At 42.7% G+C, this 144,179-nt stretch overlaps 2 protein-coding genes across 3 annotated transcripts in view; both read right to left on the minus strand.

Annotated features, from left to right (window-relative positions):
- Window positions 1-7,685: 7,685 nt before the first annotated feature.
- LOC139405490 (amine oxidase [flavin-containing]) lies at window positions 7,686-71,162 on the minus strand. The gene is made up of 15 exons (XM_071147846.1): window positions 70,879-71,162; window positions 38,983-39,077; window positions 38,674-38,811; window positions 27,102-27,206; window positions 25,888-25,979; window positions 25,614-25,755; window positions 18,770-18,919; window positions 17,086-17,245; window positions 16,660-16,756; window positions 16,492-16,545; window positions 16,277-16,334; window positions 14,973-15,070; window positions 10,681-10,792; window positions 10,503-10,565; window positions 7,686-10,347 (listed from the first exon to the last, which is right to left on the minus strand). Exons 1-15 carry the CDS (start codon window positions 71,060-71,062, stop codon window positions 10,192-10,194), a joined length of 1,704 nt encoding a protein of 567 aa, XP_071003947.1. The 5' UTR covers window positions 71,063-71,162; the 3' UTR covers window positions 7,686-10,191.
- A 20,364-nt stretch (window positions 71,163-91,526) lies between these two features.
- Window positions 91,527-144,179, minus strand: part of LOC139406168 (norrin-like) — a 67,565-nt gene continuing 14,912 nt past the window's right edge. Inside the window, exons 1-4 of one of the 2 annotated variants that reach the window (XM_071148655.1) lie at window positions 143,089-143,433; window positions 105,116-105,268; window positions 103,188-103,412; window positions 91,527-94,162 (exon numbers count right to left, since the gene is read on the minus strand). In XM_071148655.1, the coding sequence (XP_071004756.1) occupies window positions 93,938-94,162; window positions 103,188-103,391 (429 nt within the window). In that variant the 5' untranslated portion in view covers window positions 103,392-103,412; window positions 105,116-105,268; window positions 143,089-143,433 and the 3' untranslated portion in view covers window positions 91,527-93,937. Of the gene's footprint in view, window positions 94,163-103,187; window positions 103,413-105,115; window positions 105,269-143,088; window positions 143,434-144,179 lie in introns of those variants that run through there. The other variant, XM_071148656.1, reaches the window with a different exon arrangement.

The following is a 144,179-nucleotide window of genomic DNA, read 5'->3' on the forward strand; positions in this document are numbered from 1 at the left end:
GAGGCAGAGCAGTAAATAAATAGACGGAGGGAGTAAATCTGTCGCTGGACGGAGAGAGTGAAGTGAGTGAGAGTCCCAGAGTTTAATCCCCTGGGTGGGGAAATTACTGCGGTAAAGTCAAAGAGTCGGGCTTCTTACTGAGAGATATACAGTATGCACAGTATAGTGAAGATGGAAAGGGGAGAGGGAGAGAGAGAGAAAGGGAGAGTGGGGAGAGGGAGAGGAGGGGGAGAGAGAGAGAAAGAGGAGAGAGAGAGAAAGTTGTGACGTATGCCCTAGTATCTGTTTTTTTCTGCATCCCTGCTAACTCTCTCTCTCTCTCTATTTCTCTTGCTCCCTTCCTCTCTCTCTCACGCTCTCTCTCGATCTCCCTTTCTGATATTTGAGACCTAAATACCTGAAGATAAATATTATTTGAGCCCAGATGAACACATAGCCAATATTGCATTGTCCCTCCTCATGATACCCCTCTCCTCCTGCTAACCATTTCCTCCTGCTAACCATGTCCTCCTGCTAACTCTCTTCTCCTGCTAACCCCCTCCTCCAGCTAACCCTGTCCTCCTGCTCACCCTCTCTTCCTGCTAACCGCCTCCTCCTGCTAACCTTCTATTCCTGCTAACCCTCTACTCCTGTTAAGCATCTCCTCCTGCTAACCTTCTATTCCTGCTAACCCTCTACTCCTGTTAAGCATCTCCTCCTGCTAACCTTCTATTCCTGCTAACCCTCTACTCCTGTTAAGCATCTCCTCCTGCTAACCTTCTATTCCTGCTAACCCTCTACTCCTGTTAAGCATCTCCTCCTGCTAACCTTCTATTCCTGCTAACCCTCTACTCCTGTTAAGCATCTCCTCCTGCTAACCTTCTATTCCTGCTAACCCTCTACTCCTGTTAAGCATCTCTTGCTGCTTACCTTTTCCTCCTGCTAATCCTCTCCTCCTGCCAACCTTCTCTTCCTGCTAACCCCTTCCTCCTGCATACACTCTCTTCCTGCTATCCCCTTCTTCCTGCTAACCCTTCTCTCATGCTAACTCTGTCTTCCTGCCAACCTTCTCTTCCTGCTAACCCCTTCCTCCTGCATACACTCTCTTCCTGCTATCCCCTTCTTCCTGCTAACTCTGTCTTCCTGCCAACCTTCTTTTCGTGCTAACCCCTTCCTCCAGCTAACACTCTCTACCTTCTAACCTTCTCTTCCTTCTAACCTTCTCTTCCTGCTCACCCTCTCCTCCTGCTAGCCCTATCCTCCTGCTAACCCTCTCCTTCTGCTAACACTCTCTTCCTTCTAACCTTCTCTTCCTTCTAACCTTCTCTTCCTGCTCACCCTCTCCTCCTGCTAGCCCTATCCTCCTGCTAACCATTTCCTCCTGCTCACCCTCTCTTCCTGTTAACCCTGTCCTCCTGCTAACCTTATCTTCCTGCTAACACTCTCCTCCTGCTAACCCTTTCTTCAAGCTCACCATATCCTCCTGCTCACCCTCTCTTCCTGTTAACCCTGTCCTCCTGCTAACCTTCTTTTCCTGCTAACACTCTCCTCCTGCTAACCCACTCCTACTGTTAACCCTTTCTTCAAGCTCACCCTTTCATCCTGCTCACCCTTATCTTCCTGCTCACCTTCTCCTCCTGCTAACCCTTTCTTCAAGCTCACCCTTTCATCCAGCTCACCTTCTCCTCCTCCTAACCCTCTCTTCTTCCTAACCCTCTCTTCCTCCTAATGCTCTCTTCCTCCTAACCCTCTCTTCCTCCAAACCCTCTCTTCCTCCAAACCCTCTCTTCCTCCAAACCCTCTCTTCCTCCTAACCCTCTCCTCATCCTAACCCTCTCTTCCTCCTAACCCTCTCCTCCTCCAAACCCTCTCTTCCTCCTAACCCTCTCCTCCTCCTAACCCTCTCCTCATGCTAACCCTCTCTTCCTCCTAACCCTCTCCTCCTCCAAACCCTCTCTTCCTCCAAACCCTCTCTTCCTTCTAACCCTCTTCTCCGGCTAACCCTCTCTTCCTCCAAACCCTCTCTTCCTCCTAACCTTCTCTTCCTAGACTATAACCTCTAAACTCCAGGAGGGGGCTGATGTGCTAGCTTTAGATAGGGAAACAAGTCGATGTACTTTCATCTCACTTAAATGCAATCTCCTGCTTTGGTTATGGTGAGAACTTTCTATAAATCAACCAAACTCTTTAGGTGTGTGTATGTGTGTGCGTGCATGTACGTTTGTTACAGTATGTGTGGTGTGTATGGTGTGTTTGGGTGTGCTTAAACATTCCTCTTTTCTGTCTCTTCCACATCTCTTTCATTGCTTTGTTTTTCAGTCCTTTCATCACGAACTCACTGTGCTCCTGGACCCCTACTGGCTTTACCGTAACCATGGTGATTCTAATGTTGCCAACAGCATGTGCTAAGTAAGTGCTAATTGTTCATTTGTATTTACAATGGTGAGCTTCAGAATAGATGGATTACTTCAAATGAACTTAACACACTCCATCTGATACTCAAACTTATATATAACTTCTATTTTAGTCAAAATAAACCCTACTACTACTACTTCTACTACTATTTTATTTTATTTTATTTCATCTTTATTTAACCAGGTAGGCCAGTTAGGCCAAGATAAAGCAAAGCAGTGAGACACAGAGTTACACATGGAATAAACAAACATACAATCAATAACACAATAGAAAAAGTATATATACAGTGTGTGCAAATGGCGTGAGGAGGTAAGGCAGTAAGTAGGCCATAGTAGCAAAGTAATTACAACTTAGCAAATTAACACTGGAGTGATAGATGTCCAGATGATGATGTGCAAGTAGAAATACTGGTGTGCAAAAGAGCAAAAAAGTAAATAAAAACAATATAGGGATGAGGTAGGTAGATTGGATGGGCAATTTACAGATGGGTGTGTACAGCTGCAGCGATCTGTAAGCTTCTCAGATAGCTGATGCTTAAAGTTAGTGAGGGAGATATGGATATGAGTCTCCAGCTTCAGCGATTTTTGCAATTCGTTCCAGTCATTGGAACAGAAAACTGGAAGGAAAGGCGGCCAATGGAGGTGTTGGCTTTGGTGATGACCAGTGAGATATACCTGCTGGAGCGCGTGCTACGGGTGGGTGTTGTTATGGTGACCAGTGAGCTGAGATATGGTGGAGCTTTACCTAGCAAGACTTATAGATGACCTGGAGCCAGTGGGCCTGGCAACGAATATGAAGCGAAGGCCAGCCGACGAGAGCATACAGGTCGCAGTGGGTGGTGGTATATGGGGCTTTGGTGAAAAATGAATATTTGGCCTTCCTAAGCCAGGATTCAGACATGGCAAGGACATCAAGGTTGGCTGAGTGTGCTAAAGTGGTGATTAAAGCAAACTTATGGAGGATGCTTCTGATGTTAACATGCATGTAACCAAGGGTTACAGAAGTCAACAAATGAGAGCACCTGGGGACACGCAGGGCCTGGGTTAACCTCCACATCACCCGAGGAACAGAGGAGGAGTAGGATGAGGGCACGGCTAAAGGCTGTCAAAACTGGTTGTCTTGTGCGTTGGGGACAGAGAATATAAGGAGCAGAATTCTGGGCGTGGTAGGATAGATTCAGGGCATTATGTGCAGACAGGGGTATGGTAGGGTGCGGGTACAGTGGAGGTAAACCTAGGCATTGAGTGACGATAAAAGAGGTTGCATCTCTGGACGCACTAGTTATGCTGAGTGAGGTCACTGCATGTGTGGGAGGTGGCACAAAAGAGGTATCTGAGGCATGTTGAGTGTGACTAGGGGCTCCGCAGTGAACTAAAACAATGATAACTATCCTAAACAACAATATACAAGGCATATTGACATTAGAGAGAGACAAAAAGCGAGGCATAAAGCAAACACAGGTGTTGATTGGGAGAGCTAGCTAAGACAACAACGGGTAAGACAACAGTTAATCAGCTAAGACAACAACAACAGGTAAAATGGCGATGAATGGGCAGAGAGGGTCAGTTAACTACACACAGGGCCTGAGTTCAAGGCTGGGGCCGGCAGATAAACAAAATAAACAAATTGGAGTACCGTGATGAATGAACAGTCCAGCAGGCATCAGCCATGTAGCCAAGTGGTCATAGGGTCATTACAGTTATGATGTGCCTTTTCTGTCCCCAGGAAATAGCACCTTTTCTTTGTGTAAAATGTTCGATCTCAACGAGAATTTTATGCATTTTGATCATTTTGTTTTCAGTGGATGTAGGCGTTGTCCCCGGATGCTATTCATTGACTTCTATGAGAAATATAAGCCATTAAATAATTAAATAATTAATGTATTTATGAATAATTTTATAGTGCTACTTAAAATATCTGACAAAAAAATATTATTGCGTTTATTGTTACTGTATTTAAGATTTTCTGTGTGTCCCTGATTTCACTCTCCACGCTGTTAGTTTGTAGTAATACCCCTTCAAAAAACAGCCCCTTCCCACAATGACATCACATTCAGGAAGTGTCAATCATTATTTGGGCGGGAAAACAACAGCGTAATGCTAACTCTGTATCAACACGGTTTTATCTATATTTTCATGTTTCAGGATGTTAGTCAGTATTTCTGAATCGTACATTTTCAACATGTTAGGCTACATTAGATGAACATGATATAACAGTTTATAATATCAAAATATGTTTGTCAGAAAAGTTTAAATTCTCTTCAAGTGTTCACCATTATGCTAGCTGGACCCAGATCGCTAACTTAGCCTCCAAATTTCCACCATGCAACTAACATGGTGGAAACTCAGAAAAGATAAAAAATGATTTACTTATGTAAATATTTATTACAATTTATATAATAAATTTATATTTTATGTGTATATATATTAGTTTCTAATTACATTATAATTATTAGGCCTATTTACATTGACATAAATGTGACACAGTACCAGTCATAGGTTTGGACACACCTACTCATTCAAGGGTTTTTCTTTATTTTGATTATTTCCTACATTGTAGAATAATGAAGACATCAAAACTATGAAATGACACTTATGGAATCATGTAACAACCAAAAAAGTGTTAAACAAATCAAAATGCATATAATATTTGAGATTCCTCAAAGTAGCCACCCTTTGCCTTAATGACATTATTGCACACACTTGGCATTCTCTCAACCAGCTTCATGAGGTAGTCACCTGGAATGCATTTCAATTAACAGGTGTGCCTTGTTAGAAGTTAATTTGTGGAATTTCTTTCTATCTTAATGCGTTTGAGCCAATCAGTTGTGTTGTGACAAGGTAGGGGTGATGTATAGAAGATAGCTCTATTTGGTAAAATACCAAATCTATATTATGGCAAGAACAGCTCATATAAGCAAAGAGAAATGACAGTCCATCATTACTTTAAGACATGAAGGTCAGTCAATGCAGAACATTTCAAGAACTTAGACAATGTTTTCAAGTGCAGTCGCAAAAACCATCAAGCGCTATGATGACACTGGCTCTCATGAGGACCAGCACAGGAAAGGAAGACCCAGAGTTACCTCTGCTGCAGAGTATAAGTTCATTGGAGTTACCAGACTCAGAAATTGCAGCCCAGATAAATGCTTCACAGAGTTCGTAACAGACTCATCTCAACATCAACTGTTCAGAGGAGACTGTGTGAATTTTTAATTTAACCTTTTCTTTAACTAGGCAAGTCCCTCTTGGCCTTCATGAATCAGGCCTTCATGGTCGAATTGCTGAAAATAAACCACTACTAAAGGACACCAATAATAAGAAGAGACTTGCTTGTGTAACGGATGTGAAACGCTAGCTTAGTTAGCGGTGGTGCAGCGCTAAATAGTGTTTCAATCGGTGACGTCACTTGCTCTGAGAGCTTGAAGTAGTAGTTCCCCTTGCTCTGCAAGGGCCGCGGCTTTTGTGGAGCGATGGGTAACGATGCTTTGTGGGTGACTGTTGTTGATGTGTGCAGAGGGTCCCTGGTTCGCGCGAGGGGACGGTCTAAAGTTGTACTGTTACACTTGGGCCAAAAAAATCACCCGACCTCAACCCAATTGAGATGGTTTGGGATGAGTTGTACCGCAGAGTGAAGGAAAAGCAGCCAACAAGTGCTCAGCATATGTGGGAACTCCTTCAAGACTTTTGAAAAAGCATTCCAGGTGAAGCTGGTTGAGAGAATGCCAAGTGTGTGCAAAGCTGAAGAATCTAAAATATATTTTGTTTTCTATGTATTTGTTTAACACTTTTTGGGTTAGTACAAGAATCCATGTGTTATTTCATAGTTTTGATGTCTTCACCATTATTCCACAGTGTAGAAAATAGTAAAAATAAAGAAAAACCCTTGAATGAGTAGGTATGTCCAAACTTTTAACTGGTAGTGTATATGTACATAACCAGACCATATCTATACCGTCTCAGTTATCACGTCAACTATCTTCCTATTAGGCCATATCTCACCATGTGGAAGTATAAACAACCGCATCAACTATCTTCTTATTAGACCATATCTCACTACGGGATATTTCAGTTGTGAGTGTTGTCATAATTAAATTAATCTGTTAAGATTATATGAATCTTCCAGGTGAGGTAGAGAAAAGGGCAGAAACTCATGTCAGTGACATCGACTTGAACATCCATGGATTGGAGCCAAGATGCTTGGAGAAAAAATAAATATACACACACACACAGTCTTGTAAAACTAACCTTGTGGGGACACACAATTCAGTTCCATTCAAAATTCTATTTCATCCTAACCCCTAAACCCAACCCTAAAACTAACCCTAGCTCCTAAACCTAATTCTAACCCTGACACTAATTCTAAGCTTAATCCTAGAAATAGCATTTGACCTAACAAAAATGTCCCCAGTTGGTCAAGTGTTTGTTTGTGTACTATTCTTGTGGGGACTTCTGGTCCCCACAAGTATAGTTAAACACGTCCACACACACACACACACACACACACACACACACACACTAGACAAATGACCCAGAGAGAGACCAGTAGGAGGTAAATTCAATGTTTTTATCACCATCTTTGTAGAGGAATCATATAAAGACATCAAAGAATGCAATTAGCCGATTAGAAGGTATGACATTTCACACACAGCCAGCCATTGAGAGAGGGACGGAATAGAACAGACAGTGTCAGGCCTAGAAGCAGTCTCACAGAGGGATTAGACACTGATGATGTCACACAGAGAACCAGGACACTGATGATGTCACACAGAGAACCAGGACACTGGTGATGTCATCCAGGACACCAGGGAGCAGCTGTTTCCAGTTGGTTCCTGTAGTTCCGTTCACTAGTTTTCCATCAGAACAAACAGACTGTTCTTCTACTATATGTTGCGATCTTTCAGGACATCATGGTCCAATCCCTACTCATCTGATTCTGGTTACAACCAGGCCTCTGAGCAAAAGTTACTTTGAGGTGAATCAAATGCAAAAAGAAGAAATGCTTGGAGACTGGGGGTTCAAGTTTAGTGTCAAGGTAGGATGTAAGCTAAGCTAAGGGATAGATAGCATATCTGAGGAGTACAGCAATAACAACATTTCAGAACATATAGATAGATAGTTTAGCTAGAGCTGTATGGGCGGATTTACACAGTTCACAGTCGGCCATTTTAAAATTCACACATACACAACTGATGCCAGAAAGCTAACTGTAGCATCATGGATGTTAGCATGATTGTTTGTTCAGCCTCAGACGCTCGCCTGACGGAAACAGAGCTCAGTCAATGGCCTAAGAAGGTGTCAAAATCAAATCACATTTTATTGGTCACGTACACATTTTTGCAGATGTTATCGCAGGTGCAGCATGAAGCTTATGTATCTAGCTCCAGCAGTGCCGCAATATCTAGCAAAACAGTAACAATACACAAATGTAAAAAAAATTAAGAACAAGAAATTAAGACATATCAGAATGAGCACTCAATCCAAATGTGGCCAATGAGCTCTAGTTAACGCCAAATGAACCAGACAGGGGGTACAGCGGGAGGGGGGATGGGAAATGAGTGTGAGTCACACAGGCACTTGAAAAATGTCAAAACACCACAACTTATATTAAGGCAAGATGGACTACACTCACGACGTACGCACACGTCTTTAGGGACAACACCACAATGTTCCACCACTCACTGTAAGACTGACTGTACAGTATGCTTCAGAACGGATGATCTTACAGGTTGATTCTCTTATCTACTCAGAGCAGTAATTCTGTTCATCTATAGATCTAGATTTTGATGTTATTTCACTTACATTTTATTTTCTTCCACTGTTGTCTTATTTTTTTTTTTTAGAGGGATCTTTATTATTGGATAGAAATCTGTTTCATACATATTTGTTAGGCGAAGAGAGGAATATCTGCTGAAAATACTGTGAAACTGGACTTATTCAGTATCATGGGCAAATTAGCTGTAGTTAGAAGCAAGCTCAATACCCTCTGAAAGTATCCACACCTCCTGCTTTACTTCGAGGTGATGTCCCCTAATCTTTTCAATGGGCTTGATGATCACATCATTAAAAAAAAAATTAAAGCGATCATTCAAGATGTGTATAAAATTATATTTGTGTTTGTGGATGAATTTACTTCCACATTTATTTATTTCCACAAGTATTTAGCTTGAAGACCATTGCCTTACATTTTTGCCCATTGAAGACCATTCAAAAAGTCCACAAAAATGCTAAAACTACAAGGCTACTTTCTGGTAAATCATGTGCCTCTTCCATAGGGTACGCTCTAAGCTTCAGCAGAAATACATGGGAGAATCAAGACGATACGTTTAAATATAGGCATTGTTTATTTAGCTGGTTAGGCGGCTAAATAAATACTGCCTTAAATATTTCTATGATCAATCAATTGGTATCAATGAGAGCATTTAAATAGAAAGGTTACAAATAAAGTCTTTCCATAATTACACACATGTGCACACAGGTTGTGTGAAATAATGGATGGAGATCTACCTACTGAAATCATAGATGAGAGAATATCATATTTTTGTATTACTGTAGTAATATTCTCAGTATTTTTGTTGTTGTTCGGTATTCTTAAAAATGGTCCCAGACAATAAAATGACGGACTCTAGGGTATCTTCAAAATACAATTCATGACTATCATCGAGGATCGAGCCTCATTGGAAAAAAATCAAATGCATTATATTTCGAATATACTCATAGGAGATTATAATACAACAACAATGAATGAAATCATCTAATCCTGAAAGTACATAAAACATGTTTCCATTCTCTTTATAAGGAATACTATGTCTGTTGAGAGCAACGTAACGGAAACACCTCTGGATGTAGGATTCTAAAATGCATTAATAACACAGCTATTCTGACAATATTATGCCGTTGCTAAACGGTTACTAAACTTAATCTTAGAGCTGGTTTTTACAGGTTCTATGACATTATAGATCAGATTAGTCAGCACCTAAAATCAGCAGAGGTAATTAACACACATTCTCAAACAGTCAATGCATATTTGTGAATGATAACTTCATTGGGAAAGCTACTGTTTCAATAACTCTGATTTAGTTGTCATCCTTCATTGGTTTGAGAGTCTGAATCACAGACTTATTTTTGGCTAGGGATTCTCTCTCATCTCCCATCTCAGGTATCAAAGAGCAATCTTAGCAGAACAGACAATATTATTGTGAGCTGGTCTTGATAGATCCTGTGTTGGGACACTGTAGAGGATGGAGGTTTTTAGAACAATGGACGGTACAGTAGTGAATGACAGAGCTGAACAGTCTTTACCAAGGCCTATGACACAGAGTGGCAACGTCTCACATGGCAACCTGTTTCCTATAAAGTGCATTACTTTAGACCAGAACTCTATGTGGTCAAAAGTGGAGCACTACTCTAGCTGTGGTCAAAAGTGGAGCACTACTCTAGCTGTGGTCAAAAGTGGAGCACTACTCTAGCTGTGGTCAAAAGTGGAGCACTACTCTAGCTGTGGTCAAAAGTGGAGCACTACTCTAGCTGTGGTCAAAAGTGGAGCACTACTCTAGCTGTGGTCAAAAGTGGAGCACTACTCTAGCTGTGGTCAAAAGTGGAGCACTACTCTAGCTGTGGTCAAAAGTGGAGCACTACTCTAGCTGTGGTCAAAAGTGGAGCACTACTCTAGCTGTGGTCAAAAGTGGAGCACTACTCTAGCTGTGGTCAAAAGAAGTGCATTGTAAAGGGAATAGTGTGCCGTCAGAGAATTGCCCTCTGGAGATGCAGGAGAGATGGTGGTGGGAGGGGTTTAGGTTTAGCTCCGGGTGAGAAGCCCCTTCTGATAGGCCAACATGCCTGCTGCAGTGGCAACAGACAGGACGGAGGCTACGCCCAGGAAGTTGATGAACCCGCCCACAGATGGAAGGTTTCGCTCCCAGAAGGTGGTGACAAACGGGAGTGCTGGGACTTCCTGTTAGAGCGAGAGAGGAGATGGGGGAGAGAGTTAGGGGAGCACTAAGTTAGGTCTACTTTCTATAATGTCCTTTAGATACTTTACATTTTAACCCAAATGAGTTTGGCATGTGACTTAAGTATCCATTGTTTTGGGTCGTATTGAATCCTTACCACTGACTCAGGCTCTGTTTGCCAGATCTGACTCTGTGGAATCCTGCCCATTTCATACATGACCTGGAACAACAATGAATTAATGTATAATACTAAAACAATACACAAGAGGGAGGGGGCTATATGAAATAAATACATGTATTATTATGATGATGATGATGATGATGAAGGCTCTCACCTCTCTGGCGGCCCTCTCCCCTGCCTGAACAGCCCCCTCCATGTAGCCACTCCACTCAGTAGCTGTCTCTGTTCCTGCAAAGTACAGCCTGCCTACTGGCTCCCTGAGAACCCTACACAGAGGGGGAAGGAGAGGAGGGAGAAGGAGAGATAAAAGGTTAGATAAGGTCACACAGTGTGTATTTGTATTTATTATGAATCCCCATTAGCTGCTTGTTCCATAAGATGTTTTTTTATATCTAATTTTACTGCTTGCGTCAGTTACTTGATGTGGAATAGAGTTCCATGTAGTCATGGCTCTATGTAGTACTGTGTGCCTTGGGGACTGTGACTTGGGGACCTCTTGTGGCATGTCTTGTGGGGTATGCATGGGTATCCGAGCTGTGTGCCAGTAGTTTAGACAAACAGCTCAGTCTATTCAACATGTCAATACCTCTCATAAATAAAAGTAGTGATGAAGTCAATCCCTCCTCCACTTTCAGCCAGGAGAGACTGACATGCATATTATTAATATTAGCTCTCTGTGTACATCCAAGGGCCAGCCGTGCTGCCCTGTTCTGAGCCAATTGCAATTTCCCTAAGTCATTTTTTGTGGCAGCTGACCACATGACTGAACAGTAGTCAAGGTGCGACAAAACTAGGGCCTGTAGGACCTGCCTTGTTGATCATGTTGTTAAGAAGGTAGAAAGTAGGGCCTGTAGGACCTGCCTTGTTGATAGTGTTGTTAAGAAGGTAGAAACGAGGGCCTGTAGGGCCTGCCTTGTTGATAGTGCTGTTAAGAAGGTAGAAACTAGGGCCTGTAGGGCCTGCCTTGTTGATAGTGTTGTTAAGAAGGTAGAAACTAGGGCCTGTAGGACCTGCCTTGTTGATAGTGCTGTTAAGAAGGTAGTAACTAGAGCCTGTAGGACCTGCCTTGTTGATCGTGCTGTTAAGAAGGTAGAAACTAGGGCCTGTAGGACCTGCCTTGTTGATAGTGTTGTTAAGAAGGTAGAAACTAGGGCCTGTAGGACCTGCCTTGTTGATAGTGTTGTTAAGAAGGTAGAAACTAGGGCCTGTAGGACCTGCCTTGTTGATAGTGCTGTTAAGTAGGTAGAAACTAGGGCCTGTAGGACCTGCCTTGTTGATAGTGTTGTTAAGGTAGAAACTAGGGCCTGTAGGACCTGCCTTGTTGATAGTGCTGTTAAGAAGGTAGAAACTAGGGCCTGTAGGACCTGCCTTGTTGATAGTGCTGTTAAGAAGGTAGAAACTAGGGCCTGTAGGACCTGCCTTGTTGATAGTGTTGTTAAGAAGGTAGAAACTAGAGCCTGTAGGACCTGCCTTGTTGATAGTGTTGTTAAGAAGGTAGAAACTAGGGCCTGTAGGACCTGCCTTGTTGATAGTGCTGTTAAGAAGGTAGAAACTAGGGCCTGTAGGACCTGCCTTGTTGATAGTGCTGTTAAGAAGGTAGAAACTAGGGCCTGTAGGACCTGCCTTGTTGATAGTGCTGTTAAGAAGGTAGAAACTAGGGCCTGTAGGACCTGCCTTGTTGATCGTGTTGTTAAGAAGGTAGAAACTAGAGCCTGTAGGGGCTGCCTTGTTGATAGTGTTGTTAAGAAGGTAGAAACTAGGGCCTGTAGGACCTGCCTTGTTGATCGTGCTGTTAAGAAGGTAGAAACTAGGGCCTGTAGGACCTGCCTTGTTGATAGTGTTGTTAAGAAGGTAGAAACTAGGGCCTGTAGGACCTGCCTTGTTGATAGTGTTGTTAAGAAGACAGAGCATTTCTTTATTATAGACAGACTTCTCCCCTTCTTAGCTATTACTGCATCAATATGTTTTGACCATGACAGTTTACAATCTAGTGTTACTCCAAGCAGTTTAGTCATCTCAACTTGCTCAATTTCCACATTATTTATTACAAGATTTAGTTGAGGTTTAGGGTTTAGTGGGTGTTTTGTTCCAAATACAATACTTTTAGTTTGAGATATATTTAGGGCTAACTTATTCCTTGCCACCCACTCTGAAACTAACTGCAGCTCTTTGTTGAGTTTTGCAGTCATTTCAGTCACTGTGGTAGCGGATGTGTACAGTGTTGAGTCATCCGCATGTATAGAAACTCTGGCTTTACTCAAAGTCAGTGGCATGTCGTTAGAATTTGTTTTTAAAGCAAGAGGCCTAAACAGCTACCCTGATTCTAACCGGATTATATTTGATAGGCTTCCATTAAAGAACACCCTCTGTGTTCTATTTTACAAGTAACTCTTTATCCACATTATAGCAGGGGGTGTAAAGCCATAACACATATGTTTTAGCAGGGGGTGTAAAGCCATAACACATATGTTTTAGCAGGGGGTGTAAAGCCATAACACATATGTTTTAGCAGGGGGTGTAAAGCCATAACACATATGTTTTAGCAGGGGGTGTAAAGCCATAACACATATGTTTTAGCAGGGGGTGTAAAGCCATAACACATATGTTTTAGCAGGTGGTGTAAAGCCATAACACATATGTTTTAGCAGGGGGTGTAAAGCCATAACACATATGTTTTAGCAGGGGGTGTAAAGCCATAACACATATGTTTTAGCAGGGGGTGTAAAGCCATAACACATATGTTTTAGCAGGGGGTGTAAAGCCATAACACATATGTTTTAGCAGGGGGTGTAAAGCCATAACGCATATGTTTTAGCAGGGGGTGTAAAGCCATAACACATATGTTTTAGCAGGGGGTGTAAAGCCATAACACATATGTTTTAGCAGGGGGTGTAAAGCCATAACACATATGTTTTAGCAGGTGGTGTAAAGCCATAACACATATGTTTTAGCAGGGGGTGTAAAGCCATAACACATATGTTTTAGCAGGGGGTGTAAAGCCATAACACATATGTTTTAGCAGGGGGTGTAAAGCCATAACACATATGTTTTAGCAGGTGGTGTAAAGCCATAACACATATGTTTTAGCAGGGGGTGTAAAGCCATAACACATATGTTTTAGCAGGGGGTGTAAAGCCATAACACATATGTTTTAGCAGGGGGTGTAAAGCCATAACACATACGTTTTTACAGCAGTAGACTATGATCAATAATGTCAAAAGCTGCACTGAAGTCTAACAAGACAATCAGCCAATCATCAGTCAGTGTAAGTGCTGTGCTTGTTGAGTGTCCTTCTCTATAAGCATGCTGAAATTCTGCTGTCAATTTGTTTACTGTAAAATAGCATTGTATCTAACTAAGGGTTGGTAACAGGCTGATTGGTCGTCTATTTGAGCCAGTAAAGGGGGCTTTACTATTCTTGGGCAGCGGAATGACTTTAGCTTCCCTCCAGGCTTGAGGGCACATGCTCTCCAGTACGCCTAAATTGAAGATGTGGCAAATAGGAGTGGCAATATCGTCTGCTATTATCCTCAGTAATTTTCCATCTATATTGTCAGACCCTGGTGGCTTTTCATTGTTGATAGACAATAATTTTTTCACCTCTTCCACACTGACTTTACGTAATTCAAAAGTACAATTCTTGTCATTCATAATTTTATCCAATACACTTGGATGTGTAGTGTCAGCGTTTGTTGCTGGCATGTCATCCCTAAGTTTGCTTATCTTGCCAATGAAAAAGTAATTAAAGTACTTTGCAATAACAGTGGACTTTTGATGAATGAGCCATCTGATTCAATAAATGAAGGAGCCGAGTTGGCTTTTTTCCCAAAATTTCATTTAAGGTGCCCCAAAGCTTTTTACTATCATTCTTTATATAATTTATCTTTGTTACATAGTGTAGTTTATTTTTATTTAGTTTAGTTACATGATTTCTTAATTTGCCGTACAGTCGCCATTCAGTTGGGCTGCCAGATTTGGGGTGGCAGGTAGCCTAGTGGTTAAAGCGTTGGACTAGTAACCGAAAGGTTGCAAGTTCAAATCCCAAGCTGACAAAATAAAGAAATCTGTCATTCTGCCCCTGAACAAGGCAGTTAACCCACTGTTGCTTGGACTTAATTGAAATTAAGAATTTGTTCTTAACTGACTTGGCTAGTAAAATAAACTAAATTGCCATACCTTTTTAAATTCCAAGGGGATTTAACAGTTTATACAGTCCTTTTCTTAATGGGTGCGTGCTTATTAGTGAAATAAAAAGTAAATAAAGGTGAAATAAAATAAAATAAATTAGTAACTGGAATAAGTAGTTTCATAAATGCGTCAAGGGCAGCATCTGGTTGCTCCTCATTACACACCACAGACCAGCAAATATTATTTACATCATCAACATATGAATCACTGTGTGTGTGTGTGTGTGTGTGTGTGTGCCTGGGTGTGTCTGTTACTTACTTGCCGTACTGGGTGAGTATACCAGGGGGGAAGTAAGCAGTGTAGCAGCCTCCAGAATACTCCTCCTCACACCAGTTCTTCTCCTCATAGTGCACAGGCTGGGACAGAGAGGGCTGGGGGTTAGTACTCGTATCGGGCTGGGGGTTAGTACTCGTACCGGGCTGGGGGTTGGTACTCGTATCGGGCTGGGGGTTGGTACTCGTATCGGGCTGGGGGTTGGTACTCGTATCGGGCTGGGGGTTGGTACTCGTATCGGGCTGGGGGTTGGTACTCGTATCGGGCTGGGGGTTGGTACTCGTATCGGGCTGGGGGTTGGTACTCGTATCGGGCTGGGGGTTGGTACTCGTATCGGGCTGGGGGTTGGTACTCGTATCGGGCTGGGGGTTGGTACTCGTATCGGGCTGGGGGTTGGTACTCGTATCAGGCTGGGGGTTGGTACTCGTATCAGGCTGGGGGTTGGTACTCATATCAGGCTGGGGGTTGGTACTCATATCAGGCTGGGGGTTGGTACTCGTATTGGTTGGGGGTTTTTCAATTAAGCTTTCCAGGGGTGTTTCAATTAAGCTTTCCAGTTCCAAGCAGTAGTGGTGGTATTACACTGTTAGAAAGGGGTTCCAAAAGAGTTCTTTGGGTATTCTCATAGGAGATCCCTTTTTGGTCCATGTAGAACCCTTTCGAGTTCTATGTAAAACCATAAAGGGTTATCCTATGGGGACAGCCAAAGAACCCTTTTAGGTTCTAGATAGCACCTTTTTTTCTAAGAGCATAGCAGTACTAGTAGTAATAGTAGTACTAATAGCAGTAGTAGCAGCAGAAGCAGTAGCAGCAGTAGCAGCAGCAGTAGTAACATCAGTAGTAGCAGTAGTAGCAGTAGCAGTAGTAGCAGTAGCAGTAACAGCAGCAGCAGTAGTAACAGCAGTAATAGCAGTAGTAGTAGTAGCAGCAGTAGCAGCAGTAGTAGCAGCAGCAGCAGTAGTAGCAGTAGTAGCAGCAGCAGTAGTAACAGCAGTAGTAGTAGTAGTAGCAGTAGTAGCAGTAGCAGTAACAGCAGAAGCAGTAGTAGTAGTAGCAGTAGCAGTAGCAGCAGTAGCAGCAGTAGAAAAAGCAGTAGCAGTAGTAGTAGTAGCAGCAGTAGTAGAGGCAGTAGTAGTAGTAGCAGCAGTAGCAGCAGTAGTAGTAGTAGTAGAAGCAGTAGTAGTAGTAGTAGTAGTAGTAGCGGCAGTAGTAGTAGTAGTAGCGGTAGTAGCAGTAGTAACAGTAGTGGCAGTAGCAGAAGTAGTGGCAGCAGTAATGGTTCCACTCACATGCAGAGCCTCCTCTGAGCCTAGCACTCTGGAGTAGATCTCACAGATCCTCTTCTTCCTACAGGGGGCAACAACCATCTTTAAGGGTTAAGGAAGGGATAGGGTTAAACTCTTAATGCTGATACACATGCGTACTAGCATAGTATACACATGAGGAAGTGATGTAAAACACACTGTAGGGACTGAACATGAGAAACAGCCAGACAGATGTTTACCTCTCCTCTTTCGTCAGTCCACATAGCTTCCTGCACTTGCGGGCCAGGATGAAGCTAAGGCATAGGAACAGGAGAAATAAAGTCACAGTAATACCACTAAGTAAACCACAGTTTCTCATTCTCTATGGGTAATCATGTTGGGATACAGGAAACTAAAGTTGTGTTTACCCCATAATGGCGGGCACAGTCCCATCGGGCTTTGTGTCATCCAGAGTCAAGCCAATGGGGGCCTCTTCCTCCTCGATCACCATAGTGCCACAGTACCCTGAGAGAGAGAGAAAGGAGAAGGATGCAGGAGAGGAGGACAGGAAGAGAGGAGAAAGAGGATCAGGGATGAGGAGAAGAGGGGAGAGAGAGGATCAGGGATGAGGAGAGAGAGGATCAGGGATGAGGAGGAGCGGATCAGGGATGCGGAGGAGAGAGAGGATCAGGGATGAAGAGAAGAGAAGAGGAGAGAGAAGATCAGGGATGCGGAGGAGGATCAGGGATGAGGAGAAGAGGAGATTATCACTCAAGTTCTCTCCATAGTAGACCATGCATTTGATGACAGAGCCCATGGACCTTCCCTCCCTCCCTCCCTCCCTCCCTTGTTACCTTTCTTCCTCCAGAAGTTCTCTCTGTAGTAGACAATACATTTGATGACAGAGCCCATGGGGACCCTGTGGATCAGCTGGTTTCTGAGAGGGGGCAGCTCGGGGTTGAAGTGCATCTTCAAGTTCAGACCAGGAGGGGTCGCCACAATCACATACTTGGCCTGGGAGAAACAACACGAGTTGAGGCCTGTGTAGTGTGTAGTGTCTACCCACTGGGCACACACTGTATGAATCGACATTGTTTCCACGTCATTTCAATGAAATTACACTGAACCAATGTGGAATAGGAGTTGAATTGAGGTCTGTGCCCAGTGGGTAGTGTGTACATCTCCAGTCCACCCCGGTGGCTAAGCAGCTCTATGCTACTGCTTAATGGGTTTTATCTGGGGGAGAGGATGTCGCCTGGACAGAGAGATGAAGACCAGCTTACTGACAACAATCCATCTGGCTTACACATATGTGCACGCGCATGCACACAAACACACACACACAAACAGGAAAATAACCTCACACTCAACGTCAACAAAACAAAAGAGATGATCGTGGACTTCAGGAAACAGCAGAGGGAGCACCCCCCTATTCACATCGATGGGACAGTAGTGGAGAGGGTAGTAAGTTTTATGTTCCTCGGTGTACACATGACGGACAAACTTAATTGGTCCACCCACACAGTCAGAGTGGTGAAGAAGGCGCAGCAGTGCCTCTTCAACCTCAGGAGGCTGAAGAAATTTGGCTTGTCACCAAAAGCACTCAAACTTTTACAGATGCACCATCGAGAGCATCCTGTCAGGCTGTATCACCGCCTGGTACGGCAACTGCTCCACCCACAACCGTAAGGCTCTCCAGAGGGTAGTGAGGTCTGAGGCCAACATACTGACTCAACTCCAGCCACTTTAATAATGTAAAAATTGATGTAATAAATGTATCACTAGCCATTTTAAACAATGCCACTTCATATAATGTTTACATACCTTACATTACTCATCTCATATGTATATACTGTACGCTATACCATATACTGCATCTTTTGAATCTTGATGTAATACATGTATCACTAGCCACTTTAAACAATGCCACTTTTATATGTTTACATACCCTACATTACTCATCTCATATGTATATACTGTACTCAATACCATCTACTGCATCTCGCCTATGCCATTCTGTACCATCACTCATTCATATATTTTTATGTACATATTCTTCATTCCTTTACACTTGTTTGTATAAGGTAGTTGTTGTGAAATTGTTAGGTTAGATTACTCGTTGGTTATTACTGCATTGTCGGAACTAGAAGCACAAGCATTTCGCTACACTCACATTAACATCTGCTAACCATGTGTATGTGACAAATAACATTTGATTTGAACACACACGAACACACACACTGTCAAAAGCTATAGGAATTTACTGACAGGCAAACATGAATGTCTAAGGGGCTTTGTAAGCTCAGTGAGTTGTATGGTTGAATGAATGATTCCTAGAATGTTCCTGGAGTTCTAGAATGCAAATGTACAGCAGTCATAACATGGCCCACATCATAAGGTGCCACGTATTATGAACAAACAAGCTCTAGATGGCAGCATAGGCACAACCTGAAATCAGTAGGCTCCTACTCAGTGGAATGTGCTCTGACGAGATTGTAATTATGTTGATGGATTGGAGATGGTTGCTCTCTCACTCACCTTGTATGTTTCCTTGTTGAGCGTCTCGACCTCGACCATGTCCCCTGTCTGGTCGATCTTGTAGACAGGAGACTCCATCTTGACCCGCTCACCCAGCTCTTTGGCCATACACTCACTGATCTGGCTGGAACCTCCCAAAAACTTCCTCTCCTGAAATGCAAATACAGTATCATCAGTCATATCAATCAGATACAGGCTAATAAGACCTGTTCCAGGAGGGTGCTACTCTGTGGCTGACCCTGTGCTGCTTCTAGTCTCTCATCTGTGGCTGACCCTGTGCTGCTTCTAGTCTCATCTGTGGCTGACCCTGTGCTGCTTCTAGTCTCTCATCTGTGGCTGACCCTGTGCTGCTTCTAGTCTCATCTGTGGCTGACCCTGTGCTGCTGCTTCTAGTCTCTCATCTGTGGCTGACCCTGTGCTGCTTCTAGTCTCTCATCTGTGGCTGACCCTGTGCTGCTTCTAGTCTCTCATCTGTGGCTGACTCTGTGCTGCTTCTAGTCTCTCATCTGTGGCTGACCCTGTGCTGCTTCTAGTCTCTCATCTGTGGCTGACCCTGTGCTGCTTCTAGTCTCTCATCTGTGGCTGACCCTGTGCTGCTTCTAGTCTCATCTGTGGCTGACCCTGTGCTGCTTCTAGTCTCATCTGTGGCTGACCCTGTGCTGCTTCTAGTCTCATCTGTGGCTGACCCTGTGCTGCTTCTAGTCTCTCATCTGTGGTTGACCCTGTGCTGCTTCTAGTCTCTCATCTGTGTGATTTCCAGGGGGTTGGGAAAAACACAAGACAGCAGAAGACACATTTATGTCACAGTGGACAATAAAGTTGTAATGCTAGGATAAACATCAAATTATACTCTATTCATTATCAGTGTAGTGCATTACTTTTGACAAGATTTTGACAGTGTAAGATGTAGTATTCTCTACGGGCTGAGTGTGTGAAACTTATTGCATCAGTGCCAGATTTACACCCTATGAGACATAAACTAGCTATTCTGGTCCTTCTTCTGCCTCCACAAAAATACCTCAAACTCATTCTAAGACAGCCAGCCCCCTGGGACAGTTGATTGATGCATCTGAGGTGAACAGTAGTTGTACATTTGGGCGGTGGCCCTTTTTTAATCTAGGCTGGCTTTAGGATACTTCAGTAGAACAACACGCAGGAGGTGTTTTGGAACCAATCAGGTAGAGGGGGTGGATTGGACTGGAACCAGTCAGGCAGGGGGGTGGATTGGACTGGAACCAGTCAGGCAGAGGGGTGGATTGGACTGGAACCAGTCAGGCAGGGGGGTGGATTGGACTGGAACCAGTCAGGCAGGGGGGTGGATTGGACTGGAACCAGTCAGGCAGGGGGGTGGATTGGACTGGAACCAGTCAGGCAGAGGGGTGGATTGGACTGGAACCAGTCAGGCAGAGGGGAGGATTGGACTGGAACCAGTCAGGCAGAGGGGTGGATTGGACTGGAACCAGTCAGGCAGAGGGGTGGATTGGACTGGAACCAGTCAGGCAGAGGGGTGGATAAGACTGGAACCAGTCAGGCAGAGGGGTGGATAAGACTGGAACCAGTCAGGCAGGGGGGTGGATTAGACTGGAACCAGTCTAATCAGGCAGGGGGGTGGATTGGGGTGGATTGGACTGGAACCAGTCAGGCAGGGGGGTGGATTAGACTGGAACCAGTCAGACAGAGGGGTGGATTGGACTGGAACCAGTCAGGCAGAGGGGTGGATTGGACTGGAACCAGTCAGGCAGGGGGGTGGATTAGACTGGAACCAGTCTAATCAGGCAGGGGGGTGGATTGGGGTGGATTGGACTGGAACCAGTCAGGCAGGGGGGTGGATTGGACTGGAACCAGTCAGGCAGAGGGGTGGATTGGACTGGAACCAGTCAGGCAGAGGGGTGGATTGGACTGGAACCAGTCAGGCAGGGGGGTGGATTAGACTGGAACCAATCAGGCAGGGGGGTGGATTGGGGTGGATTGGACTGGAACCAGTCTAATCAGGCAGGGGGGTGGATTGGGGTGGATTGGACTGGAACCAGTCAGGCAGGGGGGTGGATTGGACTGGAACCAGTCAGGCAGGGGGGGTGGATTGGACTGGAACCAGTCAGGCAGAGGGGTGGATTGGACTGGAACCAGGGGGGTGGATTGGACTGGAACCAGGGGGGTGGATTGGACTGGAACCAGTCAGGCAGGGGGGTGTATTGGAAAGTGAGCGTGGGTCTTGGCAAGGCCACATTACAATGTAAACAAAGCTTGGTCCTGGTTAGTGTAAACTTTCCTCAGTTAACTTTGTAGACCCGTCATTTCTGATAGATTGACTTGGCTGGAGAGGGAGGAGACTCGAGGCCATATTGTGGCCGAAGTAACACATTTAATACAGAATTCTTCTGGGTACATGCATTTACATTCAATATGCAAGAAGCGAGAGCAAGTTACATCTCAGATGGAAGGACATAATACAACATGAATAGCAGGGCATTTCCTCCTACAGTTTGGTGTCAAAAGCTGTAGCTAAAAAATCATAATGGTTCAAAGTCATACTGGCTCAAAGACCTCAAAGACCTAATGGCCCAAAGTCATACTGGCTCAAAGTCATACTGGCTCAAAGTCATACTGGGTCAAAGTCATACTGGCTCAAAGACCTAATGGCCCAAAGACCTAATGGCTCAAAGTCATACTGGCTCAAAGTCATACTGGCTCAAAGTCATACTGGCTCAAAGTCATACTGGCTCAAAGGCCTAATGGCTCAAAGACCTAATGGCCCAAAGACCTAATGGCTCAAAGTCATACTGGCTCAAAGTCATACTGGCTCAAAGTCATACTGGCTCAAAGTCATACTGGCTCAAAGTCATACTGGCTCAAAGGCCTAATGGCTCAAAGGCCTAATGGCCCAAAGACCTAATGGCTCAAAGTCATACTGGCTCAAAGTCATACTGGCTCAAAGTCATACTGGCTCAAAGGCCTAATGGCTCAAAGACCTAATGGCCCAAAGACCTAATGGCTCAAAGGTCAAGTCTCAAGATGATATAGTCATTCTGAATTCCATAAACATGCATCATTACAGACTTTAGTTGATATGAAACTGATACAACTTTCAGTATAACAATGTGAACATTGAAACATCTGCTACTTTGTCAGGTTATCCGGTACAGTGTGAAATTCAGCATCTTGAGCCAGTTTATGGTTGGATTGTCATGAGTTGATGCCTCTGAGAATTCTGTTTCCTGTGCGATCTGAGGCGCACAGAAAGATGGAAAACACCTGTTTACTTGAGAGTTTAGAGCATTCTAAGTTGTGCGAGCAATTAATTAGGTTACTCATGATATGATTGTAAGCAAAGCGGTGAGGATATAACCTCGTCGCAGGTTATTGTGCACAGCGAATATAAGCCTGGTATATCAACAACTCAAAGCTGGCCATAGTGGGAGTGACCTACTGAGTAAAGTATTTGTCATCATTTCATTTTAGGGAATCACACGACTGTGAGACGTGGCTCTGTGCTTGTGGTGTGCTAGTGTATGGGGTGGGTTAGGGGAAAGGTGTTGCTAGATTAAGCCAATGCCTATGCCCCGGGAGTTTGGTCATAGAGCTCTATTTTCATGTCATCCGACCAAAGCACCGGTTCCAATCCAAGTGCCAATGCTGTTTAGCAAACTGCAGCCATTTACATTTGTTGGATGACATGAAAATAGAGCTCTGTGGCCACGGACACCAGTGGTGGGTTTTGTGTCGAAATGAGAATGTATGAGCAGAAAATAACCCCATATCTACTGTAAAATATGGTGGTGGATTGTTTATGTTATTTTGCTTCCACTGGTCCTTGGGCCCTTGTTAAAGACATTTTAGCCCCAAATCTGGTTGCCTCTGCCAGGAGGCTGAAACTTGGCTGCAAGTGGCTCTTCCAGCAAAATAACCAAGCATACATCAAAATCGGCCACAAAATCAAGAAGACAGTTCATAAGCGCAGACGAAGGATATCAAGGATCTGGAAGGATTCTATATGGAGGAATGGTCTAATGTCCCTCTCAGGCTCGGAAAAAGGCTCAGTGCCGTTATCCTCGCAAGGTAAGGTATTGAAAACAGGGTGTCAATCATTTTGCCCCCTACTTTTTGAGAAAAATTAGTTTACTTGTTAAACAAAATCTCGTTCTCTGAGCAATTTCATTAGTATAAAATAATATATTTTTCAAATGTTTTGAGCATGCAATATAGCTCAGTATTTTAATTTTTTATTTTATACATCATTTGTGCTCATCTTTATCAATGGTGTCAATTTTTTTTAACCTTTATTTAACTAGGCTTGTCAGTTAAGAACAAATTCTTATTTATAATGACGGTCTACCGGGGAACAGGGCAGAATGACAGATTTTTACCTTGTCAGCTCTGGGATTTGATCCAGCAACCTTCAGTTACTAGTCCAACGCTTTAACCACTAGAATACCTAGCAAGCGCTCCAGTAGGTATATCTCATGGGTCATCCCCAAAGCCATTTGGCCGCCTTTCCTTCCAGTTCGCTGCTGCCAATGACTGGAACGAATTGCAAAAATCGCTGATGCTGGAGACTTATTATTTATATTTCCCTCACTAACTTTAAACATCAGCTATCTGAGCAGCTAACCGATCGCTGCAGCTGTACATAGCCCCCCTTTAAATAGCCCATCCAATCTACCTACCTCATCCCCATATTGTTTTTATATACTTTTCTGCACACCAGTATTTCTACTTGCACATCATCATCTGCACATCTATCACTCCACTGTTAATTTGCTAAATTGTAATTACTTCGCTACTATGGCCTGTTTATTGCCTTACCTCCTCATGCCATTTGCACACACTGTATATAGACTTTCTTTTTTCTATTGTGAGATTGACTGTACGCTTGTTTGTTCCATGTGTAACTCTGTGTTGTTGTTTGTGTCGAACTGCTTTGCTTTATCTTGGCCAGGTCGCTGTTGTAAATGAGAACTCGTTCTCAACTAGCCTACCTGGTTAAATAAAGGTGAATTAAAAAATAAAACTTGCCGTGCGAAAAACTTTCAATACTTTCAGACCCTACTGTATATGCAGTGCAACCTCATATGCAACTACGCTATGCATAGCATGCATTAAAATCGACTTCAAAAGGGGGAAGCACACTCTTGAGAGCTAACTTTAGCGCTCACATGCTTTTCTATTGCTCTATCTTCTATTGCTCTACCACACTGAATCAATACATTAAATATAACGAGTCTGGACTCAGATCTTGAACACAGAACTGGAGCTTCTGTCAACACCGGAGCCAGAGAACAGGCAGACCAAACAGGAAATGAAAGTGGGTGACCTCACAACCACATCCTCTAATTACCCCAATGTGTCACAATCCTCCGTCACCTAGGCAATGGGGCCATCCCAAAGTAAACAAGAAGAATGGTGTCTCCCTGGGATCTGAATAACAGTCATGTGGAGGGAGGGATTATGTTCCTAAATGAAGGAGGAAGGAACAGCCATGTGGAGGGAGGGATTATGTTCCTAAATGATGGAGCAGAGAAATCACACTGAACAGCCATATGGGGGGAGGGATTATGTTCCTAAATGATGGAGCAGAGAAATCACACTGAACAGCCATGTGGAGGGAGGGATTATGTTCCTAAATGAAGGAGCAGAGAAATCACAATGAACAGCCATGTGGAGGGAGGGATTATGTTCCTAAATGGGGGAGCAGGGAATGACCAGGGCCAGCCACATAGAGGGATTATGTTCCCAAATGAAGGAGTAGGAACAGCCATGTGGAGGGAGGGATTATGTTCCTAAATGAAGGAGTAGCAACAGCCATTTGGAGGGAGGGATTATGTTCCTAAATGGGGGAGCAGGGAATGACCAGGGCCAGCCACATAGAGGGATTATGTTCCTAAATGAAGGAGCAGGGGCCATCCCAAAGTAAACAAGAAGAATGGTGTCTCCCTGGGATCTGAATAACAGTCATGTGGAGGGAGGGATTATGTTCCTAAATGAAGGAGGAAGGAACAGCCATGTGGAGGGAGGGATTATGTTCCTAAATGATGGAGCAGAGAAATCACACTGAACAGCCATATGGGGGGAGGGATTATGTTCCTAAATGATGGAGCAGAGAAATCACACTGAACAGCCATGTGGAGGGAGGGATTATGTTCCTAAATGAAGGAGCAGAGAAATCACAATGAACAGCCATGTGGAGGGAGGGATTATGTTCCTAAATGGGGGAGCAGGGAATGACCAGGGCCAGCCACATAGAGGGATTATGTTCCCAAATGAAGGAGTAGGAACAGCCATGTGGAGGGAGGGATTATGTTCCTAAATGAAGGAGTAGCAACAGCCATTTGGAGGGAGGGATTATGTTCCTAAATGGGGGAGCAGGGAATGACCAGGGCCAGCCACATAGAGGGATTATGTTCCTAAATGAAGGAGCAGGGAACTGAAAATGCTACTTTGGAGGGTTGAAGGACAGACCAGAGGTTTAATGGTTCCAATCTAAGTAGGATCCAAATGAGAATGTAATCGTTGTGGAATGGTTTGTGCTAACATGGAGGAGAGTTTATTGAGCTCAGTTGAAATGGCTCTTGGGTCAGCTCAGTAAACATAGAACCAAAGCAAAAAATAGGGTTTACCTTATTTCATCGCAAATCCTGTCCTCATTATGATTTCCATGCACATACACATATTCAGAGAGACATGCTAGGACCCCGTATGGATATGAAAGAGCCATTCCCCAGAGTTAGAGAGACAGCCAGACAAACAGGCAGGCAGGAAGACAGAAAGTCCATCAGTCAGCCAGAAATACAGACAGAGACAGCTAGCCAGGCAGCCAGCCAGTCAGCCAGCAAAGTGTGTACAGTACCTGTCCTCCGTTGGTGGTGGAGAAGATCCTCATGGTCCCGCCACACTGCTTGACGTACCAGAGGAACCACAGGGCAGACACCTCGTGGGGTTCAGAGGTCACATTCACGTTCACAAACAGAGTGGCGAACCGCCTCGCAGAACTGTGGGGAGAGGGGGTCGTACAGACACAGACAGACACACACGAACTCAATTACAAAATTGTACATTACTAAAACATGCTGCATTGAGTTGAATGGTCCTGAGTGTATTGTAAAATGAGTGTAGTACAGCACCTGGTCCAGCAGATCTTATCAAAGAGCTGCTTCATGGTCATCTTGTCCCACTCCTCAGCATGTGGAGCCTTCCATGGAGCCTCTCTGGGGATCTAGAACACATAGTACGAGGGTGGGAGCATCAATAAATTCTCAGAATTAGGGGTTGGTTTGGGATTGGACAAGGGGTTGTGGAGGGGGTGGCTGCCCGGCTTAGAGAGAGATAAAGATTGTCAATGTGTTACGAGAGAGAGAGAAACAAACCAAACCAAAAAACCAAAGGCAAAGTCTTCCCATGCTTTGTTGATTTCAAAAAAGCTTTTGACTCAATTTGGCACGAGGGCCTGGTATACAAATTGATGGAAAGTGGTGTTGGGGGAAAAACATACATTATAAAGGCCATGTTCACAAACAACAAGTGTGCGGTTAAAATTGGCAACAAGTGTGCGGTTAAAATTGGCAACAAGTGTGCGGTTAAAAAAGGTCCGGGAGGTGAGACAGGGATGCAGCTTAAGCCCCACCCTCTTCAACATATATATCAACAAATTGGCGAGGGCACTAGAACAGTCTGCAGCACCAGGCCTCACCCTACTTGAATCTGAAGACAAATGTCTACTGTTTGCTGATGATCTGGTGCTTCTGTCCACAACCAAGAAGGGCCTACAGTAGCACCTAGATCTTCCGCACAGATTCTGACCTGGGTCCCGACAGTAAATCTCAGTAAGACAAATATAACGGTGTTCCAAAAAAGGACCAGTTCCCAGGACCACGAATACAAATTCCATCTAGAGCAAACAAAAAAACAGTACATACCTCGACCTAAACATCAGCGCCACGGGTAACTTCCACAAAGCTGTGAACGATCTGAGAGACAAGGCAAGAAGGGCCTTCTATGTCCATTAAACATAAAATTTGGCATACCAATTAGGATCTGGCAAAAAAATATTTGCATCAGTTATAACCCATTGCCCTCTATGGTTGTGAGGTCTGGGGTCCGCTCGCCAATCAAGAATTCCCAAAATGGGACAAACACCAAATTGAGACTGCATGAGGAATTTTGCAAAAATATCCTCCGTGTACAATGTAAAACACCAAATAATACATGCAGAGCAGAATTAGGCCGATACCCACTATATATCAAAATCCAGAAAAATAGCAGTTAAATTCTAGAACCACCTAAAAGGAAGAAAGAAAAGAAAGGAAGAAAGAAGAGAAAGAGAGATGGGTGTGTTTACCTCGCTGCCCATCTCATCCATCTTCCTCCACAGATTGTTGTAGTCCATCAGGGCGAATGGGTTCCACATGGGGGGGAAGGAGCCTTTGAATGGGTAGGACTTCCCCTGTACGACACAACATGGGACAACACAATGTTGTGTAAAATTTGATTCAAAGATTAAGGCAGAGACTATTTAATTGTATAATATAACAATATTTAATCAAGCAGCTGCAGGAGAGATCTCTCTCTTCACAGGGAAGAAGTCAAAGAGTGAATGGTTCCATGTCCCTTACATTTACACTTTTTTAAATGTTATCTTTATTTAACCAGGCAAGTCAGTCAACAACAAATTCTTACTTTCAATGATGGCCTAGGAACAGTGGGTACTGCCTTGTTCTGGGGCAGAACGACAGATTTTTACTTTGTCAGCTCGTGGATTCATTCTTACAACCTTTCAGATACTAGTCCAACGCTCTAACTACTAGGCTACCTGCTGGTTACTAGTGCAACGCTCTAACTACTAGGCTACCTGCTGGTTACTAGTCAACGCTCTAACTACTAGGCTACCTGCTGGTTACTAGTCAACGCTCTAACTACTAGGCTACCTGTTTTATATTTGTCGTCATTTAAATTTGAGCCAATCACATGACTGAGGCGTGGCTCTGTGCTTGTGGTGTGCTAGCGTACGGGGGGAGGGTTAGGGGGAAGGTGTGGGAGATGATTGGTTGGTAGAGGATTCCAATCAAGCCAATACCTATGCGCTGGGAGGTTCTCCTGGTCTTTCTGTATGAGTTAATGAAGGCCACGTCTGATGCGTTGGTCCTCCAGACTCTTCGGTCTTTACGCATTAAGGTGGAAGTGACTTGGAACGAAATCACAGCAGCAGTAACAGCATCACCTTCATCATCATCAACCATAGATTGAAGACTCCTAATAGTGAACTGAGAACGCAATCTTTTTCAGTTCTACTGACATTCAGGTCAAGTCTACTTTTGAATAAAAATAGACATTATTCTCCTGCCAGTTCCCTGCCAGAGGGGACGGTGAAGCAACCCCTCTCCTGCAGCTAGATCCCAAGGACGATGATAACCATACGCCTGCTTGCGTAATGGTCCCCCACAGATGAAAGATAGCAACTGATTGCACATTCAGCAAGGCAGATAAGATTCTCACACTCTCAATCTCACACTATTTCTCAGCCCCTACAGGGTTATGAATGTGGTCACGGGTAGTGGGAGGTGTCAAAGGTATTAAGGTCATGTCCCCTCCCTTCTAGCTTGGCATCCAACTTATTTCCCTGTGTTTGACTGTTGTTGAAGTGAATGGTGAGTGCAGAATTCGGTGTGGTTTATCCAGGCTAGCCTTGTATACTGGTAATCGTGTAGGATGTCACACCACACCTCTAATAACCCCGCTGAGAGAGAGTTTAGCATCCTGGAAGCCTGTCACTGACACTTTCACTGTGAATGAAAAAGCTGTATTTGGTGTATTTGATCCTAGCTCTATTCAATTCAGCGTTATAGGAGTTCAGCGTTATGGCGTGATTGAAATTTAAAGACAATGTTCCCGCCTTAGCGCAGACTGCATTCACGGTAAACGCTGCATGTGTTGGCTCATTCTGAAATTACCTTTACATTTCTATCACGCCTCAGTGATACAGATTGAATACCTTATCTGTGCTTTATTTCCAAGGGGGCGTGTGGCTTTAGAAAATAGGCTGGGGAAACCATATCAGTTCATTTAACTGCAAGTGCACTGGGGGATAGTTTGTGTGTGTGTGTTACTCTTACATAACTTGTGTAAAGCACAAAGGTTGACAGTTAAATGGGTCGGTCTGAAGGCCCTGACAGCAGTTATTTCATACCCTGGATGACAGATGTGTCACACACACACGCATGCATGAAATACAGGGGGAGAGAGAGTCTGAAAATGCATTTCCCAGCGTTGTGGAGAGAGCAACAGGTCTGTTACCATGGAAACGGGGAAAAGAGAGGAGGAGGATATATCACAGCATCTGTTGTGAATTTGCTACAGAGCAGAAAGTGAAACCACATAGAATAGAAACCACAAGGGAAGGGAAAGGGGATGCCTAGTCAGTCAACTGAATGCATTCAACCGAAATATGTCTTCCGCATTCTACCCAACCCCTCTGCATCAAGGAGGTGCAGGGGGCTGCCTTAATAATGTATGCAGTACAGTACATTGTGTTATGTTAAAGTATACTTTTAAAACCGGTGAGGCAACTTAAACAGGTGCGACGGCTGTAAGCAGGTGCGACGGCTGTAAGCAGGTGCGACGGCTGTAAACAGGTGCGACAGCTGTAAACAGGTGCGACCGCCCGAAAACAGGTGCGACAGCTGTAAACAGGTGCGACTGCTGTAAACAGGTGCGACAGCTGTAAACAGGTGCGACAGCTGTAAACAGGTGCGACCACCCGAAAACAGGTGCGGCAGCTGTAAACAGGTGCGGCAGCTGTAAACAGGTGCGACAGCTGTAAACAGGTGCGACTGCCCGAAAACAGGTGCGACAGCTGTAAACAGGTGCGACAGCTGTAAACAGGTGCGACAGCTGTAAACAGGTGCGGCAGCTGTAAACAGGTGCGACAGCTGTAAACAGGTGCGACTGCCCGAAAACAGGTGCGACAGCTGTAAACAGGTGCGACTGCTGTAAACAGGTGCGACAGCTGTAAACAGGTGCGACAGCTGTAAACAGGTGCGACCACCCGAAAACAGGTGCGGCAGCTGTAAACAGGTGCGGCAGCTGTAAACATGTGCGACCGCCCGAAAACAGGTGCGACAGCTGTAAGCAGGTGCGGCAGCTGTAAGCAGGTGCGGCAGCTGTAAGCAGGTGCGGCAGCTGTAAGCAGTTGCGACAGCTGTAAGCAGGTGCGACAGCTGTAAGCAGGTGCGACAGCTGTATGCAGGTGCGACAGCTGTAAACAAGTATGGCAGCTTTAAACAGGTGTTGTAGTTTTTTTTACGTCTCTCAGTGTGTTAGGAACTCTTTTATTAGTCCAATGAATACAGGTCACCATGACTACACTGAAAATTATGATGAAAAAACGGGCAAGACATCAAAGCCGTTCACTGTTTCTCAATATCTGATAGCGATTTATCATTAGCCATTAGCCTATTAGCAACTGTACTTCAAAAAGTTACGCATATCAATTTAATAATTACTGCCCACTGGGGAAAAACTTATTAAATCAACAATGTTTCCACATCATTTCAACAAAAATGTTGATGTGAATCAACTTGGAAAAAACTGATTGGATTAGCAGAGTCATCAACGTAAAGGAATTTCTTATTTCTTTTCTACCCAACTTTTAACCATAAATCAAACGACATGTTTTCTTGATATCGCATTGAATTCACGTTAGTTGACAACTCAACCAAATGTAAATCAAAACTATACTTTGAAATGACGTCTGTGCCCAGTGGGTGGCCTCTTTCTCAATTTCTGATAGCGATTCCTCAGGCATTAACCAAAGCAGTGCTGAGGTGGCAGCAGGCAGCTGATAGACAGTGTAAGGCAGTAGTTTGCTGATATGAGGAACCAGGATTGGCCTTTTGGATTAGTATTAGCACTCGCTAGTAGTAAAGCTGATTAGCAGCTAGTGTGGACGCTAACCCTAATTACACAATGGGTTGGCAAGCAGCTGGATGGCTGGACCTTGATTGGCTAATTCTGGCTAATGTGCAGTGTAATAGAGTGTTATATAGTGTAGTGTAGTTTAGTGGAGTGGAGTAGAGTGTAGTACAGTGTGGTGTAGTGTCCATGGTTGTGCTATAAAGCCTTGATCAATGACTGAAGTGGTTGAGCCAGGTGCATCCTGTTTCCGTTGATCATCCCTGAGAGGTTTCTACAACTTGATTGGAGTCCACCTGTAGTAAATCCAATTGATTGGACATGATTTGGAAAGGCACATACCTGTCTATTTAAGGTCCCACAGTTGACCGTGAATGTCATAGCAAAAACCAAACCACGGGGTCGAATAAACTTTCCGTAGAGCTGGGGAAGGGTACCAAAAAATGTCTGCAGCATTGATGGTCCCCAAGAACACAATGGCCTCCATCATTCTTAAATGGTAGAAGTTTGGAACCATCAAGACTCTGCCTAGAGTTGGCCGCACGGCCAAACTGAGCAATCGGGCGAGAAAGGCCTTGGTCAGGGAGGTGACCAAGAACCTGATGGTCTGACAGATCTCCAGAGTTCCTCTGTGGAGATGGGAGAACCTTCCAGAAGGACAACCATCTCTGCAGCACTCCATCAATCAGGCCTTTATGGTAGAGTGGCCAGATGGAAGCCACTCTTTAGTAAAAGGCACATGACAGCCTGCTTGGAGTTTGCCAAAAGGCACCATAAGAAACAAGATTCTGTGGTCTGAAACCAAGATTGAATTCTTTGGCCTGAATGCCAAGCTGTAGGAAACCTGGCACCATACCTATGGTGAAGCACGGTGGTGGCAGTATCATGCTGTGGGGATGTTTTTCAGCGGCAGGGACTGGGAGACTAGTCAGCATCGAGGGAAAGATGAACGGAGCAAAGTACAGAGAGATCCTTGATGAAAACCTGCTCCAGAGTGCTCAGGACCTCAGATGGGGTGAAGATTCACCTTCCAACAGGACAATGACCCTAAGCACACAGCCAAGACAACACAGGAGTGGCTTTGGGACAAGTCTCTGAATGTCCTTGAGTGGCCCAGCCAGAGCCCGGACTTGAACCCGATCAAACATCGCTGGACAGACCTGAAAATAGCTGTGCAGCAATGTTCCCCATCCAACCTGACAGAGCTTGAGAGGATCTACAAAGAAGAATGGGAGAAACTCCCCAAATACAGGTGATTCAAGCTTGATATTTCAGTTGTTATTTTTAATACATTTGAAACTACAAACCTGTTTTTGCTTTGTCATTATGGGGTATTGTGTCGATTGGTGAAGGTAAAAAAAATATTTAATCCATTTTTGAATAAGGCTGTAACGTAACAAAATGTGGAAAATGTCAAGAGGTCTGAATACTTTCCGAATGCACTGTAGTAATACGTACTGAGTTAACCTTGTATCTTTATTGACCTTATATTTAAATCTTTGCACTGTATCTATGCACACTCCCTGGTCAACTCAAACCCTAGCTTTATCGCCGCATCCCTGTTCAACCCTAACCCTAGCTTCATGTCCACATCCCTGTTCAACCCTAACCCTAGCTTCATGTCCACATCCCTGGTCAACCCTAATCCTAGCTTCATGTCCACATCCCTGGTCAACCCTAATCCTAGCTTCATGTTCACATCCCAGTTCATCCCTAATCCTAGCTTCATGTCCACATCCCTGTTCAACCCATACCCTAGCTTCATGTCCACATCCCTGTTCAACCCTAGCTTTATCTCCACATCCCTGTTCAAACCTAGCTTCATGTCCACATCCCTGTTCAACCCTAGCTTCATCTCCACATCCCTGTTCAACCCTAGCTTCATGTCCACATCCCTGTTCAAACCTAGCTTCATCTCCACATCCCTGTTTAACCCTAGCTTCATGTCCACATCCCTGTTCAACCCTAGCTTCATGTCCACATCCCTGTTCAACCCTAGCTTCATGTCCACATCCCTGTTCAACCCTAGCTTCATGACCACATCCCTGTTCAACCCTAGCTTCATGTCCACACCCCTGTTCAACCCTAGCTTCATGTCCACATCCCTGTTCAATTCTAACCCTAGAGTTTTGGAATGAAACTCTTCCTTATACACAACCATGCCTCTTTTCTCTGTAACACGTGTCCTTTCCCAAGACATCACATATGAGAAATTAGATGAAAGATGTTGTAATCGCTAGCTAACAGATGTTAGCTGTGCGTTTGGACAATGCATAGGCTAATGACAGTGGATAGCTGGCATTGACCTAGCATTAGCGGCTAAGGTATATTTAGCGCTCTCTCTGTCACTGTGATGGGATTAATGAAGTGACATGATTTACGAAGATACAGGTTGTCTGCCAGAAAAGCATTTAGAACAAATTAGATAGATTGAGAGCCAGAGAGAAGGAGAGTGCAAGAGAAGGAGGGAGAGAAGGAAAGAGAAGGAGGGAGAGAGGGAAAGAGGAGGGAGAGAGGGAAAGAGAAGGAGGGAGAGAGGGAAAGAGGGAAAGAGGGAAAGAGAAGGAGGGAGAGAGGGAAAGAGAAGGAGGGAGAGAGGGAAAGAGAAGGAGGGAGAGAGGGAAAGAGAAGGAGGGAGAGAGGGAAAGAGAAGGAGGGAGAGAGGGAAAGAGAAGGAGGGAGAGAGGGAAAGAGAAGGAGGGAGGAGGGAAAGAGGAGGGAGAGAGGGAAAGAGGGAGGGAGAGAGGGAAAGAGAAGGAGGGAGAGAGGGAAAGAGAAGGAGGGAGAGAGGGAAAGAGAAGGAGGGAGAGAGGGAAAGAGAAGGAGGGAGAGAGGGAAAGAGGGAGAGAGGGAAAGAGGGAGAGAGGGAAAGAGGAGGGAAAGAGGGAAAGAGAAGGAGGGAAAGAGGGAAAGAGAAGGAGGGAGAGAGGGAAAGAGAAGGAGGGAGAGAGGGAAAGAGAAGGAGGGAGAGAGGGAAAGAGAAGGAGGGAGAGAGGGAAAGAGAAGGAGGGAGAGAGGGAAAGAGAAGGAGGGAGAGAGGGAAAGAGAAGGAGGGAGAGAGGGAAAGAGAAGGAGGGAGAGCGTGCGAGAGAAGGAGGGAGAGAGGGAAAGAGAAGGAGGGAGAGAGGGAAAGAGAAGAAGGGAGAGAGGGAAAGAGAAGGAGGGAGAGAGGGAGAGAGAAGGAGGGAGAGAGGGAAAGAGAAGAAGTTTCATATGTTTTATTATATTATGCACATGTAGAGTGAAATTACTTTCTTGCAAACTCAAACCCCAACAATGCACTAATCAATAACAATGTAATATATTATATATTATATAAAAAACTAAACTTTTAACCTAAAAACACACCTAAGAATAGGAAATACGAAATAAAGGAAGTAAGCATACTATATACACAGGAAATATATATATATATTTTTGTTCCAATACCATATTTACATGTGTAGGTATACTGTAGTGATGGAGGGAGATACACATATATACAAAAGTATGTGGACGCCCCTTCAAATTAGTGGACTCGGCTATTTCAGCCACACCTGTTGCTGACAGGTGTATAAAATCAAGCACACAGCCATGCAATCTCCATAGACAAACATTGGCAGTAAAATGGCCCGTACTGAACAGCTCAGTGACTTTCAAACGTGACAACGTCATAGGATGCCAGCTTTCCAACAAGTCAGTTCGTCCCGGTCAGCTGTAAGTGCTTTTATTGTGAAGTGAAAACGTCTAGGACTAACGGCTCAGTCGAACTGGACTGTCAAGTGCTCTAAGATAAAACTAGGGTTAGGATTGAACAGGGAGATAAAGCTAGGGTTAAGGTTAAACAGGGAGATAATGCTAGGGTTAGGGTTGAATAGGGAGATAAAGCTAGGGTTATGATTGAACAGGGATGTAGAGATAAAGCAAGGGTTAAGGTTGAACAGGGAGATAAAGCTAGGGTTAAGGTTGAACAGGGAGATAAAGCTAGGGTAAGGTTGAACAGGGAGATAAAGCTAGGGTTAAGGTTGAACAGGGAGATAAAGCTAGGGTTAAGGTTGAACAAGGATGTAGAGATAAAGCTAGGGTTAAGGTTGAACAGGGAGATAAAGCTAGGGTAAGGTTGAACAGGGAGATAAAGCTAGGGTTAAGGTTGAACAGGGAGATAAAGCTAGGGTTAAGGTTGAACAAGGATGTAGAGATAAAGCTACGGTTATGATTGAACAGGGATGTAGAGATAAAGCTAGGGTTAAGGTTGAACAGGGAGATAAAGCTAGGGTTAAGGTTGAACAGGGAGATAAAGCTAGGGTTAAGGTTGAACAGGGAGATAAAGCTAGGGTTAAGGTTGAACAGGGAGATAAAGCTAGGGTTAGGTTTGAACAGGGATGTTGAGATAAAGCTACGGTTAGGGTTGAGATCTGAGTCTACTGAAGGTAGGCATACTGTTATTTAACAGCAGTAGACATGTCATAGCCTGGTCCCAGATCTATGTAGCCTGGGACCAGGCCACTGTCCCTAAACACACTCTGGTTCTCTGGTTCAATTGCCATAATAAATACACAAATATTATACAGTACAAGAATAATGAAATACATTTCCTTATAACAAAAGGAAGAAGATGAGGAAAGAAGCAAACTATTGAGATGTAGGGGTGGTCCTGGGCATGCCTAGTTGAGCAGGGTTGAATGATGTCATGTGCCAGAGGGCTCTTCCACGAGAGAACCACGGAACCCTGTGACATCATCCACATGACCACTCTGCTGCATTCTACTTTACTGCTGTGTGTGTGTGTGTGTGTGGTGGAGGGGGGGGGGGGGGGGGGGGTCGCACTAGTGTGTGTGTGTGTGTGTGTGTGTGTGTGTGTGTGTGTGTGTGTGTGTACATAGGCCTACGTGCGCATTTCTGCTCATGTGTGTGTGATTGATAGTGAATGACTCCAAAGTCCATGTTTTTATGGTTTCAGCGTTTGCCAACATCCTCGCTCAACATGCCCCATCACACAGGAAGGGTATTGAGATCAGCCCCATACAGTAGAAACCAGTTCAGAGAGCCCACTGATTTACAGTGGAGGGAGTAGGTTAACCTGGGTATAAGGCTGATGCCAGAGGGACCAATCTAATATGGAGGTAGACAATACTGTGTGTTAAGAATAATGCTGCTACTAGTGTAATAATATACGAGGGATATATTGGAGAGAGAGGATAGAGAGGGAGGGGGACAGATGGAGGGGAGAGAGAGAAAGAAAAAGGAGAGAGAGGGGGGAGAAAGAAAGAGAAAGGGGGGTGGCTGCAGGGCTTTCTTTTTTCTCTCTCTGTTCTCTCTTTCCTCCCTCTCTCCGGGCCACTCTGGGGAGGAAAAACCACATTAGAAAACTCCTTCAGGCAGAGATTAGCATCTCCAGTCGCTAACGCTCACTGCTAATGCTCACTGCTAATGCTCCAGAGAGGCTGGGCACACGGGTGGGTGGTCACTAGATGGCCATGTTGGAAATTACCATATTGTCATCAGAACTTATGAGCAACTATGTGGAGTAGAGGTTAGGGTTGTGGTTGTGGTTGAGGCTAAGGGGTAAGGGGAAAAAGGGATACCTAGTCTAGGGTTCTGGTACTGGTGATCTGGTACTAGTTCTCCTAGGGCTGTGACAGTCGTCGGTCTCACGGTAATTGACTGTTATTTAACAATTAACATATCTCCTGGCTTCCACATATAGCATACAAGTCATTTTAAAAAGTCTAATAAATCCATGTAAGATAGCTTACACCTTCATAATAAATCCATCATTTGTTTTAGACAAGTCTAAAGATGCATGAAATTAAGAAAATGTTGTCCATTTCAGAAGAGAAGAATATCATTCTCTGTATTGAGCGGTGAGCAAATGCTTAATTTTAGAGTTAATTAATGTAACTTTAGTTGTTCTACAAACGTTGGGCTATATGTTGAGATTTTTAATACATTGTAAGGCTGCATGATGTGACTATAATGATGATTTGCTAAAAGTCGCTTGAAAGGCATGAGCTCTGCTTAGTTCTTTGTGCAGGCTGCACACTGAAATAGTCTCTCATTCACAATTTGACAAGCACGTGATAATGCCTTGAATTTCACGGCTGCATCCCCTTTTTGGCCGTAATGCATCCTAAAAAAAAAAGCATGCCTTTTGCGGCCCGGAGTGCTGCGATGTGCCCTTCTCCCTGAGTGTGCTGTGCAATTGGAAGTCCTCTCACTCACATGGCTCTCCGTCACGTGATCAGGTCTTTCTAAAAGGCTTCAAGTGAAGACAGACACATTGGGGACGCAACTGAATGCGTTCTAATGCAACTCCGAGGTGCATATTGAAGATATTGGAAGAACTGTCCACATTTACTTTTCGTCAGCCAACAAAATGAGTAGAACTAACGAACAGCAAAAGCACGAGCCCATGTCAATCCACTATCCTCCATAGTACAAAAGTCAACCTATTCTGTGTGAGAAATAAATATTCAAAAGAGTCTGGGACATTTGTGGGATGCGATGGATCCCAAATTAATACAACCACTAGCATAAAACAAAATATTTTTATGCAATGTGGCTGATGCAACAGATCAGAACGTTTAGCTTAAAATGTTGATAACCTATTAGGCTATTACTTCACATTATAAGCACAGCAATGTCCACATGGTAATAGGCTGTGAGAGTGAATCTTCCATTAGCAGAAAACACCATTATCATGTGACCGCAAATGCAATTATGCATATAATGCTTTTATTATAAAGGTGAATTTTTATGGTGAAAATGATCTTCCCCAAACTTGAAACTCACGTGCTTGAAACTCACGTGCTGCTAATTCACAAATGATAGGCTAATACTGTCACCCATCAGACTATTCTTGATTTAATCTTGTCTTTACATATACTAAATAATATATGTGTGACATTTGTTTTGATTTAGAATGGACCATTATCATGCATCTGTATCGAAAATACATGTAATCTATGCACTCAAATAGCGAATGGAGGAAGCTTTTCCCCATGGTTTATTTTCATGACAACCAGGTAGGCTATACTCCTGTTGTAAATATAAGCAATGTGCTTAATATTAGGAAAGTTGAGAAATAAATATAATAGGCCTAGCCTATAGAAAGCTGATGGGATCCTCGTCTTTTTATTAGAGGCCATCACTCGGTTTTCTCCCGCAATTGCATAGCCTATAGAAATGTTGCGCAACATGAGCTCATTAAGTATTTGATTAGATTTGATTACACTGGCAGTGATGTCAGAGTGATTAGAGGGACATTAGAGTGCTGATTACAGTGGATCTTCCTTTAAAAGTTTGGAGCTTATGCCGCGACAGTTTGTGGTAGATTGTGGTAAATTGCGTCATTCTGGCATCAATGGCTGATACTTAAATAACGTGCCATAGAATTCTGCAGCACCTCGCAAGCTGTGCTGCAGTACGCCGCAACTTTTAACGGAAGAAACACTTCCCCAGGCAGGTAGCAAGTTTGGTACGCTACTAATGACCAGCAGCAGCATCAGATCTTGGATAAATCTAATTACCGTGACTAAACAGTCATTTGGAATTTGACTGCCTTCATGACTCGTAACCGCTGGTGTGGCAGTAAAATGGTCACCGTAATTGCCCTAGGTGCTGTCTGTATATAGCTTAATTCATTTTTTACTCTGCATTGTTGGGAAGGGCTCGTAAGCAAGCATTTCATGTTAATGTCTACACCCGTTGTTTTCGGTGTATGTGACAAATAACATTTGATTTAGTATTCTGTTCTTTCAAAACATAGTCATGACTGAAAGAGAGACGTGCATTTCCTGTGCATTAGAGTGTGAGATGGCCAGAGCAGGAAGTTATCTGTTATCTAATGGAAGGGGTCAATACTGGCCGAAGCAAAGCCCTGCGGCCACAGTGTTTCAGAGAAACCAATGGATCTGTCTGTTCAGGCCTCCCTGGATAACAATTGCCACTGTTTTTGAGGGACAGATGTGGCTAATACTGGTCCAACACTGGTTTTCAGCAAACAGGCACACGCGCACACATACCTTTACATAATGCACCAGCCTCTCCTCCTCGTTGACTTTGTAGGTCTTGACTCCACACTCTTTAGCCAATCGGAGGATACGATTCTGAGTAGGCCCGACGTAGGCCCCGCCCAGGTCAACATACTTAGTCTGCTCATTCTGGGGAGGAGGGGGGAGAGAGAGAGAGTGCACAATCCTAATCCAATAGATCAATTGTGTTTGAATCTATAACCAAATCAGTTGCTTAAACATGTTTTCGTAATGAACATGTAAAGCTGATTCTTATAGGGATTACACATTGACTGGCCTTTGGTCTGACATAGGTCTTACCTGTACGGTGAAGGTCCGTCCACCAACCCGGTCTCTAGCTTCCAGAACCACAGGACTCAGCCCTTTCTCCTTCAACAGCTTAGCTGCACTCAGCCCTGAGAAAGAGACAGACGGCCAGAGAGAGCGAGAAACAGACAGAGAGAGAGGAGGAGAGGTAAGTGTAAACATGATGCTGATTATATGAAACATTTTGTATATAAACTATCCAACGATCCCCTCTGATAGAGCGAGAGAGAGACATGATGCTGAATATATGATACAAATATTTTGTATATAAACTATCCCCACTTTTCACATCTGTTTACCTTCCCCCTCTCATCCCTCCCCCCTCTCATCCCTCCCCCCTCTCATCCCTCCCCCTCCCCCTCTCATCATCACCTTTCCCCCTATCAACCTTTCCCCCTATCAACCTCCCTGTGCTTTGTTCTGTTGTGTAGATCAGGAGAGTAGAACCATGTAATAAGGCAGGTTGTGATACAGTATGAGTCTGTGAGAAAGCACAAGGCTAGAGGTACAGCTCATTGGCCCAGTGGAGGAACACGGATACATTTCAATTTAAAGGCTATATTGGCATAGGAAACATTGGTTAACATTGCCAAAGCAAGTGAAATAGATAAAACAACAGTGAACTAACAATACAAAAATTAACAGTAAACATACACTCCCAGAAGTTCCAAAGGAATAAAGACATTTCAAACCAGGCAAAAGACCCCTCAGTTACACCAATACTCCTTAGCCGGCCCACAAGAATGGACCTTAGAAAGGCAGGGTAGAATAGATATAGGTCTGTAGCAGTTTGGGTCTAGAGTGTCTTCCCCTTTGAAGAGGGGGATGTGACCGTGGCAGCTTTCCAATCTTTGGGAATCTCAGACAATACGAGGTTGAGAGAGGTTGAACAGGCTAGCAATAGGGGTTGCAACAATTTTGGCAGATCATTTTAGAAAGAGAGGGTCCGGATTGTCTAGCCCGGCTGATTTATAGGGGTCCAGATTTTGCAGCTCTGTCAGAACATCAGCTATCTGGATTTGGGGGAAGGAGAAGTGGGGGAGGTTTGGGCGAGTTGCTGTGGGGAGCGCAGGGCTGTTGACCAGGGTAGGGGTAGCCAGGTGGAAAGCATTGCCAGCCGTAGAAAAATGCTTATTGACTTTCTCAATTCATGTGGATTTATCGGTGCTAACAGTGTTTCCAAGCCTCAGTGCAGTGGGTAGCTGGGAAGAGGTGCTCTTATTCTCCATGAACTTTACAGTGTCCCAGATCATTTTTGAGCTTGTGCTACAGGATACACATTTCTGCTTGAAAAAGCTAGCCTTAGCTTTCCTAACTGCCTGTGATTACTTGTTCCTAACTTCCCTGAAAAGTTGCATATAAAGGGGGCTGTTCAATGCTAATGCAGAATGCCACAGGATGTTTTTGTGCTGGTCAAGGGCAGTCAGGTCTGAAGTGAACCAAGGGTTATTTATGTTCCTGGTTAAAAAAAAAATTGAATGGGGCATGCTTATTTAAGATGGTGAGGAAGGCACTTTTAAAGAATAACCAGGCATCCTCTACTGACGGGATGAGGTCAATATCCTTCCAGGATACCCAGGCCAGGTCGATTAGAAAGGCCTATTCGCTGAAGTGTTTTAGAGGGCATTTGACAGTGATGAGGGGTGGTCGTTTGACCGCAGACCCATTATGGATGCAGGCAATGAGGCAGTGATCGCTGAAATCTTGGTTGAAAACAGCAGAGGTGTATTTGCAGGGCAAGTTGGTTAGGATGATATCTATGAGGGTGCCCGTGTTTACGGATTTGGGGTTGTACCTGGTGGGTTCATTGATAATTTGTGTGAGATTGAGGGCATCAAGCTTAGATTGTAGGATGGCCGGGGTGGTAAGCATGTCACAGTTTAGGTCACCTAGCAGCACGAGCTCTGATAGATGGGGGGCAATCAATTCACATATGGTGTCCAGGGCACAGCTGGGGGCAGAGGGTGGTCTATAGCAAGCGTTAACAGTGAGAGACTTGTTTCTGGAAAAATGTATTTTTAGAAGTAGAAGTTTGATTTGTTTGGGTACAGACCTGGATAGTAAGACATAACTCTGTAGGCTATCTCTGCAGTAGATTGCAACACCGCCCCCTTTGGCAGTTCTATCTTGTCAGGAAAATGTTATAGTTAGGGATGGACATTTCAGGGTTTTTGGTGGACTTCCTAAGCCAGGACTCAGACACGGCTAGGACATCCAGGTTGGCAGAGGGTGCTAAAGCAGTGAATAAAACAAACTCAGGGAGGAGGCTTCTAATGTTAACATGCATGAGCTTTTACGGTTACATAAGTCAACAAGTGAGAGCACCTGGGGAGTAGGAGTGGAGCTAGGCACTGCAGGGCCTGAATTAACTGCTACATCACCAGAGGAGGAGTAGGATGAGGTTACGCCTAAAGGCTAACAGGACTGGTCTTTTAGTGCGTTCAGAGCAGAGAGTAAAAGGAGCAGGTTGCAGGGTGTGAGAGAATAGATTCAAGGCGTAATGTACTCCTACCATACCTCTGTCTGTACATTGGAGGCATTGAGTAATGATGAGAGAGATATTGTCTCTAGAAACATTTAAGCCAGGTGATGTCACCGCTTATGTCGGAGGTGGAACTAAATGGTAGGTTATGGCATATTGAGCAGGGCTAGAAGCTTTACAGTGAAATAAGACAATAATCACTAACCAGGACAGTAATGGACAAGGCATATTGATATTAGGGAGAGGGATGCATATCCGGGTGATCAATGGGGGTCCAGTGAGTGGTTGGGCTGGCTGGAGACACGGCGATTCAGACAGCTAGCAGGCCGGGGCTAGCAAGCTAGCAGAAGGGCCTTAGAGGGACGTCTCGACGGAGTAGAGTCTGTTTTAGCCTCCGCGTTGGTGACGTCAATAGACCAGTCATGATGGATTAGTAGGGTTCCGAGTAGCAGAGGGGTCCAAGTCCAATTGACAAAGTAGGTATAGTGGCCCAAGAAATTGCCCAATGGATCTATACAGCTAACAGTCCAATATGCTCTAGACAGCTAGCAGCTAGCGGGATGCGGCTTGCGGATGGGCATTCAGGGGTGGTCACGATGTAGAGGCCAGTTGAGTACCCCCTCGAGTAGAATAAGTCGTAGTCGAGTCATGAATGATCGGCGGGGTTCCGTGCCGGCAGTAGAAGGGGCCCGGGTATTGACGTCGAGTGAGTTTAATTTCCTGACACCACACTCTCAGGGCCCTCACCTCCTCCCTATAGGCTGTCTCATTATTGTTGGTAATCAGGCCTACTACTGTTGTGTCATCTGCAAACTAGATTGAGTTGGAGGCGTGCATGGCCACTCAGTCATCGGTGAACAGGGAGTACAGGAGGGGGCTGAGCATGCACCCTTGCTGGGCCCCTGTGTTGAGGATCAGTAAAGTGGAGGTGTTGTTTCCTACCTTTAACCCTTCAGGAAGTCCAGGACGGGGCGGTAAGCACATTAAAGTGGGTCTAAGGTGTCAGGTAAGGTAGAGGTGATACGATCCTTAACTAGCCTCTCGAAGCACTTTATGATGACAGAAGTGAGTGCTACGGGGTGATAGTCATTTAGTTTAGTTACCTTTGCTTTCTTGTGTACAGGAACAATGGTGGACGTAAACCCATTCGCCCGCATTGAGGATAACACAGTGGCGATAGGTCATCTCTCTCTCTTGAGCCACATAAGCCCCTATTTTTTTATTTATTTATTATTTTTTTTTTTTTTTTACTAGGCAAGTCAGTTAAGAACAAATTCTTATTTTCAATGACGGCCTAGGAACAGTGGGTTAACTGCCTGTTCAGGGGCAGAACGACAGATTTTGTACCTTGTCAGCTCGGGGATTTGAACTTGCAACCTTTCGGTTACTAGTCCAATGCTCTAACCACTAGGCTACCCTATACTGTATATGCCACCCCTGACCTCTTGACCCCTGTACTCAGTGACCACCTGCTCACCTCAATATCATGTGAGTATAGAAAGCAGAATAGGAAAGAGCACAAGACTTCCACACCCTCAACACACACACACACACACACACGCACACACACACACACACACATCTGAGGAATCGTAGTTCCCTACATGGGTAATAGGGTGTAATTTAAGACACAACATTCTTTCTCCACAGATAAGACTAGTCTGGTTTTCCTCTGCTGCTCAACAGTCAGACGACTCCCAATCATAATCTGGCGGTCTTGTTTCCGGCTTTTCAATATTGTTGTGGACAGATGAGTTGATACTAGGGTCTCCAGCATGGGTGTCCACTGTCCTTCCAGCAGGCTCACTTAGCCAATGGCTGCCTGTTGCATTGACTTCAGACCAGTTTGTAATTGCAGTGTGAGTGCATTATATTCTTTCACAGTTACCATAGTGACCCTAAGGCCATCTCTGTCTATAGCGTGATTCAATAAGACATCACATTTCACACGTGTAATTACAGTTGAAGCTAGGCAAGGTCACAATGGCACACGTACACACACACACACACTTGGAGGATTAGGCACAGTGGATTCTCTGTCCTTTGTCAGTCAAGCGGTCATTCAGACAGAAGACGCACAAGGCAGCAATGTCCCAGAGAGAAAGAGCTAGAAAGTGCGCAAGAGACAGAGGGACAAAATGAGAGAGAGAGATGGACTTGATAAAGAAATACATAGTGTATTCTTCTTCACAGTCCATGTTGCAATCTCTCAACAGGTGCTCACATCTGTCTAAATGTTTTTATGGCCCCCTTCCCTCCATACATGTATCCCTCCATCTCTCCAGAGCACGCTTAAGTCTGGAAAGCTACCAGGGTTTAAGTATACTTTTACCAAGCTTCTACATCCCACCCCCCCCCCCCCCCCCACCACACACACACACACACACCACTCTGGGGGAGTACAATTTATTTTAAGTAAATTGATACTATTAGGTGTTCTCTATCCAAAGGTCAGACAAGCTCAATTGATACTATTAGGTGTTCTCTATCCAAAGGTCAGACAAGCTCAATTGATACTATTAGGTGTTCTCTATCCAAAGGTCAGACAAGCTCAATTGTTCAAAACAAAAACAAGCTCTGACCGTTTCACTTTGTTGTTTATGCCAACAGCACTCTGGAAAAGTAAGATAACTTCACTCTGAGTATTGCTTTGATAAACAACATTTTGAGGGGGGGGTGTAATAGTGAATCCTTCCTAACATCAAAGGATTTCTTTGTTGCTCAGTTCCATTTGGAGAGAGGTCATTTGTCTGAATTGGACAAACAACAATGATTGTGTGATAAAAGACATGAAATGAGCCTGATGCCATATTCTCTCTCACACACACACACACACACACACACACAGAGAGAGAGACAGAGAGAGACAGTGAGAGACAGAGAAAGAAACGTTTGCAGCTCTGTAGAAGCCTGGGTCTGTACTTTATCAATGGTAGGTTACTCTTTGGGGAGATTAACCTACTGCTCATCTCTTGGCCACAGTACAGTAGACTATATGAAAACAGACATGGACCCCTTCTCTCTCAAGTCATTCACTGTCAAGTGACTAACACCTCTGTCTGATCAGAGCCAAATTACGTTGTTCTTTAAAAGAACAGACATAGAAACAACCACACATTCACAGCCCAGTAAGCTGTACAACATCAGACATTCATACAGATGGGCCCAAAACAGCACAGAAGAAAAGCAGAAAGCAACTTGTAACCAAAATATCCAGACACTCTAAGATAACTTTCTGGATACCACATTCACTCACAGTAAAGAAGGCATCAATCTGGCATCAACTATATATTCAGGCAAATGGCAAAAGCTTCTTTTTCTTATCAATTGAAATTGATAAAACATTTTTTTTTATAGATCACAGATGACAACTGGTTTGATGCAGATTGTAAAATTATAAGGAAAAAACGTAGAACACTATCCAACAAAAGCACAGAGAATTACGCCTTCATAACTGAGAGACTTTAAAACTCTATAAACGTACACTCAGAACCAAAAAAGCACAGTACAACAGCAAGCAGCTGACACTAATTGAGGAGTCCATAAACACAAACAACTTCTTGCAAAATTGGAAGAAAAAAATAAATAATTGAAACTAGAGGAATTAGCGATACAAAATGGTGACATATGGACAACCCATTTTAATACACTCTACAACACCGTTCAAATTGACACAAACGCAGAACAACGGCAAATTCATGAGAAGTTGAATGGATTAGAAAAGGCTATAAAGGACAATCAAAATCAACTGGACTCCCCAATTACTGACCAGGAGCTCTATAAGAAACTAAACTATTACTGACCAGGAGCTCTATAAGAAACTAAACTATTACTGACCAGGAGCTCTATAAGAAACTAAACTATTACTGACCAGGAGCTCTATAAGAAACTAAACTATTACTGACCAGGAGCTCTATAAGAAACTAAACTATTACTGACCAGGAGCTCTATAAGAAACTAAACTATTACTGACCAGGAGCTCTATAAGACACTAAACTATTACTGACCAGGAGCTCTATAAGAAACTAAACTATTACTGACCAGGAGCTCTATAAGACACTAAACTATTACTGACCAGGAGCTCTATAAGAAACTACGAAACTATAAGACACTAAACTATTACTGACCAGGAGCTTACTGACCAGGAGCTCTATAAGAAACTAAACTATTACTGACCAGGAGCTCTATAAGAAACTAAACTATTACTGACCAGGAGCTCTATAAGAAACTAAACTATTACTGACCAGGAGCTCTATAAGAAACTAAACTATTACTGACCAGGAGCTCTATAAGAAACTAAACTATTACTGACCAGGAGCTCTATAAGAAACTAAACTATTACTGACCAGGAGCTCTATAAGAAACTAAACTATTACTGACCAGGAGCTCTATAAGAAACTAAACTATTACTGACCAGGAGCTCTATAAGAAACTAAACTATTACTGACCAGGAGCTCTATAAGAAACTAAACTATTACTGACCAGGAGCTCTATACGAAACTAAACTATTACTGACCAGGAGCTCTATAAGAAACTAAACTATTACTGACCAGGAGCTCTATAAGAAACTAAACTATTACTGACCAGGAGCTCTATAAGAAACTAAACTATTACTGACCAGGAGCTCTATAAGAAACTAAACTATTACTGACCAGGAGCTCTATAAGAAACTAAACTATTACTGACCAGGAGCTCTATAAGAAACTAAACTATTAAGAAACCAGGAGCTAAACTAAACTATTACTGACCAGGAGCTCTATAAGAAACTAAACTATTACTGACCAGGAGCTCTATAAGAAACTAAACTATTACTGACCAGGAGCTCTATAAGAAACTAAACTATTACTGACCAGGAGCTCTATAAGAAACTAAACTATTACTGACCAGGAGCTCTATAAGAAACTAAACTATTACTGACCAGGAGCTCTATAAGAAACTAAACTATTACTGACCAGGAGCTCTATAAGAAACTAAACTATTACTGACCAGGAGCTCTATAAGAAACTAAACTATTACTGACCAGGAGCTCTATAAGAAACTAAACTATTACTGACCAGGAGCTCTATACGAAACTAAACTATTACTGACCAGGAGCTCTATAAGAAACTAAACTATTACTGACCAGGAGCTCTATAAGAAACTAAACTATTACTGACCAGGAGCTCTATAAGAAACTAAACTATTACTGACCAGGACCTCTATAAGAAACTAAACTATTACTGACCAGGAGCTCTATAAGAAACTAAACTATTACTGACCAGGAGCTCTATAAGAAACTAAACTATTACTGACCAGGAGCTCTATAAGAAACTAAACAATTACTGACCAGGAGCTCTATAAGAAACTAAACTATTACTGACCAGGAGCTCTATACGAAACTAAACTATTACTGACCAGGAGCTCTATAAGAAACTAAACTATTACTGACCAGGAGCTCTATAAGAAACTAAACTATTACTGACCAGGAGCTCTATAAGAAACTAAACTATTACTGACCAGGAGCTCTATAAGAAACTAAACTATTACTGACCAGGAGCTCTATAAGAAACTAAACTATTACTGACCAGGAGCTCTATAAGAAACTAAACTATTACTGACCAGGAGCTCTATAAGAAACTAAACTATTACTGACCAGGAGCTCTATAAGAAACTAAACTATTACTGACCAGGACCTCTATACGAAACTTCAGGCCATCAAATGTAAAACAAGCCTGCGGACCTGATGGCATCCTAAATGAGATGCTCAAACTCACTAGTGCAACATTTCAATTGGCTATATTAAAACTGTTTAATTTGATCCTGAGTGTAGGTTATTTCCCTGACATCAAGGACTACTAACCCAAATCTTTAAGAAAGGAGACAAATTTGACCCTAACAATTACAGAGGCATTGGTGTGAACAGTAACCGGGGGAAGGTTTTCTGTAGTATTATAAATGCAAGAGTTCTAAACTTCCTTAATAAGCACAATGTCTTGAGTAAAAGCCAAATTGGATTAATACCAAAACATCGTACAACTGATCATATTTACACCCTACACACCCTGAGAGATAAACATGTCCACCAAAATAATACCAAATACTTATCGACTTCCAAAAAGCATTTGATTCGATTTGGCATACAGGACTGTTCTACAAAGTTATTGAAAGTGGTGTAGGGGGTAAAACATGACATAATTAAATCAATGTATACTGGCAATACGTGCAGCATTAAAATTGGCAAGAAAATAACATAATTATTTAACCAGGGGCGGGGCCTTCGACAGGGTTGCAATCTGTGCCTTGCACTCTTCAAAATTTACATCAACGAATTGGCCACTATTCTAGAAAAATCCTCAGCCCCTGGTGTTAGTCTCCACAATTCAGTGGAGTAGGCATTTAGTTAAATGCCTACTCTTCGCAGATGACCTATGCCTGCTGTCACCCACAGCACATGGCCTACAGCAGAGCCTGGACCTGCTAGAACAGTACTGCCAGATGTGGGCCCTGGCAGTAAACCCCAAAAAGACTAAAATAATGATTTTCCAGAGAAGATCCAGATCTCAGGGAATTAGACCAAATGTCACGGCTCTCGTCGTAATGAGGATCGGACCAAAGCGCAGCGGGGTAAGCGTTCATGATTTTATTTGATCACAAAACACCCAAACAAAATAAACAAGAGGGAATACCGAAACAGTTCTGTCAGGTGCATAAACTATACAGAAAACAGTAAATAACTACCCACAAAACACAGGTGGGAAAAAGGCTGCCTAAGTATGATTCCCAATCAGAGACGATGATAGACAGCTGTCCCTGATTGAGAACCATAACCGGCCAAAACATAGAAATAAAGAAACTAGAATGCCCACCCTAGTCACGTGACACCAAAGTTTTCAATTGGTACAAAATATATAGAGTACTGCACACACTACAACTACTAAGGTTTAAAAATAAGCTCAACTGGACACCTTAATGGGGCAGTGAATGAACTGAGAGGGAAATTACGCAGGGCATTCTACGCCATTAAAAAGCTAATTCAAATTGAAATACCTATTCAAATGTGGCTAAAACTAATTTAATATGTCATTGAACCAATTGCACTTTATGGCAGCGAGGTTGTGGGGTCCACTTGCAAAACATGATTTCATAAAATGGGACAAACACCCCATTGAAACCCTGCATGCAGAGTTCTGTAAGATTCTCCTACACGTTCAGAGGAACACTACAAACAATGCATGCAGGGCAGAATTAGGCCAATATCCACTAATAAAAAAAACTAAAAAAAGAGCCAATAAGTTTTGGAAACATCTAAAATACAGTGACCCCCTCTCATATCATTACCAAGCCCTGCAATGCCATGAGCTGAGCAAACAAAAGAGTCCCCTCACCCAGCTGGTCCTGGGGCTGAGTTCACAAACCTGTTCTACTAACACACAGAAGCCTCAGGACCAGAACATCCAATCAATCAGAATAAAACAAATTACAACACAGTCAAAACAAAACTACATTGCTTATTGGGAAACACAAGCACAAACACAAAGCAAAATGCAGTGCTATCTGGCCCTAAATCGACAGTACACCGCGGCTAAATATTTGACCATGGTTACTGATCAAAACCTTAGAAAAACTTTGACAAAGTACAGGCTGAGTGAGCACAGCCTTGCCATTGAGAAGGGTAGACAGAGGAAAACCTGGCTCCCTGTAGAGGAAAGGCTGTGCAACCACTGCACAACAGCAGAACCTGAGACGGAGCTGCATTTCCTGACAAAATGTCAGAAATATAAAACAATTAGAGTGTAATTTCCCCATATTTGAAACCCTTATTCAAGATTTCAAAGACCTCTCTGATGAGAGTAGGCTACCCGTCCTGTTGGGGGAGGACGCAGAGAGCTGTGGGTTGGCAGTGCACTACATTGCTGCCTGCCATAAGTTGAGGGACAGTGTCTGACAGACCAATCAACCTGCACATGTCCTCTACTGTATGCTTATTGTTATTGTTGAATGTACGGCCATTTTGACACTTGGTTATTGTTGTTACTGTTGTCCCGTTGACAATTTTGATTCTAATTTTTATATTGTAAATATCCAAAATAAGCTTTGGCAATATGTACATTGTTATGTCATACCAATAAAGCAACTTGAATTGAATTGAGAGAGAGGCACATTCTCTGAAAGAGCCTTTTACATTCAATGGGTGTTTTTTCCCTTTCACTTGGAAGTAGAGACATATCAAGAAGCTGATTAAACAGCATGATCATTACACAGGTGCACCTTGTGCTGGGGACATTAAAAGGCCACTTTAAAATGTGCAGTTTTGTCACACAACACAATGCCACAGATGTCTCAAGTTGAGGGAGCAGGAATGTGGCATGCTGACTGCAGGAATGCCCAGCAGAGCTGTTACTAGAGAAGTTAATGTTAATTTCTCTACTATAAGCCGCCTTCAACATTGTTTTAGAGAATTTGTCAGTATTTTTTGTAGTAGTTTTGTCACCTCCAACCGGCCTCACAACCGCAGACACACAGAACCATGCCAGCCCAGGACCTCCACATCCGGCTTCTTCACCAGCTGGATTGTGTGAGACCAGCCACCTGGACAGCTGATGAAACTGAGGAGTATTTCTGTCTGCAATAAAACCTTTTTGTGAGGCAAAACTCATTCTAATTGGCAGGCCTGGCCCCCCAGGGGGTGGGCCTATAGCCTTCCAGGCCCATTCATGACTTCGCCCCTGCCCAGTCATGTGAAATCCATAGATTAGGCCCAATGAATTTATTTCAATTGACTGATTTCCGTATATGAACTGTAACTCAATAAAATCATTGAAATTGTTGCTTTTTAAATTGTTGTTCAGTATACAATGCAGTGAATACTGTATAACGGTACAAAAGAGACTATTTTGAAGTCTTGATACAGGATAGGGTTATAGGGCTAGTGTTTGCAGTAGAAGAACGTGGAGTGGTGCTGGGTTGTTTAGTCTCCACTATGGAGTAAGGCATGGAGAATATGGCTGGATGGACCACGGAGAATATGGCTGGGTGAACCACGGAGAATATGGCTGGGTGAACGATGGAGAATGGCCGGGTGAAGCATGGAGAATGGCCGGGTAAAGCATGGAGAATGGCCCTAAAGGGATTACTACCATTGAGGAAAAGGTCAGTGAGTTTTTGAATGAAATGCTAGAAGATCTTCTCTGGGAGAATGAAGGTCTCTGCTTCCCTCTCAATTCCTGTTTCTCTCTCTCTCTTGCTCTCTCTCAATAACATTTCAATTTAAGGGCTTTATTGACATGGGAAACACATGTTTACATTGCCAAAGCAAGTGAAATAGATAAAGAACAATGTAAGGGATTTCCTCCTCTTCTTCCGAAGAGGAGAGGCGAGAACGATCGGAGGACCAATATGCGGCGTGGTAAGTGTCCATGGTTCTTTTAATAAGAAATAGTACACATGAACACGACTGAAATACAAAAACAATAAATGTGGAACGAACGAAACCCAAAACAGTACCGTGTGGTGAAAAACACAGACACGGAAACAAACACCCACAAACAAACAGTGAAACCCAGGCCAGAGACAGAGACCCAACCCAGAGACAACTAATGACACCTGCCTTTGATTGAGAACCATACTAGGCCAAAACATAGAAATACCCAAATCATAGAAAAACACACATAGACTGCCCACCCCAACTCACACCCTGACCATACTAAATAATGACAAAACAAAGGAAATAAAAGGTCAGAACGTGACAAACAAAAGTGAAATAAACAATTTCAAAAATTACAGTAAACATTACACTCACAAAAGAAAAAAATAAAATAAAAACATTTCAAATGTAATATTATGAGCAAATAGTTCAAGTACAAAAGGGAAAATAAATAAACATAAATATGGGTTGTATTTAGAGGGAGGAGTTGGGAGTTAATTTGATCTCCTACGAATTCTCAAAAGGCAGCCCGACCTCCGCACCCTTTTTCTCTGTCTTTTTTCTTCATGCAAATGACAGAGATTTGGGCCTGTTCCCGAGAAAGCAGTATGTACTTTGCTTCGGTCTCATTAAAAGGAAAAAGCTTCTTCCAGTTCGAGGTGAGTAATCACTGTTCTGATGTCCAGAATTGATTTTCAGTCATAAGTGACAGTAGAAGCAACATTATGGACAAAATAAGTTAAAAAATAAGTTAAACAACGCAAAAAATAAAATAAAAAATAGCACAATTGGTTAGGAGCACGTAAAACGTCAGCCATCCTCTCCGGTGCCATATGGTTCATTACTACACAAATTGGTTTAATTATATATTTACAAGCTACTTAAATGGTAACATACATACTTAATATGTTAAAAACAGGTCCCTAGCGGACTGACAACAATATGGCTGCTTGTTAAAAAAGACATGGAGGGCGAGAGAGAGAGAGAGATGGACAGAAACACTTAACGTTGGTACACTTAGAAACTACTCTCACATACAGTAATCCTATATTTTGCACACAAACCACCACCCGCTTGGAGTAAGAAATCATGGATGAAATGCCTTGGTTCACCGTGTATCTCTCTCGGAACAGGGCCAACTTGGAAAAGAGGTTGGGCCTTTTTGCGGCACGCTTGTAAGGCTCTGATTGTCCAAAAAGGTTCCAACAAGTCTTCTGTTGTTCTCCTCTGCAGTTGTCCGGTTTCTGGTGACTTGTCGTGTAGTCCTGAACAGAACTACAGAGTTTCTCCCTCCATTCGCACTGGAAGATGCTTCTTTAAAGATAGGCTAGCCAGCCGTGTCGATGGTTCCCAGTGGGGTGATGAGAGTAACGTAATATGATGGTTTGAACAGAGTAGTAGAATGGTCCCACTTAATATCACTTTCAAAGATACTTTACTTAAAACAGCTAATCAGCTGTACCAGCGATTGTCCGGGAGGTAAGTTTATTGCCTCTACCTCGTGTTGAGATTCAGAGTTCAGACCACTTTAAACGTTAGCTGTAGCTTTATGGCCCTCTGGTCTGATGTGTATTTTCTTAACCCATCATTATGTGCAGTTTGTTCAAAAAGGGTGGTTCCATCAGGCTGACACAGTCAAACCTTATTCAGGAGCGTGACTTGTCACTGTGCAAAGCTTACACTACCGTTCAAAAGTTTGGGGTCACTTAGAAATGCCCTTGTTTTTGCAAGAAAAGCACATTTTTTTGTCCATTTTAAAATAGCCTTTTAAAATGATAATGATCCATTTGTTGTTAACTGATCATTAGACAACCCTTTTGCAAATATGTTAGCACAGCTGAAAACTGAAGGTTATTCCATGTGAGAAATTGACAAGACAATATAGATCTTGTGCAACTCAATGTGTGCTACTCCATTCACAGAACAGCGCAAACAGAATAGAAAGAGTGGGAGGCCCTGTTGCACAACTGAGCAAGAGGACAAGTGTCTAGTTTGAGAAACAGACGTCTCACAAGTCCTCAACTGGCAGCTTCATTAAATAGTACCCACAAAACACCAGTCTCAACGTCAACAGTTAAGAGGCGACTCCGGGATGCTGGCCTTCTAGGCAGAGTTCCTCTGTCCAGTGTCTGTGTTCTTTTGCCAATCTTAATCTTTTATTTTTATTGGCCAGCCTGAGATACAGTATGGCTTTTTTTTTGCAACTTTTTTTTGCAACTCTGTGTTCACATGAGTTCTCCATCACTACAGTGACTTGCAAAAGTATTCATCCCCCTTGGCATTTTTCCTATTTTGTTACATTACAACCTGTCATTTAAATTGATTTTTATTTGCATATCATGTAATGGACATACACAAAATAGTCAAAATTGGTGAAGTGAAATGGAAAAAATTACTTCTTTAAAAAAAATTGAAATCCAAAACGGAAAGTGGTGCGTGCATATGTATTCACCCCTTTTGCTATGAAGCCCCTAAATAAGATATGGTGCAACCAATTACCTTCAGAAGTCACATAATTTGTTAAATAAAGTCCACCTGTGTGAAATCTAAGTGTCACATGATCTCAGTATATATATATATATATATATATATATATATATACACCTGTTCTGAAATGCCCCAGAGTCTGCAACACTACTAAGCAAGGGGCACCACCAAACAAGCGGCACTATGAAGACCAAGGAGCTCTCCAAACAGGTCAGGGACAACATTGTGGAGAAGTACAGATCAGGATTGGGTTATAAGAAAATTTCATAAACTTTGAACATCCCACGGAGAATGGAAAGAATATGCCACCACAACAAACCTACCAAGAGAGGGCCGCCCACCAAAACTCACGGACCAGCCAAGGAGGGCATTAATCAGAGAGGCAACAACAAGACCAAAGATAACCCTGAAGGAGCTGCAAAGCTACATAGCAGAGATTGGAGTATCTGTCCATAGGACCACTTTAAGTCGTACACTCCACAGAACTGGGCTTTACGGAAGAGTGGACAGAAAAAAGACATTGCTTAAAAGATTCACTGCTTAACGTATTATTTTTCTTGCTTTGTTTGCTCTTTTTCATATGACGTCTCTCTGATAAGCTACTCAGGAAAGGGCTGAAAACATCCCATATTAATATATGTAGCTTAAGAAATAAGGTTCATGAAATCAAAAACTTGCTAACATCAGATAACATTCATATATTAGCCAATTCTGAGACTCACTTAGATAATTTGTTTGATGATACAGCAGTAGCAAAACAAGGATATAACATCTATAGCAGAGACTGAAATGCTTATGGGAGAGGTGTTGCTGTATATATATATATATATATATATATATATATATATAAACAAATGAAGTCGGAAGTTTACATACACCTTAGTCAAATACATTTGAACGGTGTTTTCACAATTCCTGACATTTAATCCTAGTACAAAATAACCTGTCTCAGGTAAGAATGTGAAATGTCAGAATACTAGTAGAGGATGATTTATTTCAGCTTTTATTTCATTCATCACATTCCCAGTGGGTCAGATGTTTACATACACTCAATTAGTATTTGGTAGCATTGCCTTTAAATTGTTTAACTTGGGTCAAACGTTTTGGGTAGCCTTCCACAAGCTTCCCACAATACGTTGGGTGAATGTTGTCCCATTCCTCCTGACAGAGCTGCTGTAACTGAGTCAGGTTTGTAGGCCTCCTTGCTCGCACACGCTTTTTCATTTCTGCCCACACATTTTCTATAGGATTGAGGTCAGGGCTTTGTGATGGACACTCCAATATCTTGACTTTGTCCTTAAGCCATTTTGCCACAACTTTGGAAGTATGCTTGGGGTCATTGTCCATTTGGAAGACCCATTTGGGACAAGAAAAATATAACAAATTGTTTGTTATTAATTTAAGTAGACTGTGTTTGTTTGTTATAAGATGAAGATCAGATCAAATTTTAAGACCAATTTATGCAGAAATCAAGATAATTCCAAAGTGTTCACATACTTTTTGTTGCCACTGTACATCTGTTGTCATAGCTGCAGACAGTGACTGACATGGGGGAACTCTTCTTGGTGTGAGCCCTATTTTGTTAGTGCCATAGATGTGGTCTGTGAGTGAACCGTCACTCACACCACTCCCTTCTGTGTGTGGTGTGTTCAATGTCTGTCAGACTGTGTGTGTGTGTGTGTGTGGACAGACAGGGTGACACGTCTCTGAGCCAGGTAACAGTGTGTTGCTCTACAGAGTCAAATATTTTTTCCCCTTCTCATTTTACATTTGGCTAGAAATTCAAAAGGAAATGATATTAACAGAGAAATGTCATGTCCCTAGTATGGTTAAATGACATGACGTGCTATTTTAAAATAGATTACCTAACGTTCATTATTTGATTAAATGAATCAGGCAATAACTACTCATTAGGAATCCGGGCCACCACAGAAGTATGAGCTTACATAGAGCGGCTATCTCCCGAATCCACTCTGTAAAAGATCTGAAGATCTTTTATATCAATAGCAATCATTAATTATTCTTTACCTTCTATCAGTTTCATCTGAACGTCATAGAATTCTTGGTTATCTGCACGAACCCTGGCACAAATTATGAATCAGCAATATACAAATTGGCTTCATTATTTATTTACTAACTAACTAAATAATCACAGAAATACATCACAATCAAACAGTAGATACTGGTTACTAACAATGATAGGAAAGTCCCTAGTGGGCTAAACTGATATGACGGCTTGGTAGACAAGGGGAATGGGCTGTGGACTGAGAAAGAGCGGGAAAGACAAATGGATTCATCACACACAGTCTATAACTATATTAATTGAAATGCTAATCCTTTGCCCCCTCATTCAAAAATACATTTCAAATCATATTTATGCCTGGATGTCGTTGTTGTCTTCCCTGTTGGAATCCGGTCCGTCTGCTGTAGAGTTCATCAGTGTCTCTCTGGTTGTGTTTCCCCTAAGATCAAAGTCTTTTGTGGTTGTTAGAATGGATACTTCAGAGTACCCTTTGGAAATGTTCTCATAGAATAGTTGTTTCTGCAGATGTCTGTATTCTCGTCCTAACTTTACATAATTTCTAGCTACAGACTAGTAATTAGTGTCTAAGATGTTCCACGTGGAATAGTCTTTTGGTAGAGTTCTAGTTCAACCTTTTGTGACTAAGGGGCAGTATTTTCATTTTTGGAAAAAAAACGTTCCCGTAGTAAACGGGATATTTTGTCAGGACAAGATGCTAGAATATGCATATAATTGACAGAATCCATACTCTCATTTAGAAGGTTAATATCACATTACATATTTTCACAAATAGTTTCATGTTTAATCACATACTTTTCACATTATTTACATGTAAACCTGACAGCTGGGAAACTTTAAGAGATAACGTTATGTGTGTTTTCTGTACGTCATGAGATCACCAAATGAAAACACAATCGTCACAACTGTCCCTTAAGTGTCCAAGGACTATTCCCACACGCTCAAATGTAGCAATAGTGTTTAATCTCCCATTTTGGGGATTTAGGAGTTTGGGCAAGTGAAGTTCTTTATTCTCTCTGTGCTCTCTCCCACTCTTTCTGCATGACCATGGGGTGAGAGTCTCCACCAGGAATTTATGACCTGAGATAACAAAACCTGGATGTAGGAGAGAGAGTAAAAGAGAGGGGGAGGAGCCACGATCTACACCCAGAAAGGGCCACTTCATGACAGAAAAATGTCCTCCTGTGTGCTACCTATATCTTTAATGACTTTAATGAAGACAGCTTCTCCACCCTGGAGGGGGAAACCAATCATTTCCAGGCCCAGGGACATGTACTAGTCTGTGGTGACCTAAATGCCTGGACAAGAACCTAACACCCTCAGCACACAGGGGGACAAACACCTGCCTGAAGGTGACAGCATTGCCTCCCCCATATGCCCCCCTAGGCACAACTACAACAACATAACCAACAACTCCTGCAGCTCTGTCGCACGCTGGGCATGTACATAGTCAATGGTAGGCTTCGAGGGGACTCCTACGGTAGGTACACCTATAGCTCACCTCTTGGCAGTAGTACTGTAGACTACTTTATCACTGACCTCAACCCAGAGGCTTTCAAAGTGTTCACAGTCAGGCCACTGACACCCCTGTCAGATCGCAGAGGCATCAAAGCCAAAGGAACTGAATAATATTAAGAAATGCTACAGATGAAACTACAGAGTTTGTATGATAAATACACAGTCACACGCACATACACAGTACCAACACCCATGCACACATGTGCACACCCAAGGAACTAAAACACAGGAGTGCACCGTCATCTCAGTGTTTAAACATGAAAGATCTTGGGTTACGAAACATCCACCGCAACACACAAACATATGCTCATCTGGCTTCTACCAGTGTCAATACACATAGTGCTTATTACTGGGCAACAAGATTGTGAGGACAGCCTCGTTACCATGACAACAGTAAATGTAGAGATGGAGCCGTGTGTGTGTGTGTGTGTGTGTGTGTGTGTGTGTTGGCAGAGGTAAATGTTTTCATTGTTGTCCGATTGCCTTGCCTCTCAGAGGACCAAAACCAGCTTACAGCCAGCCTCCTTAGTAGAGGTGACATAAGCAGCTCATCTTACTACATAGGTACAATGCTATAATAGACTAATAATACACAGCACAAAACACTAGGAGTGTATTTTGTACAATAGCTTACAAGCTGTCATGACAGTCCCAAGTTGTTGCATCGATAAGGAATTTATTATAGTGTTTAAGGTTGTTGAAAGTAGACACATTCAGGCCCTATGGTCATCTCAGGGGCCAAACAAGACCAGGACCCGTATTCACAAAGTCTCAGAGTGCTGATAGACATTAGGATCCGTTTTGTCTTTCAGATCATATTGAATAATATTTTATGGACAGTGGGAACCTGATCCTAGATCAGCACTCTTACTCTGAGATGCTGTTTGAGCACAGGACCAGGAGCCCAACTATGATTGTAAATTATCCCTAGTAATCTACCTGTAATAGATGAGACTCTAGCCTGGTACTAGATTTGACCACTGTCTAACCCAATCAGAGCAGACACATAATCACTCACCTCGTATATCCCTCTATGCTCAACTTTGATCCCTCTTTTTACTCTCCTTTCTCTTTCTCCCACCCCTCTATTCCCCTAACTACCTCCTCCTCCTTCCTTCCTTCCTTCCTTCCTTCCTTCCTTCCTTCCTTCCTTCCTTCTCTCCCTCCCTCCCTCCTTCCTTCCTGTGTTTGTGTGTGCGTGTGAAACTCAAAGACGTGTCAAAACAGTGAGATGAAACAGTTCTGCCTCTGACAACGTGGAACGTTCTTTCACCGCTCTGCCTAAACAGAACAGCAACACAAAACAAAAATCCAAGAGTACCTTCTGTCACTGTCCCTAGGCCCTAAAAACGCTATATATCGATCTGCAGAGGGGAGACATTTACAAGACGCGACAATCACATTTCCCGTCTCGTGTTTTCAGTGATTGCCATTTCAAATCTAACAAACAAAGTGGCCGTATCGAAAAGCAATTATAGGGAGGAGAGATGTGAAACATCATGTTAGACTGGTCATTTCTGCAGGGTAGAGAGAGAGTAGAACTAGCTACACTAACACAGCATTAATAATAGCCTTTGATTATGCTGCCTGTGAGTCCATCAGAGAACTAATAACCATCTACAGAAAGAATGGCGTGCTTTATGTTGAGTTCTTCAGTTCTGCCAGTGTGTGCACATGTGAAGGCTAGTGTGTGTAGGCCCCCCCCTGCCAGTGTGTGTAGGCCCCCCCCCCCATAACGTTGCAAACCCCATTCAGAAGATAGGGAAATATACTTTTTTTCATTAGTCAAGAATGAATGTACTTTTACAATGCTAGTTAAGGATACTATCGTTATCATGTTTCACATTGGATGTATTAAGTATAAAAAGGGAAGACATGTTTCTAATTCTGCTACCAGCCAACTCTGGTCCAGCCAACTCTGGTCCAGCCAACTCTGGTCCAGCCAACTCTGGTCCAGCCAACTCTGGTCCAGCCAACTCTGGTCCAGCCAACTCTGGTCCAGCCAACTCTCATAAATTCATGCAAAGTTCCTCCATAGAGGCCGCTCCTCCGTAGGTATAATGATGTGGGTGTAATTGAGATAACGCATGTCATCACAAGATGAGCCTCCTCCTCCACCCTCTTTCCCCACCTGCAAAAAGGTCCGTCGCATCTAGCTTGTCCGCTCCATAGCCAAGTTGCTCTATCCGCACTAATTGAGGGAGTTATCTAATGAGCTAAATTAAATAAAAACACAAAAGAACGATAAGAACCGGTACTTTTTGGAGGGTGAGAACCAGTTCAGAACTTTATTTTGCTGGTCGGAACAATGGAACGGAACAAAAACAAATGGTGGTTATGTCCAGAACGAAACGATTGAGATTATCTGAGATTATCTGAGATTTGCATAAATCAGAGATCTGCAGAGTCAGAGGCTCTATGATGTCATAATAGCCGAATATACTGATAAAAGTCACCTTGTCCGAGTGACATTTACATGGCTATCAAAACGTCACCCTAGTGTAAACCTACACGAAACACAGATCTTAAATTCCCTCAGCCACCCTCATCTATATTCCCTTCCTGTTTGCCCAATTACAATAAAACACACACACAGAGAGTGAGAGAGACACAGACAGAAGCCTGAGATAACCCCCTCTGTCTCTCCAGCTGAGCAAACAAGAAAAAAGCAATCAACTCACTTTTATCATTAGATATCTCGGTAGTGTGTGTGCGTGTTTATATTTACCTGCTATAGATGAATCAGACTATAGATGTCTCTCTCACCCTAGACACAATGGCAGCTATGGGTTGGAATACATTATGTTTGAAATACTGTATGTTTGTTCATCTCACTGATTGGGAGAATACAATTTTCTCTAGTCTGTAGCTGATTATTCCTGGGTGAATAAAGCTTCTGGTCCATGAAAACTGTCCTCCCTAAACATGTTACACTCAGCTCCCCTCCCTCTCCACCTCCCCCTACCTCCAATTCAATTTAACGGATTTATTGGCATGGAATACATATGTTTACATTATGAAAGCAAGTGAAACAGACAAACAAAAGAGAAATAAACAAAAAATAAATAACAGTAAACATTAAACTCACAAATGTTCCAAAAGAATAAAGACATTTCAAATGTCATATTATGTCTATCTACAGTGTTGTAACGATGTCCAAAAAGGTAAAGTAAAGAACAAAGGTAAATAAATAAACAGAAATATGTATTTACAATTGTGTTTGTTCTTCACTTTTTCTTGTGACAAATATTGTCACAAATCTTGCTGCTGTGATGACACACTGTGGTATTTCACATAGTAGATATGGGAGTTTATCAAAATTGGGTTTGTTTTCGTGGGTCTGTGTAATCTCTTTGTGGGTCTGTGTAATCTGAGGAAAATATGTGTCTCTAATATGGTCATACATTTGGCAGGAGGTTAGGAAGTGAAGCTCAGTTTCCATCTCATTTTGTGGGCAGTGTGCACATAGCCTGTCTTTTCTTGAGAGCCAGGTCTGCCTATGGCGGCCATTCTCAATAGCAAGGCTATTCTCACTGAGTCTGTACATAGTCAAAGCTTTCTTTAAGTTTGGATCAGTCACAGTGGTCAGGAATTCTGCCACTGTGTACTCTCTGTTTAGGGCCAAATAGCATTCTAGTTTGCGCAGTTTTTTATTTGTTTGTTTCCAATGTGTCAAGTACATTTATTTTTGTTTTCTCATGATTTGGTTGAGTTTAATTGCGTTCTTGGAGCTCTCTGGGGTCTGTTTGTGTTTGTGAACAGAGCCCCAGGACCAGCTTGCTTAGGGGGCTCTTCTCCAGGTTAATCTCTCTGCAGGAGATGACTTTGTTATGGAAGGTTAAGGAATCACTTTCTTTTTGGTGGTTTTAGAATTTAAAGTCTCTTTTCTGGATTTAGATAATTAGTGGGTATCGGCCTAATTCTGCTCTGCATGCATTATTTGGTATTTTAAGTTGTACACGGAGGATGCAACACTACACAACACTACACAACACAGTGTCCTCTTTAGAGAGGTTAGCCATGGATGGAATTTTTTATTATTATTATTATATATATTTTATTTCACCTTTATTTAACCAGGTAGGCTAGTTGAGAACACCTTTATTTAACCAGGTAGGCTAGTAGAGAACACCTTTATTTAACCAGGTAGGCTAGTTGAGAACACCTTTATTTAACCAGGTAGGCTAGTTGAGAACACCTTTATTTAACCAGGTAGGCCAGTTGAGAACAAGTTCTCATTTACAAATGCGACTTGGCAAAGATAAAGCAAAACAGTGCGACACAAACACAGAGTTACACATGGAATAAACAAAACATACAGTCAATAACACAATAGAAATGAGATGAGTTAAGGCAATAAATAGGCCATAGTGGCGAAATAATTACAATACAGCAATTAAACACTGGAGTGATATATGTGCAGAAGAGGAGTGTGCAAGTAGAGATACTGGGGTGCAAAGGAGAAAATTAAATCAAATGAATAACAGTATGGGGGATGAGGTAGTTGGATATATGAGTAGAGATATGAGTCTCCAGCTTCAGTGATTTTTGCAGTTCGTTCCAGTCATTGGCAGCAGAGAACTGGAAGGAGAGGCAGCCAAATTAGGAATTGGCTTTGGTGGTGACCAGTGAGAGATACCTGCTGAAGCGAGTGCTACAGGTGGGTGCTGCAATGGTGACCAGTGAGCTGCGATAAGGCGGGGCCTTACCTAGCAAAGACTTATAGATGACCTGGAGCCAGTGGGTTTGGCGACAAATATGAAGCAAGGGCCAGCCAACGAGAGCATACAGATCCCAGTGGTGGGTAGTATATGGAGCTTCGGTGACAAAACAGATGGCACTGTGATAGACTACATCCAATTTGCTGAGTCAAGTGTTGGAGGCTATTTTGTAAATGACATCACCGAAGTCAAGGATCGGTAGGATAGTCAGTTTTACGAGGGTATGTTTGGCAGCATGAGTGAAGGATGCTTTGTTGTGAAATAGGAAGCTGATTCTAGATTTAATTTTGGATTGGAGATGCTTCATGTGAGTCTGGAACGAGAGTTTACAGTCTAACCAGACACCTAGGTATTTGTAGTGGTCCATATATTCTAAGTCAGGACCATCCAGAGTAGTGAAGCTGGACAGGTGGGCAGGTGTGGGCAGCGATCAGTTGAAGAGCATGCATTTAGTTTTACTTGCATTTAAAAGCAGTTGGAGACCACGGAACGAGAGTTGTAATGACATTGAAGCTCGTCTGGAGGTTAGTTAACACAGTGTCCAAAGAAGGGCCAGAAGTATACAAAATGGTGTCGTCTGTGTAGAGGTGGATCAGAGAATCACCAGCAGCAAGAGTGACATCATTGATGTATACAGAGAAAAGAGTTGGCCCGAGAATTGAACCCTGTGGCACCCCCATAGAGACTGCCAGAGGTCCGGACAACAGGCCCTCCGATTTGACACTCTGAACTCTGTCTGAGAAGTAGTTGGTGAACCAGGCGAGGCAGCCATTTGAGAAACCAAGGCTGTTGAGTCTGCCGATAAGAATGTTGTGATTGACAGAGTCGAAAGCCTTGGCCAGGTCAATGAATACGGCTGCACAGTATGGTCTCTTATCGATTGTGGTTATGATATCGTTTAGGACCTTGAGCGTGGCTGAGGTGCACCCATGACCAGTTCTGAAACCAGATTGCATAGTGAAGGAAGGTACGGTGGGATTCGAAATGGTCGGTCATCTTTTTGTTAACTTGGCTTTCGAAGACCTTAGAAAGGCAGGGTAGGATAGATATAGTTCTGTAGCAGTTTGTGCTTCTACACCTGCATTGCTTACTGTTTGGGGTTTTAGGCTGGGTTTCTCTACAGCACTTTGAGATATCAGCTGATGTAAGAAGGGATATATAAATACATTTGATTTGATTTGATTCTAGAGTGTCTCCCCCTTTGAAGAGGGGGATGATCGCGGCAGCTTTCCAATCTTTGGAGATCTCAGACGATACGAAAGAAAGGTTGAACTGAATTAAAGGGTTTTGGGCACTGGCCATCAGGGCTAGTAGATTTATACTATGTGTCATGCGATGTTTGAAAATAACCACATTTTACTGGCCTGTCAGGCTAGTTGGGAAAATGTTCTACTAGCCCAGTCTCAAAAGTACTAGCCTCGGGCTAGCTTTATATCCATCCCTAATTATAACCATTGGCTGCATGGCAGCTACAGGCCACTAAGCCCAGCCCAGTTCTTAGGGGAAAGTTAGAGAGTGTGTGTGTGTGCGTGCGTGCGTGCGTGCGTGCGTGCGTGCGTGCGTGCGCTGGTGGTATTGTTTTCCCTGGCTTTCTTCCAGATTCCTAAATACCAACGCTCTTAAGCAAGACCGACAAGGAATCAAGACACACAAATGGAGCATACACAAAATTGATGCATGAACACACTCAGACACGCACTACCTCTCCCCAACCTTCATTGCTTTAGGCCCTGAAGCCCCTGAACATTTGTTCCAAATCCATAAACAGATCCATAAACAGTACAGCACTACAACACATTTATCCGTGTCACACAGTACACTGATCCCAGGGCTCTCTGCCTCCACTAACATCAATACAAAAGGCAAACTGGAGGCCTTTGGAAACATCTACTGTGTCTTGACCCAGGATTTCCATTAAGCGTGATGCAATTACATACCTACTTAACTTTAACACCAACGTTCCAGGGGAAAGGTTCAGCAGAAGTGGAATCCAGCCACTTTCTAGAAACTTCTGGCCCTTAGTCAACGGCCCAGTCGAAGCTAGCCAGTAAAATCTTCTGGGACTGTTTGGAGTCCTGGGCCTATATAAAGCATAAAGAGTAGGAGTGCTGATCTAGGAACAGTTTTGCCTTTTAGATCATAATTTATAAGATTACATGGACGAGGAGGACCTGATCCTAGATCAGCACTCCTACTTCGAGATGCATAGTGAATGATAGCCTGACCTACCACAGTCGGTTGTCAAAAGTTAATAACTTGTTTGCTTATATTAAGTAGAAAGTGGTTTCAGTGGGTTACCCTTCCTATATCTCCCTTTTCTTTACCTCTCTTCCCCCTCTTGCTTTCTCAAACTAAGTTCCTCCCTTTCTCGCTCAGTAGGATTATTCTCCACTTCTTCTATTGTTCCTTTTCCTCTCCGGTGCCATTGGTTTAGTAACAGTTCTCTAGGAATGTGCTACTGCTGTTGCTAGCTCCCCTGGGGACCAATGGGCTGGTGGCTGGGTGAAGGCTGGCAGATGACAATTGCATTTGCAGCCAGAAGAACACAGCTCTCCACTGCTCAGTACATAAGAACACCTCCCTCCAAATTTCTCTCCTTTGATTAGAGACAGTGATTGTCATAAGTGGACCTCATTGTCACCTTCTAAAAGGGGAACAGCTCAGATAAATAGAGCAATTTAAACCTTGACCTAGTGTGACAGAGAGAGAGAGAGAGCGAGGAGAGAGAGGGAGAAACAGGAATTGAGAGAGAAGGAAGCAGAGAGAGAGAGAGAGAAAAGATGAACACACTTCTAATCATGTGCAAATTTGTAGTAACATCAACTTGCATGCCTGTCACATGCTTTTATAAACACAAAGGAGTAATTGAGAAATATGTATTTCTTCCATAAAAACAATGTCCTTGGGAAGACTTACAGGAGTGAGGAAACCTGGCTTATTCCTCAGAACTCAAAATCTGTTCTGGAACTCTCTCTATGGAATTCATTTCTCAATCATAAATCATGGTAATTCACAGACAGGCCAAAATTACATCTGTGATACAACATTCAACAGCTGGAACTGATAAATTAACCTGTAATATGGCACACTGATGATATCGAATCTGAAAAAAACGTATGTGGTTCATTATGTGAATGTTGGCTGGCCCTCGCTTCATACTCGTCGCCAAACCCACTGGCTCCAGGTCATCTACAAGTCTCTGCGAGGTAAAGCCCTGCCTTATCTCAGCTCACTGGTCACCATAGCAGCACCCATCCGTAGCACACGCTCCAGCAGGTATATCTCACTAGTCACCCCCCAAAGCCAATTCCTCCTTTGGTCGCCTTTCCTTCCAGTTCTCTACTGCCAATGACTGGAACGAACTGCAAAAATCACTGACTCATATCTCCCTCACTAGCTTTAAGCACCAGTTGTCAGAGCAGCTCACATATCACTGCACCTGTACATAGCCCATTGGTAAATAGCCCATCCAACTACCTCATCTCCATACTGTATTTATTTATTTATCTTGCTCCTTTGCACCCCAGTATCTCTACTTGCACATTCATCTTCTGAACATCAATCACTCCAGTGTTTAATTGGTATATTGTAATTACTTCGCCACCATGGCCTATTTATTGCCTTACCTCCCTTATCCTACCTCATTTGCACACACTGTATATATACTTTTTTCTACTGTATTATTGACTGTATGTTTGTTTATTCTATGTGTAACTCTGTTGTTGTATGTGTCGCACTGCTTTGCTTTATCTTGGCCAGGTCACAATTGTAAATGAGAACTTGTTCTAAACTAGCCTACCTTGTTAAATAAAGGTGAAATAAAAATAAATGTAAAACACAGGAACCGACCAACCTATCGACCGACCAACAAACAGACAAGGCAGTCAGACAGACAGCGATGTGAAAGCTTTTATCCAGAACAATAACAAGATGAGCCATTCAGTACCAATGTTTATACAGCTCTAAGCAAGAGCATTCTGGCTAAAGACTTATAGGAGTACCAGAAAGACAGAATAAGGTCAAATTGTATTGGAGAACAATTGCATGTAAATGCAGCTCTGCTCCCCTACAGAAATACTGCTACGCTCCCCTGTATTTAGCCTCGCTATTGTTATTGTACTGCTGCTCTATAATTACTTGTTACTTTTATTTCTTATTCTTATCTTTTTTTAAAAACTGTATTGTTGAACTATTTGCACCCCCACCTTTTACACCACTGCAACTCTCTGTCGTTATCATCTATACATAGTCACTTTAATAACTCTACCTACATGTACATATTACCTCAACTAATCGGTGCCCCATCACATTGACTCTGTACCGGTACCCCCCTGTATAGTCTCAATATTGTTATTTTACTGTTGCTCTTTAATTACTTGTTACTTTTATTTCTTATTTCTTATCCGTATTTTTTTTAACTGCATTGTTGGTTAGGGGCTCGTAAGTAAGCATTTCACTGTAAGATCTACACCTGTTGTATTCAGCATTTCACTGTAAGATCTACACCTGTTGTATTCGGCGCATGTGACAAATACAATTTGATTTGAAATAGAAGATCATTCTACTTCTATGCATGCCCTATCTTCATCAACCAGCTCTTACGTAGTGAGCTGCTGCAGTGAAGATGACTGACACTGTGTGGTATTTTAAAGGGATCGGGAGCCAACATTTCTGTTGAAAATATGGTGTGTTATGTCAAAACGTCTCCTGATCGTCGAGCCTCGAACAGGATCGTGGTTAACGTAGGATTTATATTTCTATTATATTGTATTCTAATTATATTCCGTACTGGAGCTGGACTGTACGCAACTGGACTGAGCTCAAGACAGAAGTTATGAAATCAGGACATGGGACTTTGGACGAGTCCCAGCCGTATCAATCAGAGCGGACCGAGGAAGAGTTATACAGACCCTGATGATGGTTGCATCACCCAAACGTGCCAGTTTAAGCACATTAATCAAATAGCACCAGGATGTTTTACTCTTAGAACTAAACAGAGCAGTGTGCAGGGTTTTGCCTTTTGGAATTAATACGGTACAATATAGATATGTGGTTAGTACCAAGGATTAGTGGTCAAGCTCAACTCTGAGTTCTTCTCATAGAAACAGTCTTTGGGTGCAGAGTTCTACACAGGTTCCTCTTGTCAACTGCTGTAGTAGCCCAGTGTGACACTTCCTCAACCACAACATTTGACACCCCATGCGGTCCTCTGTAGCTCAGTTGGTAGAGCATGGCTCAGCTTTGGCTCTTGCAACACCAGGATATTGCTTTCAATCCCCATTCAGCGCTGTGATAAAATTATAACAAGGGGGAAAATACTATATTTGCATATGCTTGAAAATCCACAAATGTTGCTGAGTTAAAGCAGCTCTGCATGCAAGAGTGAGCTAAAAGGTTTCGGGGTTGTCGCTGGGCAATACGGACTTTCAGCTCCCTCCAAAGAATTTATATTGGGTTCAGGTCTGGAGACTGGCTAGGCGACTCCAGGACCTTGAGATGCTTCTTACGGAGCCACTCCTTAGTTGCCCTGGCTGTGTGTTTCAGGTCGTTGTCATGCTGGAAGACCCAGACACGACCCATCTTCAATGCTCTTACTGATGGAAGGAGGTTGTTGGCCAAGATCTCACGATACATGGCCCCATCCATCCTCCCCTCAATACGGTGCAGTCGTCCTGTCCCCTTTGCAGAAAAGCATCCCCAAAGAATGATGTTTCCACCTCCATGCTTTTCGGTTGGGATGGTGTTCTTGGGGGTTGTACTCATCCTTCTTCTTCCTCCAAACACGGCGAGTGGAGCTTAGACCAAAAAGCTCTATTTTTGTCTCATCAGACCACATGACCTTCTCCCATTCCTCCTCTGGATCATCCAGATGGTCATTGGCAAACTTTAGACGGGCCTGGACATGCGCTGGCTTGAGCAGGGGGACCTTGCGTGCCCTGCAGGATTTTAATCCATGACGGCATAGTGTGTTACTAATGGTTTTCTTTGAGACTGTGGTCTCAGCTCTCTTCAGGTCATTGACCAGGTCCTGCCGTGTAGTTCTGGGCTGATCCCTCACCTTCCTCATGATCATTGATGCCCCACGAGGTGAGATCTTGCATGGAGCCCCAGACCAAGGGTGATTGACCGTCATCTTGAACTTCTTTCATTTTCTAATAATTGCGCCAACAGTTACCTTCTCACCAAGCTGCTTGCCTATTGTCCTGTAGCCCATCCCAGCCTTGTGCAGGTCTACAATTTTATCCCCGATGTCCTTACACAGCTCTCTGGTCTTGACCATTGTGGAGAGGTTGGAGTCTGTTTGATTGAGTGTGTGGACAGGTATCTTTTATACAGGTAACGAGTTCAAACAGGTGCAGTTAATACAGGTAATGAGTGGAGAACAGGTGGGCTTCTTAAAGAAAAACTAACAGGTCTGTGAGAGCCGGAATTCTTACTGGTTGGTAGGTGATCAAATACTTATGTCATGCAATAAAATGCAAATTAATTACTTAAAAATCATACAATGTGATTTTCTGGATTTTTGTTTTAGATTCCTTCTCTCACAGTTGAAGTGTACCTAAGATAAAAATTACAGACCTCTACATGCTTTGTAAGTAGGAAAACCTGCAAAATCGGCAGTGTATCAAATACTTGTTCTCCCCACTGCATATTTTTTTTGTTGTAAATGTAGGGTCCCTTTTTATAATATTTGGTATTGGTTGACGATTTGATAACATTCCGTATCCAAAATATGGAAAAATAGAGAAAATCAGAAAGGGGACAAATACTTTTTCACTGCACTGTACGTAAAAAAATGATGCACACATGACTTGTAAGTTGCTTAGGATAAAAATGCCTGCTAAATCGCATATATTATATAATTATTGATGTCTCCAGGTAAGAAGAGTTAGCTTACTATTTATTACCTCACCACTCTTATACAACTATAGAAATAGAATGTGTTCAACAATCACAAAATAACTTGAATGGGAATGTCCGTTCTATAAATTATATTTCTACATCTAAAACACCCACTGAGTGACATTAGGAAACACAGGAGGCTGTATGATCAGTGCCAAAGCTGACGTGATCCCCAACAGATTATGATGGATGATTTGCAACTAAATGATTCCCTGTCTCAAAAACAAATACTGTCCGGAGTTCAGACAAATACTGTCTGGAGTTCAGACATGACTAGAGACATTGATTCAGCCATAGTATGTAGACATTCAGTATTTCTGTTAACATAAGCATTCTTTTCCACCCTGTTTTCATAATAATAATAATCATGTATTCAACTTTCATAGCGCTAATCATTACATAAAGAATCTGAAAGTGTTTGAAGCAACAAAAAGACTTGCAATTTAGTCAAAACAACATCACAACAACATGAGCTGGATAGTCATTAGAAAGTTCATGGCTTGAGCGGTCATTGGCAATAACATTTGACAAGCTCTAATCCAACATATTTCATGAGGGAGGAGACACAACCTCAAGCTGCAATAGGCTGAGTTTACACAGGCAGTCCAATTCTAATATTTTTTCATGAATTGGTATTTTGACCAATCACATAAGATCTTTCACATCATATCTTTTTCAGAGCTGATCTGATTGGTCAAAAGACAAATTAGTGTGAAAAAAAGAATTGGGCTGCCTGTAAACACAGCCACAGAGAACTAACTATATGTCATGGGACAGATCTGTACAGTAGCCTATTCTCACTATTTTTACCAGACGCTTAGACATTTTCTCAGGGATCCTTAATTTCTTATGAAAGTGTCCAGCCCTGTATGAGTCTACCCCCATACAGTAATTTCCACACGGACAAAAAAATGCCACACAACGCAGCTGTGTGTAAAATGTGGGGATAGGGTCATCACACAGTCAGACTTTCAAATCAGGACACAGCTTTATGTTTCAGATGAGATTAAACTTAATCAGCAACTCAAATGACATCCCAGGGAATGACATATCAGACAAACTGTGACTACTAGTTGTGTTAAATGCTGACATAAGAAATATGAGTTCCACCTGTTGCATAACAAGGCTATTCCCCTCCTGCCTCAAATAGCCTACGAGATAGCCGTTTGTTTGAGGTGAGATCATTAGAATAAGGTATGATTTTTGAAGTTTGTGTCTGTAATATGTAGAATTACAGCAACCTTAGTCGGCAAGATGAATGTCCGCCTATAGCCTACTGCGGGGTTCCCCAACTGGCAGCCCGTGGGCGATTATATTCCCCCGCCCCAAGTTCTGAGCACATTTTTTTAAATTATTGTTCGATTTAAGACTGTAAAAACACCAGCAAATCAACTCCAAGTGATTTCAATATGTGAAATCTGTTCCAAAGTATTCCCACGCATAATATAAGGATACTGTATATGTGATCGTCTACAAATGTAAACAAGTTGTTGAATTGATTCTGTTTTACATTCACATTTTAGCTGACGCTCTTATCCAGAGCGATTTGCAGGAGAAATGTGGGTTAAATGTCTTACTCTAGCGCATATCGACGGATTGTTTTAATCAAATCGGCTCAGCTATTCTAACCAGCAACCTTTCAGTTACTGGCCCAACGCTCTTAACCGCTATTCACATATTATATATGTTTGGGCTTCTTGCAGTCAATTTGCCGTCAACAAATGATTAGAGGGTTATGTTCCAGCTTCCTGACCATCCTCTCAAGAACAAATCAGACCGTGACTGAATCTAGTTGATGATCCCTAGCCAACTTCATGTTCATGTGCATAAAACAACAACAAATAGCACGTACAAAGATAAGCCAGTTGTTGTATTGTAAGCAATATAGTTTATAATAGAGCAATATTATATTATAATATTGTGGTCCAATATGCTGCATTTGAGCACTCCTTCCTATAAGGCGACATTTTATCAGGGGATTCAGCATCACGGGGGAGATTGTCTATGTGCAAAGCAAATGAACTGAAACTGCACAGTAAGTCCATAATAAGCATAACGCCTATTCAACTATGAATCAAAAACAGAGCATGGTTATTGCAGCCTATATTGCATTACAATAACAGCGCACGTTTCGTTTCAGACGTGTCGGCTACAATGTTGAAAATATGTCTATGCAACAGTTGTCTACTTACATAAAGCGAAGTGGCTGAGATTCGTGCAATATCACCCTGAGTTCCTTTCAATTCCCTGCCTCGCGTACTATTGTAATATTTCCACTAGTCTATTTGCTAAATGCAGCAAAATCTTTGGAAGCGTTCCTTTAAATTGCACGTACCTGATATTCCTCCTCCAACAACTATAACGTCGTATGTGTTCTGTGCTGTCATGGTGTTGTTATGCCGCTCTCGCTCCCTCTTTCTCACACTGTCACTGTCTATCTCTCGCTCTCTACCAACGCTGCCTGCCGTTCGCTCGCCTTGCTCGGTGGTGCTAAACGCCACGAGGACAGAGGATCGCATCTGTATTAAAAGCGGCGGAGACAGGCCCAATTTAGCCGACTCCGCCTACGGGTTGTAGCCTACGGGTTGTAGCCTACTCTGCATGATTCTGTGGTGATATGACAGGTGAGAGGCACAATCATTGCTCCTTGTCCTAGAAAGACACCGCTCATTGCCTCCAATAAAACAATAAGCTTCTACTTACTGTATGATATGATTTGGACATTGTACAGACAGACAGACAATCACAGTAATCTATCTGTCTACCCGTGCAAGCTTTTAGGGGCCTAAACTGAAAAACCTGTGTTTCTATGTCAAACGGTTTTGTTATATTTCAGTCTTCTGTGATGTATATAAAGTGTAATATTGGGATGCAAACTGAAAATTGAATACATTTCAACTATATCTGACATGGTACAGCTGCCTTTTTTTTTTTTAAGCCGATGTGTGTGAGATGTAGACTTTAGTTTTAAAGTACATTTGTTTTAGACTATCAAGAATCACTCTGTGTGACCCTGATTTAGCCCACTGCAGTAAAAGTCTAATTCTATGTAAACAAAACAAAAAATTTGTATTTTTCTGCATATCTAAGCATATCGCTTGAGCTGTCTGTATACTCCTGGCTAGAGTTTATTTTCTTCTAAGAAACTAAATGTGTTTCGCTGCAACTCTGCTGAAATCTGGGTAAAATGTTGAAAGTCATGTTGTCCAGTACATTTAGTTATTTATTGCTTTTCTAAAGTCAACCAACCTTGCCAGCAGCCATGCCGCCTAAGATAGTTACATAAGCTAGCTACTCTAACTTGATTGATAGCCTGAAATGGCTTCTGGGTAGCTAGATATGAGGTTGGGATATTGGTAACCCACAGTATCTGAGAGCTAGCTAAAGCCAACTTCATAAAATTGCTAGGTGGCTAGTAGTATTACAGAGAAGCAACAACAAAAAAAACAATTGTAAAAAAAAACTGGGCAAATCTGAGGAGACACGTGCCTCTGTGCCCCCGATGAGCATGACGCCTCTGGGGTCCAAAACAACCTCCAGCTAACTGAGCCTATTCCTCTAGCCCTGGCCCTTCAGTGACCCTAGATCACTGTGGTAACTACTTGAGGTGTCTGGGGACCTTGCCTTACCACCATACGAATCTAGTCTTATATGGAGGATATCAATGAGAATGGTATGCGGTATAGAGCACTGTAGTATATAGAGAGTGTGTAGACTGAGATCTGTGTCCCTAGTGGGTGTCCAGAAGGGTGTAGTATATGATTCATAATGGGTATATTGTGGTTAATCCTATAATCCGAGTTGGATCCCATATGAGTTAAGCTAGTAAAGCTCCACACTAGTACATCACTGTCCACTCTCTCTAGGTCAGTGGGGTTGAGGGGGTTGAGGGGGTTGAGAGGGTTTAGGGGGTTGAGGGGCTGGGGGGTCAAGGGGAACCTACACTGGAAGTGGTCAGCGTGTGTCAGATGAATTTAGTTCTTATGTGTTCACTAACCAATTCAATTAAAACACTCTGTCCGTTTCTAAGGATTTGTAAGGTTCTTATTTGCATAATTTCTCCTTCTCCCAAATCCAGTCAGCTGATGTTCTGAAAGAGCTGCAAAATCTGGACCTCTACAAATCAGCCAGGCTAGACAATCTGGACCCTTTCTTTCTAAAATGATCTGCCAAAATTTTTGCCACCCTCATTACTAGCCTATTCAACCTCTCTTTCGTGTCGTCTGAGATTCCCAAAGATTGGAAAGCAGCTGCGGTCATCCCCCTCTTCAAAGGGGGGGACACTCTTGACCCAAACTGCTACCGACCTATATCTATCCTACCCTGCCTTTCAAGGTCTTCGAAAGCCAAGTCAACAAACAGATTACCGACCATTTTGAATCTCACCATACCCTCTCTGCTATGCAATCTGGTTTCAGAGCTGGTCATGGGTGCACTTCAGCCACGCTCAAGGTCCTAAACAATATCTTAACCGCCATCGATAAGAAACATTACTGTGCAGCCGTATTTATTAATCTGGCCAAGGCTTTCGACTCTGTCAATCACCACATCCTCATCGGCAGACTCGACAGCCTTGGTTTCTCAAATGATTGCCTCGTCTGGTTCACCAACTACTTCTCTGATAGAGTTCAGAGTGTCAAATCGGAGGGTCTGTTGTCCGGACCTCTGGCAGTCTCTATGGGGGTGCCACAGGGTTCAATTCTTGGACCGACTCTCTTCTCTGTATACATCAATGATGTCGCTCTTGCTGCTGGTGAGTCTCTGATCCACCTCTATGCAGACAACACCATTCTGTATACTTCTGGCCCTTCTTTGGACACTGTGTTAACAACCCTCCAGGCAAGCTTCAATGCCATACAACTCTCCTTCCGTGGCCTCCAACTGCTCTTAAATACAAGTAAAACTAAATGCATGCTTTTCAACCGGTCGCTGCCTGCACCTGCCCGCCCGCCCAGCATCACTACTCTGGACGGCTCTGAATACGTGGACAACTACAAATACCTTAGTGTCTGGTTAGACTGTAAACTCTCCTTCCAGACCCACAAACATCTCCAATCCAAAGTTCAATCTAGAATTGGCTTCCTATTTCTCAACAAAGCATCCTTCACTCATGCTGCCAAACATACCCTTGTAAAACTGACCATCCTACCAATCCTCGACTTCGCCGATGTCATTTACAAAATAGCCTCCAATACCCTACTCAACAAATTGGATGCAGTCTATTACAGTGCCATCCGTTTTTTCAGCAAAGCCCTATATACTACCCACCATTGCGACCTGTACGCTCTTGTTGGCTGGCCCTCGCTTCATACTCGTTGCCAAACCCACTGGCTCCAGGTCATCTACAAAACCCTGCTAGGTAAAGTCCCCCCTTATCTCAGCTCGCTGGTCACCATAGCATCACCCACCTGTAGCACGCGCTCCAGCAGGTATATCTCTCTGGTCACCCCCAAAACCAATTCTTTCTTTGGCCGCCTCTCCTTCCAGTTCTCTGCTGCCAATGACTGGAACAAACTACAAACATCTCTGAAACTGGAAACACTTATCTCCCTCACTAGCTTTAAGCACCAGCTGTCAGAGCAGCTCACAGATTACTGCACCTGCACATAGCCCATCTATAATTTAGCCCAAACAACTACCTCTTTCCCTACTGTATTTATTTTATTTTATTTATTTTGCTCCTTTGCACCCCATTATTTTTATTTCTACTTTGCACATTCTTCCACTGCAAATCTATATAGACTTATTTTTCTACTGTATAATTGACTGTATGTTTGTTTTACTCCATGTGTAACTCTGTCTTGTTGTATGTGTCGAACTGCTTTTCTTTATCTTGACCAGGTCGCAATTGTAAATGAGAACTTGTTCTCAACTTGCCTACCTGGTTAAATAAAGGTTAAATAAAAAATAAATAAAATGGACAGAGACCAGCCACCAAAATTAGCCAATAGTGTTTATTCTTGAGAGCTCTGGTCATAATACCATTTACATTGGTTTATATACCTCACATTCCATCATAAATGTCCCTCCTCCTCTCAGATACAATGGCAATATAGTTCACAAGCCTTCTCACATTGTCTGCCACCTGTTAAACAATATACTACAAGGTCTCTCCCCTCCCTGGGTAGGGACAGAATTTTCCAGCCGGTCTGACGATAGCTCCATTCGTTTCTAACAAGGAACAGAAAGTCCTCGTTCTAATTCTTGACTAAAACTACACACATTATATTCAGTATTATGATTATAATAAGATTCATACATTCATACAGTAACAGAGTAGTATTCTGTTTAGTTATAGTTCTAAGTTAAATGTATACATCATTTAGTCATTATTCATAAAAATCCCATAACAGCGTGTGTGTATGTGTGTGTATATTTGTGGTGGTTTACCCAGACACAATGACCAGAATAGCTGCCCAGTAGTTAACCAATGCCATTCCCATATCTGTGTTTGATATGTCACAGTGGTTGACTTGGGCAGAAGCTGAGTACCAGCACCTCTGATATGTCACAGTGGTTGATTTGGGCAGGAGCTGAGTACCAGCACCGCTGATATGTCACAGTGGTTGACTTGGGCAGGAGCTGAGTACCAGCACCTCTGATATGTCACAGTGGTTGACTTGGGCAGGAGCTGAGTACCAGCACCTCTGATATGTCACAGTGGTTGACTAGGAGCTGTCCAGCACCGCTGATATGTCACAGTGGTTGACTTGGGCAGGAGCTGAGTACCAGCACCTCTGATATGTCACAGTGGTTGACTTGGGCAGGAGCTGAGTACCAGCACCTCTGATATGTCACAGTGGTTGACTTGTTACAGATGCACAACTATCATACCCCCAAGACACACAAACCTCTCACCATTACAATTGCATCATATTTTTTGGGGGGTGGGGGGGGGGTATTTATGTAACTTCTCACTCATCATTATTCATGATTCATTCGGATTATTCGTAATCATGGTAGCATCCACATTCATCTAGAAGTGATTAGAAACATATTCTATTCTTATTTACAGTAAAAGTGACTCCAAAATGACACTACATTCTTTACCACCATTTTTCACGAGTTAGTGTATTTAGTATTTTCCACCATTCATTTTTCCAATAGCGGATTTTTGAAACACTTAAAATAAGGGCTGTGTTTCGCGTAGGCTTACACTGGCGTGACGTTTAGACAACCGTGTAAATCTCTCTAGGACCAGGTTACTAAATAAGAACAAGAAGCGACACAGTCTGAGAGTAGGGAGAAAGCTAGCATAGGATTGTTCAAATTTTGCAACAAGTCTATGTTCAGATGTTTAAGTGTCAAGTTTAAATGTTGGATGTGCACAATCAGCCGGCAGATCCAAAGGTTAGGGGTCTAATTGGCCAGGGAGGGTAAGTGTTAGGATTAGACATCGGGTTACAAAAACTGCTGGCTGTACAGGATATACACTGTCTAAAATGTTTTGTATGCTGTGCCCTTAATGTTTTAACACCGACACATACAGTAGGCTTAAATACCGACACATACAGTAGGCTTAAATACCAACACATACAGTAGGCTTAAATACCAACACATACAGTAGGCTTAAATACAAACACATACAGTAGGCTTAAATACCATACAGTAGGCTTAAATACCAACACATACAGTAGGCTTAAATACCAACACATACAGTAGGCTTAAATACCAACACATACAGTAGGCTTAAATACCAACACATACAGTAGGCTTAAATACCAACACATACAGTAGGCTTAAATACCAACACTTACAGTAGGCTTAAATACCAACACATACAGTAGGCTTAAATACCAACACATACAGTAGGCTTAAATACCAACACTTACAGTAGGCTTAAATACCAACACATACAGTAGGCTTAAATACCAACACTTACAGTAGGCTTAAATACCAACACATACAGTAGGCTTAAATACCGACACATACAGTAGGCTTAAATACCAACACATACAGTAGGCTTAAATACCAACACATACAGTAGGCTTAAATACCAACACATACAGTAGGCTTAAATACCAACACATACAGTAGGCTTAAATACCAACACATACAGTAGGCTTAAATACCAACACTTACAGTAGGCTTAAATACCGACACATACAGTAGGCTTAAATACCAACACATACAGTAGGCTTAAATACCGACACATACAGTAGGCTTAAATACCAACACATACAGTAGGCTTAAATACCGACACATACAGTAGGCTTAAATACCAACACATACAGTAGGCTTAAATACCGACACATACAGTAGGCTTAAATACCAACACATACAGTAGGCTTAAATACCGACACATACAGTAGGCTTAAATACCAACACATACAGTAGGCTAAAATACCAACACATACAGTAGGCTTAAATACCAACACATACAGTAGGCTTAAATACCAACACATACAGTAGGCTTAAATACCGACACATACAGTAGGCTTAAATACCAACACATACAGTAGGCTTAAATACCAACACATACAGTAGGCTTAAATACCGACACATACAGTAGGCTTAAATACCAACACTTACAGTAGGCTTAAATACCAACACTTACAGTAGGCTTAAATACCAACACATACAATAGGCTTAAATACCAGCACATACAGTAGGCTTAAATATACTGTATTTGGCAGTTGGTTTAGTAGGCTTAAATATACTGTATTTGGCAGTTGGTTTAGTAGGCCTAAATATACTGTATTTGGCAGTTGGTTAAGTAGGCCTAAATATACTGTATTTGGCAGTTGGTTAAGTAGGCCTAAATATACTGTATTTGGCAGTTGGTTAAGTAGGCCTAAATATACTCTATTTGGCAGTTGGTTAAGTAGGCCTAAATATACTGTATTTGGCAGTTGGTTAAGTAGGCCTAACTATACTGTATTTGGCAGTTGGTTAAGTAGGCCTAAATATACTGTATTTGGCAGTTGGTTAAGTAGGCCTAAGTATACTGTATTTGGCAGTTGGTTTAGTATGCCTAAATATACTGTATTTGGCAGTTGGTTTAGTAGGCCTAAATATACTGTATTTGGCAGTTGGTTTAGTAGGCCTAAATGTACTGTATTTGGCAGTTGGTTTAGTAGGCCTAAATATACTGTATTTGGCAGTTGGTTTAGTAGGCCTAAATATACTGTATTTGGCAGTTGGTTTAGTATGCCTAAATATACTGTATTTGGCAGTTGGTTTAGTAGGCCTAAATATACTGTATTTGGCAGTTGGTTTAGTAGGCCTAAATATACTGTATTTGGCAGTTGGTTTAGTAGGCCTAAATGTACTGTATTTGGCAGTTGGTTTAGCAGGCCTAAATATACTGTATTTGGCAGTTGGTTTAGTAGGCCATATTTCACACTGTCATCAATGTTATTAACAATATCTCTCATCACATGCTTTTCTGTCTCTGGGATCTGTTTAGATTGTTCTTTGAGATTCTGACCCTGTCGTCCTCCCCCCATCGTAGATTACACATGTGTAACAGGCACTGCTCCTTACAATCATGCAGTTGCATTGCTCTTCCAAACGGCATACTTCTCTCAGCTCAGTGTGCCAGTTGTGCTTCCTGTTTCTATGTTGTACAAAGGAATGGTTGGACTGTTGCCGGGTCTGTCTGTGCTGAAGGTGGAAGAGACCTACAGGGATTTCCAAATGTTGGACAAACCACTGGTGGCCTTCTTTTCCCATCAACCCTGAAACTGATTGCGCAAAGATGTCATCACACCAAATCAAATCAAATCAAATCAAATTTTATTTGTCACATACACATGGTTAGCAGATGTTAATGCGAGTGTAGCGAAATGCTTGTGCTTCTAGTTCCGACAATGCAGTAATAACCAACAAGTAATCTAACTAACAATTCCAAAACTACTGTCTTGTACACAGTGTGAGGGGATAAAGAATATGTACATAAGGATATATGAATGAGTGATGGTACAGAGCAGCATAGACAAGATACAGTAGATGGTATCGAGTACAGTATATACATATGAGATGAGTATGTAAACAAAGTGGCATAGTTAAAGTGGCTAGTGATACATGTATTACATAAGGATACAGTCGATGATATAGAGTACAGTATATACGTATGCATATGAGATGAATAATGTAGGGTAAGTAACATTATATAAGGTAGCATTGTTTAAAGTGGCTAGTGATATATTTACATCATTTCCCATCAATTCCCATTATTAAAGTGGCTGGAGTTGAGTCAGTGTCAGTGTGTTGGCAGCAGCCACTCAATGTTAGTGGTGGCTGTTTAACAGTCTGATGGCCTTGAGATAGAAGCTGTTTTTCAGTCTCTCGGTCCCAGCTTTGATGCACCTGTACTGACCTCGCCTTCTGGATGATAGCGGGGTGAACAGGCAGTGGCTCGGGTGGTTGATGTCCTTGATGATCTTTATGGCCTTCCTGTGACATCGGGTGGTGTAGGTGTCCTGGAGGGCAGGTAGTTTGCATTTAGTTTGCCCCCAGTGATGCGTTGTGCAGACCTCACTAACCACCCTTCTTGACAAGCGCTCTCTAACTGAATATCCAATAGAGACAGAAAGCAAAAACATAATTTTATTAAATAGTTTGTATTTGTATGGCATCGTCTCCCAGGAATGATGTAGTAATAATGTAGTGTCAGATTAACACTACCATAACCATTACCATCTAGCACTACCATAACCATTACCATCTAACACTACCATAACCATTACCATCTAGCACTACCATAACCATTACCATCTAGCACTACCATAACCATTACCATCTAGCACTACCATAACCATTACCATCTAGCACTACCATAACCATTACCATCTAGCACTACCATAACCATTACCATCTAACACTACCATAACCATTACCATCTAGCACTACCATAACCATTACCATCTAGCACTACCATAATTACCTCACTCCGTCTCTGTAAACAGACCCATTCAGCCTACAGCTATCCTCTCAAAAGGTCTGCTTGTGACAGAACTTGTCATGGGTGCTCTGGGGGCTGGACCCTGTAACTTACATGCAGTGCAGCTATTACACCACTGCTTCATGGCTCTCTGTCAGCCTGGCTAATAAAATCTTGCTCTAATTTTACTGGTGAGTTTTTCAACAACTAAATGGCCTCCTGTTCTATAATTGTGGATAAAGGTAAGTATCTCGTAGCTCATCTGGTACAACCCCTGTCCAGATGGTGTCATCTGTCTCATAGTTCTGACTCTTAAGGAATAACACTCCATTATTCACATGTAAAGCCCCCCACACTTGTTTGAAAGGCGTGAACTTTGGCTCCAATTGCAACTCCACAGGGAGCTCTGCTCTACCCTCTTTTTTCCATGTTTTTAACTGGGAGACCACTGTGTCTCTATCCTGTGCTTCCAAAAGGAAAGCTGCATTTTTGGGTACTGTCTGGCTTGTCTGAGCTCCAACTACAGGCTCAATAGTGACATCCTGTTATGCTTTCGCCGTAAAGCCTTTTTGAATCTGACAAAGCGGCTGGATTAACAAGAAGTTAATCTTTTAACCATTGTATAACACTTGTATTTTCATGAATGTTTATTATTACTATCCTGTAGTATGACACCAGGCCTAAAAAGCTTCTAGCCTCTGTCTGTGACTTGGGGCTAGGCCATGATCTGACTTTCTGTCTGTGACTTGGGGCTAGGCCCTGATCTGACTTTCTGTCTGTGACTCGGGGCTAGGCCATGACCTGACTTTCTCTGTCTGTGACTCGGGGCTAGGCCATGATCTGACTTTCTCTGTCTGTGACTCGGGGCTAGGCCATGATCTGACTTTCTCTGTCTGTGACTCGGGGCTAGGCCATGACCTGACTTTCTCTGTCTGTGACTTGGGGCTAGGCCATGACCTGACTGTCTCTGTCTGTGACTCGGGGCTAGGCCATGACCTGACTTTCTCTGTCTGTGACTCGGGGCTAGGCCATGACCTGACTTTCTCTGTCTGTGACTCGGGGCTAGGCCATGACCTGACTTTCTCTGTCTGTGACTCGGGGCTAGGCCATGACCTGACTTTCTCTGTCTGTGACTCGGGGCTAGGCCATGATCTGACTTTCTCTGTCTGTGACTCGGGGCTAGGCCATGATCTGACTTTCTCTGTTTTCATGGGGTCAGTGGTAGCTCACCTGTGACCTGAACAAATGGCTTCACCTTAATTAAATCCTTAACTAAACTTAATTAAATGCTCCAATCTGCTGAAAACCTTGTCTAAACGCTTCACATGCTCTTGGAATGTATGACCAAACACTATGATGTCCTCTAAATACACCAAACATGTTGTCCACTGTAAATCAGCCAAAACCAGGTGCATGAGACGCTGGAAGCTGCTTGGAGAATTTCTCAAACCAAACCCCACGACCTGGAATTTGAAAAGCCCTCTCTTTGTCGTAGTTTTGCAACGATACTCTGGGTGCATCTCGATTTGTCAGTTCCCACTGAGCACCGGCAAGCAATTCCAAGGTCTCGTCGATCGTAGGAAGTGGATAAGCATCATTAACAGTGTTCTCGCTTAACCTTCTGTAATCCGCACAGTACCTTATTGAGCGGTCCTTCTTTCTTACTAACACCACTGGTGCTGGCCATGGACTGCTGGATGGGTTAACTACTCCCCTTTCTAACATGTCCTGCAAATGCTTGTCAAACTCTGCTTGCAAATGAACAGGCACCCTCCTCAACGCCTGTTTCATAGGCCTGGTGTCCCCTGTGTCAATCCTATGATGGACTAGTTTTGTGCAACCCACACTCCCACATACCTCCCCATCATTTCCTTTACAGCTCTCAGCTGCAATCTACAGTTGAAGTTGGAAGTTTACATACACCTTAGCCAAATACATTTAAACTCAGTTTTTCACAATTCCTGACATTTAATCCTAGTAGAAATTCCATGTCTTAGGTCAGTCAGGATCACCACTTTATTTTAAGAATGTGAAATGTCCGATTAATAGTAGAGAGAATTATTTATTTCACCTTCTATTTCTTTCATCACATTCCCAGTTGGTCAGAAGTTTACATACACTCAATTAGTATTTGGAAGCATTGCCTTTAAATTGTTTAACTTGGGTCAAACATTTCAGGTAGCCTTCCACAAGCTTCCCACAATAAGTTGGGTAAATTTTGGCCTATTCCTCCTGACAGAGCTGGTGTAACTGAGTCAGGTTTGTAGGCCTCCTTGCTCGCACACGCTTTTCCAGTTCTGCCCACAAAGTGTCTATAGGATTGAGGTCAGGGCTTTGTGATGGCTACTCCAATTGCCTTGACTTTGTTGTCCTTAAGCCATTTTGCCCCAACTTTGGAAGTATGCTTGGGGTCATTGTCCATTTGGAAGGCCTATTTGTGACCAAGCTTTAACTTTCTGACTGATGTCTTGAGATATTGCTTCAATATATCCACATAATTTTCCGTCCTCATGATGCCATCTATTTTGTGAAGTGCACCAGTCCCTCCTGCAGCAAAGCACCCCCACCAAACGATGCTGCCACCCCCGTGCTTTGCAGTTGGGATGGTGTTCTTCGGCTTGCAAGTCTCCCTCTTTTTCCTCCAAACATAACGATGGTCATTATGGCCAAACAGTTCTATTTTTGTTTCCTCAGACCAGAGGACATTTCTCCAAAAAGTACGGTCTTTGTCCCCATGTGCATTTTCAAACCGTAGCCTGGCTTTTTTATGGCAGTTTTGGAGCAATGGCTTCTTCCTTGCTGAGCAGCGTTTCTGTTTATGTCGATATAGGACTCGTTTTACTGTGGATATAGATACTTTTGTATCTGTTTCCTCCAGCATCTTCACAAGGTCCTTTGCTGTTGTTCTGGGATTGATTTGCACTTTTCGCACCAAAGTACGTTCATCTCTAGGAGACAGAACGCGTCTCCTTTCTGAGCAGTATGATTGCTGCGTTGTCACGTTCTGACCTTAGTTCCTTTGTTATGTCTTTGTTTTAGTATGGTCAGGGCGTGAGTTGTGTGGGTTTTCTATGTTGTGTTTGCGTTTGGCCTGGTATGGTTCTCAATCAGAGGCAGGTGTCGTTAGTTGTCTCTGATTGAGAATCATACTTAGGTAGCCTTTTCCAACTTGTGTTTCGTGGGTGTTTATTTTCTGTGTCTGTGTGTTCAACACGGAACTGTTTCGGTTGGTTATTTCACGTAGCGTTTATTGTTTTGTTTCAGTGTTCGCTTGTTTTAATAAAGAGCATGAACACGTACCACGCTGCGCATTGGTCCTCCGATCCTTACTACTCCTCCTCATCGTCGGAGGAGGAAGACAGCCGTTACATGCGTGGTCCCATGGTGTTTATACTTGTGTACTATTGTTTGTACAGATGAACGTGGTACCTTCAGGTGTTTGGAAATTGCTCCCAAGGATGAACCAGGCTTGTGGAGGTCTACAATTCTTTTCTGAGGTCTTGACTGATTTCTTTTGATTTTTCCCATGATGTCAAGCAAAGAGGCACTGAGTTTGAAGGTAGGCCTTGAAATACATCCACAGGTACATCGCCAATTGACTCAAATGATGTCAATTAGCCTATCAGAAGCTTCTAAAGCCATGACATCATTTTCTGGAATTTTCCAAGCTGTTTAAAGGCACAGTCAACTTAGTGAATGTAATCTTCTGCCCCACTGGAATTGTGATACAGTGAATTATAAGTGAAATAATCTGTCTGTAAACAATTGTTGGAAAAATGACTTGTGTCATGCACAAGTAGATGTCCTAACTGACTTGCCAAAACTATAGTTTGTTAACAAGACATTTGTGGAGTGGTTGAAAAACTAGTTTTAATGACTCGAATCTAAGTGCATGTAAACTTCCGACTTTAACTGTATGTCCAGCTCTTGCAATAACTGTTCTTCGTCCCACTTTGCTGTGATGGGAGAGTACAGCAGCTGGCTAGAATCCTGTAGGCTAGCAATGATAATGTCTTCATTACCCTTCTCCCAGATAGAGAAACCCCACAGTTCAGTGCCCTCCCTCAGTAACTGTGATTCCGGAGTTACATTCATCACACAAACTGGCAGTTTCTCCTTCACTGAGATGCCAACGCTACATCCCAGCAACAGGTTGCTCTTGTCAAATATTTCAACACATGGCTCAAAACCCTCAGTTTTGTCATTGTTTACTGTCCCCTCAACTTTACCAGTTATAAACATTTCACTTCCTGAGGGAATAATCGTGTCATTAATCAACACCACTTTCCACCCTCCCCCTGCCCCTCCCCTGAAAATCAACGGAATCTGCTTCCCCAAAACACAACATGTTTTTCTTTCTCAAATCAAGTACGACCCCGTATTTTACTAGGAAGTTTGTCCCTATCGGTGCACCCTGGTTTGCATCGCTAGCGACTACAAAATCCCAGGTTAGATTCAAACTGTCAATGTTCATGACTGTGGACCAGCTCCCCAGAACTGAGAGAAACTGTCCATTTGCTACTTTAACTGTGCTGTGCTATGGTTGCAGTGTGCGTTGGGGTGTCAGTGTAAGTATGTGTGAGTATGTGGTTAGAGTCCAGTGTGTGTGTGCATAGAGTCAATGCAAGAGAGTTAGTGCAAAAAAGAGTCAACGCAGGTAGTCCGGGTAGCCATTCAATGAGCTAATTAGCGGTCTTGTTATGCAGTCTTATTGCTTGGGGGTAAAAGCTTTTCACGGTCCTGTTGGTTCCAGACTTGGTACTGCTCCCGTACAGCAAGCAGAGAGAACAGTCTATGGTAGTATATGTTGATGTTGGTCCAAGAAGCCATGGATTGGCAAGAAGAGAGGAGATGGAATGTAGCTATCAGTAACTGGACTTGGAATGGATGGAGTTGGCCAGAACTGCAGGCAATTATTGAGAGTAGAGTTTATTTAACAGGGTGTGTGTATTCCAATGGCCCAACAGAGGGCGACAATGTCACACAATACCTTTTACCCTGGAGCAGGGTTCCCCAAACTCGGTCCTGGGTGCACATTTTGGTTTTGCCATAGTACAACACCACTGATTTAAACAACCAGCTCATGAAGCTTTGATGATTTTAATCAGCTGTGTAGTGCTAGGAGCAAAAACCAAAAGGTGCACCCAGGTGGGGCCCCAGGACCGAGTTTGAGAAACCGCGCTCTGGAGGACAGGATTAATTTCATGTACCCAATCCAAAAATTACCCACAGTCCTTTACAGCTTTGGGGTTACCAGATCTGAAAGGACCAGATAAGTGGAAGAAATATGTTATGTTTGGTGATGGCTAATCTAAGCCTCCCAATGAATCTAGAGGAGCTTTACACCTATAATAACTATAATGGGCTCCCAAGTGGCACAGCGGTCTAAGGCACTGCATCTCAGTGTAAGAGGTGTTGCTACAGTCCCTGGTTCAAATCCAGGCTGTGTCACATCTGGCTGTGATTGGGAGTCCCATAGGGTGGGGCACAATTGGCCCAGCATCGTCTGGGTTTGGCTGGGGTAGGTTGTAATTGTAAGTAATAATTTGTTCCTAACTGACTTGCCTAGTTAAATAAAAACCTGAGGGATTGGGTTGTATTGGATTTTAGAAGGCAGATTGTAACTTGTTTTTGTTGTTGACTGTGTACTGGAAACACAATTAAAGAATTAAAGATTAGTGTACGTTTTCAGTAACTACAAAGGATGGTGATGGATGGATTGATGCTTTACTGTAATAAAGAGGATAGTACGATATCTTCTGTGACTTTGGAGAGCAATAGAAAATGAGAAAAATAATAACTAAGTTATTTTGCTCAAGTTTAATAACATCAGCATACTTGATCCATTTTCTCTCTCACGTTCAGCAGTGCCTCTGTTATCTTCCTATTGATCCACTGAATATTACTGTGTGTTCCTGTGTTTTTGTTTATGTTCTTTCGCAGCACATAATGTTGGTCTACATTAACAGTGTCCAGTACATAATATTGGTCTATATTAACAGTGTGTAGATTGTATTGGTTTGTATTGGTCTACAATTTTTATTTTTTACTAGGCAAGTCAGTTAAGAACAAATTCTTATTTTCAATGACGGCCTAGGAACAGTGGGTTAACTGCCTGTTCAGGGGTAGAACGACAGACCTTGTCAGCTCGGGGATTCAAACTTGCAACCTTTCGGTTACTAGTCCAACGCTCTAACCACTAGGCTACCCTGCCGCCCCACATTAACAGTGTGTGTAGTGTCCAGTACATAATGTTGGTCTACATTAACAGTGTGTGTAGTGTCCAGTACATAATATTGGTCTACAATAACAGTGTGTGTAGTGTCCAGTACATAATGTTGGTCTACAACAGGCCTGGGCAAAGGCCGGCCCGGGGGCACGTATGCGGCACGCAACCTGATTCAATACGGCCCGCGGAATCATGCTCAGATCACATAAAGAATTTGTGATAGTAAAGTTTTGAAAAATGTATTTGCTATTAAAATGAAAAGCCCAATGAATATTCTCCTTTGTGTAATGATTTTACTCCCACCGCTTGGGGGACATTTATTTTGAAGGTGCCTTGCAAAATAATTAATTCCCCTTGGTGCTTTTCCTATTTTGTTGCATTACAACCTGTAATTTAATTGGGGTTTTATTTGGATGTCATGTAATGGACAAAATAGTCCAAATTGGTGAATTGAAATGAATAAAATAACTTGTTTAAAAAAATTCTACAAAATAAAAAACGGAAAAGTGGTGCTTGCATATGTGTTCACCCCCTTTGCTATGAAACCACTCCCCTTTGCTATGAACCCCCCCCCCTTTGCTATGAAACCCCTCCCCTTTGCTATGAAACCCCTAAATAAGATCTGGTGCAACCAATTACCTTCAGAAGTCACATAAGAACTCCACAGAGCTGGGCTTTTCGGAAGAGTGGCCAGAAAAAAATAAGCAAACATGTTTGTTGTTTGCCAAAAGGGATGTGGGAGACTCCCCATATGGAAGAAGGTACTCTGGTCAGATGAGACTAAAATGTAGCTTTTTGGTCATCAAGGAAAACGCTATTTCTGGCGCAAACCCAACACCTCTCATCACCCCGAGAACACCATCCCACAGTGAAGCATGGTGGTGGCAGCATCATGCTGTGGGGATCTTTTTCATCGGCAGGGACTGGGAAACTGGTCAGAATTGAAGGAATAATAGATGGCGCTAAATTTTATTTTTTTATTTCACCTTTATTTAACCATGTAGGCTGTGTGTGCATAGCAGTGTGACAAAAACAACAACACAGAGTTACACATAATCAAACGTACAGTCAATAACACAAAGGAAAAGAGAAATAGAAAGATCTGTGTACTGTGTGTGCAAATGTAGAAGAGTAGGGAGGTAAGCAATAAATAGACCATAGAGGTGAAAAATAATTGCAACTTAGTATTTATACTGTAGTGGTATATGTGCAGTTGATGATGTGCAAGTAAAGATACTGGGGTGCCAAAGAGCAAGAGGGTAAGTAATAATATAGGGATGAGGAATACAGGGAAATTCTTGTGGGAAACCTGTTTCAGTCTTCCAGAGATTTGAGACTGGGACGGAGGGTAACCTTCCAGCAGGACAATGACCCTAAGCATACTGCTAAAGCAACACTCAAGTGGTTTAAGGGGAAACATTTAAATGTCTTGGAATGGCCTAGTCAAAGCCCAGATCTCAATCCAAATGAGAATCTGTGGTATGACTTAAAGATTGCTGTACACCAGCAGAACCCATCCAACTTGAAGGATCTAGAGCAGTTTTGCCTTGAAGAATGGGCGAAAATCCCGGTGGCTAGATGTGCCAAGCTTATAGAGACATACCCAAGAGACTTACAGCTGTAATTGCTGCAAAAGGTGGCTCTACAAAGTATTGACTTTGGGGGGGTGAATAGTTAAGCACACTCAAGTTTCCATTTTATTGTCTTATTTCTTGTTTGTTTCACAATAAAAAATATTTTGTATCTTCAAAGTGGTAGGCATGTTGTGTAAATCAAATTTTACAAACCTCCCAAAAATCCATTTTAATTCCAGGTTGTAAGGCAAGAAAATACGGAAAATGCCAAGGGGGTGAATACTTTCGCAAGCCACTGTATAAGTAACAACTGCACGAGAACGGACAGAGGCTGATAGGCTGAGTTGTTCAAAGATTTCAAAGGAAAGGAAAGTAGACAATGAATGCAGGGTGTTTTACCCTTGTTGCACCTCAGATGTACAGCCTTGTCAAAGCCTTCAAGGGAAAACTACTCCTCCTGACCTCAGATGTACAGCCTTGTCAAAGCCTTCAAGGGAAAATTACTCCTCCAGACCTCAGATGTACAGCCTTGTCAAAGCCTTCAAGGGAAAATTACTCCTCCAGACCTCAGATGTACAGCCTTGTCAAAGCCTTCAAGGGAAAACTACTCCTCCTGACCTCAGATGTACATCCTTGTCAAAGCCTTCAAGGGAAAACTACTCCTCCAGACCTCAGATGTACAGCCTTGTCAAAGCCTTCAAGGGAAAACTACTCTTCCAGACCTCAGATGTACAGCCTTGTCAAAGCCTTCAAGGGAAAACTACTCCTCCTGACCTCAGATGTACATCCTTGTCAAAGCCTTCAAGGGAAAACTACTCCTCCAGACCTCAGATGTACAGCCTTGTCAAAGCCTTCAAGGGAAAACTACTCCTCCTGACCTCAGATGTACAGCCTTGTCAAAGCCTTCAAAGCCTTCAAGGAAAACTACTCCTCCTGACCTCAGATGTACAGCCTTGTCAAAGCCTTCAAGGGAAAACTACTCCTCCACCTCAGACAGCTCAGATGTACAGCCTTGTCAAAGCCTTCAAGGGAAAACTACTCCTCCAGACCTCAGATGTACATCCTTGTCAAAGCCTTCAAGGGAAAACTACTCCTCCAGACCTCAGATGTACATCCTTGTCAAAGCCTTCAAGGGAAAACTACTCCTCCAGACCTCAGATGTACAGCCTTGTCAAAGCCTTCAAGGGAAAATTACTCCTCCAGACCCGCCAAGTAGAAGCCAACAATCTCACCCTCCTTCCGACACTACAGGTGTGTTATCTGTCAGATGTTTTGAGGATTTTCAAAGTGAATTCAAAGTGTTGGAAAATGACATGCTGTTGGTTTCCTCTCCTTTCACCTTCAATGTGGATAACGCTCCCACTGACCTGCAACTTGAGCTTATCGATCTTCAGTCTGATGCAGTGATTGGAGAACTATTCAAAACTATGTCACTGATGAGGTTCTATGCATCTCTCGATGAACAAAACTTTCCTAAGATGAGGAGTCATGCTCAGAAGATGTTTGTACTGTTTGGGTCAACCTATGTATGTGAACAGACATTTTCAGTGATGAAATGTAACAAGTCAAGGCACAGATCATCTCTTACTCACTCTCACCTCTCAGCAATCCTGCGCATAGCGATATCAGAAACTATACCTGACTTCACTGCTCTAGTCAATGCCCATCAGAGACTTCACTCCTCACACTGATTTTGTAGTTTATATGTAATGTTGAGCTCTCTCTCTTTCTTGTGTTTTTGTGCATACCCGTTAACAAGAGTTCTGTCCATGGTGTTGAATGCACAGTGTCCTTTTGACTCTGTGTAGTTCATTGCATGTTTATTAATAAAAATACCTACCAAAAGGAGAACATGGATGTGGTTTATTTCTGTGCATGTTAAAAAAGTAAAATAAGTAGCACATCTGGACGTGATTTACAGTAGATATATCTGTCAACACAGTCATAGACATCATGTATAATCCTGTAATATGATTCTGGCCCGCGATGGCAAAAATGTATTCTAATGTGGCCCTCCATGGAAAATAATTGCCTAAGCCTGGTCTACAATAACAGTGTGTAGTGTCCAGTACATAATGTTGGTCTATATTAACAGTGTGTAGTGTCCACTACATAATGTTGGTCTATATTAACAGTGTGTAGTGTCCAGTACATAATGTTGGTCTATATCAACAGTGTGTAGTGTCCAGTACATAATGTTGGTCTATATTAACAGTGTGTGTAGTGTCCAGTACATAAAGTTGGTCTATATTAACAGTGTGTGTAGAGTCCAGTACATAATATCGGTCTACAATAAGTGTGTGGTGTCCAGTCCAGAATGTTGGTCTATATTAACAGTGTGTAGTGTCCAGTACATAAAGTTGGTCTATATTAACAGTGTGTGTAGAGTCCAGTACATAATGTTGGTCTACAATAACAGTGTGTGTAGTGTCCAGTACATAATGTTGGTCTACAATAAGTGTGTGGTGTCCAGTCCAGAATGTTGGTCTATATTAACAGTGTGTAGTGTCCAGTACATAATGTTGGTCTACAATAACAGTGTGTGTAGTGTCCAGTCCATAATGTTGGTCTATATTAACAGTGTGTAGTGTCCAGTACATAATATTGGTCTATATTAACAGTGTGTGGTGTCCAGTACATAATGTTAGTCTACAATAACAGTGTGTGTAGTGTCCAGTACATAATGTTGGTCTACAATAACAGTGTGTGTAGTGTCCAGTCCATAATGTTGGTCTATATTAACAGTGTGTAGTGTCCAGTACATAATATTGGTCTATATTAACAGTGTGTGGTGTCCAGTACATAATGTTGGTCTATATTAACAGTGTGTAGTGTCCAGTACATAATATTGGTCTATATTAACAGTGTGTAGTGTCCAGTACATAATATTGGTCTATATTAACAGTGTGTGGTGTCCAGTACATAATGTTGGTGTACAGTGTGTGTAGTGTACTGTATCTATACACACAACTCTCGACACATCAACTTTTTACCTTGCATGGTTCACCACTAGTACAGGTAATCTTCATGTCTAATATAAAGACCTGAAATGCGCTATATGATTAAAACAACGTAGGATATTCCTTCCAACCATACTATCCCCAGCAGCAACAGGTCAAACTGATCATGTTGTGTCTTGCACCATTCTAAAGAGCATCAGACAATGAACAGAAAGATGTGAAGTAATCATCCGTCCTTATAGCTCATTGGTCAACACCATAGTGCCCAGAAATCTCATCACTAAGCTAAGGATCCTGGAACTAAACACCTCCCTCTGCAACTGGATGCTGGACTTCCTGAGGGGCTGCCCCCAGGTGGTAAGGTGGTACATTTGCTGACGACACAACAGTGGCAGGCCTGATCACCGACAACAATGAGACAGCCTATAGGGAGGAGGTCAAAGACCTGGCAGTGTGGTGCCAGGACAACAACCTCTCTCTCAATGTGATCAAGACAAAGGAGCTGATCGTTGAACTATAGGAAAAGGAGGGCCAAACAAGCCCCACATTCACATCGACGGGGCTGGTGGAGCGGGTCGAGAGTTTCAAGTTCCTTGGTGTCCGCATCACCAACAAACTATCAGGATCCAAACACACCAACACAGTCGTGAAGAGGGTACGACAACACATTTTCCCCCTCAGGAGACTGAAAGGATTTGGCATGGGTCACCAGATCCTCAAAAAGTTATACAGCTGCACCCTCGAGAGCGCTGTGACAGATTGCGTCACCGCCTGCTATGACAACTGCTTAGGATCCGACCGTAAGGCGCTACAAAGACTCCAGCCACCCTAGTCATAGACTGTTCTTTCTGCTACCGCATGGCAAGCGGTACCGGAGCGCCAAGTCTATGTGCAAAAGGCTCATTAACAGCTTCCACCCGCAACCTATAAGACTGCTGAACAATTAATCAAATGGCCACCTCTACTACTTGCATTGACCCCCCCCCCCCTCTTTGTTTTTGCACTTCTGCTACTCTCTGTTTATTATTATCTATTCATAGTAACATTACCCCTACCTACATGTACAAACTACCTCAACCCACCTGTACCCCGCACATTGACTTGCTAGCAGTATATAGTATATATAGTATATAGCCTCTTTATTGATATGTCATTTTAGTGTGTTCTTTTTTATTTTTTACTTTACTTCATTCAGTAAATATTTTCTTAATATTACTTCTTAACTGCATTGTTGGTTAAGGGCTTGTAAGTAATCATTTCACAGTAAGATCTGGCTAGACCTCTTGTATTCACTGCGTGCGACAAATACAATTAGATTAGATTTTATTTTATTAGATTTGTTTTGATATAGAAACCTAGGGCTGTGCGTGATCAAACCGTGATTTGTATTATTATCACTGTTTTTGAGAAAAGTAAAGGTGTGTGTGTGTGTGTGTGTGTGTGTGTGTGTGTGATGAGGAAGACACACACAGAGAGGAGACAGGCAGAAACAAAAGGACTGTTTATTAGGTTGACGTGTGAGGCATCCAGTCGCGCTGTCAGCCATGATCTGCCTTAACAAATCAAACCAGCAATTTGTTTTCCTAGAGGACGGCACAGTTAGAGGCCATAGCTAAGAACAAAGGTGTGTGTGTGTGTGTGTGTGTGTGTGTGTGTGTGTGTGTGTGTGTGTGTGTGTGTGTGTGTGTGTGTGTGTGTGTGTGTGTGTGTGTGTGTGTGTGTGTGTGTGTGTGTGTGTGTGTGTGATTTCTTTCTCGACAGGATTTCAAAGCACTTCAGGCATCACTTCTGTGGGACTCTGAGGTCTTTTGTTTAGTCCATCATTATCTTAACACCATTCTGCTCAATTCTAAAATGGATTCCTCTCCACATACCTTCGTCTGGTAGATAGACACAGTACCTGACTCCTGATAAATCCAATGGTTTGGGACTGTCTTAAATGCACTAAAGTGGTAACATGCACAAATCCAGAGTAAGTCAAAATAATGTATTTGAATTGTGAGCAGCACAAGCTGTAACACACAGATTCCATTCTCAAAATATCTAAATATTGAAATTACATAATTAGTGAAGTACTTAATGATAGCAAATCATGTGTCAGTAATCATAAACTCTGGCACGATAATAATATTAATAGTTTCAACAATAACAACCACCAAATCATCAGTTTCACAGAGCATTGACAGACCATTTTTCAGTCCATATACCACTGCGCACAATTGTTTCCTATCACTGTATCTCCCAAACATTGCGTGTAGCTATCCCAACAGCAGAATGTCCCTCTGGAAACTCCACTTTTGCACTCTGATGCATTTTGTGTTATAGTCCTCCGGTCTATGGCCAAAGCAGTCATCGTGTAAGAGTCTGTTCTCTGAGAGTACATTAGCTGGTGATATGGCCTGCCAGGGTTCATCATGTTTCACACAGATACAGTTGAAGTCGGAAGTTCACATACATTTAGGTTCCAGTCATTAAAACTCGTTTTTCAACCACTCCACAAATGTCTTGTTAACAAACTATGGTTTTGGAAAGTCGGTTGGGACACCACCTTTGTGCATGACACAAGTAATTTTTCCAACAATTGTTTACAGACAGATTATTTCACTTAGTTAAGCACAGTCATTACACATGTATCTCATAGGATACACAGCCTGCTCTATCCCATGCTGCTTTTATTTATGCATGTTGTGCTGTTGGGTTTTATGACGTCAACACCATACATTTATAGATGTAATTAGTGGTGAGAGTGGGGAGACGGTGTGTGTAATTAGAGAGGTGATGAGTGATTGAATACGAGCGTATGCATATGCATATGTGTTGTTGTTGCTTGTAATGAGTGTTGAGAGTTTGGCTGAAACCGAAAAAAGCACTTAATTGTTTTTGGGTCTGAACACATGAGGGAGAAGACAGTGTTCTATAGGATTCTGGGAAATGTCATCTGCCCTCGATGGATTAGCAGAACGAACTCCTTCAGGGAGCCTTGAGGAGCCGAGTGTTCTCTTGGTTCTAGACACACAGAATTTGGGAACAGGGTTCCTTATGAGTCTCAGTTTGGGGACTGAGCTACTGGATGAGGACAGGAGCTCAGGTGAGTCTTGGTCCAGACTGATAAGTGGTATATTTAGAGGATTGACAAAGCAGTTTGACAAAGAGTCAAGAAGAATGAAGGATCTCATGACTGACTTCTCAGTCAGGTCTAGAAACACATGTAGAACCATGAAATGGTACATTCCTCCAGGTGGTGTATGAGGTGAGTTACTATGTAAAGCGCTTGGAGTAGTTCAGTTGGTAGAAATGCGCTATATAAGTCCAATCCATTATTATTATTGGTTCAGAAATCTCCTGCCCTCCCTTCCCTAGGAACAACATTCTAAAAGGCAGATAGTCGTTGGGGCGCTGGAGTCCTCATCACAAACAGGCATGATGGTTCTAGATTCGTCCATGGGTCTAGCCTATACTCTCAGGTTCTAGAGTTCTATTGGGCTCTAAGGGTTCCACTACTTGCAAATGAAGGCCAGGGGAAGTTAAATCATCGTAATTTAATCATTATACAGGGACCAAAACACTGGCTCGGTCTATGGGTAGGGCCTGGACTTATAGGTTCTACAAAGGTGCAGGTTCTTCTAATTTACATGTTCTAGGATTCCGCTCTTCACAGCTGTCGACTCGCAGGTGCAGAAACTTTCTCAAGGAGACAGTTCTAGAGTTCTAGAGTTCTAGAGTTTTAAAAATTATTTTTTCCCAGCTCAGCTGCACTCCTCACAGTTGCAGGCGAGGATGTAGCGGTAGGTTGCTGTGATGCGGCTCCCTCCGGCACAGCGGAGTCTCACAGCCTTCAGCTTGGAGGTGTGGGGCTTGCAGCAGAAACAGGTACTCTTGAAGGGCTGCTTCAACACCGAGCTGAAGGAGATGAGAGGGTCGGAGCGGGATGTGTGGCTGCAGTGGCCCTCGCACCGAGCTAGCAACACCATCTGGAGAGGAGGAAGGGAGGAGAGGGGAGGGGAGGAGAGGAGAGGAGAGGGGGGAGAGGAGCAGAGGAGAGAGAAGAAGAGGAGAGGGAGGGAGGAGAGGAGAGAGAAGGAGAGGAGAGGGAGGAGAGGGGAGGAAAGGAGAAAAAACATACATGAGCACTTCAAGGGAGTTTAGAAAACAATAAAGTTATGTTAACCTGTTCAAAGAGCTGTAGCCTATATACTGTAGTCTATATACTGTAGTCTATATACTGTAGTCTATATACTGTAGTCTATATACTGTAGTCTATATAAGAGCTGTAGTCTATATACTGTAGTCTATATACTGTAGTCTATATACTGTAGTCTATATACTGTAGTCTATATACTGTAGTCTATATACTGTAGTCTATATACTGTAGTCTATATACTGTAGTCTATATACTGTAGTCTATATACTGTAGTCTATATAAGAGCTGTAGCCTATATACTGTAGTCTATATAAGAGCTGTAGTCTATATACTGTAGCCTATATACTGTAGTCTATATACTGTAGTCTATATACTGTAGTCTATATACTGTAGTCTATATACTGTAGTCTATATAAGAGCTGTAGTCTATATACTGTAGTCTATATACTGTAGTCTATATAAGAGCTGTAGTCTATATACTGTAGTCTATATACTGTAGTCTATATACTGTAGTCTATATACTGTAGTCTATATACTGTAGTCTATATAAGAGCTGTAGTCTATATACTGTAGTCTATATACTGTAGTCTATATACTGTAGTCTATATAAGAGCTGTAGTCTATATACTGTAGTCTATATAAGAGCTGTAGTCTATATACTGTAGTCTATATAAGAGCTGTAGTCTATATACTGTAGTCTATATACTGTAGTCTATATACTGTAGTCTATATAAGAGCTGTAGTCTATATACTGTAGTCTATATACTGTAGTCTATATACTGTAGTCTATATAAGAGCTGTAGTCTATATACTGTAGTCTATATAAGAGCTGTGGCCTATATACTGTAGTCTATATAAGAGCTGTAGTCTATATACTGTAGTCTATATAAGAGCTGTAGTCTATATACTGTAGTCTATATAAGAGCTGTAGTCTGTAGTCTATATAAGAGCTGTAGTCTATATACTGTAGTCTATATAAGAGCTGTAGCCTATATACTGTAGTCTATATAAGAGCTGTGGCCTATATACTGTAGTCTATATACTGTAGTCTATATACTGTAGTCTATATACTGTAGTCTATATACTGTAGTCTATATACTGTAGTCTATATAAGAGCTGTAGTCTATATACTGTAGTCTATATACTGTAGTCTATATAAGAGCTGTAGTCTATATACTGTAGTCTATATACTGTAGTCTATATAAGAGCTGTAGCCTATATACTGTAGTCTATATAAGAGCTGTAGCCTATATACTGTAGTCTATATAAGAGCTGTAGTCTATATAATGTAGTCTATATAAGAGCTGTAGTCTATATACTGTAGTCTATATAAGAGCTGTAGTCTATATACTGTAGTCTATATACTGTAGTCTATATAAGAGCTGTAGCCTATATACTGTAGTCTATATAAGAGCTGTAGTCTATATACTGTAGTCTATATAAGAGCTGTAGTCTATATACTGTAGTCTATATAAGAGCTGTGGCCTATATACTGTAGTCTATATAAGAGCTGTAGCCTATATACTGTAGTCTATATAAGAGCTGTGGCCTATATACTGTAGTCTATATAAGAGCTGTAGTCTATATACTGTAGTCTATATAAGAGCTGTAGTCTATATACTGTAGTCTATATACTGTAGTCTATATAAGAGCTGTAGTCTATATACTGTAGTCTATATAAGAGCTGTGGCCTATATACTGTAGTCTATATAAGAGCTGTGGCCTATATACTGTAGTCTATATAAGAGCTGTGGCCTATATACTGTAGTCTATATAAGAGCTGTAGTCTATATACTGTAGTCTATATAAGAGCTGTAGCCTATATACTGTAGTCTATATAAGAGCTGTAGTCTATATACTGTAGTCTATATAAGAGCTGTAGTCTATATACTGTAGTCTATATAAGTGTGGCTATATAAGTCTATATAAGAGCTGTAGCCTATATACTGTAGTCTATATAAGAGCTGTGGCCTATATACTGTAGTCTATATAAGAGCTGTAGTCTATATACTGTAGTCTATATAAGAGCTGTGGCCTATATACTGTAGTCTATATAAGAGCTGTAGTCTATATACTGTAGTCTATATAAGAGCTGTAGTCTATATAATGTAGTCTATATAAGAGCTGTAGTCTATATACTGTAGTCTATATAAGAGCTGTGGCCTATATACTGTAGTCTATATAAGAGCTGTAGTCTATATAATGTAGTCTATATAAGAGCTGTAGTCTATATACTGTAGTCTATATAAGAGCTGTAGTCTATATAATGTAGTCTATATAAGAGCTGTAGTCTATATACTGTAGTCTATATAAGAGCTGTAGTCTATATAATGTAGTCTATATAAGAGCTGTAGTCTATATACTGTAGTCTATATAAGAGCTGTAGTCTATATACTGTAGTCTATATAAGAGCTGTAGTCTATATACTGTAGTCTATATAAGAGCTGTAGTCTATATACTGTAGTCTATATAAGAGCTGTAGTCTATATACTGTAGTCTATATAAGAGCTGTAGTCTATATAATGTAGTCTATATAAGAGCTGTAGCCTATATAATGTAGTCTATATAAGAGCTGTAGTCTATATACTGTAGTCTATATAAGAGCTGTGGCCTATATACTGTAGTCTATATAAGAGCTGTAGCCTATATACTGTAGTCTATATAAGAGCTGTAGTCTATATACTGTAGTCTATATAAGAGCTGTAGTCTATATACTGTAGTCTATATAAGAGCTGTAGCCGATATACTGTAGTCTATATAAGAGATGTAGTCTATTTAATGTAGTCTATATAAGAGCTGTAGTCTATATACTGTAGTCTATATAAGAGCTGTAGTCTATATACTGTAGTCTATATAAGAGCTGTAGTCTATATAGTCACTGTCCCAGTCAGGCTTTGTATTCTCTAGTCCACATTCTCTAGTCCCCCTATCCACATCGATGGGACAGTAGTGGAGAGTTTTAAGTTCCTCGGCGTACACAATACAGACAAACTGAATTGGTCCACCCACACAGACAGCATCGTGAAGAAGGCGCAGCAGCGCCTCTTCAACCTCAGGAGGCTGAAGAAATTCGGCTTGTCACCAAAAACACTCACAAACTTCTACAGATGCACAATCGAGAGCATCCTGTCGGGCTGTATCACCGCCTGGTACGGCAACTGCTCCGCCCACAACCGTAAGGCTCTCCAGAGGGTAGTGAGGTCGGCATAACGCATCACCGGAGGCAAAACTACCTGCCCTCCAGGACACCTACACCACCCGATGTCACAGGAAGGCCATAAAGATCATCAAGGACAACAACCACCCGAACCACTGCCTGTTCACCCCGCTTTCATCCAGAAGGCGAGGTCAGTACAGGTGCATCAAAGCAGGGACCGAGAGACTGAAAAACAGCTTCTATCTCAAGGCCATCAGACTGTTAAACAGCCACCACTAACATTGAGTGGCTGCTGCCAACACACTGACTCAACTCCAGCCACTTTAATAATGGGAATTGATGGATATTGATGTAAAATATATCACTAGCCACTTTAAACAATGCTACGTAATATAATGTTTACATACCCTACATTATTCATCTCATATGTATATACTGTACTCTATACCATCTACTGCATCTTGCCTATGCCGTTCTGTACCATCACTCATTCATATATATTTATGTACATATTCTTTATCCCTTTACACTTGTGTGTGTGTATAAGGTAGTAGTTTTGGAATTGTTAGGTTAGATTACTCGTTGGTTATTACTGCATTGTCGGAACTAGAAGCACAAGCATTTCGCTACACTCGCATTAACATCTGTTAACCATGGTTATGTGACAAATACATTTAATTTGATTCGATTTAGTGTAATCTAGAGCCTGCAGTCTGACTTAATCTGTGGCCTGGCACGTGCAGTAATAGGAGTTTGGCTAGTCTGTCTCATTGTTGACATTGAAAGCTTTGAGTTAGTCACACACACACACACACACACACACACACACACACACACACACACACACACACACACACACACACACACACACACACACACACACTCACATGTAAATCACATGAGTAACCTCACCTGAGACCTGAAGACTTGTGTTAGCTCCGTTAGAGCTTGCAGCATAACAGCGGTGACACACCCGGTATCATCGCCCTAATTAGTGATGTTGGTTGTTCTAATGGCTCAGTCTCCATACTGTGTGTCTGTCAGAGGGACACAACATGGATGACCTGTGTCACTGTGTTCCTAGCTACACAACATGGATGACCTGTTTCACTGTGTTCCTAGCTACACAACATGGATGACCTGTTTCACTGTGTTCCTAGCTACACGACATGGATAACCTGTTTCACTATGTTCCTAGCTACACAAACATGGATGACCTGTTTCACTGTGTTCCTAGCTACAGAACATGGATGACCTGTTTCACTGTGTTCCTAGCTACAGAACATAGATGACCTGATTCACTGTGTTCCTAGCTACACATAATGGATGACCTGTTTCACTGTGTTCCTAGCTACATAACATGGATGACCCGTTTCACTGTGTTCCTAGCTATAGAACATGGATGACCTGTTTCACTGTGTTCCTAGCTATAGAACATGGATGACCTGTTTCACTGTGTTCCTAGCTACAGAACATGGATGACCTGTTTCATTGTGGTCCTAACTATAGAACATGGATGACCTGTTTCACTGTGTTCCTAGCTACAGAACATAGATGACCTGTTTCACTGTGTTCCTAGCTACACATAATGGATGACCTGTTTCACTGTGTTCCTAGCTACACAACATGGAAGACCTGTTTCACTGTGTTCCTAGCTACACAACATGGAAGACCTGTTTCACTGTGTTCCTAGCTACATAACATGGATGATCCGTTTCACTGTGTTCCTAGCTATAGAACATGGATGACCTGTTTCACTGTGTTCCTAGCTACACAAACATGGATGACCTGTTTCACTGTGTTCCTAGCTACAGAACATGGATGACCCGTTTCACTGTGTTCCTAGCTATAGAACATTGATGACCTGTTTCACTGTGTTCCTAGCTACACAACATGGATGACCTGTTTCACTGTGTTCCTAGCTACACAACATGGATGACCTGTTTCACTGTGTTCCTAGCAGATCCTCATCTAGAGGTGATGGTCTGCCTGCAATGTGACCACTGCGCGCACACACACACACACACACACACACACACACACACACACTGTAAGTGGACTCCTGTGTCATGTCCCCTGTCAACTGCCTCGTGTCGCCACCGATGTGAGCCTCTCTAACAATAGCTAGGGCCAGGGCATATAAACAAAAGTTAAATAAGCCATACAAAAAATACAGTAAACGTTAGACTCACAGAAGTTCCAAAAGAATAAAGACATTTCAAATGTCATATTATATATATATACAGGATTGTAACGATGTGCAAATAGTTCAAGTACAAAAGGAAAATAAATAAACATAAATATGGGTTGTATTTACAATGGTGTTTGTTCTTCACTGGTTGCCCTTTGTTTGTGGCAACAGGTCACAAATATTGCTGCTGTGATGACACACTGTGGTATTTCCCCAAGTAGATATGGAAGTTTATCAAAATTGGATTTGTTTTGGAATTCTTTGTGGGTCTATGTAATCTGAGGATAATATGTGTCTCTAATATGGTCATACATTTGGCAGGAGGTTAGGAAGTGAAGCTCAGTTTCCACCTCATTTTGTGGGCAGTGTGCACATAGCCTGTCTTCTCTTGAGAGCCATGTCTGCCTACGGCGGCCATTCTCAATAGCAAGGCTATGCTCACTGAGTCTGTACATAGTCAAAGATTTCCTTTATTTTGGGTCAGTCACAGTGGTCAAGTATTCTGCCACTGTGTACTCTCTGTTTAGGGCCAAATAGCATTCTAGTTTGTTCTGTTTTTTTTGTAAATTCTTTCCAATTTGTCAAGTAATTATCTTCTTGTTTTCTTGTGATTTGGTTGGGTCAAATTGTGTTGCTGTCCTGGGGCTCTGTGGGGTCTGTTTGTGTCCAGGTTCATCTCTCTGTAGGTGATTGCTTTGTTATGGAAGGTTTGGGAATCGTTTCCTTTTTGGTGGTTGTAGAATTTAACGTCTCTTTTCTGGATTTTGATCATTAGCGGGTATCGGCCTAATTCTGCTCTGCATGCATTATTTGGTGTTTTACGTTGTACACGGAGGATATTTTTGCAGAATTCTGCATGTAGAGTCTCAATTTGGTGTTTTATCCCATTTTGTGAATTATTGGTTGGTGAGCGGACCCCAGACCTCACAACCGTAAAAGGCAATGGGTTCCATAACTGATTCAAGTATTTTATAGCCAGATCCTAATTCGTATGTTGAATTTTATGTTTTTTTCCCTTCTTGCCTTGTCTCTCAGATTGTTCACAGCTTTGTGGAAGTTACCTGTGGCGCTGATGTTAAGGCCAAGGTATCTACAGTTCAGGACAAGGTATGTGCTCTCTGACTCTCTCTGACTCTCTCAATTCAATTCAATTCAAGGGGCTTTATTGGCATGGGAAACATTTGTTAACATTGCCAAAGCCAATGTAATAGATCTCTCTCTCTCTCTCTCTCTCTCTCTCTAACTCTTTCTCTGACTCTCTTTGACACTCTCTGTCTCACTCTCTCTCTGACTCTCTCTCTGTCTCTCTGACTCTCTCTTTCCGACTCTCTCTCTGACTCTCTCTCTCTGACTCTCTCTCTCTCTGACTCTCTCTCTCTCTCTGACTCTCTCTCTGACTCTCTCCCTCTCTGACTCTCTCTCTGACTCTCTCTGACTCTCTCTCTGACTCTCTCTCTCTCTCTGACTCTCTCTCTCTGACTCTCTCTCTGACTCTCTCCCTCTCTGACTCTCTCTCTGACTCTCTTTGACACTCTCTCTGTCTCACTCTCTCTCTGACTCTCTCTCTGTCTCTCTGACTCTCTCTTTCCAACTCTCTCTCTGACTCTCTCTCTCTGACTCTCTCTCTCTCTGACTCTCTCTCTCTCTGACTCTCTCCCTCTCTCCCTATCTGACTCTCTCTCTGACTCTCTCTGACTCTCTCTCTCTCTCTGACTCTCTCTCTCTGACTCTCTCTCTCTCTCTGGCCTTCTCTCTGACTCTCTCTCTCTACCTTTGGCTAAAGCCTGTCTCGGGCCAGGGAATATGACACACACACTTGTTGGCGATGACTGCAAGGAAGTTGGCAGCCACTTTAGGAACATGTGTCTTCCTTCTGAGGACTAGAAGATGAGCTATCAGCTAGGAAGTGTTTTAGCATTTTCACAGAGAGAGGTTGGGAGCTGAGGGCTTTGTGTCAGTATGTGTTGGTGGGGAAAGAGAAGAGGGGAGATAAGGAGAGGGAAAGAGAGGAGAAGGGTCTGGAGATTGGGAACAGCTGGGCACTCACCTACTCACACACAAACACCTACATACACAGTTGCAAGCACTTGAATGCGCACCCACAACTACGGCCCTGCATGTATGAAATGGACTCATGGTGGGAGAGAGAGGGGGAAGAATAGAAAGACGTAATGACAGCCCCACTCCATTTACTGTCCCCTGTGAGGGATCACTTACACTCCTTTAAACTCGTTTACATCAGGAACTGTCACTCACGACTACACATCCCCAGTGTCACTCATCACTACAGATCCCCAGTGCTGTCCTGTCTACATGCTGTATATTACGCCTCAGGGAGGGAGAAACTAACTCCTCATTTTTTAAAACTAGGTAAGTCAGTCAAGAACAAATTCTTATTTACAATGACGGCCTACCCCGGCGACGCTGGGCCAATTGTGCGCCGCCCTATGGAACTCCCAATCACAGCCGGATGTGATACAGCCTGGATTTGAACCAAGGACTGTAGTGACACCTCTTACACTGAGGTGCAGTGCCTTAGACCACTACGCCAGGGTTACTAGGGTTACTCAGCACCTGTTTGCCACAATCTTTTTCCAGTCTCTCCACTCTTCTTCTTTCTCTCTTTCTATTAGACCTCTCTCTCTCACCTCTCTTTCCGTCTCTCTCTTTCTCCACTCTCTTCCCTCTCTCCGTCTCTATCTCTACCCCCTCTATTTATCTCTGCCTTCCCCATCTCTCTCACTCTCTCTCTCTGTCTGGTCTAGGTGAGTCACGCTGCTGTTGAGTGAAGTGTTGGATGTGGGCCACACTGCAGACATTTGCTGCTCTCTCTATGGGGGCTTGTTTAATTTTGGGCTGGGTTGAGGAACTCACAGAGACCGTGAGAGACCGTGAGAGACAGAGACAGAGAGAGACAGGGAGAGGGAGAAACGGAGACAGAGAGAGCGAAAGAGAGAGACAGTGAAAGAGAGGGACATACAGACAGAGAAATAAAGAGTGAAAAAGACCTACTCACTAGACTCATTAGAGAGAGTTCCCTGTCTGTAGTCCCAGGGGTCTGCTTTGGAGGTTTGGGGCAGATCTCTTCTGATATTTATCATGTAAAAGCTCCTGCTCCTTTGTCAGCTGGACTGGCCCTGTTATCTTAAACAGCTTCTTAGCAGGAAGACTAGGGGTGGAAGACTGGATTGGCTGACAGTGTATGTGTGCGCGTGTGAGTGTGCACGTGTGTGCGTGTGTGTGTGTGTGTGTTTGCATATGTGTTTGTTTTGATTTACAGGAAGTTCTGACCTTCTTTATCAGTAGGTATCTGCTAGTGTATCGTTGTCTGCGAGTGAAAGAGCGTGTGTGTACATTCTAGTGTGTGTGTGTGTGTGTGTGTGTGTGTGTGTGTGTGTGTGTGTGTGTGTGTGTGTGTGTGTGTGTGTGTGTGTGTGTGTGTGTGTGTGTGTGTGTGTGTGTGTGTGTGTGTGTGTGTGTGTGTGTGTGCACATTCAGCTGACTTACATTGGAGTGGCACTTGTAGATGGAGTGTGTGATGGTCTCCACGAAGTGATGCCTCATACAGCGGTCTGGGTCTGTGTCTCCATGGTGTGTGCTGTGTCCGCTCTCCGTCTTACTGCTGCTGGCCTGCGCTACCACCACTAGGGGGCAGAAGACCAGCAACAGCAGCAGCCCTGAGGGGGGAGAAAGGGGGGCTGGGGGCCGCATACTGGTGCCAGGGAGGGCTAGCTGGGAAGTGGGATGGGTGTAGGGAATAGGGTGTAAAGTCAAAGTGGCATGGAGGAATTTCAAAGGGAGACACAGAGAGGGTGAGAGAGGGACACCTTCTTTCTTTCTCCCTGTCCACTCCTTTTTATGCCTCTCTATTTGTCTGTTTGCATCTCTTCTCACTGGGAGTGACTTTTCTCTCTCTGTTTGTCTGTTTGCATCTCTTCTCACTGGGAGTGACTTTTCTCTCTCTGTTTGTCTGTTTGCATCTCTTCTCACTGGGAGTGACTTTTCTCTCTCTGTTTGTCTGTTTGCATCTCTTCTCACTGGGAGTGACTTTTCTCTCTCTGTTTGTCTGTTTGCATCTCTTCTCACTGGGAGTGACTTTTCTCTCTCTGTTTGTCTGTTTGCATCTCTTCTCACTGGGAGTGACTTTTCTCTCTCTGTTTGTCTGTTTGCATCTCTTCTCACTGGGAGTGACTTTTCTCTCTCTGTTTCGGTTTCTTTCTTGTTCTCTTTACTGACGTGATGGAGTGAGGCTTTCCCTGCCTCTCTCTCTGTATTGGCAGTGTAAACCCCATTGTGCTGTCATTACTCAATTTTTTTAGGAAACCTGTTGTACTTAATATGTCTGAGTAGCCTACAGTTGCTTAAAATTATTTTGTAGTCATTACTCAAACCGATAGAGTCACTGTGACCCTGTAGAACACGTGTCAAACTCACTCCACGTTGGGCCCGAGTGTTAAGATCACTAATTAGAAAGGAACTCCCCACACCTGGTTGTCTAGGGCTTAATTGAAATGAACAACTACTCATTCCATGCAGACACTAAGCCCCCCATGGAATGAGTTCAACAGCCCTGCTGTAGGGGTCCAGATTTGAGTTGAATCAGCTTGAACATTTTGAGAAACGCCCTCGCTAAGCTAAGCTACGCCTCCAATATAATTTCCCAGTGTGACTTGTCTTTTCGAGTGAATTGTAGGGTTACCCCCGATGACTGTATTTGTTAGTGACAGAGACATGGTTGTTAAATTCATTCATTTTCAGTTCTGTGGCCTTCACCAAACGAGTTCCTAAGTGAATGTTGTCATGAAACTCTTTATGACAATACATTTATATAGCTTATAAGGCCTTATTTTGAGGCCTATCATCACCCTAATACAGTGGCCTGAAACTCATGGTTTACAAGCCAAATCAGGCCTACAAGTAGGGTTGCATAATTCTGCTATCCACAAATGTCCAGGAATCAGCCTTACCAGACTTTTGCAACCCTACCTGCAAGTCACATTATGTTGGCTTGCAAAGTGAGGTGTCATTCCTATTGGAATCCTGAGCTTTGCTATCGAACAGTTAGCATTGTTATTCACCTGCAACCTGCATTCATAATGACTGCCAGGGTTAGGAACTGTTAGAGGAGACGACCTGAGCTGTTTAAACTGGAACAACCATTTCAGTAACAGGTGCAAAAAAGTTAGTTTACAAAAATGTATGTTATTTATCTTTGTGTAGCATAAGATGAATCAATCATTCAATGTACATGCAAAAACACAGATATTAAACAATTCCCAAAAAATATACCTGCAGTAGAGCATGCAGGGTAAAACAGTTCCTTTCCATTTCCATGTTATCATAACTTAAAAAATAGAGTTGATGTGACCTTGAGTCAGATCCACATAAACATTTTAAGTAATAATGACTTTTCATCAACTTTGAGTTCCACTTACTAGAAGTATTTGAGTTCAAAATGCGTTAGGGTTTACAGTGGGTGTTGGTATGGAGCTCCTAGCCTTGGCCAAGGGTACTGCTGCGGGGGAGGTAAGCTCTTCTGTTGGTCCTCTTCTTGGACCTCTCCATCTCTCCTGTCTATTGGTCTGGATCTGGAAAGAGAGGGAGAGAAAGACGGGAGGAGGGGTGGGTCATCTCTATTTTCTGAAGCCCCTTTTCTCAAACTAAGATATTAAGGTGAAAAGTACTGTGTGGTTTATATGATTCCCCTCTAATCAGGGGATGATTCAGACCTGGGACACTAGGTGAGTAGAATCCGTGGACAATCAGTGGTATGAATTACTACATTTACAGAAGAGCTCCAAACCTTTGTGTTTTTCTCTGGCTCCTCATGGACTACACACGAGGGATACATCGTTTCCAAACCTTTGTGTTTTTCTCTGGCTCCTCATGGACTACACACGAGGGATACATCGTTTCCAAACCTTTGTGTTTTTCTCTGGCTCCTCATGGACTACACACGAGGGATACATCGTTTCCAAACCTTTGTGTTTTTCTCTGGCTCCTCATGGACTACACACGAGGGATACATCGTTTCCAAACCTTTGTGTTTTTCTCTGGCTCCTCATGGACTACACACGAGGGATACATCGTTTCCAAACCTTTGTGTTTTTCTCTGGCTCCTCATGGACTACACACGAGGGATACATCGTTTCCAAACCTTTGTGATTTATACTGTTACAGTAGCTATGGACGTACACAGGAAATGGGATACATCGTTTCCAAACCTTTTGTGTTTTCAAATCCTTTCAAATCCTTTGGTCACACTTAGGGATACATCGTTTCCAAACCTTTGTCCTTCCTCATGGACTACACACGAGGGATACATCGTTTCCAAACCTTTGTGTTTTCTAATCCTTTCTAGTCCTCATGGACTACACACGAGGGATACATCGTTTCCAAACCTTTGTGTTTTCTAGTCTTTCTGGCTCCTCATGGACTACACACGAGGGATACATCGTTTCCAAACCTTTGTGTTTTTCTCTGGCTCCTCATGGACTACACACAAGGGATACATCGTTTCCAAACCTTTGTGATTTATACTGTTACAGTAGCTATTGAAGTCATAGCAGGAAATGGTAGGATCTCAATTGATTCCACAGCTATTTGTGTTTTCAAATCCTTTCTAGTCCTTTCTAGTCCTTTAGTCCTTTCTAATAATTTCTAGTCCTTTCTAGTCCTTTCTAGTCCTTTCTAATAATTTCTAGTCCTTTATAATCCTTTCTAGTCCTTTCTAATAATTTCTAATCCTTTCTAGTCCTTTCTAGTAATTTCCTTTCTAGTCCTTTCTAATAATTTACAATCCTTTCTAGTCCTTTCTAATAATTTACAATCCTTTCTAGTCCTTTCTAATAATTTCTAATCCTTTCTAGTCCTTTCTAATAATTTCTAATCCTTTCTAGTCCTTTCTAATAATTTCTAATCCTTTCTAGTCCTTTCTAATAATTTACAATCCTTTCTAGTCCTTTCTAATAATTTCTAGTCCTTTCTAGTCCTTTCTAGTCCTTTCTAGTCATTTCTAGTCCTTTCTAGTCCTTTCTAATAATTTCTAGTCCTTTCTAGTCCTTTCTAGTCCTTTCTAATAATTTCTAATCCTTTCTAGTCCTTTCTAATCCTTTCTAGTCCTTTCTAGTCCTTTCTAGTCCTTTCTAATAATTTCTAGTCCTTTCTAGTCCTTTCTAATCCTTTCTAGTCCTTTCTAGTCCTTTCTAGTCCTTTCTAATAATTTATAGTCCTTTCTAGTCCTTTCTAGTCCTTTCTAGTCCTTTCTAATAATTTCTAGTCCTTTCTCGTCCTTTCTAGTCATGTACATGTATGTAGAGTGATTAAAGTGACTATGCATAGATGATAACAACAGAGAGTAGCAGTGGTGTAAAAGGGGGGGGGGGGGCAATGTAAATAGTCATTTGAGCCATTTGAGTAGGTGTTCAGGAGTCTTATGGCTTGTGGGTAGAAGCTGTTTGGGAGCCTCCTGGACCTAAGTTTGGCGCTCCGGCACCGCCTGCCGTGCGAAGGCAGAGAGAACAGTCTTTGGCTAGGGTGGCTGGGGTATTGACAATTTTTTGGGCCTTCCTCTGACATGAGGATGATGATGATGACAATGATAACTATGACTACAATGATAACTATGATAAATATGATATGGACACTATGGAAACTATGACTATGACTATGGAAATGATGACAACAATAAAACCAGTTGCTATGCCAGCCAGGTATGTGTGATATTGAAAGGGGCTGTAGGATAAACACACCCGTGAAGGCTGTGAGTCTGAGAGGTAGAGGTAGGCTGTTCTCCTCAGTAAGAATAGACTGGGATGTCTGCTGTGCTGTCTAAACCCTGTAGCAGCAGGTTACCGGCCAGCTAAACATCTCAGGCAGTATTTATTTTAACAGGCCAACTGATACTTCTATTCCTAACAGGAGGAATTACGAAGAAAAACACTAGGATGGAGGGAGGGATGGAGGGAAGGAGGAATAGAAGGAAGGAGGGAGGGATGGGGGTTGTTTTTTATGAATATTTTATTCTTGTAACGTTCGTTGTTGGAAGGATGTTCGGACCAAGATGCAGCGTGGGGTAGGTTAATCATTTTTATTTATGATAACTGGCACAAAACAAGAAAGAGTAACAAACGAAACGTACAGCTTTGTAGGGATACAAAGCAACAATACAAAATCAAGATCCCACAAACAACAGGTGGGAAAAGGATGCCTAAATATGATCCCCAATCAGAGACAACGATAGACAGCTGCTTCTGATTGGGAACCATACCAGGCCAACATAGAAAATAAAAAACTAGACTACCCACCCTAGTCACACCCTGACCGAACCAAATAGAGAAATAAAAGGTTCTCTAAGGTCAGGGCGTGACAATTCTGTGATTTTACAAATGAGGAATCCCTAGCAGAGTTGAGTGGAAAGGAAGAAAAATGCTAAACAATAGCCTACATTATGTCTAAACAACAACAATACGCTACATTATGTCTAAATCAAATCAAATCAAATGTATTTATAAAGCCCTTCTTACATCAGCTGATGTCACGAAGTGCTGTACAGAAACACAGCCTGAAACCCCACAAGCAATGCAGGTGTAGAAGCATGGTGGCTAGGAAAAACTCCCTATAAAGGCCAGAACCTATGAAGAAACCTAGAGAGGAACCAGGCTATGAGGGGTGGCCAGTCCTCTTCCGGCCGTGCCGGGTGGAGATTATAACAGAACATGATCAAGATGTTCAAATGTTCATAGATGACCAGCAGGGTCAAATAATAATAATCACAGTGGATGTCAAGGGTGCAGCAACAACAACAACAACAACAACAACAACAACAACAACAACAACACCCTACATTATGTCAAAATAACAACAATACTCTTCATTATTATGTCAAAAGTCCCACAATGATAATTTCCTCTGTAGGAACAGGGCACTCCCTGATCTGGAGTCCTGTTACTGAGAGGGACACTCCCTGATCTGGAGTCCTGTTACTGAGAGGGACACTCCCTGATCTGGAGTCCTGTTACTGAGAAGGTCAGTCCCTGATCTGAAGTCCTGTTAGTGAGAGGGGCACTCCCTGATCGGGAGTCCTGTTACTGAGAGGGTCAGTCCCTGATCTGAAGTCCTGTTAGTGAGAGGGTCAGTCCCTGATCTGGAGTCCTGTAACTGAGAGGGTCAGTCCCTGATCTGAAGTCCTAATACTGAGAGGGTCAGTCCCTGATCTGAATTCCTGTTACTGAGAGGGTCAGTCCCTGATCTGGAGTCCTGTTACTGAGAGGGACACTCCCTGATCTGGAGTCCTGTTACTGAGAGGGTCAGTCCCTGATCTGGAGTCCTGTTACTGAGAGGGTCAGTCCCTGATTTGGAGTCCTGTTACTGAGAGGGTCAGTCCCTGATCTGGAGTCCTGTTACTGAGAGGGTCAGTCCCTGATCTGGAGTCCTGTTACTGAGAGGGTCAGTCCCTGATCTGGAGTCCTGTTACTGAGAGGGTCAGTCCCTGATCTGAAGTCCTGTTACTGAGAGGGTCAGTCCCTGATCGGGAGTACTGTTACTGAGAGGGTCAGTCCCTGATCTGGAGTCCTGTTACTGAGAGGGTCAGTCCCTGATCTGTAGTCCTGTTACTGAGAGGGTCAGTCCCTGATCTGGAGTCCTGTTACTGAGAGGGTCAGTCCCTGATCTGGAGTCCTGTTACTGAGAGGGTCAGTCCCTGATCTGAAGTCCTGTTAGTGAGAGGGTCAGTCCCTGATCGGGAGTACTGTTACTGAGAGGGTCAGTCCCTGATCTGAAGTCCTAATACTGAGAGGGTCAGTCCCTGATCTGAATTCCTGTTACTGAGAGGGTCAGTCCCTGATCTGAAGTCCTGTTACTGAGAGGGTCAGTCCCTGATCTGAAGTCCTGTTACTGAGAGGGTCAGTCCCTGATCTGAAGTCCTGTTACTGAGAGGGTCAGTCCCTGATCTGAAGTCCTGTTACTGAGAGGGTCAGTCCCTGATCTGAATTCCTGTTACTGAGAGGGTCAGTCCCTGATCTGAAGTCCTGTTACTGAGAGGGTCAGTCCCTGATCTGAAGTCCTGTTACTGAGAGGGTCAGTCCCTGATCTGAAGTCCTGTTACTGAGAGGGTCAGTCCCTGATCTGAAGTCCTGTTACTGAGTGGGTCAGTCCCTGATCTGAAGTCCTGTTACTGAGAGGGTCAGTCCCTGATCTGAAGTCCTGTTACTGAGAGTGTCAGTCCCTGATCTGAAGTCCTGATACTGAGAGGGTCAGTCCCTGATCTGAAGTCCAGTTACTGAGAGGTCCCTGATCTGAAGTCTTGTTACTGAGAGGGTCAGTCCCTGATCTGAAGTCCTGTTACTGAGAGGTTCAGTCCCTGATCTGAAGTCTTGTTACTGAGAGGGTCAGTCCCTGATCTGAAGTCCCGTTTCTGAGAGGGTCAGTCCCTGATCTGAAGTCCCGTTACTGAGAGGGTCAGTCCCTGATCTGAAGTCCCGTTACTGAGAGGGTCAGTCCCTGATCTGAAGTCCTGTTACTGAGAGGGTCTCGAGACAGTGAGCCACGGACTTCACACACACACACACACACACACACACACACACACAGAGACACGCAAAAACGGCACACACACACACTGCTTTCCCAACCCCCCACACACCACCCCCCCTAACTGCCCAACAATCTCTTAACACCAATGCCATTTGTCAGGAGAACAATAAAAAACAAAAGATCTCAGGGGAAAAAAAGTCAATCATGAATACTGAGGAAAATACAGTGCCTTGCGAAAGTATTCGGCCCCCTTGAACTTTGCCACATTTCAGGCTACAAACATAAATATATAAAACTGTATTTTTTTGTGAAGGTTCAACAACAAGTGGGACACAATCATGAAGTGGAACGACATTTATTGGATATTTCAAACTTTTTTAACAAATCAAAAACTGAAATATTGGGCGTGCAAAATTATTCAGCCCCCTTAAGTTAATACTTTGTAGCGCCACCTTTTGCTGCGATTACAGCTGTAAGTCGCTTGGGGTATGTCTCTATCAGTTTTGCACATCGAGAGACTGAAATTTTTTCCCATTCCTCCTTGCAAAACAGCTCGAGCTCAGTGAGGTTGGATGGAGAGCATTTGTGAACAGCAGTTTTCAGTTCTTTCCACAGATTCTCGATTGGATTCAGGTCTGGACTTTGACTTGGCCATTCTAACACCTGGATATGTTTATTTTTGAACCATTCCATTGTAGATTTTGCTTTATGTTTTGGATCATTGTCTTGATGGAAGACAAATCTCCGTCCCAGTCTCAGGTCTTTTGCAGACTCCATCAGGTTTTCTTCCAGAATGGTCCTGTATTTGGCTCCATCCATCTTCCCATCAATTTTAACCATCTTCCCTGTCCCTGCTGAAGAAAAGCAGGCCCAAACCATGATGCTGCCACCACCATGTTTGACAGTGGGGATGGTGTGTTCAGCTGTGCTGCTTTTACGCCAAACATAACGTTTTGCATTGTTGCCAAAAAGTTCAATTTTGGTTTCATCTGACCAGAGCACCTTCTTCCACATGTTTGGTGTGTCTCCCAGGTGGCTTGTGGCAAACTTTAAACGACACTTTTTATGAATATCTTTAAGAAATGGCTTTCTTCTTGCCACTCTTCCATAAAGGCCAGATTTGTGCAATATACAACTGATTGTTGTCCTATGGACAGAGTCTCCCACCTCAGCTGTAGATCTCTGCAGTTCATCCAGAGTGATCATGGGCCTCTTGGCTGCATCTCTGATCAGTCTTCTCCTTGTATGAGCTGAAAGTTTAGAGGGACGGCCAGGTCTTGGTAGATTTGCAGTGGTCTGATACTCCTTCCATTTCAATATTATCGCTTGCACAGTGCTCCTTGGGATGTTTAAAGCTTGGGAAATCTTTTTGCATCCAAATCCGGCTTTAAACTTCTTCACAACAGTATCTCGGACCTGCCTGGTGTGTTCCTTGTTCTTCATGATGCTCTCTGCGCTTTTAACGGACCTCTGAGACTATCACAGTGCACGTGCATTTATACGGAGACTTGATTACACACAGGTGGATTGTATTTATCATCATTAGTCATTTAGGTCAACATTGGATCATTCAGAGATCCTCACTAAACTTCTGGAGAGAGTTTGCTGCACTGAAAGTAAAGGGGCTGAATAATTTTGCACGCCCAATTTTTCAGTTTTTGATTTGTTAAAAAAGTTTGAAATATCCAATAAATGTCGTTCCACTTCATGATTGTGTCCCACTTGTTGTTGATTCTTCACAAACAAAATACAGTTTTATATCTTTATGTTTGAAGCCTGAAATGTGGCAAAGTTCAAGGGGGCCGAATACTTTCGCAAGGCACTGTATGTAGTATGGATGGCGGTGGCTTAGCAGTCATGAGAGAACTTGTTGGGAGAGCAATTTGTTTTAATGAAAAGTCATTCCTGGAGGAGAAGAAAGAGTCTGGCTCGAGGTTGTTTGTGCTTGTATTGGGTTTCTTCTCTTTGTAATAAAATAACTGAGTTCTCTGTGTGTGTGTGTGTGTGTGTGTGTGTGTGTGTGTGTGTGTGTGTGTGTGTGTGTGTGTGTGTGTGTGTATGCGTGCGAGCGTTCGTGCTTGTGTGTGTGTGTAGAGGGAGTGTGGGAATAACATTGGAGAGGCTGCCAGGTCATCCCATGCATCATACACCCACGTGCCCCTGACTCCCGCTCTCCCACTCTCACACTCACACTCACACACACACACTAACACATACACACAGACCCACACTATAAGACACAGGATCTGTCAACAATACCCCTCTGTCACCGACATTATACCCTCACCGACTTAATGGCACACACACTATAACACATACACTATAACACACACACACTACAACACACACACACACACTATAACCCACACACAGTACAACACACACACTTACACTGTAACACACACACACACACACACACACACACTATAACACACTAACACACACACTATAACACACACACACGCACAAAATGTAACACACACACACACTATAACACACACACACACACACTGTAACACACACACACACACACACATTATAACACACACACATACACTATAACACACACACACTATAACATACACACACACTGTAACACACACACACACACTATAACACACCCACACTATAACACACACACACACATTCTATAACACACACACACACACACACACTATAACACACACACACACACACACACACACACACACACACTATAACAGACCCTCACTGTAACACACACACTATAACACACACACACTGTAACACACACACTAACACATATACACACACCCACACTATAAGACACACGCTCTATAAAACACACAATCTAAAGTACAGACAGACAGATGGATTAATTTGTACATGGAGAAAGACCAACAGACAGACAGAGGGACATACAGGCAGACGGACAAACAGAGGGACATGCAAGCAGACAGACAGAAACAGGGACATACAGGCAGACAGACAGAGGGACATACAGGCAGACAGACAGAGGGACATACAGGCAGACAGACAGAGGGACATACAGGCAGACAGACAGAGGGACATACAGGCAGACAAACAGAGGGACATACAGGCAGACAGACAGAGGGACATACAGGCAGACAGACAGAGGGACATACAGGAAGACAGAGACATGAAGGGACAGACGGACAGATGTCCCAAAGTTTACATTGTGTCAACCCTTAGTCTAGGACGTCTGTATCTCTCTCTGTCTCTCTCTCTGTCTCTCTCTCTCTCTCTCTGTCTCTCTCTCTCTCTCTCTCTCTCTCTCTCTCTCTCTGTCTCTCTCTCTCTCTCTCTCTCTCTCTCTCTCTCTCTCTCTGTCTCTCTCTGTCTCTCTCTCTCTCTCTCTGTCTCTCTCTCTCTCTCTCTCTCTCTCTCTGTCTCTCTCTCTCTCTCTCTCTCTCTCTCTCTTTCTCTCTCTAGCTTTCCTCTGCTTTCCAGCTCTTGTTCACTCCACCCTTTTACAGAAATGCAGCTAAATAAAATTGTTTGCGTCATTACCTGTTAGCAGCCAATACTCCACTCCATGGACAAAACGAATTCACAAGCAATTAACAGGCAACCATTCACCATAAATGACATTGACAAGCCGCCAGCCAGCCATCCAGCCATCCATCCAGCCAGCCAGCCAGCCAGCCAGCCAGCCAGCCAGCCAGCCAGCCAAGGCTGCTCTGCTGTAACTGGATAGCTGTTTGCTATGCTTCAGCTCTATGCTATGCTTCAGCTCTATGCTATTCAAGTCGGGGACATCCCTGTGTGCAAGGTGACTACAGATGCTACTTAGTCTGTCTGTGATTGCCACTCATATGAGCTCAGTGATCTGGTGGCACCAACACATGGTCTCGCAGGGCAGCTAGAGCAGAGAAGACTGGGGGCATCCAGAACAACATGAGGACAGTGGAGGGCTGGTGTGTTAGCGTACGCAACGTACGTGTTTCAGGTTTCTAGTTTTATTAGTCTTGTGTGTGTGTGCCCGTGTAAGGGGAACTCTCAATCCCTGAGAGTAGTGGTTAGAGCGAGGGACACTTGTGTCTGAGAGTGTGTGTGTGTGTGTGTGTGTGTGTGTGTGTGTGTGTGTGTGTGTGTGTGTGTGTGTGTGTGTGTGTGTGTGTGTGTGTGTGTGTGTGTGTGTGTGTGTGTGTGGTCAGTTTGAGTCCCCCTTAATTGGGCAGAGGGGGAGAGGAGGGCAGAGGGCCAGAGAGGAGTAAGGGGCAAACTGTGGTCCTCTCCCCAAGCTCCCCTACACCTTTCCTGGACTCAGATTCATAGAACCCTGGTGGTACACAAAGAGCAGCTGGAGCCTCCGATCTCCTCTACGCTGCTATTGATACTTTGTAATGGCTCCAATTGTTGTAATAAACCATTCTCCCTCTCTGTCTAACTTTCTCTCTCTCTCACACTCTCTCTCCTTTTGCTCTCTCTCTTGCTCTCTCTCTCACACATGGACACACAGGCACACACACACCCATTCTATCCAGCGCCTCCCAGTCCCACTCCCTCTCTCCCTGTCTCCCTCTCTCCCTGTCTCCCTTCATCACCCATGTCAACTCTGGTGGATATCAAGTTTGAACTTTTCTACCACTCCATTTTTCTGCGGAGGTCTGAAATCCAAGGCAGTTTGAGGTTTTCGGCCTTGCTATTTATCTGTGTTATGGTTGGCTGTTGGACTGTAACAGTCCCTTCTTATTACACCAAACAGCTACACTGGCAGTCCAATCCCATACGATACAATTGACTCATTCATGTTGAATTAAACTTTCAATTTTAATTTATGAAAGCAATCTACTTGGGTTTTATTTCCATCACAGAAAGTTGCTAAGCATTGCCAAGATTGATCCGTTGTCCTGACTGCTGTCATTATGCTGTACGACTTTTCTTTTAGAGAAACATTTGATTAGGAGAAGCAGTCAGACATTGTATCTTGTTTTAGCTGTGGGAAAGTACTGTACACCAAAAACAACACTTAGTGCCTGTCTGTCTGTCTGTCTGTCTGTCTGTCTGTCTGTCTGTCTGTCTGTCTGTCTGTCTGTCTGTCTGTCTGTCACTCCAGGTCTGTAAAATCCAGCAGCTCCAGGACTTGGCCCAGTGTTTGACTGTCTCTTACCAGGCCATAATGCCCAGTTTAGGAGGGAGAGGGAGAGTGGGTTGGGTGGAGGGTTTTTGAAGTAGATGGCTGACGTAGGTTAAACATGTATGTTAGGTTAATCAAGGGAAAGAGGGAGAGATTGGATAATGTGGGTTAGGGGGCAGAGAAGGGAGGGAGCATGGGGTGACAGGGGGTATAGGTTGTTAATATATAAGCCCCAGGAATTAGATACTTTTTACTATTAGCCACACTCTCTCACACAAAACAAAAACCCTTCAAGTGAGCAGGAGCCAGAAGGAAGTGCACTTAAGTGGGTAGGTGGTTGGTTTAGACACGGGCATGCTCTAATAATAAGTTATACAAAGTTACCTGCATTCTCTTCCTAAAACCAGCAATGGGAAGCTAGAGAATGGGGCACTCTTAGCTCTTCCTCACAGGGAAGTATCCAGAAATAGGCTGTACCCCCCAGCCTTGCTATAACACATACACACACACACACAAACACACACACACACACACACACACACACACACACACACACACACACACACACACACACACACACACACACACACACACACACACACCTGCAAGCACACACACCTGCAGGCACACACACACACACTCGCAGGCACACACACACACCCGCAGGAACACACACACTTATAGCGCAATACCCCCTCAGCCATGTAGCCGAGGCCCCCCTCGGGGATAAAGAAGTAGAATGCGCAGCTTTGGGCCCGTTAGGTACGGTATAATCAAATCAAATCAAATGCGTCACAGACGCGGAATACAACAGGTGTAGACCGTACAGTGAAATCCTTACCTACAAGTCCTTAACCAACAAAACAGTTTTAAGAAAAATAAGTGTTAAGTAAAAAATATATAGGTAAAAATATATATATATATATATATACAGTTGAAGTAGGAAGATTACATACACTTAGGTTGGAGACATTAAAACTCGCTTTTCAACCGCTCCATAAACTTCTTGTTAACAAACTGTTGTTTTGGCAAGTCAGTTAGGACATCTACTTTGTGCATGACATTTTTCCAACAATTGTTTACAGACAGATTATTTCACTTATAATTCATTGTATCACAATTCCAGTGGGTCAGAGGATTACATACACTAAGTTGACTGTGCCTTTAAACAGCTTGGAAAAATTCAGAAAATTATGTCATGGCTTTAGAAGCTTCTGATAGGCTAATTGACTTCATTGGAAGTGTACCTGGACGTATTTCAAGGCCTACCTTCAAACTCAGTGCCTCTTTGCTTGACATCATGGGAAAATCAAAAGAAATCAACCAAGACCTCAGAAAACAAATGTAGACCTCCACAAGTCTGGTTCATCCTTGGGAGCAATTTCCAAACGCCTGAAGGTACCACGTTCATCTGTACAAACAATAGTACGCAAGTATAAACACCATGGGACCACGCAGGCATCATACCACTCAGGAAGGAGACGCGTACTGTCTCCTAGAGACGTACTTTGGTGCGAAAAGTGCAAATCAATCCCAGAACAACAGCAAAGGACCTTGTGAAGATGCTGGAGGAAACAGGTACAAAAGGATCTACATCCACAGTAAAACAAGTCCTATATCGACATAAACGGAAAGGCCGCTCAGCAAGGAAGAAGCCACTGCTCCAAAACCACCACAAAAAAGCCAGACTACAGTTTGCAACTGCACATGGGGACAAAGATCGTACTTGGTCTGATGAAAGAAAAATATAACTGTTTGGCCATAATGACCATGTTATGTTTGGAGGAAAAGGGGGACGCTTGCAAGCCGAAGAACACCATCCCAACCGTGAAGCACGGGGGTGGCAGCATCATGTTGTGGGGGTGCTTTGCTGCAAGAGGGACTGGTGTACTTCACAAAATAGATGGCATTATGAGGAGGAAGATTATGTGGATATATTGAAGCAACATATCAAGACATCAGTCAGGAATTTAAAGCTTGGTTGCAAATGGGTCTTCCAAATGGACAATGACCCCAAGCATACTTCCAAAGTTGTGGCAAAATGGCTTAAGGACAACAAAGTCAAGATATTGGAGTGGCCATCACAAAGCCCTGACCTCAATCCCATAGAAAATGTGTGGGCAGAACTGGAAAACGTCTGTGTGATTAAGGAGGCCTACAAACCTGACTCCGTTACACCAGCTCTGTCAGGAGGAATGGGCCAAAATTCACCCAACTTATTGTGGGAGGCTTGTGGAAGGCTACCCGAAATGTTTGACCCAAGTTAAACAATTTAAAGGCAATGCTACCAAATACTAATTGAGTGTATGTAAACCGCAGACCCATTGGGAATGTGACGAAAGAAATTAAAGCTCAAATAAATAATTCTCTCTACTATTATTCTGACTTTTCACATTCTTAAAATAAAGTGGTGATCCTAACTGACCTAAAATAGGGAATTTTTACTTGGATTATATGCCAGGAATTGTGAAAAACGGAGTTTAAATGTATTTGGCTATGGTGTATGCAAACTAGTTTGCTAGCTAGCTACTGTTAGCTAACATAACCTAACAAAACTAAGGTTAGCTTGCAAAGTTGCAAATCACATCGCCAGATAGCAGTCGCCTAATTACATTGATGTGTTTTGGAATTTCTAGCCAGCGTATTATGAAAACTAGCTAGCTAGATATTGGTTTAGATAAACAAATGTTGTTCGCTAGCTAGCTAGTTATCTAGGTAAAGTTAGCTACATTACCTCAGCTTGACTTATTTTCTGCAATGCTAATGTTGGCTGATCGGATAGCTCCCTATTTGATGTGAAGGGGAAAACTGATAGAATGGTATCACTTTTCAACATTCGACAACATGACAACCAAATCAGTTGAAACTTCAGTTCCATTTCTAAATGCTCTGGCTGATTACCAGGATGTGTACTCCGAGCATGTGCTGACCAACTGGCAAGTGTCTTCACTGACATTTTCAACGATGAGCATATAGGGAGGAGTTCGGAGACCTGGCCGTGTGGTGCCAGGATAACAACCTCTCCCTCGACGTGGAGATGATTGGGGATTATAGGAAAAGGAGGGCCGAGCACACCCCCATTCTCATCAACGGGGCTGTAGTGGAGCAGGTTGAGAGCTTCAAGTTCCACGGTGTCCACATCACCAACAAACTAGAATGGTCCAAACACACCAAGGCAGTTGTGAAGACGGCATGACAAAGCCTATTCCCCCTCAGGAAACTGAAAAGATTTGTCACTACAGAGGGTAGTGCGTACGGCCCAGTACATCACTGGGGCCAAGCTGTCTGCCAGCCAGGACCTCTACACCAGGAGGTGTCAGAGGAAGGCCCTAAAAATTGTCAAAGACCCCAGCCACCCCAGTCATAGACTGTTCTCTCTACTACCGCATGGCAGGCGGTACCAGATCGCCAAGTCTAGGACCAATAGGCTTCTCAAACGTTTTTACCACCAAGCCATAAGACTCCTGAACAGGTAATCACTATTTGCATTGTGCCCCACCCTCCCTCTTTTACCCTGCTGCTACTCTCTGTTTATCAAATGTGCATAGTCACTTTAACCATACCTGCATGTACATACTACCTTAATTAGCCTGACTAACCGGTGCCTGTATATAGCCTTGCTACTGTTATAGCCTCTCTACTGTATATAGCCTTGCTACTGTTAAAGCCTCTCTACTGTATATAACCTTGCTACTTTATATAGCCTCTCTACTGTATATAGCCTTGCTACTGTTAAAGCCTCTCTACTGTATATAACCTTGCTACTTTATATAGCCTCTCTACTGTATATAGCCTCACTACTGTATATAGCCTCTCTACTGTATATAGCCTCTCTACTGTATATAACCTTGCTACTGTTATAGCCTCTCTACTGTATATAGCCTCTCTACTGTATATAACCTCTCTACTGTATATAACCTCGCTACTGTATATAGCCTCTCTACTATATATAACCTCTCTACTGTTAGAGCCTCTCTACTGTATATAACCTTGCTACTGTTATAGCCTCTCTACTGTATATAACCTCGCTACTGTATATAACCTCACTACTGTATATAGCCTCTCTACTGTATGTAACCTCTCTACTGTATATAACCTCGCTACTGTATATAGCCTCTCTACTGTATGTAACCTCTCTACTGTATATAACCTCGCTAATGTATATAGCCTCTCTACTGTATATATAGCCTCTCTACTGTATATAGCCTCTCTACTGTATATAGCCTCTCTACTGTATACAGCCTCACTACTGTTATTTTTCACTGTCTTTTTACTGTTTTTATATCTTTACTTATCTATTGTTCACCTAATACCCATTTTTTTACTTACAAATTACACTGTTGTTTAGTAAGTAAGCATTTCACTGTTGTATTTGGTGCATGTGACATATAAACTTTGACTTGATTTGACTAATTACTGTGAGTCCTACAGACATCCTGTTGCTGATGACGTTGATCTTCTCACCAGCTTTTGTAGTACAGAGCCTGTAGACACTTTGGATAAAAGATTTCAGCCTGCAACAAGCTCAAGCTCAACATCATCTGACTATGAAACAAGCCAGGACAGCCAAAGGTATTTATAAAAGCACAATACCCTCTTTAGAAAACAAAATCACCAAAACACTATACTGTCATTAAGACAAGTGCTCCTCACACTTTTCACACCGCTGCAGACAGTTCTTTGGCATGCAGGAGAGGGGCTGTTAGTGTACTCTTCTAGCATATTCACTCTATTGTTGGCAGTGCTTGTCTACTCAACAGCATGACTGTCGGCGCTCGTAGACAACAATACACAACTAGACTGTCTACAAGTCAAGCTCCCCTCAAACCTTTCACATCTTTGCTAACAGCAAATCTCAGTGCCACATGATTGACTCTGAGAGTAACAAAACAAAAAAGTATATTTTGTTTACATATGAACACGGTTTAGTATATGGGTACACATCCTCATGATCAGTCTTCATGTTTTACACATCCTCATGATCAGTCTTCATGTTTTACACATCCTCATGATCAGTCTTCATGTTTTACACATCCTCATGATCAGTCTTCATGTTTTACACATCCTGATGATCAGTCTTCATGTTTTACACATCCTCATGATCAGTCTTCATGTTTTACACATCCTCATGATCAGTCTTCATGTTTTACACATCCTGATGATCAGTCTTCATGTTTTACACATCCTCATGATCAGTCTTCATGTTTTACACATCCTCATGATCAGTCTTCATGTTTTACACATCCTCATGATCAGTCTTCATGTCTTTCCAGGGGACTTTCAGTACAAACAAATCTTCTACAAAAGGTCAAAGCAAGTGGGTGGTGAAGAAAGTGTACGAAAAGCTTGTCCACCTGGCTGTGGAGTGTAGAAAGAACCAGGAGGAGCCAGAGTCGCAGCCTCCTAAACGCAACATCACCACAGCGCCAAAGCTTGCCAATAAACCATGTTCATCCCCAAATCCTCTCCTGTCCAGATAACAGAGACCGAGGTGGCTTACCAATGTCTCAACCACGCTCTCTGAAATACCATCCAGTGGAGGTGGTTGAGTGTTTCACATATCTAGGGACACAAATTGATAACAAGATGAGTTTTACATAGAATGCAGACTGTATTTTTTTTTAAAGCAAGCCAACGCCTGTTCTTAATCAGGAAATTGAAGGGGTTTGGGGTCAGCAAGGATGTTCTGGAGAGGGTGTACAGAAGCTTGTTGGAGAGCATCCTCACATTCAATCTGACAGTCTGGTATGGTAATCTGACTATGAGGAGCAAAAGCAAACTGACCAGAATAGTAAACACAGCCAGCAAAGTAATTGGTTGACCAGAGGCACATTTGAGCATTCTATTCCACAAGGCAACCAAAAAGAAGACACTGGCTGTCGTTGGAGACCCTTCCCACCCTCTACACCATCAGTTGGAGAGTCTTCCCACCCTCTACACCATCAGTTGGACAGTCTTCCCACCCTCTACACCATCAGTTGGAGAGTCTTCCCTCTGGCTGTCGTTGGAGACCCTTCCCACCCTCTACACCATCAGTTGGAGAGTCTTCCCACCCTCTACACCATCAGTTGGAGACCCTTCCCACCCTCTACACCATCAGGTGGAGACCCTTCCCACCCTCTACACCATCAGTTGGAGACCCTTCTCACCCTCTACACCATCAGGTGGAGACCCTTCCCACCCTCTACACCATCAGTTGGAGAGTCTTCCCACCCTCTACACCATCAGGTGGAGAGTCTTCCCACCCTCTACACCATCAGTTGGAGAGTCTTCCCACCCTCTACACCATCAGTTGGAGAGTCTTCCCACCCTCTACACCATCAGTTGGAGACCCTTCTCACCCTCTACACCATCAGTTGGAGAGTCTTCCCACCCTCTACACCATCAGTTGGAGAGTCTTCCCACCCTCTACACCATCAGTTGGAGAGTCTTCCCACCCTCTACACCATCAGTTGGAGACCCTTCTCACCCTCTACACCATCAGTTGGAGAGTCTTCCCACCCTCTACACCATCAGTTGGAGAGTCTTCCCACCCTCTACACCATCAGTTGGAGACCCTTCCCACCCTCTACACCATCAGTTGGAGAGTCTTCTCACCCTCTACACCATCAGTTGGAGAGTCTTCCCACCCTCTACACCATCAGTTGGAGAGTCTTCCCTCTGGCCGTCACTTCAGAGTACCCATGGCCAAGAAGAACGGGTTCAAACATTCAGTCGTTCCTTATGCTGTTGGACTACTAAATGCTAAGTCAGTTGAATCGGTATATGTACTGATCTATCTAGTGCAGTTGGGACAGCGGTCTGTTTTGAGTGAATGTATCAATGTCCTCTATTTTGTTAGTATGCAACATGATGACAGACTGGTTTATTATTTATTTCTTATTTCACCTTTATTTAACCAGGTAGGCTAGTTGAGAACAATTTCTCATTTACAACTGCGACCTGGCCAAGATAAAGCAAAGCAGTTCGGCACATACAACAACACAGAGTTACACATGGAATAAACAAAACATTCAGTCAATAATACAGTAGAACAAAATAAAATAAAAATATTATATACAGTGAGTGCAAATGAGGAAAGATAAGGGAGTTAAGGAAATAAATAGGCCATGGTGGCGAAGTAATTACAATATAGCAATTAAACACTGGAATGGTAGATGTGCAGAAGATGAATGTGCAAGTAGAGATACTGGGGTGCAAAGGAGCAAGATAAATAAATAATGGGGATGAGGTAGGTAGATAGATGGGCTGTTTACAGATAGGCTATGTAAAGGTGCAGTGATCTGTGAGCTGCTCTGACAGCTGGTGCTTAAAGCTAGTGAGGGAGATGTGAGTCTCCAGCTTCAGAGATTTTTGCAGTTTGTTCCAGTCATTGGCAGCAGAGAACTGGAAGGAAAGACGGCCAAAGGAAGAATTGGCTTTGGGGGTGACAACTGAGATATACCTGCTGGAGCGCGTGCTACGAGTGGGTGCTGCTATGGTGACCAGTGAGCTGAGATAGGTGGGGCCTTACCTAGCAGAGACTTGTAGATAACCTGTAGCCAGTGGGTTTGGCGACGAGTATGAAGCGAGGACCAACCAACGAGAGCGTACAGGTCGCAATGGTGGGTAGTGTATGGGGCTTTGGTGACAAAACGGATGGCACTGTAATAGACTGCATCCAGTTTGTTGAGTAGAGTGTTGGAGGCAATTTTATAGATGACATCACCCGAAGTCGAGGATCGGTAGGATGGTCAGTTTTACGAGGGTATGTTTGGCAGCATGAGTGAAGGATGCTTTGTTGCGATATAGGAAGCCAATTCTAGATTCAATTTTGAATTGGAGATGCTTAATGTGAGTCTGGAAGGAGAGTTTACAGTATAACCAGACACCTAGGTATTTGTAGTTGTCCACGTATTCTGTCAGAGCCGTCCAGAGTAGTGATGCTGGACGGGCGAGCAGGTGCGGGCAGTGATCGGTTGAATAGCATGCATTTAGTGTTACTTGCATTTCAGAGCAGTTGGAGGCCACGGAAGGAGAGTTGTATGGCATTGAAGCTCGTCTGGAGGTTAGTTAACACAGTGTCCAAGGAAGGGCCAGAAGTATACAGAATGGTGTTGTCTGCCTAGAGGTGTATCAGAGAATCACCAGCAGCAAGAGCGACATCATTGATGTATACAGAGAAGAAAGTCGGCCCGAGGATTGAACCCTGTGGCACCCTCATAGAGACTGCCAGAGGTCCGGACAACAGGCCCTCCGATTTGACACACTGAACTCTATCAGAGAAGTAGTTGGTAAACCAGGCGAGGCAATAATTTGAGAAACCAAATAATGTGGTGACAGAGTCGAAAGCCTTGTCCAGGTCGATGATTACGGCTGCACAGTATTGTCTCTTATCGATGGCGGTTATAATGTCGTTTAGGACAATGAGCGTGGCTGACGTGCACCCATGACCAGCTCTGAAACCAGATTGCATAGCGGAGAAGGTACGGTGGGATTCGAAATGGTCGGTAATCTGTTTGTTAAAACCTGTTGAGGATAGGGGGCAGCATTTTCACTTTTGGATGATTGAATGCTGGGCTGAACAAGCTAACAACAAGTGGCTAAATGATGGGCTTTTTGGAACTTTATGGGCCAAATCAGTCATTTATTGTCGAACTGGGATTCCTGGAACTGCCTTCTGATGAAGATATTCAAAGGTAAGTGAATATTTATAGTGTTTTTTGTATCTTCTGTTGACGCCAAAATGGCGGCTATTTCTTTGGGTTCTGAGCTCCGTTCTCAGATTATTATTTTTCCGTAAAGTTTTTTTAAAAATCTGACACAGCGGTTGTATAGAGGATACGTTTATCTTTAATTCTGTGAATAACACTTGCATCTTTTATCAACGTTTATTGTGAGTATTTCTGCAAAATCACCGGATGTTTTGAAATCAAAACATTACTGCACGTAACGCGCCAATGTAAACTGAGATTTTTTATATATATATATATGCACATTATCGAACAAAACACACAAAACACACATGTATAACATGATGTTCTATGAGTGTCATCTGATGGAGATAATCAAAGGTTAGTGATTCATTTTATCATTTATTTATGCTTTTGTGACTGTGAAATATCGCTCTGTGTGTTTTTGAATTTGGTGGTCATCTAACATAAATATATGTTGTGTTTTCGCTGTAAAACATTTTAAAAATCGGACAGGATGGGTAGATTAACAAAATGTTTATCTTTCATTTGCTGCATTGGACTTGTTCATGTGTGAAAGTTAAATATTTCTAAATAATATTTATTTCAGCTGAATGGGAGGGCGTGTTCCCTTTAGGGAACTCCTTGTGCCCCCCAAGACCCAACAGGTTTTAACTTAGCTTTCGAAGACTTTTGAAAGACCGGGTGGGATAGATATAGGTCTGTAGCAGTTTGGGGCTAGAGTTTCTCCCCCCTTGAAGAGGGGGATGACCGCTTTCCAATCTTTGGGGAATCTCAGACGATACAAAATAGAGGTTGAACAGGCTAGTAATAGGGGTTGCAACAATTTTCGGCAGATCATTTTAGTAAGAGAGGGTCCAGATTGTCTAGCCCGGCTGATTTGTAGGGGTCAAGATTTTGCAGCTCTTTCAGAACATCAGCTATCTGGATTTGGGTGAAGTAGAATTGGTGGGGGCTTTGGCGGGTAGCTGTGGAGGGTGCCGGGCAGTTAACAGGGATAGGGGTAGCCAGGTGGAAAGCATGGCCAGCCGAAGATAAATGCTTTTTGAAATTGACAGTGTTTCCTAGCCTCAGAGCAGTGGGCAGCTGGGAGGAGGTGCTCTTATTCTCCATGGAATTTACAGTGTCCCAGAACTTTTTTGAGTTAGTACTACAGGATGCAAATTTATTTTTGAAAAAGCTAGCCTTAGCTTTCCTAACTACCTGTGTATATTTGTTCCTAACTTCCCTGAAAAGTTGCATATCACGGGGCTGTTCGATGCTAATGCAGAACGCCACAGGATGTTTTTGTGCTGGTCAAGGGTAGACAGGTCTGGAGTGAATCAAGGAATTTTTTTTGCATGGAGCATGCTTATTTAAGATGGTGAGGAAGGCACTTTTAAAGAATAGCCAGGTATCCTCTACTGACGGGATGAGGTCAATGTCATTCCAGGATACCCCGGCCAGGTCGATTAGAAAGGCCTGCTCGCAGAAGTGTTTTAGGGAGTGTTTGACAGTGATGAGGGGTGGTCGTTTGGTCGCAGACCCATTACGGATGCAGGCAATGAGGCAGTGATCGCTGAGCTCTTGGTTGAAAACAGCAGAGGTGTATATGGAGGGCGAGTTAGTTAGACTGACATCTATGAGGGTGCCCGTCTTACAGATTTGGAGTTGTACCTGGTAGGTTCATTGATCATTTGTGTGAGATTGAGGGCATCAAGCTTGGATTGTAGGATGGCCGGGGTGTTAAGCATGTCCCAGTTTAGGTCACCTAGTAGCACGAGCTCAGAAGATAGATGGGGGGCAATCAATTCACATATGGTATCGAGGGCACAGCTGGGGGCAGAAGGAGGTCTATAGCAAGCGGCAACAGTGAGAGACTTGTTTCTGGAAAGGTCCATTTTTAGAAGTAGAAGCTCGAATTGTTTGGGTACAGACCTGGATAGTAATACAGAACTCTGCAGGCTATCTTTCCAGTAGATTTCAACACCGCCCCCTTTGGCAGTTCTATCTTGGCGGAAAATGTTATAGATAGTGATGGAGATTTCAGGGCTTTTGGTGGTTTTCCTAAGCCAGGATTCAGACACGGCTAAGACATACGGGTTAGCAGAGTGTGCTAAAGCAGTGAGTAAGACGAACTTAGGGAGTAGGCTTCTAATGTTAACATGCATGAAACCAAGGCTTTTACCATTACAGAAGTCAACAAATGAGAGCACCTGGGGAATGGGAGTGGAACTAGGCACTGCAGGGCCTGGATTAACCTCTACATCATCAGAGGAACAGAGGAGAAGTAGGATAACGGTAAGGCTAAATGCTATAAGAACTGGCCGTCTAGCACGTTCGGAACAGAGAGTAAAAGGAGCAGGTTTCTGGGCACGATAGCATTGTTTCAAGGCATAGTGTACAGACAAAGGTAAGGTAGGATGTGAGTACATTGGAGGTAAATCTAGGCATTGAGTAATGTTGAGAGAGATCTGGTCTCTAGAGACGTTTAAACAAGGTGATGTCATCGCATATGTAGGAGGTGGGACAACATGGTTGGTTAAGGCATATTGAGCAGGGCTAGAGGCTCTACAGTGAAATAGGACAGTAGTCACTAACCAGGACAGTAATGGACAAGGCATATTGATATTAGAGAGAGGCATGCGTGGCCAAGTGAACATATGGGTCCAGTGAGTGGTTGGGCTGACTGGGGGACACGGCGATTCAGACAGTTAGCAGGCCGATGCTAACACGCTAACAGTTAGTAGGCCGGGGCTAAACAAGCTAGCAGTTAGCAGACCGGGTTAGCAAGCAAGCAGTTAGTAGACCGGAGCTAGCAAGTTAGCCTTTGGGGGATGTCGCGATGGGGGTAAGTCTGTTTTTGCCTCTTCGTGCGGTGACGTTGATAGACCAGTCGTGGAGTTAGTAGGGTTCCAAGTAGCTCTAGGTAGCTAGCAGGCCTAGCAGGTTAGCAGAATGGGATAGGTGGGGTTCCGTGCCCCGTACCGGCAGTAGAAGGGTTCCGGATATTGTAGCCCAGGAGTGAGCCAGGAGATGGGTCTAGCATGGGCTAGCCCCAGGCTAGTTGGTGCTAGCTCTGGGACGGAAACGTTAGCCAGGAGTAGTCAACCCGGGTTGTGGTTAGCTAGCTGTGATGATCCAGATGAAAATGTTCAGAGTTTGTGGTAGGAATTTGGGGATGTGGAGAGAAAAACAGGTCCGGTATGCTCTGGTTTGAAGCGCGTTGTACGAACTGGCGAGAGCTTTCCGAGCTAAAGGTTAGCTGATGACCGCTAGCAGTGGTTAGCTGACTGATAGCTGGTAGCTAGCTAGCTTCAGTTGAGGTATTCCAGTTTGGAGGTAAATAGAAATACTTTAGGAAATAAACAGATCCACACCACATTGGGTGAGGCGGGTTGCAGCAGAGTATTTTGAAGTTGAAGTTTAGGAAAAATATTAAAAAGAACGCAAAGAAAAAGATATACACGACGAGACAAGACAAAGACAAAGATGCCTGACTGCTACGCCATCTTGGATATTTTAAATGTGTTTAAATATGTATGATGTGAGAATTCCCCAACACACCAGCTAAAGAACATTCTGGAACCTGCCTGGAACATTCAACCAACACATCCATATTCAGTTAGACTGATGTAAAAAATGATATATTATATACATTATATAAATAATTATGTCTGAATCCTCCTCTCATCACTCAGAATTATGTAGGGGGAGAGGAAAAACACCCCAAATAGTGCCAAGTTGTGAAGTTTCCCTTTAATAAATACACTGAGTATACTAAACATTATGAACACCTTTCCCTAACCCCTTTTGCCCGCAGAACAGCCTCAATTCATCGGGGCATGAGCTCTATTAGGTGTCCAAAGCCTTCCATAGGGATGCTGGCCCAGATTGACTCCAATGCTTCCGACAGTTGTGTCATGTTGGCTGAATGTCCTTTGGGTGGTGGACCATTCTTGACACACACGGGAGCGTAAAAAAACCCAGCAGTGTTTCAGTTCTTGACACAAACCTGGCACCTACTACCATACCCCGTTCAAAGGCAATTCAATGTTTTATCTCGCCCATTCACCCTCTGAATGGCACACATACACAATCCATTTCTAAATTGTCTCAAGGCTAAAAAATCCTTGTTTAACCTGTCTCCTCCTCTTTATCTACACTGATTGAAGTTGAATTAATAAGTGACATCAAGAAGGGATCATAGCGTTAACCTGGATTCACCTAGTCAGTCTATTTCATGGAAAGAGCAGGAGTTCTTAATGTTTTGTATAGTCAGTGCTTAACCACCAGAAACATATCTTTATTTTTGGCTTTGGGACTTTTGGGGGGAATGAGGAGCTTATTAAGGCAACCCTTAAGAGTGTATTGATGCACCTGTACGTCAATCTAAGTAGCATAATAAAAATATCCCCATCAAATCCGTCAATTTAAACTAAAAATACTGTCTCTGCTGCACATCTGCCTATGTCAGCCTTCCGAATCTGCGGTGGAAGGTGGCCGAGTTACAGTACAGTTTGTCAGACTCTCACCAATACGATTGTGTTCTCCGTTTTGCTCAACATTCCCCACAAGTGTCATGGGACTGTCTGAAGGTAACCTGGTACCGGTTTAAAAAATGAATGAAAGTATGGAGGTAGTTTTGTGGCAACAAAAAATTTTGTAAAATCTGTGTCCAGAAAACTGATACATGTCCTTTATATCTCTGGATACAGTGCATTCGGAAAGTGTTCAGACCCCTTGACTTTTTCCACATTTTGTTACGTTACAAAAAAATCCTTATCAATCCACACACAATAACCCATAATGACAAAGCAAACATTTATTTAAAAAATCAAATAAAAACATTTACATAACTATTCAGACACTTTACTCTGAACTTTGTTGAAGCACCTTTGGCAGTGATTACAGCCTTGAGTCTTCTTGGGTATGACGCTACAAGCTTGGCACACCTGTATTTGGGGAGTTTCTCCCATTCCACTCTGCAGATCCTTTCAAGCTCTGTCAGCTTGGATGGGGAGTGTCACTGAACAGCTATGTTCAGGTCTCTCCAGAGATGTTCGATCGGGTTCAAGTCCAGGCTCTGGCTGAGCCACTCAAGGACATTCAGAGACTTGTCCCGAAGTCATTCCTGCATTGTCTTGGCTGTGTGCTTAGGGTTATTGTCATGTTGGAAGGTAAACCTTTGCCCCAGTCTGAGGTCCTGAGCACTCTGGAGCAGGTTTTCAACAAGAATCTATTTTTCTACATTCATCTTTCCCTCAATCTTGACTAAGCGCGGCAGGTAGCCTAGTGGTTAGAGCGTTGGAAATAAGAATTTGTTTTTAACTGACTTTCCTAGTTAAATAAAGGTAAAATAAAAAATAAATTTAAAGTCTCCCAATCCCTGCTGCTGAAAAACATCCCCACAGCATGATGCAGCCACCACCATGCTTCACCGTAGGGATGGTGCCTGGTTTCCTCCAGATGTGATGTTTGGCATTTAGGCCAAAGAGTTCAATCTTGGTTTCATCAGACCAGAGAATCTTGTTTTTCATGGTCTGAGTCCTTTAGGTGACTTTTGGCAAACTCCAAGCGGGCTGTCATGTGCCTTTTAATGAGGATTGGCTTTCATCTGGCCACTACTATAGCCTGATTGGTGGAGTGCCGCAGAGATGGTTGTCCTTCTGGAAGGTTCTCCCATCTCCACAGGGGAACTCTGGAGCTCTGTCAGAGTGACCATCGGGTTCTTGGTCACCTCCCTGACCCGATTTCTTACATCACATCACCGGGGGCAAAGTACCTGCCCTCCAGGACACCTACAGCACCCCATGTCACAGGAAGGCCAAAAAGATCATCAAGGACATCAACCATCCGAGCCACTGCCTGTTCAAACCGCTATCATTCAGAAGTCGAGGTCAGTACAGGTGCATCAAAGCTGGGACCGAGAGACTGAAAAACAGCTTCTATCTCAAGGCCATCAAACTGTTAAATAGCCATCACAAGAACAATAAATGGTAGTAGTCACTAGTCACTTTAATAATGTCTACATGCGTATCTTGCATTACCCATCTCATATGTGTATACTGTATCCTATAACATTCTACTGTATCTTATTCTAGGCCACTATGACATTGCTCGTCCATATATTTAAAATTCTTAATTCCATTCCTTTACTAGATTTGTGTGTATTGGGTATATGTTGTGTAATTGTTAGATATTACTTGTTAGATATTACTGCACTGTCGGAGCTGTGTGACCAATACATTTGGATTGGATTTGAAAGGTGGCAAAGCTAGATCGTGTTTGTTGGACCATGAGACATCCCAAACATTCATCTTCTTACATGTCTGTAGCGTCCGAACGGTTTGGCCTACAATTATGATCACTCTGTTAAAAGATGAGAGGGGAGAGAGAGGAGGGTGGGGGGAGAGAGGGGAGAGAGAACGAGGGGAGAGGTAGAGGGAGAGGGAGGGGGGAGAGGATTTGGCCTAGAATTATGATGAATTACTCTGTTAAAAGATGAGACTCTCACCAACACGATGGCGTTCGCCTGTTTTTAAAAAATGAATGGAAGTGTATATGGAGATAGTTTAGTTCCTAAATAAGGGATAAATAAAAAATAACCAAATTAAGTTTCCTGATCATTCTTATATCTCTCAGATATAGGACACTTCAGAACGTCCTTTAGATTCTCTGTTGGATTGTCTGTTGTTCCATGTAATGCCAAATTCAATGTTTCATCCCATCATTGTTTTCATATATTTTTAAAAATCAAATAGTTAAATGATTCTTGGTATGATCTGCCCTGCCCCCTCCCCCCTCCCCCTGCCCCCTCCCCTGTCTTAGACAGGGCGTAGAGTCTAGAGGGTTTTAAAGGCAATGAGAAAGAAAGGGAGAGATTAGTTTGTAGTGGATTCGCCTGCAGACCCCTGGAGTCTGCAGGCGAGGAGTGTCTTTGCTAAACTGAGGCAGACAGGGATTCTGTAAGATTTCACATACCACATTTTCATTCCCACCAAGTTTAACTACACAATAGGTGGGTCTTTCCACAAAAGTGGATATTTTTTAAATATTTTAAGTAGAAATTGTGCACCAATATTGAAAATTAAAAGCCTTTTATATTAAATGAAGTGTTCCTTAATTTAAACCACATGGATAATTAAATGTATTTTATATGAATAAAGGCTTGATAAAGTTTTTAAAAAATCTGCATTTTGACATGTCCCTCCATCAACCCTGTGTCACTTCTATAAGAAGATTTTAACCCACATTTTAACCCAATCCCCAAATGTTTCCAAGGTTCACCATCATTGTAAAGTTATTTTGTTGCTTTGGCAAAGTAAATTCTGAAGATTCTGATTTATTTATTGTGATTAGTGAATAATTAACATTTACGGGTTAAGGTCAAACCAAGGTAGACTTCTCAAAAGGCACCAAATTGGTGGAACGACCAAGGTGTTTTGTCGTTGCTGTCGGTGAGTTGTGATGAGGTGCATAAATATCCATGCATGATGCCAACTTCTCTTTTTGGACTTTGGCTGGAGAATAGAGACACGCATACATGTACTGTGTACGTGTGTGTGTGTGTGTGTGTATGTGAATTGCTGCTATTCTAGTGTGGCTGGGGAATAATATCTTCTGAGGGATCCTCTCATCTTTATCTGTGTGTTGGAAGCAGTCCACAGTTGTTATGGGGACCTGTCTGTCCCCATAGGTAACTCCTGCTTGACAGACACATAACTGCAGAGGAGGACAGTTATTTTTCTCTCTCTCCCTCCCCACACCATGCCAAATTTACGTCATCGCTTTCTGTTCAATCCCTTCCTCCATTGTTTCACCAGCTTTGAATAAACTAAAGGGCAGATTCTTTAGGGAGGCACACATACACACACACACTGACAGACCCTTCAAAGTTAAGCCCCTCTCTAAATATATCCCCCTGGTAGAGATAAGACAAACAGTGTGGATTTGAGGCTGGTTTTCAGCCAATGATAGGCAGCCATGTGAGCCAAGCTAAGATAATGTGAGGTTTACAATTGATGAGAGAGAGACAGAGAGAGACACTGCCCACAAAATGAAGTGGAAACTGAGCTGCACTTCCTAACCTCCTGTCCAACGTATGACCATATTAGAGATACATATTTCCCTCAGATTACACAGATCCACAAAGAATTTGAAAACAAATCCAATTTTGATTAACTTCTATATCTACTGGGGGAAATTCCACAGTGTTCCATCACAGCAGCAAGATTTGTGACCTGTTGCCACAAGAAAAGGGCAACCAGTGAAGAACAAACACCATTGTAAATACAACCCATATTTATGCTTATTTATTTTCCCTTGTGTTCTTTAACCATTTGTACATTGTTACAACACTGTATATATACAGTGCCTTGCGAAAGTATTCGGCCCCCTTGAACTTTGCCACCTTTTGCCACATTTCAGGCTTCAAACATAAAGATATAAAACTGTATTTTTTTGTGAAGAATCAACAACAAGTGGGACACAATCATGAAGTGGAACGACATTTATTGGATATTTCAAACTTTTTTAACAAATCAAAAACTGAAAAATTGGGCGTGCAAAATTATTCAGCCCCTTTACTTTCAGTGCAGCAAACTCTCTCCAGAAGTTCAGTGAGGATCTCTGAATGATCCAAAGTTGACCTAAATGACTAATGATGATAAATACAATCCACCTGTGTGTAATCAAGTCTCCGTATAAATGCACCTGCACTGTGATAGTCTCAGAGGTCCGTTAAAAGCGCAGAGAGCATCATGAAGAACAAGGAACACACCAGGCAGGTCCGAGATACTGTTGTGAAGAAGTTTAAAGCCGGATTTGGATACAAAAAGATTTCCCAAGCTTTAAACATCCCAAGGAGCACTGTGCAAGCGATAATATTGAAATGGAAGGAGTATCAGACCACTGCAAATCTACCAAGACCTGGCTGTCCCTCTAAACTTTCAGCTCATACAAGGAGAAGACTGATCAGAGATGCAGCCAAGAGGCCCATGATCACTCTGGATGAACTGCAGAGATCTACAGCTGAGGTGGGAGACTCTGTCCATAGGACAACAATCAGTCGTATATTGCACAAATCTGGCCTTTATGGAAGAGTGGCAAGAAGAAAGCCATTTCTTAAAGATATCCATAAGTGTCGTTTAAAGTTTGCCACAAGCCACCTGGGAGACACACCAAACATGTGGAAGAAGGTGCTCTGGTCAGATGAAACCAAAATTGAACTTTTTGGCAACAATGCAAAACGTTATGTTTGGCGTAAAAGCAACACAGCTGAACACACCATCCCCACTGTCAAACATGGTGGTGGCAGCATCATGGTTTGGGCCTGCTTTTCTTCAGCAGGGACAGGGAAGATGGTTAAAATTGATGGGAAGATGGATGGAGCCAAATACAGGACCATTCTGGAAGAAAACCTGATGGAGTCTGCAAAAGACCTGAGACTGGGGCGGAGATTTGTCTTCCAACAAGACAATGATCCAAAACATAAAGCAAAATCTACAATGGAATGGTTCAAAAATAAACATATCCAGGTGTTAGAATGGCCAAGTCAAAGTCCAGACCTGAATCCAATCGAGAATCTGTGGAAAGAACTGAAAACTGCTGTTCACAAATGCTCTCCATCCAACCTCACTGAGTTCGAGCTGTTTTGCAAGGAGGAATGGGAAAAAATGTCAGTCTCTCGATGTGCAAAACTGATAGAGACATACCCCAAGCGACTTACAGCTGTAATCGCAGCAAAAGGTGACGCTACAAAGTATTAACTTAAGGGGGCTGAATAATTTTGCACGCCCAATTTTTCAGTTTTTGATTTGTTAAAAAAGTTTGAAATATCCAATAAATGTCGTTCCACTTCATGATTGTGTCCCACTTGTTGTTGATTCTTCACAAAAAAATACAGTTTTATATCTTTATGTTTGAAGCATGAAATGTGGCAAAAGGTCGCAAAGTTCAAGGGGGCCGAATACTTTCGCAAGGCACTGTATATATATATATATATATATATATATATATATATATATATATATATATATATATATATATGTCTTTACTGTTTTGAAATTTCTGTATGTGTAATGTTTACTGTTCATTTTTATTGTTTATTTATTATCTACCTCACTTGCTTTGGAAATGTTAACACATGTTTCCTATGCCAATAAAGCTCCTTGAATTTAAATTGAATTGAATTGAGAGAGACAGAGACAGAGACAGACAGACAGACAGACAGACAGACAGACAGACAGACAGACAGCAAAAAAAGATATATACTATTTGACTCACTGGAAAGAATCAACCAAAAAACGAGCATGTTGGAATGCTATCTGGCCCTAAAAAGAGAGTACACAGTGACAGACTACCTGACCACTGTGGCTGTCCCAAAATTAAGAAAATCCATTACTATGACTCAGTAAGCATAGCCTTGCTATTGAGAGAGGCCGCAATAGGCAGACCTGGATATGTGCCCATTGCCCACAAAATTAGGTGGAAACTGAGCTGCACTTCCTAATCACCTGCCAAATGTGTGACCACATTAGAGATAAATATTTACCTCAGATTACATAGACCCACAAATAATTTGAAAACAAATCAAACATTGATAAACTCCCATATCTGTTAGGTGAAATACCGCAGTGTGCAATCACAGCAGCAAGATTTGTGGCCCTTTGCCATGAGAATAGGGTAACCAGTGAAGCACAAACAGCATTGTAAATACCACCAATAATTATCTGTTTATTTATCTTCCCCTACTATTCATACAACAACTATTTGCACATTGCTAAAACAGTCTACTGATAATATAGATGATAATATAACACTTGAAATGTCTTTATCTTTTTGAAACCTTTTTGAGTACGTGTTTACTGTAAAATTCGAATCGTTTTTTAAAATGTTGTTCTGTGTCTTCTTACTTTTGTTTATTGTTTATTTCACTTGCTTTGGTAATTTCTCTCTATTTTCTTTCATTCTTTCTTTCTTTCTTTCTCTGTCTCGGAGGACCCGAGCCCTAGGACCATGCCTCAGGACTACCTGGCCTGATGACGCCTTGCTGTCCCCAGTCCACCTGGCCGTGCTGCTGCTCCAGTTTCAACTGTTCTGCCTGTGGCTATGGAACCTTGACCTGTTCACCGGGTGTGCTACCTGTCCCAGACCTGCTGTTTTCAACTCTCTAGAGACAGCAGGAGCGGTAGAGATACTCTCAATGATCGGCTATGAAAAGCCAACTGACGTTTACTCCTGAGGTGCTGACCTGTTGCACCCTCGACAATCACTATGATTATTATTATTTGACCCTGCTGGTCATCTATGAATGTTTGAACATCTTGGCCATGTTCTGTTATAATCTCCACCCGGCACAGCCAGAAGAGGACTGGCCACTCCTCATAGCCTGGTTCCTCTCTAGGTTTCTTCCTGGGTTCTGGCCTTTCTAGGGAGTTTTTCTTAGCCACCGTGCTTCTACACCTGCATTGCTTGCTGTTTGGGGTTTAAGGCTGGGTTTCTGTACAGCACTTTGTGACATCAGCTGATGTAAGAAGGGCTTAATAAATACAGCATAAAGATATATATAAGATAATAAACATAAAGATATAAAACTGTATTTTTTGTGAAGAATACACAATCATGAAGTGGAACGACATTTATTGGATATTTCAAACTTTTTTAACAAATCCAAAACTGAAAAATTGGGCGTGCAAAATACATTTTTATATCTTTATGTTTGAAGCCTGAAATGTGGCAAAAGGTCGCAAAGTTCAAGGGGGCCGAATACTTTCGCAAGGCCTGTACATTTGATTGAATGGAGACCCATGTTTCCCATGTCAATAAAATCACTTTGAATCTAATTGAATTGAGAGAAAGAAAGAGAGAGAGACACACACATATTTCTCTAAGATTACACAGACCCACAAAGAATTCGAAATCAAATACAATTTTGATCAACTTCCATATCTACTGGGTGAAATACCACAGTGTGTCATCACAGCAGCAAGATTCGTGACCTGTTGCCACGAGAAAAGGGAAACCAGTGAAGAACAAACACCATAGTAAATGAAACCCATATTTATGTTTATTTATTTTCCCTTTTATACTTTAACTATTTGCACATTGTTACAACACTGTATATATACATAACATGACATTTTAAATGTTTCTATTCATTTGAACTTCTATGAGTGTAATGTTTACTGTTTATTTTGGATTGTCTATTTCACTGTTTTTTATTATCTATTTCACTTGCTTTGGCAGTGTAAACATACAGTACAGGTCAAACGTTTGGACACACCTACTCATTCAAGGGTTTTTCTTTATTTTTAATATTTTCTATAATGTAAAATAATAGTGAAGACATAAAAACTATGAAAGAACACATATGGAATCATGTACTAACCAAAAAAACAAATCTACATATATTTTAGATTTTAGGTTCTTCAAAGTAGCCACCCTTTGCCTTGATGACAGCTTTGCACCCTTTCCCTCAACCAGCTTCACCTGGAATGCTTTTCCAACAGTCTTGAAGGAGTTACCACATATGCTGAGCACTTGTTGGCTGCTTTTCCTTCACTCTGCGGTCCAACTCATCCCAAACCATCTCAATTGGGTTGAGGTTGGGTGATTGTGGAGGCTAGGTCATCTGATGCAGCACTCCATCACTCTCCTTCTTGGTCAAATAGCCCTTACACAGCCTGGAGGTGTGTTAGGTTATTGTCTTGTTGAAAAACAAATGATAATCCCACTAAGAGCAAACCAGATGGGATGGCGTATCTGTCACGCCCTGGTCATAGAGAGGCTTTTATTCTCTTTTTTGGTTAGGGTGTGACTAGGGTGGGCATTCTAGTTTCTTTATTTCTATCTTTTCTATTTCTTTGTGTTTGGCAGGGTGTGGTTCTCAATCAGAGGCAGCTCAATCAGAGGCAGCTGTCTATCATTGTCTCTGATTGAGAATCATACTTAGGCAGCCATGTGATGAGAAACCTTGCCTCTAGCTTTTGTCAAGGCTTCAGATGTCAGGACTTTAGTTCTCAGGGTTCAGTTTATCAGGAAGTGTATTGTAGATGTTGTACCCACTGTGAGTATTAAAACCTACCCTAAACAGAAACCGTGGATAGATGGCAGCATTCGCCTAAAACTGAGGGTGCGCACCACTATGTGTATGAATATGAATATGAATATGGAAGAATACAAACAGTGTAGTTATTCCCTCCGTAAGTCAATCAAACAGGCAAAACGTCAGTACAGAGACAAAGTGGCTCAGACTTTGAGACGTATGTGGCAGGGTCTACAGACAATCACGGACTACGAAGGGAAAACCAGCCACGTCGAGGACACCGACGTCTTGCTTCTGGACAAGCTAATCACTATCTTCGCCCACTTTGAGGATATCACAGTGCCACCGACATGGCCCGCTACCAAGGACTGTGGGCTCTCCTTATCCGTGGCTGAAGTGAGTCAGACATTGAAAGCGTGTTAACCCTCGCAAGGCAGCCGGCCCAGGAGACATCCCTAGCAGTGTCCTCAGAGCATGCGCAGACTGGAGTGTTTACGGACATATTCAATCTCTCCCTAACCCAGTCTGCTGTCCCCACATGCTTCAAGATGTCCATCATTGTTCCTGTACACAAGAAATCAAAGGTAACTTAACTAAATGACTTTCATCCCGTAGCACTCATTTTTGTCATCATGAAGTGCTTTGAGAGACTAGTCAATGATCATATCACCTTTACCTTACCTGTCACCCTAGACCCACAATTTGCTTGACGCCCCGATAGATCCACACCACCCTATCCCATCTGGACAAGAGGAATACCTACAGTTGAAGTCAGAAGTTTACATACAGCTAAGCCAAATACATTTAAACTCAGTTTTTCACAATTCCATACATTTAATCTTAATAAGTAAAAATTCCCTGTATTAAGTCAGTTAGGCTCATCACTTTATTTTAAGAATATGAAATTTACTGTGCCTGCAGTGTGTTCATTAGAATGAATTTACTGTGCCTGCAGTGTGGTCATTAGAATGAATTTACTGTGCCTGCAGTGTGGTCATTAGAATGAATTTACTGTGCCTGCAGTGTGTTCATTAGAATGAATTTACTGTGCCTGCAGTGTGTTCATTAGAATGAATTTACTGTGCCTGCAGTGTGTTCATTAGAATGAATTTACTGTGCCTGCAGTGTGTTCATTAGTCAAAGGCACATTCCTGCTACAGTGAGACAGAATCATCAGACTAGTTCATCAGATTAGTTCACCAGACTAGTTCACCAGACTAGTTCATCAGATTAGTTCACCAGACTAGTTCACCAGACTAGTTCACCAGACTAGTTCATCAGACTAGTTCATCAGACTAGTTCACCAGATTAGTTCATCAGACTAGGTCATGCGACTAGTTCACCAGACTAGTTCATCAGACTAGTTCATCAAACTAGTTCACCAGACTAGTTCATCCGACTAGTTCACCAGATTAGTTCACCAGACTAGTTCACCAGACTAGTTCATCAGATTAGTTCATCAGACTAGTTCATCCGACTAGTTCACCAGACTAGTTCATCAGACTAGTTCACCAGCAAACTGGCCATCTGAGTTTCACCACGGTCCAAATAAATGGACGTACACACTGGTAGATAGAAACACACACTGGTAGATAGAAACACACACTGGTAGATAGAAACACACTGGTAGATAGAAACACACACTGGTAGATAGAAACACACACTGGTAGATAGAAACACACTGGTAGATAGAAACACACACTGGTAGATAGAAACACACACTGGTAGATAGAAACACACACTGGTAGATAGAAACACACACTGGTAGATAGAAACACACACTGGTAGATAGAAACACACACTGGTAGATAGAAACACACACTGGTAGATAGAAACACACTGGTAGATAGAAACACACACTGGTAGATAGAAACACACTGGTAGATAGAAACACACACTGGTAGATAGAAACACACACTGGTAGATAGAAACACACTGGTAGATAGAAACACACACTGGTAGATAGAAACACACTGGTAGATAGAAACACACTGGTAGATAGAAACACACACTGGTAGATAGAAACACACACTGGTAGATAGAAACAGACACTGGTAGATAGAAACACACACTGGTAGATAAACACACACTGGTAGATAGAAACACACACTGGTAGATAGAAACACACACTGGTAGATAGAAACACACACTGGTAGATATAAACACACTGGTAGATAGAAACACACTGGTAGATAGAAACACACACTGGTAGATAGAAACACACACTGGTAGATAGAAACACACACTGGTAGATAGAAACACACACTGGTAGATAGAAACACACACTGGTAGATAGAAACACACACTGGTAGATAGAAACACACACTGGTAGATAGAAACACACTGGTAGATAGAAACACACTGGTAGATAGAAACACACACTGGTAGATAGAAACACACACTGGTAGATAGAAACACACACTGGTAGATAGAAACACACTGGTAGATAGAAACACACTGGTAGATAGAAACACACACTGGTAGATAGAAACACACACTGGTAGATAGAAACACACACTGGTAGATAGAAACACACACTGGTAGATAGAAACACACACTGGTAGATAGAAACACACACTGGTAGATAAAAACACACACTGGTAGATAGAAACACACACTGGTAGATAGAAACACACTGGTAGATAGAAACACACTGGTAGATAGAAACACACTGGTAGATAGAAACACACACTGGTAGATAGAAACACACACTGGTAGATAGAAACACACACTGGTAGATAGAAACACACACTGGTAGATAGAAACACACTGGTAGATAGAAACACACTGGTAGATAGAAACACACTGGTAGATAGAAACACACACTGGTAGATAGAAACACACACTGGTAGATAGAAACACACACTGGTAGATAGAAACACACACTGGTAGATAGAAACACACACTGGTAGATAGAAACACACACTGGTAGATAGAAACACACTGGTAGATAGAAACACACACTGGTAGATAGAAACACACTGGTAGATAGAAACACACTGGTAGATAGAAACACACACTGGTAGATAGAAACACACACTGGTAGATAGAAACACACACTGGTAGATAGAAACACACTGGTAGATAGAAACACACTGGTAGATAGAAACACACACTGGTAGATAGAAACACACACTGGTAGATAGAAACACACTGGTAGATAGAAACACACACTGGTAGATAGAAACACACTGGTAGATAGACACACACTGGTAGATAGACACACACTGGTAGATAGACACACACTGGTAGATAGAAACACACACTGGTAGATAGAAACACACTGGTAGATAGAAACACACTGGTAGATAGAAACACACTGGTAGATAGACACACACTGGTAGATAGAAACACACTGGTAGATAGAAACACACACTGGTAGATAGAAACACACTGGTAGATAGAAACACACTGGTAGATAGAAACACACACTGGTAGATAGAAACACACACTGGTAGATAGAAACACACACTGGTAGATAGAAACACACACTGGTAGATAGAAACACACACTGGTAGATAGAAACACACACTGGTAGATAGACACACACTGGTAGATAGACACACACTGGTAGATAGAAACACACACTGGTAGATAGAAACACACTGGTAGATAGAAACACACTGGTAGATAGAAACACACTGGTAGATAGAAACACACTGGTAGATAGAAACACACTGGTAGATAGAAACACACACTGGTAGATAGAAACACACACTGGTAGATAGAAACACACTGGTAGATAGAAACACACTGGTAGATAGAAACACACTGGTAGATAGAAACACACTGGTAGATATAGAAACACACACTGGTGTGTAATGGTGAGAGAACGATCCCCACATAGATGGATAGACACACACACGAACACACACACCTGGATTGGTCTGACTACACATGTTTCTGGAGACGTGTTTGACACTTCAAACACACTTCCTCTCCTCCTACTCCTCTCCAAACAATTCAAGAACAGTCTTTTCACACCAGCAGAACACACACAATGAGCATGAGGTGTTTCTCAGCTGGTATCATTGGCTTCGACTGAAGTGAGATGTCTGGATGGAAGTGTGCGTTACTTACTCTGTTTCTTTCTCTCTGTCCCTCTCTCTAGCCATCAATCTTTCTCTCTCTCTATCCAGCAATCTTTCTCTCTCTCTATCCATCAATCTTTCTCTCTCTCTATCCAGCAATCTGTCTCTCTTCTCTACCGGTGTCCCATTGTAGCTGTCATCATCACCACTCAGCATGAGGCCATAACCCCAGTACTAACCCTGCACACATACACACCCACATAGACCCACACTCACACTGACACACACACACCGCGAAAGCCATGTCCCTAGGCTACATCATTCAGGCACAACAGACCTCACCTCATAAATCCTCTCACCCCCCCACATAAATATTGATTTATTCTTAATTTCATTCCTTTACTTTAGATATGTGTGTATTGTTGTGAAATTGTTAGATTATTGCTTGTTAGAATTAACTGCACTGTTGGAGCTAGAAACAGAGGCATTTCTCTACACCCGCAATAACATCTGTTAAACACATATCTGTGACCAATAAAATGTGATTTTATTTGATATTTTGATACGCCCACATAAACACACAAACTGCCTTCACACAACAACCTAATAAAATGTCCTTTTGTTTCTGTCTGTGTCTTCCTCATCAGCGTGCACACACACACACACACGCACACGCACACACACACCGTTCTATGAGCCAGGGGGTGTAATTAATGTGGACTGATTTGACATCATAACACAGCAGCATAATTCTTGTCACACTGACAGTAACAATGTTCTTACGGCTATTATGAATAAGATATTTGGCAATACAAGCAGCCATGGTCACGGTCACACACACACACACCACTTCATACAAATGTTCACATAAACACCTTCCAGTTCTGTGTGTCTGCGCTGTGGTCACACTGATTTATATATCTACCTTCAGCAACACATATGGTGAGTAATGTAATAGCTCCAACAACATTACATAGAGTAATGTAATAGTTCCAACAACATTACATAGCTACATGTATTACTCTATCTATCCATGTCTATGGTTGTACGATAGCACATACCAGTATGTCATCATCACAGTCCTTAAAGGCTAAATCTGTTTCTGATTTCTGATCATTTTAATAGTTCATATAACTCTATTGATACTCAAAGAATTGAACTTATAAATGCTGTATCAGTACCCAAAATGTAGAGCTTAATTTATTGTAATAAGTATTTGGAAACAAACAATGTGTTTGTTTCAAAACTTTTCATGTATTGTCAGTTGATGCATCCAGCCTCATCCCTCAGCTTACCAAACAAAGTGGCAGGGTCAGGCTGTTGAAATGTGTGCTTTTAACCAGAACAGTGCCTGGGCACATACTGAGGCTAGAAATACCACCGTGGAGTCAGGAGATACCTGATGACTGCGGCTGAATGACTACACAATGAGCTGACACAACCAGGCAGGACCAACGCCTCAACCATCCTCTAATGGCTTTAAAAAATACCTGTATTAATCTACCTATTGATGGAAGGAATGACATTACTGTTGATAGATTTGTCTGTATAGTACATAAGATAAGGCAACCATTACCTAAAGCAATGCTGTGCTATAATTATTTGTCATTCATTGTGCACATTAATTGGTTACCTGGTAAAATACCTTTTGATGGAAAATATGATATTTGTCTATGTTATTCTATTCTATGTTCTATGTTATTCTATTCTATGTTCTATGTTATTCTATGTTATTCTATTCTATGTTCTATGTTATTCTGTCTATGTTATTCTATTCTATTCTATGTTCTATGTTATTCTATGTTATTCTGTCTATGTGTGCAGGAAATAGCAAACTGGAGCCCTAATGCTGTAAACCACAGCATTAACCTACATTCAGTTTGAACATGACAGTCTGCTAATGTACCCCATAAATGCCAGTTATGATGGAATAACTGCTGAGGACACCCAGTGATCGTGAGTATCAAATCCAGAGAAGGTGCACTGATCCTGGGTTGAGAGTGAGAGGAGCCCTGGGTCACCTCCAGATCTCTGGTGGTCTTACCTTCAACCCGCCACCGTAGACAGGAAGACAGGAATATCCAACAGCTGCTGCTGATCCGACACAGCCAGTAGAGTCTCCTCTTCCTTCTACAATAGCTTTTCAATCCCTCTGTCCCCTATTTCACTTGCTATCCTTCTCTGTCTCTCTCTCTATATGTCTCTCTATCCCTATCTATCTATCTATCTATCTATCTATCTATCTGTCTGTCTGTCTCTCTCTGTCACACTATATATCTCTGTCTCTCTCTCTGTCTCTCTCTCTCACACAGACTCGTGCAGACTGATCGTGTGAGCTTTGCTCACCCCCTTTCTCGCTCGCTCTTCCCTCCCTCCATCTCTCTGCTCTCCGTCCCTCCCTCTCACTTCAATTCAATATAATTTCAATTACATTTCAATTGAAGGGCTTTATTGGCAAAAGTATTGCAAAAGTAAGTGAAGTAGAAAATAAACAAAGTTAAATATTTTTGTTTACTGTAAATATTACACACACAAAAATTGCAAAAGAATAAAGACATTTCAAATGTCATATTATGTACAAATAGTTAAAGTACAAAAGGGAAAATAAATGAACATAAATATGGGTTGTATTTACAATGGTGTTTGTTCTTCACTGGTTGCCCTTTTCTTGTAGCAACAGGTCACAAATCTTGCTGCTGTGATGGCACACTGTGGTATTTCTCCCAATATGTATAGGAATGTATAAAAATTGTTTTTTTTGTGTCTCTAATATGGTCATACATTTGGCAGGTTACGAAGTGCAGCTCAGTTTCCAGTTCATTTTGTGGGCAGTGTGCACATAGCCTGTGTTCTCTTGAGAGCCAGGTCTGCCTATGGCAGCCTTTCTCAATAGCAAGGCTATGCTCACTGAGTTTCTTTGGGTCAGTCACAGTGGTCAGGTATTCTGTCACTGTGTACTCTCGGTTCAGTGACAAATAGCATTCTAGTTTGCGCTGTTTTTTTGATAATTTCTTTCCAATGTGTCAAGTAATTATCTTTTTATTTTCTCATGATTTGGTTGGGTCTAATTGTGATGCTGTCCTGAGGATCTGTGGGGTTTGTTTGTGTTTGTGAACAGAGCCCCAGGACGAGCTT

The sequence above is a fragment of the Oncorhynchus clarkii genome, chromosome 3 (assembly GCF_045791955.1).
Source record: "Oncorhynchus clarkii lewisi isolate Uvic-CL-2024 chromosome 3, UVic_Ocla_1.0, whole genome shotgun sequence".
NCBI classification, from domain to species: domain Eukaryota; kingdom Metazoa; phylum Chordata; class Actinopteri; order Salmoniformes; family Salmonidae; genus Oncorhynchus; species Oncorhynchus clarkii.

Bases quoted from the DNA above. Each gene is read 5' to 3' on its own strand.
- LOC139405490 (XM_071147846.1), bottom strand. From the start codon at position 71,062: ATGCGATCCTCTGTCCTCGTGGCGTTTAGCACCACCGAGCAAGGCGAG. The intron at 39,078-70,878 runs GTACGTGCAATT...TCTCTTTCTCAG, and splicing joins TGTTGGAGGAGGAATATCAG to GGCTGAGTGCAGCTAAGCTG. The intron at 15,071-16,276 runs GTGAGTGGAACC...TCTCTGTCCCAG, and splicing joins GCTCAGAGGAGGCTCTGCAT to CCTGTGCACTATGAGGAGAA.